The following is a 130,719-nucleotide window of genomic DNA, read 5'->3' as shown; positions in this document are numbered from 1 at the left end:
GCTTTTCGGTTTCTCTTTTCCTTTCCAACAAACATATTGTTTCTGTTCCCGTATTATGGTCGCTATTACATTTAGAAGCTCACCATATTCCCACTCTTTACTTGGCCATTTGCCAAGTTCTTGCTCAACTCTAGTGACTGTATTTGCTATTTGTTCAGCGTTCAAACTTGGACTGGTCATTTTGCTCTCCTTGCTCTCTTTCCCAACTACATATCCCATTTTCAATATGATGCGTTTATGGTCACTCCCTATGCTGCTATACCCTTCCTCGTCAATGACCATTTCTCTCAACTTGTCATGAATTCCTTCTGTCATCAGACAGTAATCAATGTTCGATTGCCGGTTTCCCACTTCCCACGTGATCTGCCAGTCACGCTTGGGCCCTGTATGCATGATAACGAGGTTATGTTGCTCATAAAGGTCTAGCATTGAGTTCCCGCTGTTGTCGGTATAGCCATCCAAATCCTGTATGTGAGCCTTCATGCCATATAATAGCATAATTTCGGCATCGTTCCCGAAACCCTTGATATCAGCACTTATGCATTCCACTAACTCTCTATTCTTCTTTGTGCAATTATTTCCGGTCCACAAATACATTACGCCCAGCCAAGTTTTTTTTCCCCACTCATTGTACCTGATAACCGAAGATGCTCTTGACATTTTCATTTTACTCTTTTACATTTGGCTTCCTGATAGATGAGCATTCCGACTCCCCCTCCATTTCTTTCTGACTTAGTTCTGTTGCACCCTTCCCAAACATTATTCTCAATCACTGGCGGCTCTTCCGAGTCTCTAAGGTGCGTTTCTGTATAACCGCATACACCCTATTTGTTCTCTATTTAACTGCTCCTCAATCTCTTCCCGCTTTTTCTTTCATCTGCGGCCCTGCATGTTTATGTAGCCTATTGCATGGCGAGCTCCCTTTCTTGCTTTCCTCTTTTTTCTGTTATTGACTGCGATGCTCTTCTGAGATTCCCTTAGGGGACCTTCTTCATTACTACCTACTGTGGCCTCCTGAGTGCCCCAGGGCCCCCTAAAAAAAAGCAACAGTGCCACCAGCAAGTCGACAACCCAGTTCTCGAGCACGCCTGTAATTGCAGTGGATCCCGTCTCGTTCAAAACCACCACACTTTCTCTATTATGTAACCGCGCAAACGACAACGAACGAAGAAGGAAACACACAGGGCAGGCGCTTGTCCAGTGTCTTTCCTTCTTCGTTTGTTGTCGTTTGCGCGGTTACATAATGCATTCCAATACCGACCACCAACTAGCCCGCCTCTCCCTGTTAAATATGACACTTTCTCACCTCCCTGTTTACTTCGACAACCTCGAAACCTTTGTCTCGACTCATTTTCCATATCGCCTCATTAGCAGCCACTACGGCTCTTTGTGCATGACTGTCACATACAGGCACCTCCGACACCCTGCACCCCACAATCTGCACCTAGGCAGGCACGTACCCAGGGGGAGGGAGAGGGCGCCCCCCCCCCCATCCTCCCAGGCCACCACTCCTCACATACATTCTTAAAGCGCCGACAAATCAATCTGCTGGGCGGTCAACATGTTGCTGCCTTTTACAGCGAAAGCAGTGTATGACTAACTTCCGTAGTGTCTTGCACATCATCATGAGGACTCATCCTGGTGATAGTGCAAAAAGGGTCCGAGATCAATGGCGCATACGCTTGTGGACTCGGGAACCTATAACGCGCCCTTCGGTATCTTCGGGATGGGCCCACGTATGGGGAGTGCTTAACGCCTGCTTCACCTCCACCGCGAGTCGGCCCGGCATTGCACTACCTTCGGCACGGACCCACGTACGGGAAGAGGCTTAACGCCTGCTTCACCTCCGCCGGGTGTCGGCCGGGTATTGCAATATTTCGGCATGGACCCACGTATGAGTAGAGCTTAACACCTGCTTCACCTCCGCCGAGGGTAGGCCCGGTATTACACTACATTCGGGATGGGCCCACGTATGGGGAGTGCTTAACGCCTTCTTTACCTCCACCGCGGGTCGGCCCGGCGTTGCACTACCTTCGCGATGGAGTCACGTATGGGGAGTGCTTAACTCCTGTTTCACCTCCGCCGCGGTTGGGCCCGGTATTGCAATATCTTCGGGATCGGCCTACGTATGGGGAGTTCTTAATGCTTGCTTCACCTCCGCCGAGGGTCGGCCCAGTGTTGCACTATCTTCAGGCCAACCCGCAGCGGAGGTGAAACACTTTGCTTTTTGTTTGAGAGCTTTGACTCTCGTCAGCTTTCGCTGCCAGTCCATCTTAATAGAGTGGAATGGTTGTCCAGTTTTTCAGTCCTTTTGCATGGCGGTAGTTATCGGCGTCTCCTAGGGTGTGGAGGCCACTTTTCTCATCGATTCGGTGCCCGCGCGATTCACTCAAGATGAATTCTGTTGTCACCATCTATTGCAGCAGGCAGGGCGAAGTTCATTGTTTTAATCACAATATTTTATTTTATATATAATGTGCAACACAATTTTTACGTCACCATCTATTCAACGATCACGCGCATCGCTGTTGCTTCGTTAGTTCAACCTTCCATGTTTAGACTGATCCAGGGGCCAGGAAAGGGACTCGGTTCATAGTCAGCTGGTCTGTAGAGTTGTGGCCCCAGAAAATGCCAATTGCGTTTAACTTTTCCTTTTGCTTCATTATTTCCTCTAGTGACGGCTCGCCGCGACGCTGGCAGATCCTCGGAACCATATATTCGCGATATGGGTTAGATGAACTGGAAAACAAAATATTGCGAAACAGCGTCCATCATCAGACCCTGCAATAACCGTTCAACCCATAAGCGCGCTATGTCTGTCACCCCTTACCTCGTCTGGTTCCTCCCTAATTGTACAGCACTTTTCATGCAAAATTGGCAACTGGAAAAAAGAGTCGCAAGGAGATGAGAAATTAAGCGATCTACTAAGGGAGAAAGCCAAGGCAACAACCAAACAGGGAGGAAAAGCAAAAATTCTTTGTGAAAATATTTATGGATCAACTTCTTTTTATTTAAAAAGGAAGTAGAGAAAACGCCACCGTAAGTGGATAATAATTCTGTATGTTTTTAATGACCATTCTACAGTTATCAACCGAGCCGCCTAACGTAGCCATTTTCCTGCTGTGCTAATAGGGGTGTTTTTCTAACCTTCTGCGGCGGGCGCAGTACGTCTATAACCGCAGCGTCCTACTCTCTACGCGGTTGCACGGGACTGCATGGTGAGCACGCATTGTTACGCAACTTCCGAAATAACAACACACGTTGGTTTTGGCACTTGGTAGAGCAGTAAAGGAGCGATTCAAGAGAACTGTGGTTGTCCCGCAAACATACATTTCTCTAGAATTATTCCAGAGATCATTCAAAAAACGCTTCTACAAATCTTTATTTTGCACTTTCGCTTGTTAACTTGTTCTTGGCAAGGATCTTCCTGCGCATCTTTCATATGTGAGTCTATTTGATGTGGTTCTTTGTTTGCCAAATAAAGAAGAGGTGTATTTCACAGGCGTATACCTGTGAGATACACGTTATTTCAATTCTCTTTTGCGGGTTTACGCGTCTTTATGGCGAATGGTGGGCATCATTCACATTTGTGCTAGTAAAGGTACCCTCCCCCTCACTTGCACAGAAAAGTTACCTTGGGTTACCCCCTCCCCCGCCCCGTATAAATATCCTGCGTACGTGCCTGACCTGAGGGGACATTTCGCGCAAGTCGTCCACCCCCTTCGCCAAGCGCTGGGCTTGTGCTGTCCCTTTCCTGTTTAGAACGTCATTTAGCCCCCCTGCTACTATGCATGACAAGGTTGCGCACGTGGGCATTTTCTGCGAGCTTGGATTTTGCTCGCTCCATGACAGAACCCAGTGTCCGCCCGGGAAATGTCCCTACCGCCTCTCTTTCATCGCCTTTCACCCTCTCCACAATTACCTGTGAGCACCTAGCCAGGTTTGAGTCACCGGCGATGATCACCCTTTCACTCTCTCCTACCCCGCCCTGCTTCCCTTTGTCCTTTACCTCGTGAATCGGACTCGACAAGGGGCACTGACCCCTGCGCTCCTGCTATTTGTGTGTAGCGACCTCAAGGTATAGGTGCCACTCTGTCCAGCTACCTCCTCCCCCCGTTGCACGCATTTCACGTGCTTTGCTGGAACTCCCTATCCTGTCACGTCGTGGGACTGAGTTCCATTGTCACGACCATTTTCGTTCGCAGTGGCGGCCCTGTCCATCTTTTCCTCGGCTGCTTGAAGTATTTTTTCCACTTCCTTCTATGCATCACACTCCCTATTTACTTCATTTTTGAGCTCTTTAACCTGTTTGACAAGTACTTCCTGGAAATCCTCCATTTTCTTCAGCCTAGCATAGACATCAAATGTGTGCCGATCGACTCGATTCCCTCTCCATTCTCATCCATACCCTCGGCTGCCTTGAGGGACCCCGCGCACACTGCACGCTTTCCCGGCTTTCTTGCGATGTATTGCACGGCTTTTTTCTAATGCAAATACTATAGTACTATAATACTATAATAATGCAGAGCACGTACCTTCTAGCAAAAGCTGATAGGCACAGGATCTAAATACTTAAAATGCTGGAAAGTATTTCTCACCAATGTTTCATTAGCAATCAATGCCGCACAGAGTTAAGGTATGACACGTTTTCGCACGTGGTCAACCACGCGGCTACGCTCTCACTCTACGCTCGCCCCAGTCACCATCTCGTTCTCTAATAAGCAGAAAGTAAGCATGATCCTTGCCTTGGGATCTGCAAATGGTAACAAGAGAAAGGCCGTATATATATATATATATATATATATATATATATATATATATATATATCAGTTACGGAAGTGTGGCGGTAAACCAAAGGCATCGGCTATCATCAGAAATTATGAAAACCCGAGACAAACCGGCAGCTTCAAGAAATAACGCCAGATGACTTCATCTTTGAGTCCTAGCCTACACCCGGATCTTCTAGCATTTATGGAACCTCGTGCTTGGGTGCGGGATGTGGCCACCCAGGTACTAATTTCCAAGTCATCAGTTTGGACGATTCTAAATGACGGCCTTTCACCGTAGCCCCTTAACCAGCACCAATGCTTGGAAGATAGGGAACTGTAGAACCGTCCACATTTCTCGAATTGGGTCCTCACAAAAGCCCATGAGTCATCGGACTTCTTGAGCAGCACTGTGTGCACGGATGAAGTCAATTTTCACAGAAATTCCCATGTAAATTTGCATAATGCACACTACTGGAGTGACTTCAACCCACACAGGGTAAAGCGTATTCGGCACCTGTACCAGCTAGTGGTCATTCAATGTGTGTTTGGGAGTTTACGCCGGTGCTATAATCGGTCTCATCTTCTTCTATCCCACACTGACTGGACAGCGTTACGTGAACGAAATCGTTGAAGGAGTTTATGAGCGAAGTCCCGCTGTCACTTCTACTTCTTTGGTATCAGTGAGATGGGGCACCAGCACACAGCAGCAGCCGAGCAAGAAACTGGCTGGATGCGACTTTTAATGCACAATAGATTGGAACGCACGGGCCTGTTTACTAACCGGCTAGTTCACCTGACCTCTCCCCACTCGATTTCTTTCTTTGGGGTTATGTCAAAGATCGTGCTTACATGATCGACACGGACGTCAGATTAGCTCAAGGTAAGGATAACGGATGTCTGCCGTAGAATGCCTGCGTCGGTCATCAAGAAAGCCACTGAAGACGTGATAAAGCGGACTCAGCACTGTGTAGCTGCAGAAGGAGACCTATTCAAACACGTCCTCTAGGCAGCAGCTGGTGTTCAAGCACGCTTTCGAATTCACAATAAGGACACATTGAATTGTAATGTTTTTTGTTTTTTTTCTGCAGACGTCTCGATTGCCAATTCGGCTCGTTTAGACGTAGCATATTTACTTTCTTGAACGCACCGATTGTGCCTTTTCTCAACACGGGGGTCGCTTCCCTCCCTGTTTATTTGGTTTTAGTTTTCACCACAAACCTCTTTTCACAGTACTATACACTCTAATGTAAAGTAAAACCGTTACTTTAATTTGGCTTTGGTCCGAAGCAAGTTTCTGGTGCGAAATATAGCTGCGCACGCCCTCTGTTGATGTGGTGCAAGTAGAGTCGGGATTTTGAAACATTATATGCCTATTCCATTGCTGTTCGCGTTTCGTGCGTTGTCAGAGCGGCAGTTTGGCCGCGTAATTAATGGGCTTTTGTTATCAATATAATCAGTGAAGAGACAGATAATAAGTGTGATGTAGAAATGAGAAGAAATAGCTGCGAAGTCACGAAGCCTGCTGTTGGTGCTCCTTCCGTAAGTGATGCGCTGTCCCTTTGGGTTTGTGACAGGTAATGCAGTTGCTTTCAATCAGCTTATTTGAAGGCGCTCCTCTATGATGCGGGTGGGTGCGCAGTCTCGTGGTATTTTTCATATTTCGTGGGGTTTCGTTGCCTGTCGGGAAAAAATGTACGCAATTAGAATGTCGCTGAAAACACCGCAGTTAGATGTCATTTGGGGGTTCCTACAAATGCCTCCTCATTCACACTTTGATAATCAGGAGAATACTTCTAGAGTTAGATAATTAATTGCAATTTCTGAAATAAATCTTAGCAATGAAATAATTAATGGCGGCTACTCTACTGCACTTTCTGGAAACAATATGCACTGTAGGTTTTCTTCGAGTAATGCAACTGCTACTTTTTTAAGTCTTGGTGCATGATAGTTGGGGCACCCTGTATAATTCACCCAGAAACCGAAATGAGGCCAAGCCGGATTCACTCGAAATCAGAATCAACAGCAATCATGCGCAGCAGCACTTGTACCCGGCTTCACAGTTAAAGAAAAAAGAGAGAGAGAGGCTGCAATTTTGCCGGAAAAGCGAAGCAGTGTGAGTGATAGCGAAGTGTACAACAGTTACACGAAGTAAGATTACGCCACCGAGAGACGCCATATTCTTGGTGGCGCGAAAGGGCTCAGGCTGTGAAATTGAACGGTCTCCGACTATGAGGCGTCGTAAATTCTTATATAAGGCCGTCACTTCAGTGAACAATTCTTCGAGGCCACACGAAGTTTCTCCAAGTGCAAGGAACATATACATATATATATATATATATATATATATATATATATATATATATATATATATATATATACATATATATATATATATATATATATATATATATATATATATATATATATATATCAGCAGCAGCAGCAGAGGCCGGGTTACGCCCACGGCAGGGCAAAGGCCTCTCCCATACTTCTCCAACTACCCCGGTCATGTACCATGTCCCTGCAAACTTCTTAATCTCATCCTTCCACCTAACTTTATGCCGCCCCCTACTACGCTTCCCTTCCCTTGGAATCCAGTCCGTAACCCTTAATGACCACCGGTTATCTTCCCTCCTCATTACACGTCCTGCCCATACCCACTTTTTTTCTTGATTTCAACTGATATGTCATTAACTCGCGTTTGTTCCCTCACCTAATCTGCCCTTTTCTTCTCTCTTAACGTTACACCCATCATTCTTCTTTCCATAGCTCGTTGCGCCGTCCTCAATTTAAGTAGAACCCTTTTCGTAAGCCTCCAGGTTTCTGCCCCGTATATGTGAGTATTAGTAAGACACAGCTGTTACACACTTTTCTCTAAGGGTGTGCGAATGTTGAAATTTTCGAATACGAATCGAATACGAATAACGCAAAAAACTGCCTTCGAATATCGAATCGAATATGTACGTAGTATTAAAAAAGCAGCCAAATGTGGTAACACTAGCTTCATAATCCTTGTTAAAAATAATATTGCATTTTATAAGGCTGCTGCAGGTTAAAAAGACAGTCATTACAGATAATGCGCTCAGGTAATGAGTGGTAGTGCTCTCAGTCAAGTAATGCACTTTTTAGTGATTATCATGAAGGAAAATTAACTGCTCAACATGTTCAGATAGTAGACGCTCGGTACGCACTGTGACAACATTTCAAACTGTAGAAAAGACTTTCACTTGGAACTCAGGTGGCAGCGATGGCGATGTATACTTCTGGGCGAGTGCACTTAAAAGCGGGTACATGAAGCGGCCAATGGACTGCCACCACTCACAAGGATCCTTGCTCCTTTCGAGAAGATGCTTTTCCGTGCAGTCTGTAACTTCCCTCTCAGAGGCAGATACCAAATGTGCGTTCTCCTTGTTCATCCCTAGACCGTCGCAAGCTTTCCATACAGGGAATATCACCAACGGACACGAACTCGACGCTGCCATGGCAGTGTCCTCACTGGGTTCTACGCCAGCGGCGTGGAGCTCCCTTGCTCAATGTCTTTGAGCCAGATCATGTAACCAGATGCCTGATGAACTGTGTCCTTAAACAACAAATAAATGGAATGAAATGAAATGAAAATGACAGCGTGGATCAAGAAACATGGCGTGCAATTGACTGACCTACGACGTCACCGGGATCTCGGCGCCACCCTGGGCCATAAAAGCGGTGGCCTCACAGTGAAACGAGTCATTTGGCAGCAGCGGCAGCTGGACGTGAACTCGTCTCTCACGAAAGCTACTTCCATTTTTCAGGTTGGTGAAACAACCCTATTCCGTAAACCCGAGGTCTATTTTCTGAAGAGCGCTCTCGCTGCTGCTGCTGCCATTTTGAATTTTGTCATTTTGCATTTGTTGGTCTATGCGTTCGTAATATCCGTGTTATTCTGTTCTTTTTTTGCGTATGCTTGTTGCTGCCAACGGAACTGTTCTTGATCGCGCATACATCATGTTACGCTGCTGCGCGTGCCGACAGCTTATTGCTGACGGCTGTCCTTCAATACGCTGCTCCGAGTGTGATTTTGTCTTTCATCTCGGACCCTGTAGTGGCGTTTCGGAGGACACACACAAATCGAAACGAGGAAACGCACATAAATCCTGGAAGTGTGAGTCATGCAAGGGCGGCAGCAAATCCCATATTGCACGTGAAGAACAGCCGTACGATCGAGAGCTAATCACTCGGCTTCTTGCAATGGAAAGTAAGATTGACTCTCTCCTGGCCTTGTCTGCCAAGCTTGAGCCTCTCGAATCATCCGTCCAACTACTCTCTGATAAGTTTGACGACTTTCAGACACGCCTTCTTGCCCAAGAAAAGTTAACCAAGGAAGTTACGAAGCGAGTTGAACAGCTCGAGAAGGGGGAAGGGGCCAGCGAAATTGCACAGCTCAATCTGGATATACATAATCTAGAGTGGCGCAGTCGTCGTCTGAACATTGAATTTCACGGCATCGCGGAGTCTGATGACGAAGACTTGATGAAGAAGGTTAACGACATAGGTACGACACTGGAGCTTAAGCCACTGTGTTCGAGCGACATAACAGCCATTCACAGGCTTCCTGCTAAGCCGGGTAAAACACGGGGCGTAATTGTTAGCTTCGCAAAATCAGAAATTCGCGACGCTTGGCTGGAAAAAAGGAAGGCGTTACGAGACGCTAATACCAACATGTTTATCTGTGAAAATCTGACTCGTTTCTCTCGTACTCTTCTGGCAAGTGCAAAATGCTGGGCGAAGGAATCTGGCTACGCGTTCGTTTGGCACACGAATGGAAAAGTACTTGTAAGAAAAAAGACCGGCGCACGTGCAGTTGTTGTCCGTGATAAGGACGATCTTGCAAACCTGAAATGATAGCATAGTCCTCTGCTATACTTGTATGAAAGCGCCACACCATTCATGTCAAATATCGCTTATCATACTGTGCAGCTGAAGGATGAGCAAAATCTTTCAATATTTCATTTGAACTGCCAAAGCTTGCGAAATAAATTTGATGAGGTTACCTTATTTTTATCGAGCCTAAACCATGAATTCGATTTCATTTGCTTTAGTGAGACATGGTTCACACCGGATGACTGTTTTTTACTACCTGGATATGACTGTGTGTCAGCCTGTCGTTCATTGAAGCGTGGAGGTGGCGTTGCCCTGTATGTCCGTTCGGATCTGCCGTACCAAATTCCACCAAATTATAATATTGTGAACGAAAATTTAGAATGTGTTTTTATTCACTGCTTTAACATAATTCTTGCTGTCGTGTACCGCCCGCCATCTGGGTGTATAAGTGAATTTATGCAGTTTGCAGAAGAAGTATTTGCGCGCAGTATTGAAATCAACCGTGAATGTGTTTTTGTCGGCGACTTCAATATAGATGCTTCTGAAAATAATGCTACCTTCTTGCATTTCAGAGAACTTTTCGAATCATATGGTTGTACAAATGTAATTAACGAGCCTACCCGTGTCACCTCAAGTACCGAAACAATATTAGACCTGTGCATTACAAGCTTTTGCCCTGATGAAGTGAAGTCAGGTGTAATTACTTGTGACCTTACCGATCATTTACCAATTTATTGTCTAATACCATCGAAACAAAAGCGTACATTAGTAAAAGAAACACTGGTTAGAGACTACTCGGAACAAAACATGTTAAGGTTTAAAGAACTCATGGAACAACAGAAATGGGATAGTGTAATAAAAGAAAACGATCCAAATGTTGCTTATAATGTTTTTCTGAAGTGTTTTACTTCTGCCTACAATGCCTCCTTTCCGCTAACAGCCCCTAAAAAACACAAAAAAACAAGAAAACCTTGGATATCACATGAATTATACACCAGAATTAAACAAAGGCAGAGACTTTTCCAGAAGTTTTTAGACACGAGATGTGAAGGTGATCTTCAAATATTTAAGAAAGTGAGGAACAAATTAAGTGCTGATATCAAAAAAGCAAAACGAGAATTCTACATGAAAAAATTTTCTGAAATTGTGGGAAATTCTCGTCTTGTATGGAAAGCGATCCGGGATATTATAGGAAAGACAAGTTCGCCAAAACGTGTTTTGTATGAAAGTGAGTCCATGAGTGACATTGAGGTCGCAAACTTGTTTAACGAACATTTTATTAATGTGGGTGCTTCGGCAGATGACCGCGCCAAAATGCCTTGTGAACATTTTGTGAAAACACATTGTCAAAATACTATATTTATGTCACCCACTGATCAATATGAGATAACTGATATCATATTGGCTTTGAAAAACGATTGTGCCGCTGGAGCTGACGATATTAAAGCTAGACCACTGAAAGCTGTCGCGCCGATGGTAAGCATCCCGCTTATGCACATTCTCAACCTTATTCTTTCAACCGCAGTGTTCCCAGACGCAATGAAGCTAGCCCGTGTAGTCGTAATACACAAAGGTGGTTCCGTTAAAGACAAGAACAATTACAGACCAATATCAGTGCTTCCTATCTTTGCAAAGATAGCGGAGAACATAATACATAAAAGACTTTCTGGCTTTCTGACGGCAAACAATATAATAGTAAGCGAACAATTCGGGTTTAGAAAAAACAAGTCGTCTGAAAGTGCCCTTCTTGAAATAAAGGAGCACATACTAGACAACATCGAAAAGAAAATAGTTACCCTGGGAATATTTCTGGATTTTAGAAAAGCTTTTGACTGTGTCCAACACGATGTGCTCTTAAAGAAATTGCCATTGTATGGAATACGGGGTAAAGCTTGGTCTTTGATAAAAAGCTACTTAACTTCGAGAGCTCAATTCACATGCATAAATGGCGTAAATTCGGACTTAAAATTTGTAAAATTTGGCGTACCACAGGGATCATTACTAGGACCAACGTTATTTTTATTATACATTAACGATATTGTAAACATTAACAAAAATACAAAGTTAATTTTATACGCAGACGATACGAATGTATTCTTCACAGGTGCTCATGAAAGAGAGGTATTTCATCGAGCTAACGAATGGCTAACAGGTCTGGATTTGTGGCTTCAATCTAACAGACTTCAATTAAACATCAGCAAAACGAAATACTTACTCTTCCGGCCGCGAGGACACCACCCGACTATAAACTTGGATTTAAAATTTCAAAACGTTACCATCGAACAATCTGTATCAGTTAGATTTTTGGGGGTGACATTTCAAGAAAACCTCTCATGGACGCGTCACGTTGACAAGCTCCGAAGTGAGCTAGGGCGAGCTGTTGGAATCCTAAATAAAGTGAGATATTATATCCCATCTGCGGTGAAAAGGCAGATATACTACGCGCTATTTCATTCCCGGTTATGTTACTGTTTCTTAGTATGGTCAACAACGACTAAGACCAACCTAGACAGTCTTTTTTGTTTGCAAAAGCGAGCGGTGCGTGCAATCGGAAATTTAGAACTTTCTGAAGACACTACACCCTTGTTTAAATCTTATAAAATACTGCCTATTCATAAATTGTATAAATACAACTTGGCCCTGGAAATATTGCATCAGCACCAAACAACACCTATTCAAATCAAATATCAAGTGAAACCTGGTCCGTACAGCCTACGAAAGAATTTAATACCCAGGCCACGTTCTCGTACAAAATATGGCGATCAAAAACTAAGCTTTACGATACCAGACCTTCTCAACGAATATCCGGAAATTGCTGAAGCGCTCGTTACAGCTACCTCAGTGCACATTTTCAGAAAAATGCTCAAAAATTTTTTCCTTAACACAGACTAAAAATCCTGCAGGTCTGATCCCAGTTGGTTTCCTCTTACTCTGTGTCTTGGCTTTTTATTGTTAAAGTCGGATATATTTTTCTGTGCTAGGACGATAGTTGCGACACACCTGTACAATGTAACTAATTATATGTGTATTTATGTTATTGATGTGTATGTGTATTTATGTTATTATGTTACTGATTTATGTTATTGATGAGGAACACTTATTGATGTTTAAGTTCTACCGTGTTCCAAATTGAGCGTATTGTAGTGAATACTTTTGTTGTTATTGTTCTTGTGTGACTGCTGCTGCCAAGGGTGGCGAGGCCCAGTCAGGCACGTTCAGTGCCTTTTGTCGCGTCCCCCAAGGCATTTCTGTAAGGAATGTCTTAAATAAATAAATAAAGAAAGAAAGAAAGAAAGGTTGGCCACTTCGTCAAATTCGCACTCAGCAAAACGAGTCTGAGTTGACACTGAGTTGCCTTTGCAGTCTTCGACGCAATGCAGCATTCAAAAAATAACTGGAATTTGACAGGACAGTGAGGGGCACTTTCCAGCACTTAAGATCACAGTTGCGTCAAATAAGGTCTTCAAAGCCTCCAAAAACTCCACTGCATCTCTTCACTTTGCAGAGTTAAAGGTATCTAAGCTCGCGTCCGAAAGAGTGAGCTCAAGTCTGGTGGACTCTTAGATTTCAAGGAGCCTTGAGAGCCAGGCACGTACCCAGGATTTTTTTTCGGGGGGGGGGGGCCCTACACCTCCATCATCATCATCATCATCATCATCATCATCATGTTTTCTGTCCACTGCAGGACGAAGGCCTCTCTCTGCGATCTCCAATTACCTTTGTCCTGCGCCAACCCATTTCAACAAGCACCCGCAAATTTCCTAATTTCATCGCTCCACCTAGTGTTTTGTCGTCCTCGATTGCGTTTTCCTTCTCTTGGTACCCATTCTGTAACCCTAATGGTCCAACGGTTATCTAACCGGCGTATTACATGACCTGCCCAGCTACATTGTTTTCCTCTTGATGTCAATTAGAATATCGTCTATACCCGTTCGCTTTCTGATCCAAACCGCTCTCTTTCTCTCTCTTAACGTTATGCCTAGCAATCTTCGTTCGATCGCTCTTTGCGCGGTGCTTAACTTGCTGTCAAGTCTCTGCCCCATAAGTCAGCACTGGCAAAATGCACAGATTGCACACCTTACTTTTCAGTAATAATGGTAAGCTTCCAGTCGGGAGCTGGCAATGTCTGCTGTATGCGATTCAACCTATTTTTATTCTTCTGTGAATTTCCTTCTCATGATCAGGGATCCCTGTGATTAATTGACCTACGTAAACGTACACATTGCAGTAGTACTCTGCAGATTTCGCGATAACCTGATTGATGACATGGATGTGATCCATTGTAAAGTATCTCTTCCTGAAGCCAGCCTGTTCCCTTGGTTGACAAAATCCAGTGTTGCCCTTCACAGTTTTTAGTGGCCGACTGGCGATCCTGATCTCTTGTTCCTTTGCCCAGCTATTTATCATTATCTTCATCTTCTGCATATTAATATTCTACCCCACTCTTACGCTCTCTCTGTTAAGGTCTCCAATCATTTGTTGTAACTCGTCTGCATTGTTGTTGAATAGAACAATGTCATCGGCAAACCAAAGGTTGCTGTGATATTTGCCGTCGACCTTTACTCCTAAGCCTTCCCAGTTTAATAGCTTGAATTCTTCTAAGCACGCAGTGAATAGCTTTGGAGAAATTGTGTCTCCCTGTCTGACCCCTTTCTCTATAGGTATCACCCTGCTTTTCTTGTGTAGAATGAAGGTAACTGTAGAACCTCTGTAGATAACCTCACGCGAAGGACGAGTCAGTAAGACGAGAAGCTATTTACAGATTATATTTACAACAACGGTTGCAGCGCTGACCGGTTATATTCACAGCGCGAGCCCAGTTCGTTCTTCCTCCTCTTTTCTGGAGTGATGGCGCCCACGCGCCTCGTTCAAACAAATAACACACGCATGTAGCAATATTTTCCAAGCTTTTTACGTAAGCGTTCTGTACGCCTTGATTACGTAGTGCCTCTATGACTGCTGGTATCTCTACTGAATCAAATGCATTTGTGTAATCTATATAAGCCACATAGAGAGGCTTATTGTACTTTGTAGATTTCGCGATAACCTGATTGATGACATGGATGTGATCCATTGTAATGTATCTCTTCCTGAAGCCAGCTTGTTCCCTTGGTTGACAAAATCCAGTGTTGCCCTTATTCTATTGGAGATTATTTTGGTAAATATTTTATATAATACTGGGAGCAAGCTAATAGTCCTATAATTTTTCAATTATTTAACGTCTCCTTTTTTGTGGATTAGTATAATGTCTGCATTCTTCCAGTTTTCTGGGACCCTTGCAGTCGATAGACACTTCGTATAAAGAGCCGCCAGTTTTCCAAGCATTATATCTCCTCCATCTTTGATTAAGTCGACTGTTATTCCACCTTCTCCTCCCGATCTTCATCGTTTCATGTCTTGCAGGGCCCTTCTGACCTCTTCGCTAGTTATAGAAGAGTTTCTGTATCCTGTTCATTACTGTTTCTAAGTGAGGTATCGTGACTCCTCTGGGTGCTGTATACAGGTCAGCTTAGAAATTTTCCGCTGCTTCTACTGTGTCTTCGAGATTGCTGATGATATTATCCTTCTTATCCTTTAGTGCATACATCATGGTTTGTCCTATGCCAGGTTTTTTTTTTTTTTTACTGATTCCAGGCTGCGTTCATTTTTTACGGCTTCTTGAGTCTTTCTCATGTTATAGTTTGGAATATCAGTTATTTTCGCCTTGTTGATTAGTTTTGACAGTTCCGCGAATTGCGTAACGCTGTGCGGCCGCCAGTCCCATACAACCACGTAGAGCGCAGGACTCTGCGATTCTAGACGTACTGTGTTCACTGCGAAAGGTTAGAAAAACACCCACATAAGCACAGCAGAGAAGTGGCTAGGTGAGGTGGTTAGACCGATAACTTTAGAAGCGTCATTCAAAACGAGTAATTGTTCTCCACTTCCGGCGGCGTTTTCTCTACTTCCTTTTTAAATAAAAAGATGTTGATCCATAAATATTCTCATAAACAACGGTTAACTTTTTTATTATTCGCTTTTGCTTGCAGTTTGGTTGCTGCCTTGGCTCTCTCCCTTAGTAGATCGCTTAATTTCTCAACTCCTTGCCATTTTTGTTTCCAGTTGCCAATTTTGCACGAAAAGTGCTATACAATTAGGGAAAAACAGACGAGGTAATGGGCGACAGTCATCTTGCTTATGGGTTAAGGGTTATTGCAGGGTTTCATGATGGACTCTCTTTCACATTATTTTATTTCCCACCTTATCTAACCCATGTCCCGTGTAGATGGTTCCGGGCATCTGCCAGCGTCGCGGCGAGCCGTGCCCAAGGAAATAATGAAGCAAAGGGAAAAGTTAAACGCAATTGGCGTTTTCTCCGGCCGCAACTCGTTCCATGAGAGTACAGACCAGCTGAGTAACAGCCGCATCCCCCTCCTGGTCCCAGGATCTGCCTAAACAAAGAAGGTTGAACTAACAAAAGCAACAGCTATGGGCGTGACGATTGAATAGATGGTGAAAACTGAACGCATCTCGAGTTAATCGCGCGCGTGCGGAATCTTTTAGAAAACTGTCCTTCACATTACAAGAGAGGCCGATAACTACCACCATCTAAAAGGAGGGAACAAGGCAGCATAATCCTGACCGATGAACAGCTGCCAAGTCTCAACATTGATCTGGCGGCGCATCAGGAATGTGTGAGGAGTGGTGGCGTGGGTGGGGAGGGGGGGGGGGGTATGCCACATAATTTCGGGGGGGGGCGGGCCCCCCCGCCCCCCCCCCCCCCCCCCCCCGGGTACGTGCCTGTTGAGAGCATGAGGTACTGACTATTCCATCTTGTGGGAACATCCTGTACAAAATAGAGCACGTCTTTGTAAAGCTACGTCTACATATCGTTCAGTCATTTCTGTGCCCTAGGGCGATGCTTGTAGTGCCCTACGATCGCTTTTGCCTTCTTGCAGAGTCTGTTGGTCACCGGAGTACACGACATTTCATTGCTGACCACTAGGTGCAGAGTGTGCGCAAAGCAGGCTCGCTGGAGCCAAGGCAGTCTCCTGGCAGCCGCTCGGATATTGCAGCCGCTGGGATATTGCGGCCGCTGTTCGTCACGATGTACTTCACGCAGTCGATTGGTATCTCCCAGTCGGTGCATAGCTGCTCCAATGACACAGCTGTGTTTACAGCCGTGTGACTCTCCGGCATATGTCGCGTGTTCAAAGTGAACTTTTTCATGTCGAACTTCACCGCAGGAAAATTACGCGTGAGCCTTACAAAACGCTCGTTGGCACGCGAGGCCCAAATATTGCTCGTAATGGCAAGAGGGCTTGTTCCGTGTCCAAGTGCTTTTCGCAGTTCGTGTCGTACCTTTGCTCTTGTGTCGTTGTACATGGGCGGGACGAGCACACACGACAATTTTGTTCGAGATGGCCGACTGTAGCACGACTGTACAGCTGCTTCGACCAGTGCTTTGAATTGATGTTGCAGAAACGGTGAAGGAATGAATGGCTGCCACATCCTAGTGAAGTGCGTTTTCTTTCTTCTGAGACAATGACTGCTGTCTCTGCTGAAGTATATCATCCAGTGTCGGTTGATTCTTCATCGGAGCGTTTGCGGTGGCCTCTTTTTTGTACTCTTCTATCAACAAAGGGTGCTGTTGTATGTAATTTTGAATTGTAGTGGTCATTCCCGTTGGCATTTTAAGAGCATCTTCTCACGACTTGCACCGAGCTGTCGACGGCAAGAGCTTTGTGCATTGCCGCCAAAGGAGACTTCTTCCGGCTTTTTCTTGCTTGCTCGGTGGCTCGTCATCTGCAGTTTATGCCATTCTTGAAGAACACGCCTGATCGAGGGCTGTATCAGCACTGAGATAGTTGCAAATGGCGCAGTGGCGAAGTTAGCGTGTTTTGCGTTTGTCTCACGGAGCAGCAGCGCAGCGGATATCAAAGAGCCGGCGATTACATGAGAAAAGCGGCAACACAAGGCGGGAGTCGTCTATGGCGATACAACGTTCTCCTCGGACATATATATTTTCTTCAATTTCCAAACATCTAAAGATTGTCCAGGAAACATTTTGGATACATATTTTATCGCATATAGTTACAGAGACCTAAAGGACATCATATATGGTTATGAAAGAGCCATAGAATAAATCTTGGTAAAAAGACACTGAATTAAACTGATCGTGTCTAACGGGCGTCATGCAGATAGACTGAAACAGACCTTACAAATATTGAGCCGGTCGTGCGGAGTTCTCAGTGAATAAACTTGTTCTGAGCAGAATGCGGAGCAAGCATATAATTCACTACATGTTCAATTATTCCGTCTGTCAGAATATTCGCCGTTTCTACCGTTATTCGGCCCTCTGCGGATATTCAAGAATTTCCGAATTTGAATTTCTCGAATCGAATACGCTTCGAATAAGGAAAATATTCGATTCGTATCTGAAATTTCGAATATTCGCATACCCCTACTTTTCTCTTGAGGGTTAATGGCAACCTGCTGTTTATGATCTGAGAATGCCTGCCAAACGCACCCCAGCCCATTCTTATTCTTCTGATTAATTCAGTCTCATGATTCTGATCCGCGGTCACTACCTGCCTTAAGTAGATCTGTATTCCCTTACCACTTCCAGTACCTCACTATACCTATCGTAAGCTGCTGTTCTCTTCCGAGACTGTTAAACATTACTTTAGTTTTCTGCAGATTAATTTTTAGACCCACTCTTCTGCTTTGCCTCTCTAGGTCAGTGAGCAAGCATTGCAATTGGGCCACTGAGTTACTAAGCAAGGCAATGTCATCAGCGAATCGCAAGTTACTAAGGTATTCGCCATTAACTCTTATCCCCAATTCTTCCCGATCCAGGTGTCTGAAAACCCCCTGTAAACACGCTGTGAATAGCATTGGAAAGATTGTATCTCCCTGCCTGACGCCTTTCTTTATTGGCGAACCCTATATATATATTTGGGGTTCGGAAAGATGGTCGGGCCCCAGCCCTCTTCTCCCCCACCCCCCTCCCACGGAATAAGGAAAACTTTCCGTCTATGCTTACACGCATCTACCCTCGATCAGGGACGAGCCAGCACTTCTCTCCAACATTTGTATTAGAATCGATTGGGAATTTCACTATTCAAACTCCACTGCTATGTTCCGAACTATTTCTTGTGAATTCGGTTCTGCGTGCAGTGTACTGACGTAAAAGCCACCACACTTGCGCGTTTACACGTCGTTTGTAGAGAACAAAAGCATGCATAGAAGCATGCCGATAAAAGGCCATTTTTGTATTTCTCTGTTCGTGACCTGTGTGCGTGGCAAATCTTAGCAATATCAAATCCTTTCGCGCGTCGGTTCTCTCGGCTCAGAGTAACAGAAATTATTTTCAAAGGTCATGGTTTGAGTGTTTTAGTGTGCGTCCTAGCATATATGAAAAGAACGGTATTTAGCCTGAAATGGACATCCATCATTTTACGAAACCGAAACTGTGTTTCTACTTCCGCTTTTCACCTTTGACGTGTTTTTTCGCAGACGAAAGCGCGGTGTGATCGCTTGGAGCGTGGCTTGAAGTCATCTCGTGACCCTCGATACTCGAAGTTGTGGGTTGTGGCTTTGTGGATGTGTTATGTGATTACCGTCGATTTCAAACCGGAAAACGTGCCTGTTTCTGAACGTAGAGCTACAACCCGCACGCACTATGGAACCTTTAGAGGCTTGTCTTGCAGCGCTGCAGGATGAGAACGTTCGGAAGCGAGCTGTTCAGGATGCAAAGGAATATGCGATCTCTCACGGTGAGCCGTCGTCATTCGTGTATGTGAGCAGCGCGTCAAAAGAGAAATAAAAAAAGCAATAGAGGAAGCGCGCTGCACAGACATTTCCTTACTGCGGTGCCACAAGATTTCAGATCACGCGAAGAGCTATAACTGCGCAGTGTATACGATGTTTAAATAGGTGTAAAGTCATTTTCAACGTTCGTTTAGATCTAGTTGCTCACATTTTTGTTACGGCAGTGTCGATGTTTTCAGGGCTACTTTGTATACACCGAAGAAAAATATATTAAGCAGGCACATTGGTTGCCTATGCAAACATAGTTTTGATCGCTCAAACTTTTGCAGTAACGTAGCCTTTTACCGCACTTAATTCAAGAGTATATCGTGCATGTTGGTGCTAACGGTAGAGCTCTTTGGCATATCTTGGAGCGCTCGTTGGAACAGCAATAAATTTTCACGACCAGCGCGTCAGGTGGAAATAGTTGAATGTTGTGCTGCGGCCCAGCAGTAGCAGTAGAGTGCAGACAAGATTGCGAGCTCGTGCGTGAGCGCCTGTCCCGATCCATTAGAATTTTCTCTATAACATTATTTGCAGGTGTATGTATGAAGTCAAAGTCGCATGAGCCAGATAGCTACACGTTCGTGCCATTCTGCCTGCTGCCGTCGCCGTACCCGCGCGAGGCCTTCCAACAAGTGAAGGCATTGCAGGAAGATGTCAACCTACTCATCCATCGCGTGGCGCATGACTACGAGTTTCTTCGCGATTGCCTCCAAAGGCAAGTTAACAGCGGCGAGCCGACGCCCCATGGTTGCAGTGTGAAGAACATTGCTTTAACTGCTGGCGCGTGCGCTTTATCTGAAACGTCAATAAGGCATTTGGCCTGACACGCCAGAAGGAAGCTTATATGTAACCTCTGGAATTACCGGCCGTGGCCTGAACGTGCTCGATAACGTAACAACGTCCAAGCACGTGTCGGGAATGTAGTATAGATTGCATAGTATTGTGTCCTTCCTATAGGAATTGTGATAGCTTAATAATTCATTGGTGCTGCTATAGCATGGTCATTCTGGAATTGGAAAAGTTTAGACTGTGTTCAGCCAGTTCTGGGTGCACGAGCTTCATTGTGTACTGATAAGTTTTTGTGTGTGTGTAGGCATGCACCAATTACTTGCGTTATGTTTAAAATGTTGGCAGTAGAATAAACGGATGATATGTCCAGCCAATGTAGCACATTTCATTATACTCGGCCAACTCACCCATTGTCTGTGCTGACTCTGTTAGCATTACTTCGATGTCACATTGACAATGCACTTGAAGAATGAGCTATAAGAATTACTTAACATTAGTTTCTTTGTGCTTTCAAACTGATGTGCCACTAAAAGAGCTCAACTACATGTCAATTTGCTCAAACCAATCTTTTCTTGCTTGTCTCATCATCTTTTGGACTAAATTTCACACATACAAGTATTTTGTAGATCTGCAGTACATCGATAATTCTTGCATCCAATTCAGTTTGTGAATCAAATAGCTCGTGTCTAAAGAACTGCTCATGTATTGCACTTGTGGGTAGAAATGGCTTGACATGTGATTCCAGAACGGGCAGCTGTTTCGCCGTATGTGACTATAACAAGTGAGCAGTTCTTTTTACTTCGTTTCACTGGACATTCGTCCCATTTAAGTTGATGTTGGCTTGCTACATTGTGAAAGGAAAAGTGTGCATGGTCTATTCCAGCCAAAGCTTGAATAAATGGAAATGCCTGGCAGTACTAAAGTATTTGCCTTTGTGTCAGACAAGTGTTAGGCTAACAGCGAGTGCTGATCTTTTTGTGGGATTTTGATAAGCGTGGCTGCATCCAAAATGAAAATTCAGCAAAGCCCTGCACAGTTCAGAGATTAACTGTGGCAATAGTTGAAAAATGTTCAGTGTCCTCTGCTCCTTTAACATAATATTTCGGGGCAACAAACAGTATTGTCAATTGAAGAACAAATGCAGTCAGAGATGGTGGAAGCGGTGAAAGTCTTTTGCTTTTGGTGGGGGATTCCGAATAAATATCAGTCACGAGAAGGGCCACCATACTTCCTGGAATTTTATGCATGAGCCACTACCCCTGCCACATCTGTCTGATGCCACAGACATTACATGTTTGAGCAGGATTCATGCAAGGACAAAGCTCCTGAGGGTTGCTTGGTTCAGTCATACATGCAGATTACTTGAGAATGCAATGTGATAATTTTGTATTGACTTAAAATATTGATGAGTGATGACCAGATGCAGATGAAGTACGTGACATCACAGGAATTCGGCCACATTTTTTTCTTCTTTTTAATGCTTTAATGACGAGACATATAAATACTAAAAAATAACGTTTATTTTGTATTAAGTATGCAGAACACATCAAGAATAAGTCTAATCAACAAAAATGTTTAAAAAATATTTGGTGGTAATTCTTTTCAGCAATAAAGGGAAAACCCCGGGCAGGAAACTGGAAGTGAGCTTCACTCCAAGCCACCTAAGGCTTCGTTTTCAATTTCTCTAGACAGCTCTCATCATATGGGAACCATAGGTGTGCATTTCATTTGCTTTACATCACATGTGTGACTTGTATCAGCCTGTCTCCTCTAACCTTGCTTTCACAAGACAGTGAGTCGCGAGCCAAACTTCTTCCTCCTCGTCCTGTGTTCCTGCTCTAAACCAACTGACCCTTTGTGCCTGTCATTCAGTGTTGGCCAAAGACATTTAGCCAGCACTTTGTACTCAATACTGAAACTAGACAAGAAATGAATTATTTTCTGGTTGTTTACCTGTAGGCAACACTCGTCAGTAAAGGGTTAAAGATACTATTTTGCGAATGTTTAGCGTACCTTATCACCAGTGTACTTGGTATTCCATAGGTGTAATCGTCCAAACTTGCTCAGCTGAATATTCTTCACTAGTGTGCCGTTATTTGGAATGCCTCCCCCCCTCCCCCTTCAGCAGACTTTTGCATCCCAAAACCAAGTTACATGGCCAAAAACCTTTAACAGGGAGACCATGATAATATTGTTATTTTTGCAGTACCATCGAGAGTGACGAGTTCACAGCCTCCATTTTTAATATCTACGACAAGGTTCGCGATGCTGGGTTTCCACAGGTAATGGAACGTACTCACTATCGTATTTTCTGGCGACATGCTGCTATGTAATCCCATTACTGTTGCCGGACATTGTTAGTCATACCTTGCATACTGTTACAATTTAAGTTTTATTCGAGGTGTACCCCTGCTGTGAGTATGAAAATGTGTATTCATGCAACACTTTTTCAAAGCATGGAAACGTGTGTTTATTTTAGACTTCAGAGCAACCTCCTATAACAGGTGAAGAAAGTGCACAGATCCGCCAGCATTAGAAGACAGCGAAAGTAAACTGATGCAGTCAGTGACATGCACATAACAGCCAACAGAACAGTTTAGAACAGCCAAACGATTTGGATGTTTTTCCCTAGTGTACCATCTCTACAACCCTACTGAAGGTTTCTATACCAAGGTGCTCTTTGCATCTGCAAACTCTGCATAAAGACCGTGGAATCTACATAGGCCAATGTGTTGCTGTTCTTAATTACAAGAAGTCTCATGGCACACCTTACGGGGTTATGTTTTTGCTTGTATATAGTTGAAACTCAAGTTGCAATAATAGTGTACCTAGTGTGTCATTCACTGTCTTAAGTCACAGTAAATACTTGCTGTACCTTAGACTGAGACAAAAAACACTAAATGCACTAGCTACTACAAAGTATTATGGATCAAAATGGACAATATTCATGATGATGGCATACTCTGACGAGAAAGGATCATACTATTGGGACAACTCCGTTGGATGTTGATTATGACATTCCTCATGAGGTTCTCCGGGTTGCTAAAATGCCACAGCGATTGCCCCCTGTGGTACGACTTTACATAGTGATATGATTGGACATTGACACATCTAAGAAAAAGAGGCACCCCACGAGAACACATAATAAAAGAGTTCCACACTCCTCAGGAGAAATATAAAAATTACACAGAATTTTACACAGATGGTTCTAAAACACAAGAAAATATGGGTGTGAGGGCCGTAATAAAACCTTGGGAAACAAATATTCAATTACCACAGTACGCCTGCTTTCACTGCTGATGTTTAATGCTGTGTGGACCCTAGTTAAAAATGCATAACTGGCAAGCACAAAAATAGTCACATATACTGATTGGTTAAATACACTAAAGGCTTTACATCTAAAATTCAAGTGTGAACCCCTGCTAGGGGATATTTTAAGCATGGTGGCTTCTCACAAATACGAGAAATCAGTTTGCTTCTGCCGAGTCCCAAGCCATGTTGGAATACCACGTAACGAAGCAGGAGATAAATCTATGGCAGCTTACAAAGGCATAACAAGCACAACACTTCCATACAAACCTAGTACCCAGGCGATTTGGATGACCTTGATGTCGTAATGGCAACACGAATGGGACTCTTCCACAAATAACAACCCGGGTTTGGCAAGTGGAACTCATGTAATCACTAGGAACGGTTTGTTCAAGTGTGGTTATGCTGACCACAGATTGGGCACACACGCCTGATACACAACTTTTTATTTCGAAAAATAACACCCACCAACACGCGAGAAGTACCATGAACCGCTAACAGTGATGCAGATTTTATTGACATGTACACATATTGAGATGCGCAGACACAAACTTTTGCTCAATGTATAGAAATTATGAGTAGCTTTACACCCTGATTCAGTTTTAGGAGATGATCCAGTGGTGCCATTACCCAATGTGCTGAAATTTCTAGAAGTCGTGCCTTTTAACCCGAGCTATAGAGCAACACAGCTTTTGGTGTTCCTAAAGGGACACTAAAGACAAATACTAACTCGATGTGAACTGTTTAAATACCATTCCAGAAACCTCGCAATTCTTGTTTCGTGCCATGAAGAGACTTAGTTTACGAGAAAATTGTATCTGAAGGGTACAAATACCTCTATTGCAATTCAAATCTCGAGCCACCCAACCGGGGAGGGGTGACGTTGCCTCCACCACCATTTGTGGCGCCCAACAGACGGCCTTCAGCACAAAACGCAAACGGGGATGGAGAAACCGAGCCACAGCAGAGCGGTGAATTCGCCGCTGCAGCTGCTTTTGGTCAAGTGGCGTGGACTGTTCGGGCATCCCGCGACATCCCATGGAAGTGTAATTCTCTGCTACTTGCAATTTCTGCAAGTTTTGCAAGCCAGCAAAACCAGCGCAGCACTATGCGATAACGAAACTACTCAGACGCAAAAGCACGAGCGGCGCAGAGTTGAGCAAGAACAAAACCCTTTGACCGCCCGCGTCATTGTCAAGGGTAATGCCAATCAGTTGTTTTTTCAAGAGGTGAAATGGAACTGGACAAGTCACATTTTCTTTCATCTTGTACTGCTGTGCTAGGATGTTTTTATAGCCAGTTGTTGAGTACTTGTGACAGAATTTAAATGAGGAGTGCCTTCGTCATCGGGCAAGTACTTGAATGTCCCGGGGGAGTCTTTAATTGTGCCCTGCATCTACCTCAACTTCTTGTTTACTAAGGCTCTGTTCGCGATAATAGTGACACCTTAGATATTCTCTAGCAGTAATCTATCGCTTTATCTTTACATAATATTTGCCTTTAATGTACCTTTACATTTCATTTTATAACCCCTTGTGGTTGGCGCAGTATAGCCTTAGTCGCTTTTATGTCACTAAGCTCAATATAACTAACCAATGTAAACAGTTATGGCCTAGAACAAGACTAGAACCACAAGAAAGAACGAAACTGCCTTTATGTTTATAAAAATGCAACAAAACACAATAAAGAAGAATGTACAAATAAGCTTTCAGGCATTATAAAAAGGAAATCTCATCTCTTTATTCCTGTCCAGTGGGAAAAAATACAGAAGTCAGGACATTTGGCCATCCCAACAGGGTCAAATTGGGATGTGGGACATTTACTCAAAAGTCGGGACTGCCCCACTAAATTCTGGATGGTTGGCAACCTTAGCCAGACCTGGCTTTGTAAATTTTATTGCTACGTCATGACACAGAACAGTATTTGCTGTTGTTACATAGAGCTAAAATTAGGTGTGATTGCATTGCACTAAAAAAAAAATAGTGCTGTGTTTTGCCTTTCATCTGGCAGCACTCGCGAGTGGGAGCTGCAGTGACTGCAGGAACAGCGGGAGTGAATCTATCATGATGTCATGATGCATCTGCTTTCTGGGTGCCAAAACCGAAATCTTAGAAACAAGTATATAAATAATTTAGGATGCAGTAATGCTTCCCTGCATTTTCTTTAGGATTCAGATGGCTTGGACTTTTATTCAATGCTAAAAAAAGTACAACTAACAATGGTGTGTCATCACTCCTTTAAGTCTGTAATTCTCAAGCACAGTTCCACATCAAGGAAAGATTGGATGAATTGTTCACCTTTATTTTTGCCATGGAGAGTACATCGGTACAAAAAGAAACAAAACAGAAACAATTAACTATTATTTCTGTTATAACTCAATTACTACAGTAATTAAATAGTAATTTCCTGTTGAACTATCCACAGCTTAAAATTCACTCCAGCATATCAAAAATGCAAATCTGGGCTTTGCGTTAAGATTCCCTCGCACACCCAAATCTTCATTTTGAGGCATTAAACTCTGCAAAGCATGTATAATACATTGGGCATTACAGGGAAAAGATACAAGGAGGGATCATTTCTTAATGACCTGCTGCCGTAGCTCAGTGGCTATGGCCTTGCGTTGCATAGGAGGAGGTCACAAATTCGATGGAGGCGCAATCCAAGAATGCTCATGTATCGCTCAGTGGCTGCACAATAAAGAATCCTATGGGATCGAAATTAATCCGGACTCTGTGCAAATGTGCAAGAGCATGTGCAAATACGGGAAGATGACGATGAGGACGGTCGGCGAAACAGAGAATGGACATGTGATGTAAAAAGCATGTGAAGCGCAAGAGAAAAAAAATGCAAAAAAAAAGAGACCAAGGCGGCTGAGCTGGCATTGCTGACGAGGATGAGAAGCAAGGTAGTTGCATCTCCAGCTGCACTCTGGAGACAGGAAGCAGAAGTTTCGGGGACCACGGGCCAGAGAGGGGACATCTGAGAGTTGGCTGACAACAACTCCAGCTCCTGAGCTCCAACTACGTCGCTGTGGCTGTGCTCTGCAGCCCTGGTCCAGCCCCAAGCTGCCGTAATTGGCCACTGTCCAGTGCCACTGAGGCAATGGCCTGGCCATGTCATTGGCACAACACCTGACTGCCCAGACTACATACTGTGCCATGCAAGTCTCGGAAAAGGACTACAAGCCCATCGCTTTCAATAGAGATTGATGCCTACACCGCATCAGAACTGCAAAGGCTGACATCTTACGCCATGCCGGGCCAAAGTTCACCACCACTGTGACAGTCATAACATTCCATTCTTAAGGACTATGCGTCACTTGGCCAGTCAAAATAGGCACAGTATATGGATAATATCTAGTTTATTTTTCTTGTGTGTATAGCTAGTTTTGTGAATGACTCGTATGTATAGGGTTTACACGGTGCAAGTTTAATTTTGTATTAATTTGTTTTAGGTATGAATTGTTTCTTAGGATAAATGTTCTTTAACACATTTGCATTGTATCTCTGTCCATTTCTGGAGCACCGAAATTCATAACAGACTCCCACACTAAGGCGAGCCTCATAATCGGATTAGGGATTTAGCACAGAACACCCCAGAATTTAAATTCTTCATACTTGCAGCCACTGAGCCTGGGCCTGCTGAGGAGCGACTACATGCTTGACCTAAAATTAGGTGACAACAAGGGACTGCACAAGGCCTGCCCCAAACAGGTGGAGGTGAACACCATAGCCTCCTCGTTTGGTGGCATCTCACCTCCGCTTTACAAGCAGCAGAAGTACGCACTTACATTTATCTCTCTTCATGACAGTCTAGTGACCATATATCAAATTGGCATGCATCCTTTGTATATTTTTCATGTTTGAAATGAGTTGGAGGAGCAAAAATAATGGAGGAAATGTGGGTATAGACACTGTTTAATGACACCGGGCAAACCGTTTGGTAGTGCATTGACTCCCATGTGTCTGATTTGCTCATCGCGACATTAATCAAGTAATACTTTCTTGTGGCCTTGTGTGTTAGATATATTTGGAACTGAATGTAGTGCAAAAAATAAAACACATTCACAAGCTAGAGTACTTGGGGCAAGTGCAGAGTTGTATACTTGTCTTATGTGCCCTCCTTTGCGAGTGTTCCAAAGTATGACATTAATCATCTCCATATGATAGACGAGCCCTGCTTGCTTTTCCAAAGGAATATGAATACATGCACTTTTTTTGTCGTGTTGTTTTTCTTCTTTTTTTTCCTTCTTTCTGTCTTAAGTTGCATGGTTTCCAACCCAGTAACTATGGTGTGAACCCTTCATTTCTCAATGCAGACAGTTCAATGTGTGTGCCTTCTGCAGCACAGTTCTACGCATGAAGCAGACAACAGGTTATGTCATAGATATTGGTGCCAATGTTCATGTTGTATTACAAGTCACCAACGCCTATGCAACTTTCTGGTGCACTGTGCAAAAACCACTCCACGACCGTGCTGCCGAAAGTTGTGTGCATTGAACACTCAGCGGGCTAACAGGTGAAAGAAAATGAAACGGATGCTTTGGATTCAAAGAGAATTGCCATCAGTGACGTAGGTCTCCGTTGCAGCTTCGTAGCTGCACTGGGTGCACACTGCCGAGTACCACTATATGTACAGGCGGGGGCCAAACACGTATCCCAGCATAGCCACGAATGGCTATGCCTTTTGCTACTGCAAGCGCCGATAAACGTCGCGGCCGCCATGTTTCAGGCATTACGTGGTGCCGCTTCTCAGCAGAACACCTCGTAGAGAAAGAGCATAACCTCCAATATGCAACAGGAAGATGTAAAGAAAGAAAAAAAAATAAGAAACAATCAGCGCTATGTCCGTGTTCTTATCTTGAAGGCCTTGAGAGAGGGAGAGAACAGACCTGCAACAAAGGTGTTGGCCATGCCTGGCAGGTGCATACGTGTCCCTCTCCAGTCAGGCCTAAACAAAGGGTTGCAGATGGAAAGAGCAAAGCTGCACGACCCACACGGCGACGCCAGCGTTGCCAATGTGCTCCAGCTAACTAGCACTCTCCCCCATCCACGATGGCGCACAGCTTGAATTTTGGCGGGAGAGCAGATTTCAGGGTTTGAAGTAGCGGGATGCGTTACATATTGCTTTCAGTATACTGTTGAATGGACCGCGGTGGCAACCCGAATTACCAGAAATTTCGAATTAGCGAGTCGTGAATTAACGTGCTTTTACTGTACTAATTTGTTGCATACTTGAGGAAGTCGGGCTTCATACCATAATTATATTAGGGCATATCGAGAGACATGAAATACGTTTAGGCTGCCTAAAGAACAAGTAAGGTGGAAGCATCGTCAAGTCTCCTGCCGGTCGACTTGGTTGTGGAGCTAGGGTGGTGTCCTGCCTTCAGCTGCTGGCATGATCATTGTGGTAATGCTTAATATAAGCACACTAGCATTCCTTCTGGGCGACTGTGTGCATGCACTGGTGTGAGCGGGATGAGCAGTAAAGGCCAAGCTAACCTTATCTAATATTTCACTGCACACTAACTTGCACCATTGGTCCCATTTTGTGCAAAATCAAGGTGTGACACTGGCAACGCCACTGGTGGCCCTCCTCATTGTGCCAGGGTCGTTGCCTCGTAGCTAGCTGCCAGGGTGCTGTTGCTTTTCCGAGCAGTGGTTGCCGTGCGTGCTTCATCGCTTGGCAAGTTCAAGTGCAATGCTAAACTTTGCTATCGCTGTCAGTGCTTTTCCCTTCGGCTGAAAATGACAAATTTTTCATCCGGGAGCTTAGTGTAGCTGCTTTGTTCTTTACGTGCCTTTATTTACTTTTTATTTTTTCACAGGCACCTAATGACAAACCTGGGTGTTGTGGCTACAGAAGCACAGGTGAGAATTTCCAACAACTGTGACCATGCAATGAGGAGATCGAGGCAGTAAATTACTTCCGACATATTTAGTAAACTACGTTTAGGATGGAACTTAGAACACCCTTGCAGATCTGTTCAAGCTACCTGGGCTTAACCCTTTAAGGGTCAATGACATAAATATAGGCGCTGCGAATAAGTCCAAAATGGTCGATGCTGTACATTTACGGCACCATCTGTATGTTTACAATGCGCGCTAATTCTCAAACTTTTTCTTTCCTGGCATATGCTGCCACAACGCAAGAATGTAGAAAATTTTTTTATCGCGGCTCCCTCTCTCGATTTTCGTTGCATGGTTTGTTTGCTCCAGTGCGTCTAATACTACCACTCGCACACAGGCGGGCGGCGGTGAGTTTGGGTTTTGTTCCGTGGGCGGTTTCGGCCTATAGCTCTTGCAAAACTGATGGCTATCTCATTACTAATTGCTCAAAGGGCGACCGCCTGTTACTTGCTCATTTATTGCTCACAGGGGTACGCATACAAAGGATGCTGCCGTGCATGCGTTTCCTTTCTTGAAGACTCGTGAAAACTAATTGCCTCTGGTTGGCGATAAGATGAAGATTAGCGTAAGTTTGTCACACGTTGTGCTTTTATGACGGGCACACAACCACACAGTTTTCTTGAGTGAACTCGCCTACGCAGTTCGATTAGGCTATGGACGTAAATATTAGTGTAAGAGCAGGAAGATTTCAGACTTGCAAAATATTATCATGTGCGCATCTTCTAAGCCTTGAACTATGTGTATAACAATGCATCGAATCTTTAATTATTATAAGCTTATTTCCTTTTTTTTATTGTTGTTATTCGTGAATAAACGGCACATATATAGCTACACAATATATATTTTTCTCACTTTACGGTCACCCTAGAAAAATTACAGTAAATTTTTTTCGAAATAGGTCTCTCTGAAGAATTTAAATCTGCAATAAAAGAAATCGACCTTGGGCGGTCACATATGGCGAAAAAGATCAACCCTGAAAGCGTTAAGCTTAATGCTAGTGCAGTAAGTCTTGGGCAAACTAACCTAAGGTCCCCAGACTGTGTTTAACTTTACCAATAATTTAGCTCATCAGTTTCTTCTAGAGGGAGCCTATTCTATGTACAGTGGTAAGCAAAAGTGGAGAGACCATAGCTCCGGGCGCGAGAGCGGCTGCAGGGCCGTAATGCGGCGCTGCTATCTTACGCTGCACGCCGCTTCGAGAGTGCCCTGAGTGACGACAAACTTCACCGTCGCTCTCGCGCGGGTGCTTATCATGCTTGATAAATTTCTAGTGCACCGTTCGGTTGCTTTACTGCTGACAGTCGTGACGAAAGGGAGCGCGCATCGCAAAGTGTCTGAAGTCTCTGATGGGAAAGTAAGGCGAACTGCTTCCCTTCTGCTCTGCTTTCGGCGGGCTTTGACGGCTATGCGTCGATGCCATGTCTGTATCGGCATGCTGTTGCAAGGCACGCGCAGCTTGCACTCAACTCAACTCCCGTGTCATTTGATAGAGACGAATACATCAAGGCGTAAAATGCAAGGCACTGTGAATGCTTTTTAGAGCGCAGCTCTTTGGCGTCCGTTCCTGGGTTTCGCGTCGTCGTCGGCGTTGGCGTTGTCGTCGGCCTCGTAACCAGCTCGCCGACGAATCTGCTCCGCCGCCGCGCGTGCGCGCTGTCGGCTCTCCGGGCGAGGGAGGATGATGGAAGGGAGGAGGAGAGACTGTGGAGGAGGGCTGGCTACACAAATGGCTCTTTGGCGTACGTTCCTGGGTTTCGCGTCGTCGTCGGCGTTGTCGTCGGCCTCGTAACCAGCTCCGCCCCCCTTTCATCCCCCCAGCGCTAGCAGCGACCGACTGATACCGCTTTCGTGAGTCCGCTACCGCACTCACGAAAGACGTCGTGCACTTCCTGCAACTCGCATTAACCGTCCATCGATCCACACCGATGTTAGTAGTGGGGGACTTTAATGTTGACATAAAGACAAACAGCAATTTCCTAACACTTATGCGGGAGAACATCCCGTTCCTCTCGCTCGTAACGCGTCCCACGGCTGTGACAACCTCGCGAGGCACTTGTATAGATCTCGTCTTTGAGAATCAAGCATTGGTGTACCAAGTCGAACATATATCAGTCTATTTCTCCGACCACAAAGCTTCCTTCATGACTGTCAAGAACTGTTAGTGGAGTCTTTGTTAAAGGAATACGTGTGAAAAATAAAAAAAAATTCTGTGATAGCGCATACATGTGTTGCTCGATTTCTTTGCCTCAATCTATCGAAAAGGTGAAACAGCTTATTTGCTGCGCTCAAATTTCGCATTAGGAAGTAACGTAATCGTCGGTAATTTTTTCGAACACCCTTTTCAATAAAGTATTAAAAGTGTTTGGCCAGGCTTTTTATATCTGTGAGAACTAAATGATCTGAACATAGCATTCAATTAATACTTAGTGAAGTTGCCATTAAGGGAAATTACGGCAGCAGCTCGGCACGACATAGAATCATTCAGTGATGACAACTCTGGGGCGAGCACGAAGAGTCTGCCAGTCCTTGTTTTACGGCAGTCCACAGCTGATCAGCTGTAGCCGTGCGGAGATCCCAGGCTTCAAGTTGCTTCCTGATCAGCCCCACGCGTTTTCGGTGGGGTTCAAATTTGCACCTACTGGTGGCCACTCCAGCCGGGTATTTGTGATGGAACTCTGTGTTCTGCACGTGCTCTACTTCTGCTCATTGAGCTGCAGGTGTTATTGCCGTTAATGACAACTTCACTAAGTATTAGTTCAACGTTACGTTTGGACTGTTTATTTCTCACGGCAATAAAAAGCCTGTGGGTGCCAAACATTTTTAATATTTATTTGAAGGATGTGTTCGAAGTGAGGATCCACAGTGCCTTGCATTTTGCACCTCAGTGTATTAGTTTATGCCTAATAATTCGCGAGTCGAGTGCAAGCCACGCATGCCTTCAGGCACGCGTGGCTTGCACATGTCGTGGTTACGCATGCAATCCTGCTTGCATGCGCGTGGTTACGCTTAAGCCGATACAGGCACTGCATCGACGCGTAACCGTCAAGGCGTGCCGAAAATGGAGGAGGAAGGGAGCAGTTCGCCATACTTTCTCTTCGGAGACTTTAGGCACTTTGCAATGCGTGCTCCCCTTCGTCACAACCGTCAGCAGCAGAGCAACCAAACGGTGCACTAGAAATTTATCGAGCGGGTTAAGCACCAGTGCGAGAGCGAAGGTGAAGTTTGTCGTCAGTCGGGGCACTCTCGAAGCGAGCGCGCAGCATGAGATTGCAGCGCCGCATTGTGGCCCTGCAGCCGCTCCCTCACCTGGAGCCGTGGTCTCTCCATTTCTGCTCACGACTGTACATGGTTAACTGCAACTGTGAAACTTGTGCTCCTGAAGCATTCCGCCTAAACTCCGTCACACTATGCCCGAGTGAAAAAAGAGACATCGTGTGTTAACAGCTATTCCTTTGTTGTGAAGCTTCGAAGAACTTCTTGTTGGGCCGCTTGGTACATCTTACAGAAGTAGCATGGTTCTAGCGCTTTTTAAAGCAAAGGTTTCCTTGCCTCTCCTCCCGACTCTCCGGTCTTGCTGTGGTCTTGCTGCGCATGCCGCTGGGTTTCTTGCAACACCACCGGATGACGCTCGCCTCTGTGCATCCTGGCCGGCGTGGGCCGGGATGCGTAGTTTGTGCATGTGGCAAGTGCTGCGCTTGCTTTCCTCTGCGACAGAAACGCAGGTGCTGGGCTGTGGAGGCCTTGGCTGGGCTGTGATGGCGTAAACATTAGAATCTTCTGTAGCCTGAAGAGAGCACTTGGAGCTGGCGTCTCAGCAGTGTGCTGGCCAAGTATGCAGAAGTACCACGTAAATGTGCCAGCAAAATGGCTCCAAAGCATGCACTCAGTGTCAAGGACACTCAGGCTCAAAAGATGCGTCACATGGAACAGGAGCATCTTTGCTGCACAGTAAAATGTGGTGCTGACTGCGAATTTATGTATACAGTGTATACTTACAATTTTATAGTAATTGAATTACGTACAGCCCTCTAACTCAATTAAAGTTTAACACTTCGGCCACGGTGCGATGTGCCGTGAGAGGCAATGATAATGCTCAGCTCTCAGAGATTATGAACAACGCTTCAACACACACCGCCTCAAGCAAACATGTGTCCCTGTGTGTTCTGTGGACTACACAGACAACAGCAGTGGTACATGCAAAGTAACGTTTAACATCTATTCGCCACTCTCATATTGGACTAAACACTGAAGAAATTACACATTCGCCACCAACATCACTGCTAATTATCGTCACTTGAAGCAAAAAACTATACAAAGCTTCAATTACATAATTCCCACGGTGTGTGAGATCTGCAGACTTTTTTCTGTAATCTTTGTGGCTTTTCTTTTTTTTGTCCTTTTTTGGCACTGGAGCATGACTGGTGATGTGAGCATTGTTCTGTTCACACAAAAGTGGCGCATCGTTTTCCTTTTGACTGGGCTCTTAACGGAGTGTACTTTCACACCAACATACCTGAGCACACTAGTATGGTAGTTTTCTAGCTTGTTGGCTCTTGGGGACTTTCTGACCTGCGCACAAGCCATTCAGGAGTCCCAACAAGCGTATTTCTCTATTATTGCTTCATGTTTGAAGGCACATACGAAAAAATATACACAGAGCCACAGCAGTGCAATGGCAAAAGATAAGAGGTGTTCTACCTGGCAGACCCTGAAACATTCTTTATCTTATCATAGAATGGCCTCAGTATTGAAGGCCGTCATCTCCCGTATCTCATGCTCCACAAATTTTTCAACTCCTTCAAGTATAAGCGCAGTTATTGTGACAGTACGCGGTGTGGCCTCTCTCTTCATCTCTGCTAGCATGCTGGAACCTAATCAGCGTGGAAGCCATGGGGGCAAATGTCTGACCAAAAGTTTAGTGTGTTGGCAGTGAAAACGCTCGTTGCGGCACATTGTGGCAACCAGAGTTGGCTACTCTACCAAGCACGCTGTTGCTATCCTGAAGGCCATGTACAGCATAGGCAGCTGCATGTAACTGTTGCACATGAAACGGCAGGGCAAAATGAAAGGCTTTAGAGCGCAGCTCTTAGGCACCTGTTCCTGGGTCGAGCATCAGCGTCCCTTGGCGTAACTGTACGAAGGCGCTCGTGCCACTGCTCGCGCTTTTGTCGTCGTCTTCTGCCACAGCTGGCTCGTTGGCGTCCCTCGGCAGGACCATGCGAACGAGCTCCTGCCACTGCTCATGCATTCGTCGGCGTCTTCTTTCACAGCTGGCTCTGAGGCCACTCATAATGCCAGTATTCCCATACTGCCCCTCCCTCTGCAAAGCCGCTGACAGCACTGGTCGGTCTCAAATTCTTTGCCTGAATATATCGCAAGATGAAAACACATGTCAAGCTGCATTCAAATTTCTCATTAGGGAGTATTTTAATCGTTGGACGCTTATTTCTATCTTTGGAGATCACCGACACACATTTCATTTATTTAACTAAAAATTTGCAGTTATCTATTACTGAGAATGTTTTTGCAATCACAATATGAGCCAATAGTTGTCTGTGGGTCCAGCTGCTTGCAATGACTCTGCATGGTGGAAGCGAGATCAAGTGATTTTTTTTGCTGTTTTCAACACGAGATTGAATTCCCAGCTGCATGCAGTGCAATAATATTTGACTTACATATTTACAGGAGCCTCTTCAACAGATCGGCAACATTTTTTTACTAGGTTCAAAACCTGTTTCAGGGCCCCTTTCACTGTTGTATTGATAACCAGAGAGAATGCAGCTTCACTTAGTAGGCGATCAGAAATGCTTCACAACATGCCTCACATGCTCTCTCGATAGACAGTGCTCAACAAAGGCTTGTGTCAAGAATGGTCCCCGCAAACCTTTATGTGCTCTCTCAGCAACAGTTTTGGTACTGTTATTGCAATGGTTGCAGATTTGAGTGAGTAAGGGAGTAAATATCCTTCCCAAATTATGAAGCATTCCTTTTCATTGCATCCTTGCAGATGCCTGAGTGCAAGACTGACAAACTCCTCTGCAAAGGCCTGCTGGCAGCCTGGAATGCTTACAAGAACCCAAAGTGAGTGCCGTGTGTTAGTTTTGCCTTCATGTTAGAGATGGGTTGCCCAGGAGTGAGCTATATCTTTTGAGCTGCTCTTTTTAAAGAATGAGTGAGCCGTGGTTTAGAAAAAGTGAACGGCGGTTCTTTTGGAGAGAGGGAGCCGTGGTTCTCTCATTCAGTGAGCCGTGCCGCACCGTTCCCTCAGAACTGGGCCTTCTGCTAGGTTAGGCTGGCTCAATAGAAGGGCTGCTGTTCTTGGTATCGAGGCACTCTATGTTGGATACGACTTCAGTGCCACCTATTGGTAAGGTGAGAAAGCAGCTCTGCTGCCCTCCCGCTCTTCCTCGCAAGTGTCACAGCCCTCTCACCGTCAGCTGTCTCCGTGGGTGCCCACTGTTGCACTGGCTGTTGACACCTGCTTTCTTTGTCCAGAATTTTCGTGGTTTAGTTTTCTGGCCATTACAGAAAAATAAGTGGTGGCCAGCATGGGCAGCCTCGTGCCTCCAGCTCGCTCCGTGCAGTATGCACGGCAGTATTTTGGTTTTGTGTGCGACCTATAGTGTGGCACCCGATGCAACCTGAGAGAGAAGAAAAGACGCCTTAATTGACAAAAGACGACGCATCGTTGCCTGCTGCTGTACGAATGATTTCTCATGACACTTATCCTTCATGCATCTTGCACTAGTGGAACAACACTCCAAAGACGGACCCTGGAAGAGTCTTCCGTGTGTCTAATGACAACAGGCAAAGACACAGTTGACATTCTAGTTTTTATTTGAGCTAGTTAGTGTAGTTACAAAAATGTCATCCATGTCATCCACTTTCGTGCATTTTTTAGGTGTGTATCATTAGTATTTCAATATACAACAAGGCTAATGGTCTGTTGTGTTGTAATAGAACTTCATATATTTTTTAATCATGTGCCAGGATGCGTGTGCGCTCAAGAAAAGAAGACTCGCCACATACAGCTTCAAAAAAAGAACGGTGTGTGTGGCAGGGAGGGGAGGAGGGCCGAGGGAGCAGTCGAGCTGACGTAAAAGTAAAAGAAAAAGAAAGCTAGACAGGGCGGAGGCACCATGCGGCTGTCATTCCTGTTTTCTTGACGACGAAAGCCGCCATTTTGCTGACATAAGCACGCTAAAGTGTCACCTTCCTGCTAGTGCCATAACTTAAGGGGTCCTTGGCACTAGTGTCGACAGAGCCATTGGAAGTAATGCCGAGATTCACCCCTCATGGGCTCACAGTTTGTCTTTGCCTCGAGCTTGCTACTCACTCAGTTCCAACTGGCTTATTCATTCGGTGTTCATTTTCGGCTTGCCAGGTACAGCTCAGTCACCACTTGTAATGCACAATGTCTTTTAAGGTAAATTTACCATCTGTTTATATGAATGCAGTTGCAGTTTATATCTTGCACTGTGTTGTAACTATACCAGCAGATTTGTTTTTGTTGTTTGTTTTTATAACAAACAAAAAACAATTGTTTTTATTGCGATAGCAATTATATGGACACTCCAGGCAAACTTCCACTGGCATCGGTGGGGTCGCAGTGATGTTCCGTGTAAAGTCCAAGAGTGATAACATCGCAGCCATGCACCATATCTGTAGGTGCGAGTGAGAGCTCTAGTGTGAACGAAAGCTCGCAAGGGTGAGCCAAGGAGGCTTTCAAGAAGATTGATGGAGTGATGATGTCCAAAGAGTAAAGCTAGACCTCCACCACCTTTCTATATAGGCATGAAAAAAATGTTATCGAATAGTGGCAAATGTACAAAGCACTTTCCACTGTGTTCAGGTTTAAGACGGTTAAGGGGTCTGCACAAATATTGTTAGTCTTTTTTTCTGTCACTGGTTTGAGCGTTGTGCAATGCTGAGCATCGCATGTGTAATCTGAGACCGTTCCCCACCTACAGACCCCACCTGTGGCAAGTTGCCTTTTCATCCACTTTTATTGCCATTAATTTATCGTTTGTTTAATTCAGTTAGTAAGTGCAAGTAATTTCCCCTACGTTTTCTTTGGCGTCTTTGTTTGTTGGCTTCTCATGATATGATTAATAAATATCGGGCCCCTCGGTTAACCCCCTTTCTTCCAGTCCCAGAGCATGTGAGCTAAAGTGGCTATATCCGTGTGGCAGACCTTACATATATTTGTTGGTTATGTACTGGGGTAGAGCCTATGGTATTGTGCCAGCTTAGGGTACGTGAGTGTCTGCAGTTGTCTGAGGGCCGCCACCTGGGCCCTGTCCAGCTTTTTGCTGGGCGGAGGGAAGGTTCAGTGGGCCAGGTGGAGGGCCTTGGTAATTTCGTTGTAGCTCTCCAAGCAGTCCCATGGACAATGATCGCCGGCGCAGTTCGTGAGCGCGTGCACTTTGGCGTGTGCTGTTTTGTTTCAGTTGTGATGTGTCTCCGATACTTCTCCCATGTGCGCCGGGAACTTCTGGATTCTGGTTTGACCTCCCGCTGGACTTGTTGATTACACAGGACTCGGGCCGCTTTCCGTGAGAGCCGTCCTTTGGCGAAGTTTCTGACCGCTTGTCTCGAGTCGCAGAGAACTGTCATGCACTTTGGATCCATGAGGGCGAGGGCCACTTCGTCCGCATCTTTTGCGCGCTCGCACGCTACACTTGCCCATATGTGTGTTTTGCCTCTCGAATCGACGACCGCAGCCAACAAGGCCAGAAAGTCGCTGTTTCAGACACGATTGGACAAACGCTAAGAGTCAACCCGATTCCACACTACGTCCACCCGGAACACAACCGCGGCAAAGAGTGGCCAGGGCCAGAGCTCTCCTCCACACCCACGGATACGAAACAAGGACGCGATTCGTTGACGCAGCAGAATACACAGCACTGTTCAAATGAACCAGTTCATTTCAGTGAGCTGGGCCGTTTCGAGCAGCTCATTGAAATGAGACGTTTTCCCGTTTCTACTCTGGATGTCATGGTCAGACTGCACAGCTGTGTTGCCATTGGGGGGGCTCCGCTGTTTTCTCTGGATTGATTGACACAATTCTCAAGCTTTCTTCCTGCCCATAACAGATGGCCACTTGGAGCTTGAGAGGAACTTTAGGGTGCGCTTGAAGCAGCTAAATCTTAATTAAAGGGGTCAGTCATTCATTTGTGCCATAATATTTTGTGAGACCACAAGTGTCCAGTGTCATTGTCCAAAACTACTGGTAGGCACTTGTGAGACTTTAGTGGGCCACCAATATCTTTATCGCATGCTGTGTTCATTGGATAGGAAACGAGCCCGCTAGGTTTTTCTGGTAACATTGATACACAGGGGACTTAGTAAACCATGTGCACAGGACTTCTGGTGATAAATTGCACAGCTAGTAAAAAAAGAAAAGTTGCAGAAATTTTGAGGATTGTCTACTAATGCATAAGCATTGCTTGGCCCAGCTGTGACTTCATTTTTGCTTAGTTTTGCACTTACTTGCTTTTCCTAGCTTATGTGCATCTACCCACGGCCTTTCCAGTGGCAAAGAATGCTTTGGCTTTACTAGACACTTATCATATTTTCTCACTGCATCCTGCCCCCTCAATGCAATCGTACCAATTGAGCCGGAACGCTGGGCACAAGTGCAGCTCGACAGAGCAGAGCGGTCGAAAGGGAATGCCGGCTGCCGCATTACCGTGTGAGGCATTGCCTGAGGGGCGAGTTCATCGCCTTGATGCCATGTCACCCTCACTGTTGCTCTCGCGAGCCTGTGTAATGCGCATGTTCCTTGTCCATGCAAGCTCTCGCCTGCGTCCTGACTGTGCCGCGGGAAGGCCCAATGAAAGTGCACCAAGCATCTTAACGTGCTTGCTTGCCCGTGAGGTCTTATAACCCAAAGGACACTCAGGAATGTTCATTTGGATATTGGGCCACCCCGAAATCTCAAGTTGGGCCACCCTCAAACTTCAAGTTGCCCCCCCCCCCCCCCCGCAACTTTAAACTTGGCCCACCCCTAAATTTCACTTGGCCCATCCCCTAATTTAAGTTAGCCGACCCCAGATTTCTAGTTGGCCCACACCCAAATTTGAGGCTCACCCAACTACAAATTTCAAGTTGACCAACCACAAATTTCATTTTGCCCACCCGTGCTATAAGCTTCCGCATGCATCTTCCAAGGATCCCTATGTATCTCTATGGGTATTCTCTTTCTATATTATTTTTTGCTTGAAATTGTTCCTTATTGCTTAAAAGCTACCAATTATCTACATTTACACTATCATAACAATTAAATGGCTTAACTTTGCAAATTGCGCATTTTTGTGCAGATACAAGGCATTACACTTTTCGTGTCACAGGGCTGGGGAGCTCGCCAAAGAATGCTTTATGCATTACAGCCTACTGAGCTCATGGAATGCAGGAATGCAAGACAAATCCATACCTGTTAACTCTCCCAATTTTCTACAAGATTTATGAATTTGGGCTGTGTTTATGATTTTACGAATGTTGCGTCGAGATTTAGGAAAAATAAATTCTCTTGGCAAAAAGGTTTCACTTGTCGGTCCCCAAACCTTTCTTTAGAAGTATTCTGATGGTGAAAGAGTGGGTGCTTGTTTTTAATAAAGTTTATATAGGCAAGTTCCTGAAGCAGGCGAAATTGGCAATGCCAAAATCTCTGAAAAGGTCACCGTGATGCAGAAACACTTTGTTGCTTCTCAGTATTTGCTCTGTGGAGTTTGTGGCTACTTGTGTGCTGTGCCTAAAGGTAAATTGTCATTAACAAAACATTTGTGTACCCATGAAAAAAGGCGCATGCTCAGGGCAAAGCTAAAAAAAAAAAAAGAATGCCTGTTATCCCTTACGGCTCAGTGCTGTGGCTGCAAGATTCTGCTAATTCTGATGTTTACAGGTCAGCAGGTACTTGAAGTTACGCTGTTGAGTATGAGTAGGGTCCTTCGTATTTGGGTTTTAGATTGTATATACTTTCAAAAATGATTAACACAGGCAACGGTCTTTTTTTGGACATCTATATATTATGTAGACTAGTGAAATAAGTTGCAGGAACACATACTGACAAAGAGAGCTGTTTGCAAGTCGTGTGACAAACTTATTTATGCAAATCTTCGTGGGCAGACAATAATACAGTTGATCCCTGATATGTCAAACTCGAAGGGGATCGCGAAATAGTTTAATGTGTTGATATTCTGAAATAGAAAATATGCCTATCTTAAGCGTATCTGAGATCTCTGCGCATCTCGTACAGTTTCCAGAGATTGTGAAAAGCGAGAAGTTACAGATTTTCTTTTCCAAAGGCTGTGTAGAATGCACGAAAGGTGAGTTATTTTTGGCTCACGAACATTGGCAAGTCACAGCAACATTATCCCTTAAAGCCCAGAAGTGAGATCATGGCGTGCCTTTCACGCGTCGAAGTGCTTGTTGTGCGTTTTTATTCAATTGATAAGGTAGAAATGGACACGCAGCAAAAGCAAACTAGCCTGTTGAATACATTCAATGCCTCCATCAGCACAACTGTGCTGAAAATTGCACGTGTACGTGCCCGGCCGTACGTGTCCATACAGTATCAACAATATGGCGGATCGTCAAAAGTGATATGCAACGAAACAGGTTAGAAGTTTTGTCAGAACTGACTTCCTGTTGAAATCAATCATACTAACTTCTCAAGTGTCCTAAAAGGTTTGTGCGTCTCATGCCTACCGCTCAGTGCTCTGACACTTCGTGGCTGGTAGGTCCCTTTGTTCTTAGCCCTTCCCCTTCGTCTCCTGCGTCGGTGAATGCCGATACTACACACGGCATACACTGTTATTTTCAAAAGTGGTTTTCAGCTTGCAGAACATCCGAGTCCATTCCCACTATTACAAGTGTCGTTTGGTGGTTTTGTTAGATTCAAACTGTAATGTAAAGCTTCGTCCCAAGTGGCCGCTGGGGTCCGATTCGTTTTGGCCACTCGTGGAACCTTAAAATGACATTTGCAGCACACCCTTATCTGCAAGAACACAAACCTGGTGGCCCAGCATCTCCAGTTCAGCATTCCAGGCCCACTGCCACTGAGTGAAAGGATCGAGTGTCATCCACGCTTTTTTGTGGAACGCGTATCGGATTGGGAGGCCTTTCGTGTTCTTCAAACAGAGTGGTGAACTGCTCTGGCCGACAATGAATGGCCGCTGTTTGCACAAGCCGTACATATGCGCAGTGAGCATGACTGAGAGTACCCTGCCAACTTTTTCTTCTTGGCATTTGCTGCCCTTCAGATTCAGCCTCTTGTTTGAGAGCATCTGCCGAAACAGTGCTATTTCAAAATTTTTGCCATTAAGTACTTCCGACAACACAAGAAGTAATCACTTCTCTGTTAGAAAAAATGCTTTTGCAGGGTGCGGGGCAGTGCAGGATTTGATATATGGAATGTGGCAGAGTACTTTCGCATGGGATTTACACGGGGATCTTACAACTCTTCAATATAGACGATAGTTCAATATATCTGAGCTTGATGCATCCGAGATTGACTGTGCCATTTTTTAGACAGACAACATAAACAAATAAAGACATGCTTGGTGATCCCTTACTTAATTCGTTCTCCACACTTTTTTGAACAAAGAAATAGAAGAAGCAAAGCCAACTGCACACACGGGCATGCTTTGTTAGTGGTGTGTAATTATGAATGCTTGTTGACGTACATTGTCATTTTTTGGTCATTTCTGTGTCCATCCTAGGACTGTCAGATTTTCAACATACCTTAGTCACGAAAACGTCCTCTCAACATCACAACTACCATTCACAATGCAAAGCAGTATTAGTGCTGCATTCACTAGATGGTAGGACGCGGTGGCGTCCTGTCAGCAGGCCAGAACATGGGCACTGTTTTCAGGGCTTCATTCTAACATGAAGAATGCTCTTCGAGGGGAATTTCAGGTAGCAATCGGGTTTAATCCAGCTTTGATAAAACTTATTAGGGGTGTAAAAATGAGAAATTATCAGATTTTACTCGACAATGAAGGACCACAAGTACGAAGTATCAAGGCATTTAGGGATAACCTGCTTATTTCAAGCAAGGCTTTCAGCTAATTCTAGCTTTATGCAATCTTGCTGGCTTTCCAGGTCAAAGCACTATAGTTAAACTTTGCTATAACAAAGTGCACAAGGTCCTTCAGTATGTGGGTTGCGTTTATGGCGTTCGATACCTGCTAGTCTACATTGCGGCTATGTTATAAAGGCGGAACGGCAACATGGTAGACAATATGGACAACATGCAAATCCTCCATATATTACTTCACAATAATTTTAAATAAACAGTGACCTTCAAAGAGCCTACACTGCTGCAACCAAACTTGATCGAGCCGAAGTCCTCAAGCCCCACCCGAGGATCACAAGAACAACAACACCTCTTGTTACTACTAAATCATTTTGTTGTGTTGAAATTTCGTTCTATTGAAATTCGACCTTTTATGCAAATAAGTACAGTCGCAGATCAACTTACATGGAAAGGGCCCGCAGGATTTTCCGAATTATCGGACAGTTGAAAAAAGCAAATTTGAATAAGAAAACAGTTCATTTTTATAAATTTGGGAGTCTGAGACAAATTATATGGTTTTATGCCCTGTACGTTGACGATATCTTCTCAATGGTACGAATTAAGCGAAACCAGCCATGCTGTTGCATGCACTCCACCCCCTCAGGTGATAACACCGTCTGCGCAATGATACTGTCAAGAAAAGCGCCGGCAGTGGGGAGCAAATGCTTCGTCTGCCTCTCGCTCTGACGGGTCAGCGAAACTCGAAATTACGCAACCTCCAATACTAACCGAGCGGTAATACAGCTTGCAGGGTGCCACGTCATCTCGGCACCCCCACTCTTTGCACACGTGGTAGATTACCTCTAAAGCAGGGTGCACGGCTGCGTGTGTGCTCAGCCGTGCTTACAGCCATGTGCAGCCACGGCCCAGAAGCGCCAACTTACCACCTACTCCGCCCACCCCCTCCCGTGCCCTCGCGCATGCTTGATCGCGTAACCGCGACCTCGCTCCCCCCTCTTTCCCTTAGCTCATGCAGGAAGGCGGCACTCCGGAAGCCACCATATTTCTTGTCTCACCCTCGCACACTTTTCCTCGCACTTAAAGCGCACAGTGCGCGGCGCGTAATAGGATCTTATCGCACTTGGACTTTACACGGAACATGATGCGGCTCCAGGTCGGCAGTCGCTCTTGTCACCCGGTGTGCGATTTGAGAGTTGCATTTGCAAGCAGCCACTTGTAATTCAATTGTTTAACCATCTGGGTCTGTGGAGGTTTCCATTTATTGTCTTTGCATTCCTTTGCGGTGGCAGTGAAATTTAATTACAATAAATTTGCATACAACACACTTCATTATATTTAGGTTCTAAATGGTGTACTATAGACAAGAGGTTATGAAATGTCAAATACTTCGTTATATGGAGAATTTCGTTAGATTGAAGTTCGTTATATCGAGGTTTAACTGTACAACCAAAAACAACTGATCAGAGGTCATCCATAAGGCATGAATAAGGCTAAACACACCCATTTTCGATATTCATGTTGCTGCACCCCTCAGCAGGTGCTGCTGGTACAAAATGGGCTAGTGACCCAGTGTCATGCTCACTGCTCTCATCTCTTTGTTGCTAGTGTGTGGTGAGATGAGTTGAGATGGCATGCAAGAAGTGATGAGAGCACAAAATTTGCAGGCATAGGTTGCTGTTGGCCGACAAAAGATAGGAATAACTGGAGATGACTGCGAGTTGCCTTCGTTCTGCCAGGGACCTAATTATGATGATATACATATACTCGATGTTCTTTCGTGCCTTTTGTTTAATTCATTGTAGGCAGTGCTGCACTTCTAGCCAGCTTGATAGGGCAAGAAAGCTGACTAGGGAAGGCTGTAATTCAGCATATTTATTTGTCCTCTCATGTTATGGTAACAGAACACACTTCCAATAGTGCCTAAAGCACCGAGTATCCAGAATTTTGTGGACAAATGTGTGAGCATTGCACCCCTGTTGCTATCTGTTCAGGAACTGGCCTTTTTTAATGATCATGTATGTGTGCCTGATATCCTGTCAGGCATGTTTGCCATGTGCAGTTCCAGCCACATCAAATTGTGTTCATTCTCACTTTAAGCAGTTGGAAATGATTGTTGTGTATTGTACTTCATGTCAGTTCTTGTCGTTTTAGTGTTGTATCAGTTTCCCAATCGACTGGTGGTCTTTCGCTGCTGTGTTTTAATTCAACACTATAACAAGTTTGGAGTCAGTTGACGTCAGTTGAATTTAGTTGTGCGGCAAAATGATCTGGCTGCACCACTGCTTTCAGGGCAGCAATCTTGTTTGTGGTGGAAGAGGAGACGTACAACGTGTGTGACCAGCGCAACCTGGAATACGGCCTCTCCACGGGGAATATACCTGTCAAGGTGATGCGCCGGAAGTTCTCCGAACTGCACGACTGCGTCATCAAGGAGGGAAACCTCATCGTGTGAGTGTAACGCCAGGTAGCAGGATGATGGTGCTGTTTTCCTGTCATTTGTTTACTTTCAGGGGATCCAAAGTTTTGTGCCGTTGGGAAACCCCACTGGTAGAATTATGCTTTTTGTTCGACCAGATTGTGGCGGATGCATGGCGAGAATGTAGTGCTGTAACATGGGACGCAGCAGAGGAGGCACAAAGAGACACAGGTTCTTGTGCCTCTACGCCTCTTCTATTGTGCCCTGTGTTCTGCCGCTGCATGTTCAGAAAACCGCCACCAGGTTTCACAAAAAAGTAGCCCTTGTTTGCTGCCTGTGTGAAGTTGGTATTGACTAACCTCCGGCCTTTGCTTTTTTTTCTGTTTTGCTGCTCTTGAATCAGTTATTCTTTACTTGTACTGAATTTTGCACCACGTATTGTGCGCAAGCTTTGTTGCAAGGCCCCTGTGATGCAGACACACTAATACAAATGCTTGGCCATACCTACCAACCTCACACTGCTCAAAATACTACACGAGATGCCAAAAGATACTATAATTGCTTAAAGAAATACTAAAATACTGTTTTATTGCTCAGAAAGTTTTGGTTAGGTAAAATGCGCAACCCATCACAATAGTGGCACAACAAACTCATTACACCTTGCAGGACTAGGCTAGCTCTGCAGCAAAAGGCATTCAGCTCAAATAGTATCAAGATCCACTGATTAGCTATGAAACCCTCCAAGCTTCTGACTTGAGACCACTAGCTTTGCCATGTCCTTGTGGTTTTTCATACCTAGAAGCAGTAGGGTGTCCCAGTGACCAGCATGCAAAATGTTGACATTGCAGCAGCACAAAATACAGAATGCATACCTTTCACCTTTGTTCCACTTCTTGATAAATGGAAAGTCAGCCGAATAGCTGGGGATAAATACTTTAAAAGTACTTCTTCGCCGACATTGCTTAAGCTGTTTGCACGGGATCGTGCCACAGCTCTGGCAGCAATGCACGAGCTACAGCAGCAATAAGGTTAGCAAAGGCAATCGCCTATGTTCTTGGAAATGATTGTTGGCTTTTGATTTGGATACAAGCCAACACATTCAATGTTGCCAACTTGGCACTGCAAATTGGCAAGGTGCAACAGTTATAGCGGCTCCATTAACCAACGCTCATTTTGTTTGAGTTTCAAACACAGAACATGGAAAATTTTAAAAATATAGGGTTGCAATACAATACTCTTAACAATGTGTGGAAAATCGGACACTTTATGATAAAATCACAAAACTTGGTAGGTACGCATGAAAATTCATTCTGCCAAGACCATTAACTTGGGTGAAGTTTGACATTTCACAGCGTCCCATAAACAGGCACATATTGTACATTTGCTAATGCATGCACAGGTGATATGTATGTGGTGACATGCATTGCTATCTTTGCACACCTGACAACATGAAGCTCTCTTTTAAACAGCAAGTTGGTTGTAGTTGTACCCCAGCTTTCAGCAGTAATTTGACAGTGTCCAACAAACGATGGCTCTGTGTCAAGGTCTATGTTGTATTTGGTGTGAATAAGCCAACGCATCAGAATCTGATGACTCATACCCATCCTAGTTCCTATTGCACAGTGGTCATCATCATCATTAATGAAATTATGTCCACTGCGGTACAAAGACATAGACCAAGTATCTCCAGGTATTTCTGTTCTCAAGCTTACCCCTCATACGCCCACAAATCTCCTTGTCTTAAAACATAAACCTCATGCAAGCGATCTTGCATGCAACAGTGACAAGCAACGCGATGGAGATGGCTGTCACATTCACTTGTTGCCTACAAGTTGTACCCCATGCGGGCGACGACGTTGAGCGATGTGTTGCCGGTATGAGGGCAGCAAATACGCGTAAAAACTGGCATTGTGATGCACGCTTTATTAATTTAAGTTGATGTGTTTTACTGTATAGAGCAGCATACAAAATTTCTGAAGCAAGGCTAGCAGTAGGTTCTTATCCTTGCGCATATCGAAATTTAGTTGAGCAAGTACTTGATTGATGTACATCCAGCTTCAGTTTCATGCTATTGGTTAGTCGCTCATAGCACTTCCAGGCAATGAGCGACGAATTCTATATTTCCAGAACCGAGCAACTGAGCAACAGGAACGAGCAATCTGTTTGTGCGACGACCTGTTTCATTGCTCAAAACCATCGCTCTTTGCCGTCACGCACAAAATCGCTCTCGTAGGGTTTGGGCTAAAATCTCCTTCCAATTCTTTGTCACCCATGAATGTACTTCCTTTTCCTTAGCATTCATTTAATAATTATAAAGTCAATCCCAGATATATCAATCCCTAGGGGGATTGCAAAATAGTTCAGTGTATTGATAATTTGAAATACAGTTGATCCCGGAAATACAGTAGAACCTTGTTGATACATACCTGTTATGTATGCTTTCCCGGAGCCAATGTTCACTATCGAGAACACAAAAAGTTACCCAGTAGAGTTATGCTCATACTTTTCGGCACCAACATTCAGTACGTCGCTAAACTGTGATCGTACCATACGTTTTCCAGCTGCTAGATCCCATGCAAACAAGAAAATACGCGAGGCGCGCGCGATCAAGAATAATATATTGCTGCCTGCCATGGCAGCCTCACTGTAGTACTTGACCTCCCTTCTCAAATGAAAATGCCAGCGCACACTCAGTTTCTCATTTCGGTACTAGCGAATCTTCTCTGGAGTCATCGCATGTGGCATTCACAGCTATCACCAATCGCCAATCCGCTATCGCTATCGCCAATCCTATTGGGATATATAAGCACCTTCACCTATCTGTTTTACAGCGCGTGGTGCCATCGGAAGCATAAGGCACACTTTTAATAGGCGACAACGGACATGCACCGCCGTTCCCTGCTGCAGACTGTGATCGTATACGTTTTCTGGGCCACTAGATTCCATGTGAACAAGAAATGCATGAGGCGCGAGCGATCGAGAACAGTTTATAACTGCCCACCTCACCCATGTGAAAATGACAGGGCGCACGGTTTCTTACTAAGGTACGATCAAATCTCCTCCGGAGTCATTGCACGCTGCATTTACAGCTATTGCCACCAAACCTATTGCGATAAGCATCTTCACCTGTCTTTTTACAGCATGTGGTGCGTACTGCCATTGATTGCATACTGCACGCTTTTAGCAGGTGATAATCCAAATGCGCTGCCGTTCCCTGCTGCAGGGGTCACGATGTGGGCATCATGTTTCACTTAGGCAGCATGCCCCATTGCCCACCAGCTCGATTTCTCTTTGCCTTCCGGTTGTCCTCTTAAAACACCATGCAACAGGAAAACAACAAAACGTGTCTCAGGGCCGCGGGAGCACCACCAGCTTGACGCACATCGGCGTCTGGTGCCGCAATGATCCACGTGGCGCTTCACATTACGTAGATGTTAACAATAGCTGAGTCTGTCAAGTTTTTTGGGTTACTTCAGATGGTACGTTTTCCTGGTCAGTACATTTTCCTCTAGGTATTTCTTTTTCCAAAATGTATGAATGAGGTTTTACTGTAGAGAACTCTAAGAGGATCATAATATAGTTCAATATATTAAGAATTTGATATGTGAAATACACCGATCTGGAGCTTATTGGAAAACTAGTATGTCACGGTCAGTTTCTTGAGATCATGAAAAGCTGAAATTTGCCATTTTGTTTCTCCAGGGCTACATGGAACACACGAAAGCTTACTCATTTTCTTTGGCATGAGAATGTCTCAAGTTAATTGCACTGCAAAATGGCCTTTGGTTACTGAGCGCAATGCTAATCCTAACCTGTGTCGACCGGCCACGAGACCACAGTGTGTCTTGCATGTGTCGAAGTCCTTATAGCACATTTATATTCAAGCTAATTAAGGTAGAAATTGGCACGGCACTGCAGTAACCACCCTGTATGGATATTCACTGTGCCATCGTCAGCACACATGTACTGCGAATTGTGTGTGAACGTGCCTGGCTGCATGTTGGTTACAATACAATTGTCATAAGTCGGCTGTTGAATCAACCAAGCAGAAGCTGTTTGACTGAAAAGTTACTTTCTGTTTGTTGAACATATGAGTCGATGTGAGAATGGGCTCGGGAAAACGAACACATTCAGCACGTATTGTGGGCCTGCAAATTGCACACCTGTGAGTTGCACATACATGACACTGTCACAACGGTCTTTCCAGAAAGTACAGATGTGGCGTGCAGTGGTTTTGTTAAATCCAAACTGCAATGTGAAAATCCATTCAAGGGTAGGAGGAGGGGTCATTAAAAAGTATTTCGCAGAAACTCCTGGTCTACCAGAGAAGAAACTTCAGCACAGCCAACATCCTTAGTTCAGCATCCCATTCCCAGAGGCATTTACTAAAAATGTTGAATATCATCGGAACCCCTATCGAACTTCAAGGCCTTTCACATCTTCAATCAGTGTAGTGATCTGCCCTTGGTGATAACGAACGGCCAGTGTGCATGAGCCAGTCATATGGACCATTTTATCCAGTGCATCGTCATATTGCATACGCAGTGGCGCCATCTACGAGCTGTTTGATTTTGTTTCCATGTTGGCTTGGGCAAATGCTTCATGTTGTATGGCAGGTGTACACTTGCCAGCAGTTGCTGACAGTTTTCGGTTTGGCAAGGTCTACTTACTAGGTGTGGCATCTTTTAAATTGGAAAGGATTCTGTGATTTGACTTGACGTGGTCGAAGTTTCTGCTGCTGTTGAGGTGGATTGAGCACCCAGTGCAATACATGACCACGTGTTTCAACCTGCAGTCATCCTCAGAGATATGTTGCATATTTATAAACAGTTGCTTCACAAATGTACCCTGTATTGTAACATTCGCCCTAGGCTGTGGTCTAGTAGCAGTGAGGAGTTGAAGGAATATATGAGACAATTGTAACAGTGTGGATGCCGTTATGATGTTTACGTCGACAAGTGTTCAAGCTGTTATTTGTGGTTGAATTGCCTAGTTTGTTAATAAGACATTGTTTCTGACTCTGGATACTATACTAAAATCCCACAACTCACTCATTCAGAATAATATTGCTTTGGCTAGCTATAAGAGCATGCTGTGCTTCACAGAGTACTTGTAGCATATCATTGTTGCATTGGTATGGAACACAAGCACTGTCTGAAATATTGTTTTCTCTGCAGTGATGGTGTGGAAATTGCTGTGGTCTATTACCGGACAGCCTATGCTCCGCACCAAATGGATGCGAAGGTAAGCTGTGTCCTAAATACTTATTGCTGACATGCGTACAATGTTGCCGCTAGGTGTCACGAGCCAGCGCAGAGAAAGAAGTTGTGACTGGAACGTGCGCTGAAGAAGAAGAAGTGGAGGCTGAGGACGCCGGCTTGCGTTTTTGCACGCCATCTTGTACAACTGTCTGTCTCGCCAACGCTGGTACATCTTCCATTGTCATTTCGTGACAAAACTGGTGGAGCTACGGCCTCCACCAGTTTCGTAGGCCGTAGCACGTTGTACAGCTTTCGTCTCAGCATAGTGTGTTAGATAGTCCATGGCGACTATAATCCACTTGTTTCCGCTGGCTGACAAGAGAAAGGGTCCCAGAAGATCCATGCCGATTTGATCAAATGGCGCGCTAGGAGTTGCGATAGGTTGGAGTAACCCCCCGGGGCTTCAAAGACTGCGTTTTTTTGCGTTGACACTCACGGCAACTTTGCACGTAACGCTTCACCGTGGTAGAAAGTCTGGGCCAGTAGTATGTCTGGCGTACTCTTGCAAGAGTGCGTGCAAATCCCAAGTGTCCAGACGTGGGTTCATCATGGCAAGCTAGGAGAATGTCATCACGGAGGGCGGCAGGTATGACCAATAGATACTCTTTGTCGCTGGAACTCGAGTTTTCCTTGTAGAGGACACCCTTTCGGAAGCAGAAGGTCGAGAGATTGCGAAAAAAGTGTCGTGGAATCATAACATTCTTGCCTTCTAGATGATCGATGAAAGGACGTATTTCGGCGCCCTCGCGCTGCCGTATGATCAGGTCAGATGTGGTGAGGGCCCCAAGGAATATGCCTTCGTCCATGTCCTTATTGCAAGTTTTGATGGGAGTGCGCGACAACGTGTCTGCATCTTCATGTTTGGGGCCCAATTTGTAGACGATGATAACATCGAACTCCCGCAGACGGAGACTCCATCGAGCAAGTCGCCTGGACGGGTCTCGTAAGTTGGCTAGCCAGCACAGGGAATGGTGGTCTGTTACCACCTTGAAAGGGTGACCGTAGCGATAAGGCCGAAATTTCATGACAGCCCGCACAACTGTTAGACACTCTTTCTTGGAGGTGGAGTAGTTTATTTCGGCGCGTAAAAAGGTGCCACTGGCATAAGCGATCACTCGTTCAACGCCTTCCTGGTGTTGAACGAGTACAGCGCCAAGACCGATGTTGCTTTCGTCAGTATGCACCTCAGTGTCAGCGTCCTCGTCAAAGTGGGCGAGAACAGGTGATTCCTGCAGGCGTTGCCGTAACTCGGTGAAAGCTGCATCCTGAATGCCGTTAGGTGTCACAAGCCAGGGCTGAGAAAGAAGTAGTGACTGGAACGCGCTTGGCAAGAGGCGGGCACTGAGGAAGAAGTGGAGGCTCAGGATGCTGGCTTGAGTTTTTGCCCGCCATCTGGTACAACTGTCTGTCTCGCCAATGCGTGGTACATCTTCCATTGTCTTTTCATGACAAAACTGGTGGATGATGATGAAGCAACATTCACTGGGCCCGAAATAAATCGGTGGTGCACGCAGGCACCAGACAGGGTGGTTCCCTAGTTACGGGACCCATATGTTTCCAGCAGCTCCTGGCCCCTGTCCGTCAGTGCGAGCTGAATCGGTAGGGCGGGGCTGGATAACAAGGTCTCCCATCACTCAAGGGGTTGGGGATTGGGGGTGTTGGTGGGAAGGGGAGGAGGGGGGGTCTTGAGTTCTGTGCACTCTGCCAAGACGTGCGGCAGGGTGCCCTTTTCTCTTCTGCAAAAAGGACAGAGCATATCGTATTCCACAGGGTACATGCGGTTCATCAGTGCGGGATGCGCAAGCGATCCCGCCTGCGCTCGACGCAGGATCGTCTGTTGTTGCCTGGTGAGTTTGGGGTGCGGCTCTGGCAGTCTGCACCTTTCTTCTCAGCACAACCGGGTAATGTCCCGAAAGCTGGTAACCGGGTGCGGTAGCTCTTCCGGCTCGTGCTCGGCCCGGATTGACATTTCTCGGGCATGGTAGTCGGCGATGGTGTTGCCTGCTACCTGTGAGTGAGCCGGGACCCACATGAGCTCTATGGCTCTTCCCGGAGGCTTGTGCTTGGCTAGAATGGCTCGGGTCGCGGAGGAGATTACCCCCCTGCGGAAGCTTCTGTAGGCTGTCTTTGACTCGGTGACTACAGTGTCCACGCTCGGCTGTGCGAGTGCGAGGGCTACGGCTGCTTCTTCGGCAACTGCGGGGTCTGTTGTCTTCAGGGACGCGCTGACGATCAGCCTCTCTTTTGAAGTAACCACCACAGCTGCACGGTCACTGTGTTTTCGGAGCGAGGCGTCCGCGTAGACGACCCTGGGGTTCTCTTCCAGCTTACAGGCTAGGGCTTTGGCTCGCACGGTGCGCCTCTCGTCGTCCTTGCCCGGCGTCATGTTCCGGGGAAGGGGTTTTGTCTGAATTATCATTTTCCAGTCTTCCGGAAGGGCCGTCTTGATGGGTACTGGCTCTATCTGCCATCCTATCTTGCGTAGGACAGCTCGTCCGTGTTCCGTGTGACTGAGCCGGATTCTCTGATTAGAGAGGTGGGCTTCGATGAGCTCTTCCACCGTGTTGTGGGCGCCCATGTCTAGCAGTTTTTGCGTGGACGAGTATATGGGCATGCCCAGTGCTTGTTTCGTTGCCTTACGAAGCATCGTGTTTAGGGTGTCCCTATTCGCCTTAGTCAGCTGGAGATACGGTGTGGAGTAGGTAATCCGCAACACGACGAAAGCGCGTACCAGGCACATGACATCGTCCTCTTTAAGGCCTCGGTTTCTGTTTGATACCCTCCGAATCATACCAAATATCTGTTCGGTTGTAGTCTTGATCTTTGTGATGGCGGCCTGTGCCTTTCCGTCGCTCTGAAGTAGTAGGCCGAGAATCCTAATCTGCTGTGTTGGCTTGATGGTCGTTCCGGCGATCGTGATAATCACGTTCGGCGGCAGCTCCTTCTTGGTTTTTCCCGGTTGGATAATGAGCAGCTCTGATTTCTGGGGAGCACAGCTCAGTCCGCACGACTTTGCGTACTCATGCACGGTCGTTGCCGCCCGCTGCAAGACTTCCTCCATCCAGGCATCGGATCCGGCTCGGGCCGTCCACACCGTAATATCGTCGGCCTAGAACGCGTGGTCCACGCCTTCGATTTGCTTGAGTAGATCGGGCAGGGGCAGCAGGGCCAGGTTGAAGAGCAGGGGCGACAAGACCGATCCCTGAGGGGTGCCCCTATCGCCGAGCTCGACAGGGTCCGACTTCTCCTTCCCTATCCGGATGGTCGCCGTTCGGTTTGACAGAAAATCTTTTATGTAGCCGAATGTCTTTCTGCCACACCGGGTTTTGTTTAGATTCTGCAACACGCTCGCGTGGGACACGTTGTCAAACGCTCCCTTCAGGTCGAGGGCGAGTATCCCGCGTGGTGCGTGCCTCGTTGCCGGCTTGACGACCAGTTCGTGGAGTTGGATCATCACGTCTTGGGTACTGAGATGTTGCCTGAAGCCATACATCGTTTCTGGCATCTGATCCGTTTCTTCGAGGTGCTTCTGCAGCCGGCGAAGGACCATGCGCTCCATCACCTTCCCCACGCAGGATGTGAGGGAGATGGGCCGCATGTTGTCTATCGTGAGGGCTTTGCCGGGCTTTGGAATGAAGCGGACCTCGGCGTCCTTCCATTCCTTCGGCAACTGCGAGCTCTCCCAGGCTTCGTTAATGTGCTCTAGGAGGCCGCGGGCCGCTGTACCGCTCATGTTACCGAGTAATTTGTAAGTTATGGAGTCCCTGCCGGGTACACTTCTCTGGTGTAGATGCGAGGTATGGTTCATCCAATGCCACAAACCCCTCCTGGTAGCAGGAGTAGCACTCCTATACTAGTGAACACACCTGTTCACTGGGCGAGCTGGAGAATCCGAGGATTGCCTCCGGAGCTTGATCATCTCTCCACAACAACATTGACGCCCTTGCGGACCGATATGGAAGGAACGTCCCTACCGACCATTAAGCAAGGTACGGCCACAATGGCAACTCAGTACCTACTGCAGAATCTCCGAGCGCCGAAAGTGTTCCACGGGGATATCTTCGAGGATGTAGAAGACTGGTTAGCCCAGTTTGAACGCGTTGCCAAGATAAACGAATAGAGCGACACGGCAAAGTTGAGAAACATCTACTTCAGCTTGGAGGACAGTGCCCGCACTTGGTACGAGAACCGAGAAGGGCTCATTAAATCGTGGCTCGAGTTCTGTCGTGCCTTGCTGGAGACATACACCAATGCTGATCGCCACGAACGAGCCGAACGGGCGCTCCAATCTCGCATTCATCTGCTGAATGAGAGCGTGACGTCGTATGTCGAGGATATACCATGTGAAAGGAAAAGAAGCTGCGCCATCTAATGCGGGGAGTTAAAGGGCCCCTGGAACGGTTCGTACAAATTTTGTAGACGCGTAGGGTACAGCTTAAGTAGAAATTCGCACCACAATTTAAGTGAAGCGTTACGTATTAATGGAGCTACAAGCGATTAGAAGTTACCCTCCTCCCCAGCCATGCTTTTCCTCCTCAACTCGTTCGCCGAGCAAGCGGGGCTAAGCTCCGCCTTCACTGGTCCTACGTCACGATGCGACGTCACATCATCCACTTCCGGTTTTGGAGCCCGTCCCCGCCCGCGCGACACCTTTCCGCTAGCCGCTTGGCTGTCAACCCCAAGCGAGAGCTATCAAAGCAGCGTGCGTTGCGAGCATTCTGTCGTAGCGCCGAACGTGTCTGGTATCCCGTTAACCACAGGCAAGCTGGTCATTTCGGCAAATGACTGGAGGCATAAGCTCAAGCTGATGAAGGATCTTTGGCGTAGACGTACATGAGCGGCCTGATTGGTCTGCACGGTCCAGACACTTGTTGGCGCAGCGCTTAACCAGCCAAACAAAGCGCTAATATTGCTCTAACCAAGTGTAAAACATTTTAAACATTTATAAAAACAACGTGTTGATGATTACGCTCCTTCGAAAAATACACAGCAGCAGCAAAGAATACGCTTCGTTGTTGCTACTGTGTATGGTTGAGCTCTATGCCACCAGGTGGCTGCACTGTGCAGACCACTCACATTTGCCCTTCTGCTCATCTTGGCTCATCCCGTTACGGCACAGTCAAGCGGCCAGACCCTGTCCCCTTGCGCTTGCGTTTGCCCTAATACGGGACTCGCGAAACGCTATTGCGTTAGTAATCTTCCGGTGTAAAGTGACGGCCACAAACGTGCGAATCCTGGCGCGGATCGGATATAGCGGCAGTCCGATGCGCCGCAGCCAGTTCGCTCGTATGCTGCCTTGCAGAGGGACACGATGTTGCAGCTTGACATATTTCCAGTCGCTACGTTTGCAGTCCACAAGGCAATAAAGTCGAATCATAGTGCTCGCGAAAAGACTGAGACCAACTCTGACCGCGGAGCTCTCGTCAAAATGGAGTACGTTGTAACACAAGCAGACAACACTTGCTGTGTGCCGGAAGTGCTTAAGTGCACTGAAAAATTGTTCTTGTGCATTCTCTTTATGCTACTTTCTTTTTATAAAAACAAATTAACTAACATTCCAACTATTACGAAGAATATTTGTTTACCATAAAGTTGGAAAAATTATCGATCACGCGCCCTGGTCAGCCAATCGGATAGCTCGCCCCACTGACGTCATATGGGTAATTTCGGTCATATGGGTAGGGGCGGCTTAAAATTCCGCCGAGCAGTGCACTGTGATCGGCAGCGATGTGCATTTTTAAAACGTTATAATTAATTACACGCTTTACGCAGAGCACTTAGATGTGTCAATTAATGATCAGAAGGACCTACTCTAACGACTCAGTACGTTTGTAGAAAATCATCAAAAGCGTTTCAGGGTCCCTTTAAGGAATAGCTATTTGCTAGCCTTGTTCGAAGCCCACCGAAGACCATAGCTGAATTCTTAACCGAAGCCACCATGATGGAAAAGATGCTACACCAGCGCTCAATTTTCTAAGAAAGGCAATTGAACACTACTTCACCTTCAGACCAGTGCTCAGCTCCGTATGACAGGCACGCAAACGCTGCTTCACTGACAGATGTGATTGCCTTTGGAAACATGGACGTTCTCCGAGACCTTATCCGCTCTGTGGTGCGTGATGAGCAACGACTCAGCTGCCCGCCTCAGCCCATGCTGGGTTCCATTTCTGCCCTCGTGAGGAATGAAGCGCAGCAAGTGAACCAAGGTCCCGTTCCAAGCAGCAATGCGCCACCTGTGACAGCACAGTTTCAGCGGCCGTCGTCTGCGTAAGTTTTCGGGCGAGTCCCTGTCCCCGCTCCGACCCATTTCGTCCCCGCCACGTCTTACACCGCGTCATACGTCCCACCACTCCCATTAGTGCAACCGATTCAACGTATGGAACATCAGCGCCCGCTCAAAAGGAAATCCGACGTCTGACGTACCCTGGACAGAAGGCCTCTGTGCTATCACTGTGGGGAAGCCAGTCACGTATACCGCGAGTGCCTATACCGCCGCCTCGGACTGCAAGGTTTTGCTGCGGATTCACCAAGGCCCAGATATGGCGAAAGGCCTAGGGCAATTGAAGAATACCTGAACCAGCAGAGTATGCCACTGTTCCCATGGCGGCAGTCGCCCTCGCCATCCCCCAGGCGATCTTCCCCAGCTCCTAGAAGCCCTTCAATGGCAGCACAGGGATGATCGCCAAGCCCTCGTCGGGAAAACTAAGAACAGCGACCTGCGGGGGCGAGGCCGCTGATAATCGCCCTTCCGAAGATTTCCCATCGATGCGAGCACGGTCTGTTCAGCACGATTTAACGACGACAGCAGCCGAACTCAGCGACAGACTCTCGCTAGACATACCTGTTGTGCTCGACAGCCACCACGTTAGTGCGCTATTGGACACGGGTGCCGATTACTCGACCTTGTGCGGAAAACTAACGATGGAACTTAGAAAAGTTATCATGCCTTGGTCTGAAATGCAAATTCGTACTGCTGGCAGGCATTTTGTAACACCGTTGGGCTTGTGCACCATCAGAGTACAAATTCGTGGGTCCACATTTCCAGCCAGCTGCCTTATACTCCGTGATTGTTCTCGGGACCTCATCTTGGGTAACGACTTTCTGTGAGAGTGTGGTGCCATTATAGACCTCCAGGAGCGCACAGTGACTTTTTCGACTAAAAGAGCAGCGAACAGCCGCGACAATTGCCGTCGTAACGTGCTTCGGGTTTACGGCGACAGTGTAACTTTACCCCCAAGAACAAGTGTCCTGGTAGCAGTCATATGCGACGATCTGCGTGACGGCGAAGCGGTTGCAGAGGGCAATTGCTCTCTTATGCTGACTCATGGTGTATGTGCAGCCCGCAGTCTCATTATGCTTCGAGGTGGACTTTCGGCGCTCGTGACGAATTTCAGCCAGGAACATCGGCACCTATTTCGTCGTACTACTATCACTTTCGCTGAGCCCATTACCGACGTTGCTGAATGCTTTGCGTCTATGACAAAGGACAACCCAGCTCAGACACTCAGCAGTGTTGACATCAATTCAGACTTCTTGAAGGAAAGGCAGAAAGCACTGCACGAGTTATTCCTTCGATTCAAGGAGTACGTCGCATCTTCTTCTAAGGTACGCCAGACGCCCATCACGAGACACTGAATAGTCACGTATGACGATTCTCATCCCATATGACAGCTGCCTTATCGCGTATCGGCAAAAGAGCGCAACGTGATTAATGCACAAGTGAAAGAAATGCTTGACAATGACATCATGCAACCATCCCAAGGCCCTTGGTCGTCGTCGGTGGTCCTCGTCAAACGAAAGACGGAGCGCTCAGGTTGACTATAGAAAGTTGAACAACGTCACAAAAAAAGATGTTTGTCCGCTTCTGCGAATCGATGATTCATTAGATCGACTGCGGCGAACCAGGTATTTTTCATCCATAGATCTGAAGAGCGGATATTGGCAAATCAAAGTTGACGATTTCATTCCTTTGATCACTTTCCGCGCTTCCATGAAAAAAAGAAAGCTACAACCAAACTTGCCTCGGTTTTATTATTTGTAGGCTTCATAATGGTTTTGGTCAACAACAACATAAAGGGCTCTTTTCGATTCTTCTCGTCTGCACTCGTGGGCACGCAACAAATTGCGAGCGGCAACGATAGTGGCCACGTTTGCACTGATACGTTAGAAGTGTACCGTATTCATATGCCGATGCTTGTAATGCAGCTAAGATATTTGCCCACCCTTAGTGTAAACGTGCCGTATCAGGATAGCAGTGAAGACAAATGACGCAGTTCCCACAGCATGCCCACCATGTGTTTCTGTATCATTGGCAGCTAAGCTTGTCGATCTCTGTTTCTGTTCCCTCAAAATGAACATGGCTACGTTATTGTCACAGACTTGCCGATATTAACGATATTATTTATTACTGATATGGAAGAAACTGTTTCAATGCGCATAATGTACTCACGAAAAGAAAAATAATTGCGTCCGGCGTGTTCAGCTTGCTCCGCCAGCCACCATTTTGTTTTGGTGTCCCAGACTGACAGTGGCAGTCGCTCGCCTGCTTGTCATCCCGCAGCAAATGCAGGATGAAAAAAGAAAATGCTTCTTTTCGTGAGAAATTTAACCCGTGTAATGATTGCACCCCTGAATGTGTGTCGAATTTTTTTGACAAAAAAGTGCGATCATTATGCGAGTAATTACGGTACTTACGACGCCGAGCAACTTACTCAGCTCGATGAGGAAGCTTGTCAACTTGCGTGCATACACATCACGAAGCAGCAGAGTACAGACGCACTACACTACAGCCTTCGACATGAACAAGTCGAGTACCAGCCAGGTGACCAAGTCTGGGTGAGGACTCCAATCTGTCGCCAGTGGTTGTCTGAGAAACTGCTTAGTAGATACTTTGGACCCTACAAAGTGATACGTCGTGTTAGTGAAGTGAACTATGAGGTCATTCCCGACGGTGCCGCATCGCCTTGGCGTGGAGAGCACCACTCAGAAATAGTTCATGTTATTCTCCTCAAACTGTATTTTGCGTGTTAAGGCAGCGCCAACCCGATCTCATACGACTTCCACACTTCCACTTTTTAGTTTCGTAAGCATCGGGTCTATGCTTTTCTTCTGATGGGGGAATAATGCCACTAGGTGTCACGAGGCAGCGCTGAGAAAGAAGTTTTGACTGTAACGTGTGCTCGTCAAGAGGCGGGTGCTGAAGAAGAAGAAGTGGAGGCTGAGGATGCCGGCTTAAGTTTTTGCACGCCATCTCGTACTGTCTGTCTCGCCAATGCCGGGTACATCTTCCATTGTCTTTTTGTGACGATATCGTTGGAGATACAGTCGATTGCAGACACTGTCGGCTTCCATTAATTTAAACTGTATGGGAGCGACGAAATTGATCGAATTATTCAACGGGTCAAATTAAACAAGATGCAGAAAAATGCCAGAACACACCATTGATTTATTTGACAGTATTTGCCCGACTCTAACATGCTCCCAAACCAAATGGGCGCCCACTTTCACTGTGTCCAAAGTAGAAAACTAATGAAGAAATAACATTAAAGCACCTAAACAAAGTAGAAATCTAATGCCCAGCCGATTTATAGCAAGAAAAGTGGATAAGGTTTTAATGCGTATTGCACAATCGCGTCAGGTTTCCTAAAGTCACCTTTGTCGCATAGTCTTTAGTCAGCTTTGCCGCATTACATCCACGTTATGCGGTAAAGCATAAGAACGCCATGCAGGCGGTTCTTGGTTTAATTTTCTTGAAAAAGAAAAGGCGTTAGAGTTGTGCAAATACTGTAACCAGATATTGTGAGCTACGCATATTGTTTGCAACTCTTCTTAGGGCAGGCCGAAAATAGGCGCTTTCGATGGAAGATGACATGTGTTCAATGCATTGACTGTCCCTAAGCTCCACCGAAAAGAGACCGTCTCTAAAGGTGTTGCTATTGGGGTCACCATAGGGGTCCGATGTGTGCGTGGTGACTGGTCAAATCGGAATTATCTGACAAAGACCAATTTTAGGATCGAAATAACGAAAGTTAGGGCCCCCGGAAATGCATGGGCGTTGGCTGGGACATTCAGTCGAGATCAAATTAACTGAAACGTCGAATGAACTGGTGTTGAAATGATGCAAGTCTGCTGCATAACGAACTCAAAGGCAATCGCAAAATAGTTTCGAAATGTTACCTGTAGAGATAGAGATTAATGAAAATGTATTTGCCATATACTAGCTAGCTTGGGCCACGGCGGTTTAAAAAAAATTTCTTTTAAAACCTCCTTTGCTTGGGCACAGCCAGTATGGTGGATAGTCTTGCCTAGCAGTACTGCATCATCTTCTTTGTCTCATTGATGATCGTCGGCTTCACTGGTCATTCTGCTCGTAGCACCCTGACATTACGTCTGGCGACGAACGCGCCAACCCAGCGCCTGCTAGAAAATAGCTCAATGGTACGGCTTGAGGCAGGCAACGTGGACGTCAGATGAAAGGAACAATGTAGTATCGTCGAGTGGAGATGCTTCATAAGGGATGTCGCTGACGTGCCGGAGGACACGGTAGGCGCCAGAGCATCGGGATAGCAGCTTTTCTGATGGGCCCACATGGCGTGAAGGAATCCATAGAAGAATGAGGTTGCTCATACTGAAGGCACCCTCTCGATTGCGATTGTCATAAATGGACTTTTGCCATGGCACCGGTGCGCTGCATAGTGGCGAAGGTGGACAGCATGGCGTACTTCTGCCACTGTGGCTATGGCATTGCGAACTTACTCTGATCGGGGCTTGACAGGAGCTGGAAAGAGCGTGTTGAAAGACAATGTTGGTTCATGTCCAAATAAGAGATAGAAGGGAGAGTAGTGAATGGTGTCATGGCAGGAGGAGTTCTACACGAATGCCATGAAAAGAAGGGCAGTGTCCCAGTTACCATCATCTGAGGAAACATACGTCACAAGCATATCGGCAATTTTTTATTCAGGTGTTTAGTAAGGCCGTTCATTTGGGGATGGTACACTGTTGTAAGTTTGTGTGAAGTGGTGCAAGATCTGAGCAAAGCTTCGATAACCCTAGTTAAACGCAGGGACCCCGCTCTTTGAGAAGTTGTCGAGAAGCTCCATGGCATAAAATGACATTTTGCAGCAGGAACTCAGTGATGTCTGTAGCGCAACTGGTCAGGATAGCTCATGTGATAGAGTGTTGAGTCGAATAACCCGTGACAACAGCGTGTCACTTATTTCCCTCACTTGAGATGGGGAAAGGGTCGAGGAAGTTGTCATGGCTCTACGACGTTGGCATGACTCTGAGGCAGTGGCATAACGTCGTACGGATTAGTAGAGACCAGGCCAGAAAAATAGTCACTGGACAAGGTCGTACGTCCTGAAAACACCAAGGTGGCCAGCAGTGGGGACATCGTGGAGTTGTGCAAGCACAGTTGCCCAGGATGAGAGGGAACAACGATGAGCAGTTCATTTCCATTGGGGTGCATATCCTGGCAGTATAAGGGGCTGTCCAAGATTACGAACATGTGAAGTGTAGGCTCTGACAGATCGGAACGCAGGCGGCTGATAAGGTCTTGTAAGGATGTATTGTGCTGCTGTTCGTCGCCGATGTGACAAAAAGCAGGGAACGTGAAAATGCTGGAAGGTGCATCATCCATGTATGGGGTATCGATGGGATGCCGAGACAAACAGTCAATGTCGTGGTGTAATCGGCGGGGCTTGACTACCACATTGTACATAAATTCTTGGAGACAGACGGCCCAGCGTCCTTGGTGACCCGTTGGATCTTTGAGGGTCAATAGCCAACAGAGAGTGCAGTAGTCGGTCGTAACAGTGAAAAGTTGACCGTATAGGTAGGGACGGAATTTACTGACTGCCCACAGAAGTGCAAGGCACTCATGCTCAGTAATAGAATAATTACATTCGGCAGGGGAGAGGAGGTGACTTGCGTATGCAATAGCTCAATCTTGGCCATGCTGATACCGGGCTAATACAGGCCAATTCCATAGCCACTAGCATTTGTGCAGTCAACTCTTGGAGCGGACACTTCGAAGTGGGCGAGAATTGGCAAGCTGGTGAGCAGCGAAATAAAGTGTGAAAAGGCGGTAACTTCAGTGGGGAGGAAAAGGTAGTCGGTTTCTTAAGAAGGTCAGCCAGGGGACAGGCAGTCTACGCTAAATTATTCACTAAGCAGTGGAAGTAAAAGCACAGGTTGGTACCGAAAAATTGATGACTGTACAAACTCTTGCGGGATCAGCGCATACACCTGACAAGCCAACAAGATGACCAAGAATGTTGATTTGGCAGCGGTTAAAGTGGCATTTCGAAAAATTTAGTTGTAGCCCAGCCGGAGGAAACACTGAAAAATAGACAAAAGATGTTCAAGGTGTGTCAGAGAGGTCGGAGAAAATGCGATGACATCTTCCAGGTAGCAGAAGCAGGTAGAATATTTAAAGCTATGCAAGAGCATGTCCATCATGCACTCAAATGTGGCCAGAGCACTGCATAAGCCCAATGGCAGGACACGGAACTGATCAAGCCCATCGATCGTTACAAATGCAGGCTTCTCGCAGTCCATGTTGTTGACGTCAACCTGCCATTAACCAGAGCGCAGGTCTATTGATTAAAAATATGTGGGGGTGTGTAAATATTCGAAATATTGAATGTTACTGGAACACAAAATTTGTTATATGCGTATCCACTTTGAAAACTATGTATTTGAAAAATTTTGAATATTCTAAAGGTTTTGAATATTTGGAGAGATTCAAACTTACTGAATAAGCCGACGATAAATTTTTTTCGGACTGCGTGCAACCCTGGCAACTGTGCTTAAGTGCGGGCGCTGCACTTGCTTTCGTTGCTGTATGGTGGCCACCATGGTGTACATGAGGCCTGGCAAGACTCATCGACATTAACATAGGAGCATGGCAGTGTCATAGGCTTCTTTGTGTGTTGCATCAATCGGACGCGGTCTTTCAACTTTCCTTGTGGCTAACCTGTGATACGAGGACCCAATTTCATCCCCGTTTGCTGATGCGTGCCATGGCAGAAGAAGAGGATTATGGCAAGTCGTCCGCGAAACAAAGGAACAATCTGGAGACCCCGCCGAAACAAAGAGAAAAAGAGTGCCATTTGGAAATACTTTGTGAAGACAACATCATCGACAGTGCAGTGCACCACATGCCACGCAACACTTCAATCCCCCACCGGCACGACAACTATGCTTGCCAACCATCAGAAGCAGCATCCAACCACTGTTAAGGAGTTCGGAAGATTGCTGCAAGTGTGCCTGGGAAAGATCAGCCAACGATAAATTACTTTGTGCGCCTCGCTGAACCAGTGTCAGAAAAGAAGACCCAAGCTCTACATAACAAGGTGGCTGCCATGGTAGCACTTGATTTAAAGCCTCACAGTGTTGTTGAAGACCGCGGGTTTCAAGAACTTATGGCTGAGGCTGTTTCAAAGTATTGCCTACCATCATGCACTGCACTTTCATAGGTGCTTGTTCTGTGTTTGTATGATGACACACGGGAGAAGGTGAACGCCAAACTCAGCAGTGCTTTTCAAGGAGGAACAACTGCTGCTGCCGTTACCCGTGACATGTGGCTGCCAACGAAAGCTATGTGAGCTTCACTTGCCACTTTTTGATGCCAATCTTTCAAATAAAATGGAAGATCCAGGGCAATCACCTTGGCGATGTCGCCATGCACTGGCAGGGATGTCACAGCGGAGGAATTATGTGCAATCAATGTAATGATGGAAGACGGATCAGGCGAGAGCAATGAAATTGGGTACTCCTGAGATGGCGACAATGTGGCAAGGGATATGCCTTAGGGATGTACTTGTAGGCAGAACACGAAATACAGCAGCCGAAGATCAATTTTCTTAGCCTCGACAGTCAAAATGGTGTGGGGAAAAGAGACGCTATGCAACAGTCAGGTACTGGCAGAGAAAGTGACTACATAGTTGCCATCCAGAACATAGCAGTTGGGCACAGTAGTTATGCAGGTCAGTGTTTGCTGTGGCAGACAAATAAAGTCAGCACAATAGAGCTGGATCTGCACTGTGTTGGGAAGGTCGATGGAATTAGGCAAGTCAAGTTGCATGACACCAGCTGAGTGGTCAATTATAGCTGAGTAGAGTTTTGTCTCCTTGCGCTTGCAAAACTGATGGCTATCTCATTACCAATCGCTCAAAGCGTGGCTGCTTGTTTCTCGCTCGTTTAGTGCTCACAGGGGTGCGCATAGGAAGAAGGATGCCGCCGTGCATACATTTCCGTTGCTTTTTCTTTTTAGGAGACTTGCGAAAACTAATTGCCTCTGGTTGGCAAGATGAAGATTAGCGGAAGTTTGTCACATGTTTTGCACCTTTGACGGGCACACAACCACACAGTTTTCTTGAGTGGGCGCACCTACACAGTTCGATTGCACTATGCTTGTACACATTAGTGTAAGAGCAGGAACATTTGAGTTTTGCCAAATATTCTCGTGTGCACATTTTCAAAGCCTTGGACTATAACAATGCATCAAACTTTTCATTCTTATAAGTTTATTTCCTTTTTTTTATTGTTGTTATTCATGAATGAAGAGTGCATATATAACAATGCAAAATATCTTTTTCTCACTTTACGGTCACCCTAGAAAAAATACGGTAAATTTTTCTCAAGATAAGTCCCTATGAAGAATTGGAATCTGCAATAAAAAAAATCGGCCCTGGGAGGTCGCATGCGGCGAAAAACATTCGACCTGCAGATGGTTAAGTTAGCTACAAAGATGTTAATGTAAAATTGTGGTGAATTTTTTTTCACACTAGGGACATGCTTTGTGGCCTGTTATCCCTACAACTCATTGTTGCAAGTCATTCCTCTGATATCTACTCTTTAGAAAGGAGTCCTTGGTCAATTTAATTTCGATAGAAATTTCTCTGCCTGTATGCTGTAAGGACAAACATGAGCCCTCAAAAAAAGTATTGCACAAACACTCGGATGGTAGATCACATGCCTGTTCCTGCTAGAGCACATGTGAGGTCAATGCAGTTCTCGTACTTAAGGGTTCTTATTTCACAAACAGATATACGAAATTAGTACTCAGGACAAGTACTTGTGTAATAGAACTAGACAAAAGAAAATACATAAAACATTATTACATATGTTTTATTCCATTGCTTGTTAAATAGCATCAGCAAACATATCTTAGCTGCACGGGTTAGCAGTCACAACTGTGCAACTTGGTTGTAAAAAATAATCAGTACTTGAGGTCAAAATACAGTCAACATCCAATTCTCTGGACGCCCAATTATTCAGACATGCCCGATAGTTCGGACTCCTTTCCATAAAGTCAATGTATAAAAACATTTGAAATTTTGGATGCTCAAACCCTTTGCTGTCCGATTTTTTTTTACTTTTTACCACTAACCGCAGGTCCAAAGCGTCGTCCATCGCCGCCATTTTGGTTATCTCGCAGCCTCGAATCCCCACTCGCATGCCGATCCGCTAGCTGTAGCCAGCCACAGTGCCGCGCCTGCCGTATTATATTGAAAGCTCAAACCAGCACTCTTGCACACCAATCCATTGGCAGCCATAGCCAGCCGTAGCTATGGCCATAACCTTTTGTGTTTATTTACATGTTTTTTTTTCGTTAGCTTTATGATAGGTCAGGTGATCGTGTTGTGCTGCTGTGTGCTCTCTTTGGCGTTCATATTGAAGCTTGCCACTGTTTGGTGCTGTGTGTTTCATTGAGCGGATTCATCACTGACAGCAATGGTGCCGACTACGCCTTCATCATCTTCACCCATGGCTTTCAAGTGCGCAAATCCCTACCGTAGGCTGACAGTGGAGAAAAAAAAAAGCCACCATCATCAAGCAAGTTGAAAGCTGCCGGTCACAAGCGGACATGGGCAAGGAGTTCGGAATTTTGAAGCAAGCAGTTTAGGATTTCATGAAAAACAAGTTTAATATCTTGGAAGTGGCCAGAAAGTAAACCAGGGATCAAAAAAAGAATGCGAATCGGGGTGTTTACCCAAAGATTGAGGAAGCACTCCTCGTGTGGCTAAATATGCTCCTCGAACATGGATCGCAAAGTGAATCCTGGTCTCGGGTTACGTCTTGAAGCAAAAGGCGGAGGCTTTTGTGCTTCAAATGAATGTTGAGTCGAGAAATTTCTGGTGGCCGAGAAATTTCAAGAATTACAATGACCTAAAGTTCAAGAATATGTGCAGACAAAGTGATGCTGTCGATGATTCAGCTGTCACTCAGTATTGGAATGGAAAGCTGCAGTCCTTGTTGCAGAAGTACGTGCCTGAGAACATTTTCTGCTGTGATGAAACTAGATTTTTCTACGAAATGCTCCCAGAGAAAACGCTTGCATTTACTGGTGACCCCTGCTATGGTGGCAAGTACAGCAAAGCGTGGCTGACTTTCCTCGTCGGCAGCGACATGTCAGGCAGTGAGAGGCTTGCGATGCTTGTCATGGGGAAATCAAAGAGTCAAATACTTTAAGGGGGCAACCCTACCTGTTTAGTACGAGGCCGACAAGAAGGCCTGGATAACACAGCAGTAGTTCGAAGCGTACATTTGCAAGTTGGACAGAAGGTTCAAACAGCAGGATCGAAAAGTTATGCTGTTTGTGGACAACTGTGCTGTGCATGGCCATATCATAAATCTAAAGGGCAAGGTTCTGATGTTGTTGTAGAAGTCACAGGGAGCGTTTTTCGTTTCTGGGTGCTTTTTTTTGTCACAATGATAGATTGGATTTTTTTCAAGTTCTGTTTCAGAAGGGCACATGTAACTGGTAAACGGAGGCCTCATGAGGGCACCTAAGTTTATAATAGCACTGTGCCTGAAGGTACATCGAATGTACCTGCTTTTATTCTGTTTTGCTAGCTCCGTGGTTCCCGCCTACCGATTTTTTCACATGTTATTGCAAAAGGACGTTTATTTAACTCAAAGGGGTCCATTAAAAAAATGCTTTTGAAAAGTCGCAGAGAGTGGCATACGAAAAGCGTTGTTGCACATTGTTTTATGCCAGATATGCTGGTACACAGGAAGTTCGGGAAAGAAGGAGCGGAAAAGGGTGGCGTGACTCATGCCCCCCTTGCTTTATCCCTGCGACTGCCATTGTTGAGCCCAGTGCAAAGCACAAAAGAAGAATGATAAATCAGGCATGACATGCTTAATCCACCTTTTGCACTGCACTGTGGTGCCACCTTAGCCGACTATGCAAGAAACAAAATGTACAGCGTCGGGGCTCCACCGGACACAGAGAGGCACGCTGCATGAAGTGAGCTGAAGTGCTTTCGTGCATTTGTCAGTTGTTCTAATTTTTGTTTTATATGACTAGACGCTTCCCTTCCTGGGCATGACACCGAGGCTGACAACAACTCTGGCACAACTTACAATTGCAAGTCGTCAAAATATGATGATGTGGTTTCAGTGCAGCTACACCGACAATACCAGTCACTGTGCAATGTGCCTCTAAGCAAATACATCGCACTCTAACGCAATTGCCTCAGCACCTATGCTTGTATTCCTATTATTCCTATTTAGTCGTGTTCAGTATGCATCCAAACATGTTTCAGAAGTTGAAATGCACTAGCATGAGCATTTGCCAGCTTCCCACATCAAGTTCGAGCTGGGGTCGATTCTTCTTAGCGAAGGTTAGCCGTATCTTAGCAGCCGAGTTCGTGCATTTGCCACTGTTAGGCCTACGCTTCAAATTGCTTTTATAGCTCAGTTTTGACCAAGGTGGCCATAGCTTCCCAAAGGTGCAATACTGCGTGCAGAGTACTTATGTAACACTGGAACGGCGCATTTGCTTACTTTGGCGTGTGTACGGCCACCGCTTGCTGCTGGCTTTAAGTACTGTAGAAACCGTGCACTGCTGGCACGAAATAATGACGAAATGCTCAAAACATATGTGAATACTTCTCATGCGAATATCACAAGCATTGTGTCACTTTGAGGCGAAAAGGCATGAGCATCCCAGGCACTTCAAAAACGGTGACTTGGTGTTCGTATACAGCACCTAGTTGCTGTTTTGGGCAGGGCGGCTGCTGCTGATTTTGACAGGTGGTCGTCACCTTTCGTGTTCTTCATCAGCCGTATGGTTTGTGTATTCGATAGTGCACTGCTGGAGTAAACTGTGCGCACATAAGCACTCATTTAAGAGCTCCTATAGCTATCAAGTGAAAATGCCGATGCCTGCCGTACTCGCGTGGCAGTGAGCGATGTTGTTTATGCTGTAGTATCGAAAGAGCCATCACTTGTTGCCTGTCTGGCTTAAAAGACAAACTGTGCTTCTCAGTAGCTAATAAATTTGTCAACATAGCAATACACATAGATCTTCCACTCTACGTAGTTGAACTTTGTTCATGGAAGCACTGGCAAGTGCAACCAATAGCCTTCAATTAAGAATGGTAAAATACCGAAGCACTGCGCCGTGTTGCCGCTTCCCACTTCTTGTGTGTGCATCGTACTGTGCTAAGAGTGGTTCACTTCAAGTTGGTATGGCCAAGACTGAACTATAAAGGCAGATTCGTTCGTTATACTTGCTTATCCTATATTTCAGGTCCGTCAGTAGTGGATAGACCCGTTGGCTGTGTTAGGCCTAATGAAGCTGTGCTGAAAGTGATCAACAGTGCCTCAAACTCAATGTGGACAGCTGGCAAGGGCTGGAAATCATGCATTTAAACTTAGGAAGTATGTTGGCACTCGGTTTGAGTGTCAATAAATACACACACAAGCGCAATTGCCACGACATTCACATTGTCGGTACAATCTTCTCACTCGGTGGCCAATCACATGATGATTGGCACACTAGTTTTGTCGGCAGTGGCTGCATGAAAGCCTGTCACACTACGACTAACTTCATTGGTTGCATTGTTGGTCGCGTATTCATTGTACTAGTATGACATTATAGGTCTCCCACTGACACAGTCTGCTAACTAGTCGGCCAAATGTCGGCATCGGTGTCAGGTTGCCTTCTTATCAACATCAGTGTCGTGTCGGCCTATATTGTGACGTACCGTACGTTAACCGAATATCATTGTAAACAGCTGAAATTTCTGCCAAAACACAGTGCAATTACCGTGGCGCCGGCACTGCACCAAAAATATACAAGTTCGTGCCCTCATCGACTTCGCTGCAGGTTGCCTGCACTGTTGCATATGTGCATGTCGTCTGCTGCACGAACCACTGGTGCTACACCAAGCGTCTCCCGCGCTCGCCTCTAGGGTACAGCGCATATGCACTTGGAGCATGCAAAAGTCGAATTGTAATGTACTGTGCTGCTGCATTTCGTTTGGATGCTAGTTCTGGCTTTGCATTGCATACTTGTGGTGCACTGTGTAAGGTCTGTCTGAGTTAACCAGGTCACAGTGAGACATCTCTGATGAGTGTTTGATGCCATGGATTATTGCACAGGTTTGCTGGGTGCAGATGGTAAGTCAAAGGTACCCAATTTTCTGAAGTATTGGGGATCAAATTGCTGAAAATTTTGTGCCATTCTCCATTTGACAAGTTCACCGTGCTGCTTGCAAGCAGGACTGTCAAGGTCTCCTCGATTTGGCTGCACTTTCTTCACTAGTTCAGGTGGTGCAGCACTCTAGCACTCGATTTGCCAGTGCAGCAAGCGCCACCTGCACTTCGGCACTCGATTTGACGTCGTGCTGCACGAGTTCATGTACACTTTGGCACTAGACTGTCCGCAAGTTCTTTTCTCGTGCACGTAGTGCAAGGCTTTTGATAGCAGACGACACATGCGGCTTCGTGGCCATACGGGTGCTGGTAGACGGCATCGACGGCGCCTGCTATTAGTAACGCAGCATGGACGCCAGTTTTCTTAAGGATGTGTACGCAGCATCTTGTTAAGGGTGCTTTCCGGGTTCAACTGCTGCTAAGTACACTGAAGGTCGGGATTTTCTCTCGGGTCACAGTCATTTGTATTAATTTTCACGAGCTTACCACTACCTCAACGTTAAGTTTGCGCGAAACCACATCGGTCATTCGTTTAAAACGTTGTGCCATATATGATTCAGAAAGGTGTGGAAACCACGCTTGGTCATGCTTTCTGAATAATGACACACCAACGAAAGAAAAGCCACAGCCGCCCAGTCGCAGCAGACGAAGGCCTGAACGTTTCTGCACTTTTGTCCTCGATTTGACCGTTGCACTGAAAGCGCTAGTGTCGCGCTACACTCACATTTCAAGAACTGGCGCTGCACTGGCACGACGCTTTCCTGAACTAGTGCAAAAGGTGCAGCCAAATCAAGGAGACCTTCAATTTCTGGTTATTTGAAATATAGACCACCATCTGCATGAGTTTCTTCTGTTGTTCCCCACCTGCCGTGGTGGCTTACCAGCTATGGTGTTGCGCTACTAAGCACGAAGTTGCAAGATCTAATCCCGCCCGCCGCCGTTGCCACATTTCGATGGGGGCGAAATGCAAAAAGGCCCATGTCCCGTTCATTGGGGGCACATTAAACCTCACCACGGGGTCAGAATTAATCCGGAGCCCTCCACTACGGCGTTCCTCATAATCAAACCGTGGTTTTGGCATGTAAAACCCCAGAATTCATTCATTTATTCTGGTTCCCTTTATTTTTCTAAATTGGAAATTATATTTAAAGCTGCTGCTACCTTAGCTCACCAACATCGTCAGTTTTGTGCACATGCGAAGCATGGCCATCATCTAATACCATAACTCACGTGCACACACATGGAGCTGGTAATATAACAAATAGATAAGTTTAGTTGTCAACACTTAAGTGTATTGTATCGGAAGGCTCCATTTTAATTAACAAACTGTGGGCCATACAAATCTTTTATACAAGCTCACTATTCTCACTTATCCCATTCATTTTTACGCAAGCTCTCACTAGTCCTCCATTGTCGGGCGTGCCAGCTTTTGCATCCTATGTACTGTTTTGCAGGATGTATCATTGCTTTCCAAGGCAGAATTTGGCCGTGTTTACCATAAAAAAGTGTGTATTTAAAGAAACCAGAAAAGCAACACAAAAGCTCTGATTGCTTAGACACAGAGAGGCTTCACACATGCTTCTATGCTGAGGGCAGTAGACCTACCTGAATTGGTGTGATGAAATAAATGTTAAAAATCATGTGTCCTCGTGTTACGCATGATTCATTTAAGGAGCTTGCATTACGAGAATAGGCTTGCTTTATTATGTGTCAAACTTATTGACACTTTGCCATGCCCATTGTACCATTAGTTTGTGCATTTCATAATTGTTTTTCACATTTCATAATGGACAAGATCAGGAACTCGCACATTTTCTGATAGATGCCAGACTTGGTGAACGCAACTTTGTTTTTGATAGTGATTCACCTTTATTGCAATAGTCATGGCATGGACACTCGAGGTACTGAGATGTCCCAAAACGACGGCACATGTGTGGACCGCACACATGGGGTTGAAAGTGACAGAATTTCCTATTGTTGCGAGGGTAAAGAATGAGAAGCAACTCTATCAGTGCTACTAGCGTACTGGTATGTTACCTTGTGTGCAACAAACACAAAGCTAGGTAGGAGATAGGAAACGAAGGTAGGAAGGTGAGGCCATACCAAGGGTACATTTGCCATTATCCATGTCATTTCTTCCCTCTTGCATAACCAAAAATAAATCATTGTGTTTGTTTTTTAGTACCCGAGAATAAACCCGACACTGGGGGTGCGTCACTTCCCCCCAAAAATACGACATTGAATAGGTTAAGACAAGAAGCTTGCTGCCTTTTTTAATAAGCACGTCAGAAGTTTTGTAAAACTGTGAGCAACATGCAGTCCGTTTGGCTCCAAAAACAAAGCCATACGGACACACCGTCACGCTCTGATCAATCCGTTTGACACTAGAGCAAGGGCAACATTCTGATTCCCACTGCTGGCATGGCCATTGTGCACAAACACGCACTAGCGTTCCTTCTAAGCAGCAGTGGGAAAATGCTTGCTCATGTGAAACAGACAGTAAGTGTCAAGCTAAATCTTTCCAATGCTTTCATTGGGCACTGACAAGGCCAACAGTTTTGCATAGGTCTCATTTCATCCACCAACAAGGCACGACACCTGCAGTGCGCGACGCCAGCATTATGAGGCGCCTGGTAGCTACTAGGGCAATGTTTCTGCTATGCATCAGCAGTTGTCTTGCGCACTGCATTACCACGTCACCCTCGCATGTTATTAGAACACTTTCAGAGGAGCTCGCGTGCAACACTGTATACTGCTGTCAGTGCTTCGCATTTCAAACTGTACTGCCAGCATCTTGTAGTGATTATGCTGAACCAGATAGTTTGTTGTCAAACTGTCGCCTGCTTGAAGAGAACCCTGCTCCTGAAGGCTTACTTCTTGAAGCCATTTCCTCTGTCTGCAGAGCTGGGAGACACGCCTTAGGTTGGAGCTGTCTCGTGCCATCAAGTGTCCCTCGGTGCAGTACCACTTGGCGGGCACCAAGAAGGTTCAACAGATGCTGGCACAGCCGGACGTCCTCGAGCGCTTCTTCACCAACAAGGTGACCGCCGACCGCATGAGGGCGACCTTCACGGGGCTATACTCCCTTGACCTGGTGAGTACCTCCCATTCTCGTTAGCCTCCTGCGTCACCGTTAAGGCACATTCACTCTGGTGATTAACAGTGATTGTGACTGGCGACCAAGGAACAACTCACAGCAACCAGTGCTATGCTCCAGCTGCTCACTCTGCCGTCGCCATGTAGAATAAGTGTCAGCATGCTTAGACTTCCTGCTTCTGTGCTGCTCGCATGACTGAAAAATCGAGCAGCGAGCGACTGACCCAAAAGAGTAATTTTTCGACCAGGGTGAGCATTTGTAACTACGTGTTTGCAACCGGTCACTTTGCAACCAACTTCGTGTAACATCTGCCAGTCGCAGGTGGGAATGAGCCCTTACTGTGATGACAATCAAGAGCTCGAAACTGGGTTTGCCCTATCTATCTGTTCAGTGTTGCCAGGGTTTGTGTAGTTGTCATGCTGCTGTCATCATCATGCCACTTCGTCAACCTTTCCAAAAGTTATGCATGTCCAATGTACATGTTGGAATCTACGTGAACTGAAGCTTTCATGAAGGGGTAATTAAATACTGTAAAACTAAATTCGATGCATACGATTATCTTTATTTCAACCCTGTGCATTGTTAATATTGTGCAAAGCTTGTGTTAAAACACTGAATCATTCACAAACTGTGCCGAAATGAAATGCAAACAGCAGTTCAGGCGGATGCACACTACGAGACGTCGCCACACCGACATCACGAGTTCGAAGGCAATGTTTCATGCTTGGCAAGGGAAAAATGGTTAGTAGAGGTGTGAGTAGAGAACAGTTCAAAATATGTGTAAATTCATTTAAGCTTCCATATCCTTCATATCATAGTGGCACATAAACATCGTGGGAAACTGGTCAATATTGGACACATACCCAGTAGCCCAAGAATGATGAAACCAATGTATAAGAAATATAAGAAATTCAATGAAGCAGTTGTAAATCATGCGTTATTCCATTGTCTGCATTTTGAGCTGACCTTATACTTCCTGGTACTCTCTGGCACTACGTTGATGGTAAATATGCAGTGCTAATATACACTGGTATGTTGTAGCTTTCATTCAGCTTGCATATAACAATATCAATATGTATACCCACAAAAATATCCTTCAAGATAATGAAGACTGATGGATGAATGCAACACTGTATTCGGCTAGGCAAAGAAACCTTGGCTTTAAAAAAGAGAAACTTGACAAAACTTTTCACTGCTGCCACTGGGAATCGAACAGCTGCCACTACAGCCTAGTACTGCTGGTCACCTCCGTATATCTTCTGCCTGCTGACCTCGTCTCACTACAGCGTGTAGACTCGTACTGCCACACGCTCATGGTGTTAAATTTGGCACTTCAGCTGCCTGTGAAGCCTCTCTCAAGTGGCGCTCCCCTGAAAAAAAAAATGGCTGTGGCTTAGGTAAGGTTAAGCCCAGGATGCGAAGCATACTAGCCTTTATTTTAGTTGTTGAACCACTGTTTAGCCTGGTGAACTGCTGTTGCTTGGCTATATTTGGTTCGGCTAGACGAAGAAACAACTCATGCATTACTTCTTCGCCTTCAAGAGTGGAACGCGACAGCGTTCCCGTCGACCCGCCAAGGGGTGTAAGACAATGGGCTACAGGGCAGCGACTACGCGCCCCGCATTGGACGCGGTGAGCGTCGAGCAAAGCAGCGTTCGGCGCGGCAACGAAATGTGCGCCTGAGCAAGAGACGCACGCCTTAGAAACAGCGCGTTTCTAAGGCAACACCGCATTCACTAGAGGCGCTTTTGTACCGCTTTGAAGCGTTGTACTCGTGGCTCAGTGGTAGCGTCTCCGTCCCACACTCCGGAGACCCTGGTTCGATTCCCACCCAGCCCGTCTTGCAAGAGTTGAGCCAAAGCCACTTCTCCTCTGTCGTGACGTCACGGTGTCACGTGATTTCATGGTCACCGCCGCGCCTGAGGAGCTGGGTTGAGCCCTCGTAATATGCTTCGCATAAAACAAGGTGGTTGCTTGTACCTGTTGTAAACCAAGGGGAGCCCAAAGGTGGAGCTCAAATCATGCTCTTTCCACTGATGAGGCAGGTGCCCTGCTCACTGGGCTACAACAGCAACACTACTTTAGTCTGGCCCTCCAAACAGCCACTTACAGTGGCTCAAGTTTTATGTTTCAAGGTGGGGCCTTATTCCTACATATCAAAGCAATGCTTTCCTTGGTTTCTTCATACCATTTTACTAGTGCTGGCTGACTTGAGGAGCACTGTCACCAACCGATAATACGCACTTGACAGGAACTGCCAGAAGGTCAGAATAGTCGACAGTTTGAAATGACAGTTTTCCAGCAAATGGGTGGCTTTATTTGCTCAAGTGGCCAAAAAAAAAAACACATTGCTGCACAGATACGCTTGCCTGCTACCTGGTCAGTCCTTATTTCAACCATTGCCACTGTGTCGCTTTGCTACAGATAGACTAAACTACAGCCTATGTATGCACTGAATCATTATCGCCTTGGTAACGTAACAGAAGTCAACTGTGTCGCTAGAACAGCCAGATAATCACGGCTTTCTTAGTGTGCATGTTTCTCAGTACGTTCATGTCAGTGGACAATGAGCACCAAAAAGCATGGTAAATGTTGCGTCCTGCAATAATAAATGTAGCAGCAATAATATGCAGCGAAGAATAGCCCGGAATGCAAATGCACACTTGCCTGTGAGTGCAAAATGGGACAGCGTTGATGCACCGTGATGAAACGGGGACATAGTCTGGTTTCAGTCACCTGTGTCTGCAGCATTAAAGCTTTGAACTGTTGAGCAAGTTGTGTCACAAGGAAAACATGTCCACTTTCACCGTGTGCTCTGCTTGCAAATTTTTCTTAAAGAAAGGGCAATGCTCCTCACAAATACCTACAAAAGCTTCACTTAAACTGATTTCTGCAGTGAGTGAGATCCGCGTAATTATTTTACTATTTCAATTGTAACCTGTGAGCCTCAGTCGTCTTTTGCTTGCGCCACCTTCAAATTTAAAAACAAGTTAGAAGCGAAAAATTACGAAAAGACCAGACTGATACAAAAACTGCAAGCACGGGACACCAAGTGCATTTGTTTGTTGAATTTGCTTCGGTCTGATGTTTGCATAGTTTTTGTGCATAAATATAAGTATGTTTAGCCAACTAACCTACTGTAATATTTATTAAATTTTAAAAGATTTTTGCGACAATGTGACTGCCGGCCAATTAGGTTTTCTCAAAGCCCTACGACTGCATCGTCATTTACTCTTTATTGCATGACCTTTTCGTCAGTGTTGCCATGTATGTTGGCTCTTGCTTGTCATGCCAACACCACAGATGCACCACAGCATCCCTTCCTGCTGGTCTGCTCCAGCATTTTCTCTGCCCATCCACTGCCTTCAAGCTTATGGGCACGGACTTATACAGTCCCATTCTGCTCGCAGCCACCGGCCCGATATGCCGAAAAGTCAAGTGAGCTCGGTAGTGTCCACTGGAAATATCCACTAGATGATCTTTGGACCTGCGTATAACTAAAGTGAGTGTCTGTTAGAGGTCACTTAGGTCCACTGGACTGTTACCTCTGTGGGCCATCTCAAATGTTACGCTGATACCATGCCTAGTGGCTATGATGCTGCCTTTGAGGTCACCGAGATTCCTGCACGCCATCTTTCCTGGCCACGACACTCCTCATGCCCCCCTTTGTGACTGTGACAGGATATTACTTTCCTGTGTTCTTGTTGAAGTCTATACCCTGTGAGTGACACAACATTGGTGAACCGCCCACAAACACATGGCCTTAACATTACTTTCGTCAAGCTTTGTCCAATATGATCTCTATTTATATACAACTCGACAACACCAACTGGGATATGATTTTACCTTCTTTTCACATACGGACACACCCTGTTATCTGCCTTGGACACCTGTATCAGCTTCAATTCCACCATCTTCCTTTTGGAACCTGCCACTTCAACCGCACACCATCCAGAAGAGTTAGCATCCCATGTCATCTGCTGTTGTCAAATCCCCACTCCAACATGGTTGCCATTTGGGAAGACAGGAAAGTTTGCTGAGATGTAACACACTGCATTGGTTTGTTTCACCCAGGCAGTGAGGTCATAAAATGAAGTTTTAGGACAAATAATTACTTCTGGCTAACTTGGTCCATACACCATTCCACGGAGAACTTTTCTCCTACACCATCACATCACCCTTGTCACCACGGCTACCAACCGCTGTCGTCGCAGCTCAGCAATTGTCTCGGTTTCTCACCTGTAGCTATACATTCACCGTTCCAACCCTCTCTAACCTGTGGGCTCTTCCATGTAAGGTGAAGGTTGGCGTGAGAGATATGTGTCTACTTCATTGTTATCATATCTATGTACAGTAGAACCTAGTTCATACATTCTGAAAAAAAAGTGTGAAAATAAATCATACTAACTGGGAAAAATCACGATCTGAAAACACTAAATATTTGGCAGACTCGGCTGTAGTTGACATCTACGTAGTGCAAAGCGTTGTGTGAATCATTGCAGCACGAGGCACCAACTTGAGCCGAGCTGGTGGTGCGTGCACGGCATTGTTGTTTTTGCGGCTTCAGCAACCTTATCTTTGCGCCCCTCAAATTCGACCTGGGTCAGCAGCTTCTTTGAACGGGACATTTTGACTGGAAGTTTTCACGTGCCCACACGGCGCAGATTATTGTGGCATAAGACATGAAACCACATTGAGCTGGTGGGGCTCTAGCAACTAGAGAGGCTCATTGTCATTTTCCTATTGCGTAGTTGGTGACAGGAAACCAAAACGAAATCGAGCTGGTGGTCGACGCCAGAATATTATGCCTACAATGCCGTCAGAGTGAAACATGACGCTCACTTTGTGCCGTCTACAATAGGGAATGGTAGCGCATTTGGGTTATCGCCTATTAAAAGTTTGCAGTACGCTTCCAACGGCACTATGCCCCATGCACTGTGTCTATCCTGTCTTGGAATTGTGCTTACCCATATTCAGTTGTTAAGCACGAAGTACCTAACCCAGCAACAAATTTTTTAAACTGTGAAGCGGATGTTTATCGCAGTAGGGTTGGCGGCAATAGCTGTCAATGCGGCATGTGACAGTTCGGGAGGGGTTTTGCTGTTACCGGAATAGGAAAGTGAGTGCGCACCGGCGTTTTCACGTAAGACGGGTCGGTGAATATTGCAGGGAAGCTACTGTGGCAGAAGCTACTGTTCTTGATTGCACGCTTTGCACCCAGGTTACATGGAATCAAGCAGCAGGCACATATATCATATGATTGCAGTTTTTCAATGTACTGAACGTTAGCACTCAAAAAGAATGTGTTTTCCGGGAATGTAAGAACTGGCAAAAAAGCAGCTTAAGGGTATTGTATCGTTGGATTGAAGCATTCCTAGGGTACTTCATGCACTTTCTGTGAGCTACCTATGTTTGTATCTTTGTATCTGTCTATGTATCTTTGTCTGCTTCTATCTAACTGTTTTCCATCCCACCTGGGTCACGGAGTAGTCAGTGGTCAATGGGTAGTGTATTATGATGCTGTGCCTAGCTAACAGGGTCCAAAAACCAACCATCAGAGCAACTTCGCTCACTGAGTGCGTGGCAGTGTGTACATTTGTGCTGCTCTTCAACAAACGTCTTTCACGCCGACATTGGTCACTGTAGACATGGGACTGGATAGGTACCGCTGTTGGAAGACACTCTGACGGTGACTTTGAGCACTGGGTGTGTGCCACTCGGTCTGTGTTGGTCTTCAATGAACCTCTTGGATGGCGACTAGGTATGGGCCACTAGGAGTGTGCCGCTCTAAAATGATGAAAAAGATCTCTTACATTTCTCCGATGCTGAGCAGAATCGAAGCCACGTTACAAAAGTTCCTCAAGGACAGCAACTCGAAACCTTAGCAGGTTGCTCCACAAATGCCTGGGTGTGTGCCATTCTTCAATGAACGTCTTGCCAACTTGGGTCACCGAGTATGAGCCAGTCAGTGTGTGGCAAGCGAGGGAAGAATTCTCGGCATTCACAGAAACCGGTGCACCGCACCTCTTGTCTCGTAGGCAATGAATGGAATTCTTGGCAGTACCACCAGATGGCACAGTATGTGCAGAAAGAAGCACAAGAGAGGAGCCCTGTTTACCACATCACTCCTTTTTCAGTGTTCACACACACCAGCGCATTTTGGAAGTCACGTGCAGGCTTCGCAGTGGCAGTGCTAGATGGCGCCGAGTGTTCTTAGGGAAGTGCAAATGGGAAGTCCCACTGCGGTACATTCCTCATACATAACTCCTTTCGGCGGTTTAAATACATTGTGGCATTATATTGATTCAATGATAACGTATTACTGTTGACAGATGTCATGAGATGGGTTCTGCTGCAATTTTCTTTGCGCTCGATCCCGATCATTGGCACCAGGAAATCGCACATAATGGTATAGTACCAACGAGGTTCTACTGTACTCATCATTATCACTTATTGCCTTTTAGATTGGGTCTGTATCATGTAGGGGTGCTAAATTAAGGACATTGAGTCAACCACTCAACGTCTGACATTTGCTTTATTCTTATTCACTTTCATTAATCTCCTGATAATTAGTTTTAATGAATGCAAGTTGATTGTACTTGATTGTCGGCCTTATCCTCTGTTTGGAAAAAGCAACTGTGTAGCCAAGGTCTCAATAGGACAGCTGCATTTGTTCTGTCTGTTCCACTACTTTGTTTGCAGAGCTTTCATGTAATCGAATTTTTAATATTTTCTTATTGATTATAAGTTAGACAAAAACAAAAAAACGTTAAAAGAAAAATAACTGAGAGCATTGGGTGCAGAAAGCATGCAGTATGTCTGGCAATCCCTCTATCTTGCAGCAGCTTCTTATGCAGCATTTGAACTCTGATGGAGTTCTTCATTGCATTGTCAGAACTTTGCTAGTTTCACAACAACCAGGTTTTAGCTGGCAGTTAAGCAGCTACCACTTTTAAAGCTACCTACATTTGCAAGAGGTGTTTTACGCTGTGATATCATTGCCTCCTACCCTGACAGACTCCGAAAGGGCACAAGGCAGCTGAGGAAGCTATCGCAAATCCTCACAACTATGTGCTGAAGCCACAAAGGGAAGGTGGAGGTAAGTGGTCCTATTGCTTCATTGTTATCAGACTGTAGAATCAATTCCCACTTTGAATTTTCACATTGCGCGTAGCGCTAGCCTGTGATAAATACAAGGCCTCTTTTTTTTTCTTGAATGCCCTTCATAAAAAAAAGGATGAATGCCAACTTTGGTGGGTTTCTTGAAAACCAAGGCTGGTTCTGTTGGATCTGGAGAGCTCTTTGAGTAAAGCATACACACAACCCCTTGTTTTTTTTTTTCTTTCTTTGATGTTTTTGTTTGTTTTTTCTTTTGTTATTGAGATGAAAACAAATAGCAGTCTTTGTGACCGTGTGCTGGTGAGAACTACTCCCTTTCAATTTTTATTAAATACTATGAGATAAACAATACACTAAAATTACATAATATTTTTATGTTTAGTAATATTCAAATAAAACAAAGAAAGTGTAACGACACTAAGGTCTCTTGTCTACAAAAGCATGTGCTTTGACTGTGTGACCATTTCTATGGCAGAGTGACCGTGTCATGTTGAGTTATCCACTAAGCATGATTTATGTTTGTTGCCATATGCATTCATGGCTTGCACCTCTTAACCCTTCCAGGGTCAATGACGCACATATACGGCGCTGCAAACAAGTTCAAAATGGTCGACACCGTACATTTACGGCACCATCTGTACGTTTAAGAAGCGCACCAATTTCCTAACTTTTTCTTTTCTGCCATGTGCTGCCATTATGTGTGAATACAGGGAATTTTTTTCACGTGCCTCTCTCTCTCAGTTTCGTTGCATGGTTTGTTTCAGAGCTAGTTTGCTCCCGCGTGTCTATATACTACCGCCCCCGCATTGGCACGCGGGCGGGCTGTGGTTTGGGTCTTGTTCTGCGAGCAGTTTTGGCTTCTTGTGCTTGCAAAACTGATGGTTATCTCATTACTAATCGCTCAAAGGGCGACCACTTGTCTCTCGCTCGTTTAGTGCTCACAGGGGTGCGCATAGGAAGGATGCCGCCGTGCATGCTTTCCGTTGCTTTTTTTTTTTATGAGACTCACGAAAACTAATTGCCCCTGGTTGACAATAAGATGAAGATTAGTGGAAGTTTGTCGCACGTTTTGCTTTTTTGACAGGCACACAACCACGCAGTTTTCTTCAGTGAGTGCGCCTATGCAGTTCGAAAACGCTATGGATGTACATATTAGTGTAAGAGCAGGAACATTTGAGTCTTGCGAAATATTCTTGTGTGTGCATATTCAAAGCCTTGAACTATGATAACAATGCATCAAATTTTTCGTTCTTATAAGTTTATTTCCTTCTTTATTGTTGTTATTCATGAATGAAGAGTACATATGTACCAATACAAAATATTTTTTTCTCACTTTACGGTCACCCTAGAAAAATTGCAGTAAATTTTTTTCTAAGTCCCTAAGGAGAATTTAAATCTGCAATAAAAATATCAACCCTGGGCGGTCGCACATGGTGAAAAAAACTGACCCTCAAAGGGTTAAATTGTAACGAATCTGTGCATATACGCATGGAGTGTATTTTGCACATAGTGAAAACACCTACTACTCCAGCTAGGTTGAAATGGCAGTGAGACACGTTTCGAACAATGTGAAATGTTCCTACTCTGTACGCAAAGCTGCTGTGAACATGCCAGTGAAATGTTATTCCGCTGCATGCAACGAGGAACCTGCAATCACATAATGTATTGAACTGGGCTCTGTATCTGAGCTAGTTGGTAAGGTGACATCTTAAGGCAGGTAAAGTGCTTTCACTGTCCATGTTTTATTTGCACTTTGCCTGCCTTAAGGTTCATAATTTATTGTTTGCTTCTGGCTCGGCCAAAATCAGAATCAGTTTATTCATTTCAGTAATGCGACAAGAATTACAAGAGATCCATGTATGTAAAGTGAGCCTGTACTTACAAACTGAATTAGCCTCCTGTGCATGATGACAATAATTCTTTAAACATAACAGCTATGACCACACATGAACTATAAAGTGCTCTAAAATGTCATAACATACAAATGACCAAAATGCAACGTATGGATTTGAATAAATTTGGAAATGTGACAAACTACAATGGTATGTCTTTTTTTCCAGAAACTGAAAGAACATCATCATCAAAATGCATGAAAAGAAATAATAAAGGCGTAACGAAGTAACTCTGCCTCTACCAGAGGGAAAATGGCCGTCATTTGTAGGTTAGACTAGATTTTTGTTTTGAAACCATTACACACAAAATTTTATGCAATACATGAAAGCAAAGCAGAATGAATCTGCCTTTCAGGCATACAACATTTATCAACGAGATTTGTGTCACTAACAAATGTAGATTGCCAAAAATAAGATTGTAGAATAGAATTAAGCAAAACTTGTAAAGCTACCCATGTACCCAAAAAGGAAAATGCAAAAATAAATTTAGAAATATATCAAGTGTTTCGCCACTATCTGTGAAAAAATGAAAGCTTCTTTAAAACTACTTGCGCTTGAAAAGTTTGAACTGGAAGCCCTACAATTGAGTTTGCCGTGCACCAAAGCAGCTTCTCGATGTGAAACATACAGGAACATTGCAAATCTTGCAGTAAGTTCCTTTTTTCTGCAGTGTTTTGCTGTCTTGACATTTCTTGCAGTTTCAGTACATCTCCGCGTTAGCTGGCTAGTGCTGAATGGCTTCAATTGGTGGAGGAGCACTGACTAGGGGTGCACCCTCACGTTCAGGGTTGACTTCCGTTGTCGTTGCTCTCAGAATCAAAGTCAAATGTAAAGGCAACTTTCTCTTACTCACTGTTGTAGGAGCCGCCAATAAAATCAGCTGCAGACACACCAGAATCGTAAGCTTTGCAATGTCTTTAAGTGCGCACACCACTTCCGTAGGCAGCCTCTCAACTGCTTTACACCCCAACAAGAATATACACGTCTTCAGAGCCAGTTCAAAAATCGCTGCCTAGTGGGGAAAAACAACTCCATAAGAAATGAAAGTTTGTTCTCCTACCATATGTCAGATGGCGCAGTGTGCCCGTGAGTGGCATGGAAGGTCTCTAAAACAGCATTCAAAACCATTGTTAGTGGGCTAACGATGCCCAATTGGCACGGTAGGGAAAGAGTGAAGCTATTGCACAAAAATATATGATGCAATGCTGAAGAAAGTTCATATGAAGTAGCTAAAATAAAATGTTTTAGTTCAGTTTGAAATCTATGAGCTTTCTGTAATTTTAGGGAAACTGGTAGTGTATTCCAAAGGGATATGACTGGAAAATGCACTGGCTGTTTGTTGTAGTTGGTCCGAATGTTCGGTAAAGTAAAGTACGTACTTTCTGCAGATCTTGTAATGTCAGCATTAAAAAGATATGTCTTAGGAACAGTGGTTAATGGAACATTATCGTTTAATACCTTGAAAATAAAAATGCCTAGGTTATATCTAACAAGAATAATTATGCTCAAAATATTCAATGTAACCTGCAACTTTTGAGGCTCCCATTCTTTCTCTATATTATGCAACATGGGGCATGATGTGACAGACGACCAAGCAACATCCCCAGAGATCCCAACCGTTGGACTATTATTAACTCTTTCAGTGTTGTTTTTTTTTTCAGAGGTGGGGCAGCTTCAGCGTCTGGTTATTTTTTCACGGATATTATATAACAAACAAAATGGTTTATTTTCGATTATGCAGAAGGGAAAAAAAATGACATGGATAATGGCAAATTTATTCTTAGTATAGTCCTCAAGTTTCTACCTTCATTTTATATCTTCTACATAGTTTCATTCTGGTGCTTCTGCAATAGCGCTGCCTAACAAGGTAAAAAAGATACTCTAAATATATGACAGGTGGCAGAGACCTTCAAGAGTGGTGGTCTTGCAATACAATGCGAATATTTGAACAGAGAATCGTTGCGGTAGCAGTGCCCAAAGTCGGGGAGCCACCCTTCCCATCTGCCTATGCGCATGTCACATGGCGCAACCAGACCCACGTGTGGACACATTTTTTAGCACACTAACAAAAATCCAGATTGAGAAAGCCCAGAGAGAGGAGAAAATATGGTTTTAGAAATATGCAACAGATGGTGGAACTACATTGAAGCTCGCCAACTTCATGTTACTGCACACATCTGACTGGAGAAAGGGGAGAACATATGGATATGTCAGCGACACGGCAGGACAGAAACCCAGAAACAGTACGGGTACGTCAGTGACACTTAAAGGGGTTAAAAGGATGCTAAAGATAAACACTAAATCAGTTAGAGTGGTGAGGTATCCTTCAGTTAACTTTATTTTGCTTAATTTCACGGTAAAAGTTTTATTAATAGAAGAGAAAAGGAAAGCTCAAGTTTAATTTTTTGGTGAAACTTGAAACGTGTTTGGTGTTTAGTGTCACCGTGTTGGTGTGACGTTGAAGATTTTAGAGTATATTCACATGTTTCAGCTGTTTTGGTGCAGTAAGAGTTCACAAAACTTGCTAAGCTCTGTCTTTGACTATGCTTTATCCTGAACCTAAAAAAAAGATAATGAGGCCCAATGCATTCACTGTTGGTGTACACGACGTTATGGCAAAGATGGTGTGGGAACTTCAAGGCGACATCACTGCCTGTCTTTGCTTGGCTTACCAGGCCTCTTCTCATGGCACGAGCGTATTTTTTGGTACTGTAAAAGGGTAATTTACTGATACAGCTCAAGTAACATTTCTCTATAGTTTCCCTCCAGTGACTATGAATTACTTTTAGGCAACAGCTTGCACAAGCATACTTACCCTCCACATCTTCCAGGAAATGTGGAAGCACAGTTGCTAGCACATCTCGCCCGTGTCCAGTCTTCGCTATTTTGTTGCTTTTGGGCATCCTTGTCAGACAGCAACTTTGGCAGGCCGCCATTGGTGCACTCAAGAAAAAAGAAAACGGGGAGCAAGAGGCAGGGCATTGTCGTAGTCCCCGCCAGAGCTGAGGGAAACCCATGAGTTGAAGGGAATTGGGAAGAGTAAACATTGCACTTTGTTCACATTAGGTTATTTTCTAGAACTTATCTAGAAATGTATTCACTGAAAGCAGCGTGCTTATTTCAACATTGTGTTAGATTTGAAGAAAACATGTTTCAGGAACCCTTCAACACCAGGTTTTAGCTGTTTAATAATATGATTAGTTGCTTTCACATCCAATTAAATTAAAAATATATAATTGGAGCTAACCATAGGGCATTCTTGATCTGTGTTAAGGAGATTTTATTTGCACTGTAAAACATTATTGCTATCACAGTTTAAGAAATTGCCTACAAATATTGCTGGCAAGTGGGCCCTTTCTATACCTATGTTAAGTTTGAAGATAGCATCCCTATTATTAGGGACTCCTCCTTAACATTCATTAGGGCAAAACAAGTCTGTGGTCTGCTTCAGGTTAGGAAGAACTTGGCTATATGAACTCATCTGGAAACACCATACATAACAGAAAACCAGCATGCAGAATGCTACCAAAAAAAGCTCCTTACATTAACCCTTGAGGGACGACTTCAGCTTGTAGTGAGTAATCATCGCCTTATTGTATCTGATGAAATCACCTCGTCATGTGTACTTTGCTTCTTTTTACATAGCTTTTGATGAACAGAGGCTGTCAAAAGATGTTTCTCCATTTACAACATAGGTGGCAGTAGCCGTTTTCAAATCCGCGCTTTTATTGATTACAACTTTTCTCACAGTAAATGGCAGCAGGCATTCCTTGTGTGCTCAGGTTTCCCTGTTTGAATGAGATTTTCCCGCACTTTTAAACAAACATGGCATCATCCGTGCAGTGCTTTAATGCAGTAGATTACTATTCGTCAGACGATGATAGCGAAAGTGATGAGGATATCGACTTCGTGTTTCGTTCTTCAAATGGAGAAGACAGTTGCGACACTTTAGGTGACAGCGAGCAAGAACTTTTTTCCGGGCTAATCTGCAACCCCCCAAAGACCATAGCTGAGTTTTTAGCAGGGGCAACAACGATTAGGACAATGCTGGAAATGCGCACCCACCAATACGACTGCCAAGTGCTTTCGCCAAAGAGCGAAATTCAAGCCTTAGGCTCCGACAAGCTCCGAGAGACCATTAGAACTGTCGTACATGAAGAACTGTGCAAGCTGCTCCCTTCGACACAGCCTCAAGTAGCATCCGTTGCTGACATCGTTTGAGAGGAGGTTCAGCAGTCACTTGGAGTCCCCAAATCACTATGGCCTCAACTGGAAGCAATGACCTGCACGGCCATAACCTGTTGTCACGCTCCCCTCGGTGCCCACGTCAGAGCCCGGTAGTGTCGCAGTTCTGTCGTTCGCCGCCACAGCTGCAAGCTGGAAATACATCATTAACAGTGCTTACCACATGCTAGGGTACATTCGGCACAGCTTTTTCAGGTCACCTTTGTCCATAAAACTGTGTATATAAATACTTATCAGGGAAAAACTTGAATATGCTTCTTGGTTTGGGATCCATGTCACCCTGATATAATCCACTCACTTGCAATGGTTCAAAGTTATTCTGGTTGTCTTATACTCTCCAATTACGATCGGTCTGCTAGCATAACTCTAATGAAGTTTTGCTTTAATCTAACATGCTTGGTACACCACCCTAAATTATCTCGTTTAAGCCTGTTTCATACGGGATACTGATTCACGTAAGCAGCTAATAATTCCCCTGCAGTACATTTTACATAGACTAGATCGCAGTTACAAAGCCAGTGTTCCGCACTGTCAGACTATACTGTATTTTCTAATTCTTGCCTACCATGCGCATCATATGAGGATAGTCACCTCCCCACATCAATTGCAACTATTCTAGACCACCACACATTCTTGAATGCCTTAGCTAACATTATACAGCAAGGAAGTAGTCGTTTGATGTTTTATCTTGCATTTGCGGACTTCTGTTCATTAATGAATATTTGTGTTTTTTTTCTCATAGCTAATATTATATAAGTAGGAACTATCAAATGTTTTTATGCATTGTTTCGTATTTACCACTCCTGTCTGTAATGTCATTTGACCTTGAGGGTATTTGAAATATGTAAACAAATGAAATACAAAATGCAAGCAGCTTATATTCGGGGCAAAAAAAAAAGTTGCGAAAGCTTCAACAGTGCATGCTGCTGGAAACAGATACAATAAGGCTATTTTTTTTTTTTTGCTTACACTTCATGCAGGCTCGTGCAGACGAGTGTAGTGCAGGGAATAGGCTATTATGTTTTCTGCTGCACTTGGTTCACTGGACTGTTACCAATGCAAACAGACTGCATGTCGTCTTCTACAAACGAAAAGCACCTGACTTCACGCTTTCTCTGTATTTGCAGTCACTGGCTGCCTATATGCCCTTGCTTGAACATTCCAAGCCCTGAAGGCTGACTTACTAGTTTCCTTTCAGCAACAAAAACTCTGCAGCTAAAGACATTGTGAATGTGCACTGCACGAATACAAACATCGCTATGGATATATAGCACAGCGCTGAGTCTGAAGTAATCTGTGATAAGGATGACTTTATCTTGGAAGATAAGGTCACCTTCTCCGTCACACAAAGTCGCACCAGCACAGCGAGCAGCAAACACCGAAGTGCAAGGGAAATGTACCATCGGCATCAAAAGTTTGTAGACTACAGGCTGTGAGGAAACATTGAATTTCATAGAAGTTTGTGGCCGCAGCCAGTAAAACCGTACAACATTATGTTATCGGCATATTACCACAACAGACTGGAAATACGAATATACCAGGCTGCATCTCCAGAGAGCAGAAATATTCATCTTTTTCTCAGACCAGGCTGTCCGTAACCTTCCAATGCAGACTGTACTCGGCTGCAGCAAAGGCAGCCTTTGGTACTTCCGACACATATAGGGCTGTCAAAGTTGCCACAGAACAAGGGTCATTTCAGAAAAGTGTAAGTGGCCTGTGTCTTCTCACATTCTTGAATAAGCTGCTGGGGATGACGTTCAATGCTTTGCTTCCTTGCAAGCTTCTTCATCCTGTACGACAATGTGCCTCATCCAGTGTCTAAGTGATTACAGCCACAGTTTGCGTGTTTGCAGGCAACAATGTGTACGGTGACGACGTGCGGCACAGACTGCAGGCAATGGGTCGCACAAAGGAACGCGAGAGCTACATTCTCATGGACCTGATCCAGCCACCCGTCACCCAAAACTACATTGTGCGGCCAGGTGGCGAAGTCAGCATGTGCAACGTCGTCAGTGAACTTGGCATCTTCGGTGTCATCCTTGGGTAAACGCCGTGCACATTCCCTGCAGTGAGATGGTCTCTTGTTCTTGAGCAATCCTCAGGTTTTACTTGCGCCAAGGAACGCAGCTTTACTAACTCGAAATTCTCGTTTTACTTTTAATCTTGGTGCCTGAATAGACATACTTTCATCAGACCCTTGTCAGTGTGATGCTGTTTCGCATCCCATGGCTATATATTTCATGTCCATTCACTCCTTTTTGCATTTGCCTATTTGTTTATTTATTGAATTTTGCACCAGTAAGCCTTGCAACGTTTGTTAAACAAAAATATAAAGGTCTGTCTCCTGAATGAATAGGAGGGTCCACTAAAGACAACAGTGTGTCCAGGGATGGAAAGGTGACCACTTGCATTGCAGTAATTCGGTACATGTGCACACATCAGATCATCCATCCCCATCTGCTGTAGCAGTTACCGTGCCGTGCATGCCTGTGCTGCGAGAGCTATCTCAATTTCTCACACCCATGATGCCCTAAACGTGTACACGGCTGCTCCTAAATGTGACTTATATAGTTAAAGATATGTAATGATAATACAGTTGTCTTGATAATTTCTGCACATTTTTTCTTACTTTATCGTTCTGATATCGAGCTGGTTTTTTTTTGTTTTGTTTTTCTTCTTCTTCTTCTTCTTCTTCTTCTTCTTCATTTTCCCCCATACTGAGCCTGTATACTTTGCTCGCAATGCAGTTTCAGTTTTATGGACCACAGCAGTTCCTGTTCTGTAGGTGTCATCAGCGATGACAATTGATAGAGCAATGGAAGCTTAAAATCAAAGTTTAGAAAGTGCAGATACAACGTAGCACATGGGGGTGGTGCTTTTGTGATGGCGATCACTTGCTATTTTGCTGTAAGTTGTGCATCGCTGAATGGTCAATTTTGTTGGCACACTGCTTTTCATGCATGATGGTGACAGACTGCAAGAACTGTCATGATGTGCACCATTTGGGTGCGCTAAGAACCCCATGGGGTCAAAATTAATAGAGAACTTTATACTAAGGCAATATTTATAGTTATAGTAGCACCTTGTGTTGCCTTAGGGCATTAAAAGTACACTAAAGAGAAACATATTTCAGTATAGACTGAACAAGTACTATTTAAGAATTCTGTGTTCATTAATTTCACGACTATAGGTTGATTATTCGAAGAGAAAATGAAGGTCAAAGTTTCATTTTCTGAATTTTGCACTGAAACCTGAACGCTGACATGTCAGTGCGGCGTCACAGTTTTCGAAATATTTTTTCATACTTGGGCCATTGTGGCTCAGTAATAGTTATTGAAACTCTCTGAGTTCAGCCTCTAGCACTTTTAGAACACAACCCAGTCAATTTTTACCAATAAACATTTACAGGGCGTCTACCAACCAGGAAAACTGGGAATTCTCAGGGATATTGAATAGTCTGAAAATACTCAGGGAAAACTCGGGGAATTTATGCTTCTATTCGGGAAAATTAGCTGTCGCAGTAATGCTGGCTGGAGTAACAGAGAGGGATCGTAACGAATCATCTTTGACGCCTTAATTGCCGTCTGAATGGAGGAGTTGCCAGTGTACAGTCAACGACCAACTTTCCGGACGCCTGATCATTCGCCCAGCTTCGCGGCACCACCACGTCTGAAATTTCAGAGGCAAGGATCCTTCGCCGTCCGATTTGCCGTACTTTTTGCCGTGTCCGCAGGTCGGAAACAGCATTAACTCCCTTAGGTGCATAGCGAATGTGCCAAGAAATTTTTGATGTATTGTAATTTTTTTCTTCATTTGGGCTTTCCGAACAATTATGGAACACTTTTCAAAAATGTATTTTGTGTAGCTTATATGTGACTCTCTGGGACATATGTGCTCCTATGTACCTTAAGGGTTCTGAACATTTACATGGGCTTCTTGGCTGCTTCCACCGTGAATCTCCATGAAACAATATCTTGAGGTAGGGAGGCACAGCTGAACCTTGCAAATGTTGTGGCAAGTAAATGTGCGGATTTCAAGCTTTGAGTTGGCACAATTCGCACACCTGCTTCAAGCGGGAGCTTTCGTTATTTGGTATGCGTTAGCATCTTGCCTTGCGTACATTCTTATGCGCCTGTATATCTGCCAAAGACTTGTGCTCAGCTCTAGGTTAAAGAATGTCCAATAAGAAACCGTGCGACTGTTTGGCATAACTGCAGCGACAACAGAGCGGGAATAGTGGGCTGGGCAGCTCAATGTTTGGCATTCATAATGGAGGCGCTGTTTACTCCAGTGTCTAGGAATTCAAAGACCCTCGAAAGTAATAGTTAATTTTTTACCTTCGTTCCACTTCGTAGGTTGCCCTTTATGTGTTGGCAGGACGTGGTAGCTCAACACGAGGTTGACACCCAGAAAGTCCTTTGTTTCTTCCACCGACATTATGAAGACATTCCTATGTTGTTCCTGTGTTCAAGAGTTTTCTATTCGAAGCTGTCTGACATAATAACAACAAAACGTATTTAGTGTTATAAGAACATCCGGTTGTTTGCACTGGCCAATGCGCTCTATTTCTCGGTGTTGCACACCAGAATCAGCTGTGAATTGCTCAGTGTTGTACCTCTTCTTCCATTCGATGGCCCTTTGACTGCACACATAGTTTTGAGGAGCAGAAATTGCAAGCTTTTTGACTGGCACACCTTCACTTTTTCTTTTCTTTTTTTGGAGTTACTCTAGCGTGTGGGTGTTTTATGTCGATTCCTGCACGTCGCTGTGATCATCTTCTTCAAAAAATTGCTGATCTTCTTTCTCAAGCTCTAAAGCAGATTCCTCGTTTCTGACATAAAAAAACAAAGTCCTATATTATAAGCTATTTTTCCGATACGAAAAATTTGATTTGTTTTTCAGACATAATTTTGTAAAATGTAAACTTTCGTCTAAAAGGAAACCGGCCACACCTAATAGCACAAAATATACAAATGTATTCTCTTCAACCAGCTATCAGAACATAAATGTGCCACCCTCAAACGAGCACCACCAAATAGTACCCAGCGTTCCGTCACGGTACACTCGGACACATGTGGCCCAAAGCCTCTTTTTCTATAAAAAAAGTTGTTTATAATCGCTTAAATTCAAGGATCTGGGTTTGTTAGAGCACCTTGGTCAATGCACTTTATATTTCAAACATTATCCTCCTTCATTGATTAGAAAAATCCCCAAAACAAGTTCATCTGCCCACGATGAAGATATCTTTTATGGCACTACTCCGCCAACATTTTGTCAGAGTTTTATCATGGTGCTGCTAACTGAAATAAAATATTGTGATAACGGAAGCTCACTAGTTTTTTAAATTGCCGCCAGTAACCTTCTAAGGACAAAACATATTTGTCGAGACCTGTTTCAATTTCGGGGACACATGTGTCCCATGTGTGTTAAGGGGTATTATAGTCAAAGCCACCAGTGCTACCGTTTTGATTACCTCACTGCGTGGAAACGGCGCACTCGCACACAGATACGCTGGCAGCCGTAGCCACCACCGTGGCAAATGCTAGACCTAGCTGCTTCGACATTCTTTCTTTCCCTCTTCCCCTTCCCCCAATGCTGAGTAGCTGGCTAGAGGAATATACCTCAGGCCGACCTCTCGACATTTCATATCATTAAACTTCTCTCTCTCTCTCCGGACGTTGACTGTACAACTGACCAAGGGGGATGATTCAAATGGTCTGTGGGGTGAATGCACGGCGTAACGAGGACAAGAACAGAAAGTACCGTCACATTGAGGAATGATAGGGTAAGGAACCATGCTGCCTCTTCTTTGAGGGAGCTTGAGCTCAAGAAGCAAAGTGTTGGCTGATGCCGAGATGCAGGTGACCTTCATTCAAACTGAAATAAACCAAATAAATGCAACACGAAGGCATTGTGCACGCGCTGAATGTCAGGACAGTTGAGGTTGACTTACCAGCTGTTGAGAGAGAATCTCACTTGTGACAAAGTTTGGGCATCATGCCCATGAGCTTGATATCAGTTCCTAAAAATCACTCATATCCCCTTAAGTCACAGCATCCACATTTGTAGACGCGACCTACTTTTCAATTTCTGTACAGTGATACCAAGGAATAGAACACAAACATTAAACTTAGGATAAATTGAACATTCTGATAACCTAAATTACATTCATTTTGCTTCTGAGGGATATCTATCGTTACAGAGTACCACATTGGTGAAGGCATTACCATGTTTTACATGACGTTTGACTTGGGGCATGTCGGTAGCAACCTCGAAATATTTTTTTTTTCTTTCTTGAAATGCTTGAGGCCAATGAATAACTTTTGCATGTAATTCAAGCTGGCGAGTTAATCCTTTTTATGAAGAAATGTAGCACGACTGACTTTACAAGATTAAAATGTTTATTTACTCTGTAATTATGATGACTCATCATAAAATGCTCAGTCATTCTACCACCTTAATTTGCTTTCAGTGAAATCTTAAGCACCGTCTATGTTCCACACATGTATCGACAGTCAATCATAATTCGTGACTGAAGGGGATATTTGAAAACGTTTGTTTCTGTATGCATCTCCTCTCTATTCGTTTTTGAAGATGTTCGACTTGATTTGCAATTAGTTTTACCATCTTTTTTGCAGATATTTTATTCGATGTGCATTTTAGTAACCCCTCCCTTCTGATTTCTTTTTGAATAAAATAAATGCTACTCCTTACTATTCAAACTGGATTAAGACATCTTTTTTTTTTTTAGCATACTTACTAGAAAGTGACAGCATCGGGCGACATGGTGTCAGGCAATCGTGACATAAAACAAAGTTCTGTGTCACTCAGGGAATGTTGCAAAGGCACTCGGGGAAGACCTGGAAAACTCAACGAATTTGGAAATGTCAACTTGGTAGACACCCTGATTTAACTAGGCCTGAGCTGACACCATTAAAATATGCGATGTTACTGCGTGCTGATATGGGAACTGCAAGGTAGCGTTGCTGCCCATATTTCGCTTATGTATCTCTTCCATTCTATTGCACCTCGACTCAATTTAAGAGGGGCTTTTTCAAAAAGGGTTGTGGAAGAGTAATCTACTGATAATACTCGTCAAATCACTTTAATCTTTAATGTTTCCTTTTCTAATGCAGGGACCAAGATGACATCATCGAGAACTACGAGGCAGGGCACATCGTCCGTACAAAAATGACTGGCATGACCGAAGGCGGCATCTCTGCTGGCTTTGCCTCCCTGGATAGCGTCTTTCTAGTCTGAATTATCCATTATGCTTATAATGTCGCCTCAATTTATTTTGCTGCATACACAGTGTAGCGAATCTTTGCAGGATAACTACAATATTTTTTTACAGATTGATTATATTTCCTCTGAAAGGAAAATCACTATTTGATTTCATGCGGATTCATGGGAAATAAAAAAAACACTATTTACTCTTTGTTTTTACTTGTTATTGTGTTATCAATGTGTTCACTGTCTTTAATTTCCACTTTTACTGTAAACTCGCGCTTAAATATTTTGTGATCAATTGCAAACGCATATGTATATCTGGCATGAAGGCTTTTAGAATAGTTGGCACTGATGTTTTGCTACGGCATCACTTTAATAGTACATATTTTTCCAATAAAGTTAAAGTGATGTTGCTTGGTGCTGAAATCTCATATCATAGTTTCCAATATACGTGTCCACATTGTTGCACATCAGCTGTTGCATAGTGTTGAGCAACACATACACCAATTTCATGTCACATGCTACTGACACTGTAAATGCAGCTGAAAATGCATCTCTTGTGCAGGTGACATCACGAGTCACAATTGCATATGTATAAATTGAATTTAATCATGGTTGACCCATGGGAACTGCACATTGCAATGCAGAAACGGCGTCTACAAGCAGTAAATGTATCACAGATCAACTTCATGCGATTCACACTTCGTAAACAGGCACGGAAATCCTCAATGTTTGTGCAATAATTCCAACAAGCGGAACTACGTACGTTTTGAATGCAGGGGCTAACCTATGAAAGCCCATTCGTATTGGGCGAGAGGCAGGGACAGTACAGCTGCGCCAGTGGACCTTTCCAGAAATGCATCAGTGGTGGCCGCAAGGCAGTGTGGTAAGTCGGAACGCTGGCCTCTTCACTAGGCCGCGTGTGAGTCGTGCGCAGCCGTGTGCGCCCTTCTCTCCCACAATGCCTTGTGCCTAACCACCAAGCAGTGCGGTTGCCGATGATGGTGCGCGGGCATTTCTGGAAAGGTCCATTGATGCAGCCGTACTGCCCCTGCCTCCCTGCTCTGAGTTTAGGCGCTGCCAGTTGGTACTGCTCCACTGAGCTGCGGTGATGGGTATGGCTGACATTTGTAGATGAAGTTCGTTTTGTATATCGTTTAAAGCTGCAGTGTAAATGGCGCACAAAATGACTACCTTCACGACAATGCAATATAAATTTTCGAATGAAGACCAGTCATTTAAGCAAAGTATCATTTCGGCACCGTGAAAATGTGCATCATCTGTGATAAAATGTTCGCTTTCAAAGAGTACTAGATTTTTGTGGCTGTTTGATCTACAGAAGAGGCACAGTCTTACGAAATCACTACGTGCTGACTTAAGGGAACCATGCAGCCGGTAAAACGGGGACGACTATACTTTCTAAGAAAGTTCAGCGATGCGGTCACTTCAAAAAATAGCAGTATGTCTGAATTACAATCGCGGCAGTTGATATACAAGCAGCGCTCTTATGCAGAAAGAATAGCTTGCATGAACATTTTTCGCCAACCAGCGCCCACTTCGAAGGTGCAGCAGATGGGAGGGGCACTTGCAGCGACGTCACACTGTTTGCAAAAAGGGAGGGGCATATTACGCTCCCTCCTTGTGAGTGGAACGGCCTGGTTAGGACTTCAGAATTGTTCCAACCAGAAAATGAATTTATTGTTCCAGTCTTTTCGAAACCATGTAGGTTCCATCTTCATGGAGGAGTGACGAAAGTGTTTAGTTGGGCCAGTTGGTACATGTTAGTGGTTGGAAATCCAGTGGCAAAGCATGGAGCACCAGACATCGAGACGAGGCTGGATGATAGCGTTCATTGGGGAGGCTTGACTTTCCTCGCGTGTCCATGACCGATGAAGTGAGGCGAAATTGGTAGGCTTGAGGAAGGGTCGGAGGCTGTTGACAGTTCGTTGCTGGCCAACTTTCCCCCCACTTTTTTCTCGCTATGCATAAACCAAGAATGCACACCAAGTGGAGGTTTCCTTTGGAACAGTTTAAGTTGCTCTTAGTGCTTTTAATGTACCATGAATCCAATAACATTTCAGCACAATGCATTGGCGGGCTAGTTGATGCGAATCCATAATTACTTTTATTAGCGCAAAACAATGGACACAAGAAAGACAACGGGACAAGGCGCTACTCTCAACTGACATCATCTTATTGCGTCGCTCCCCCACAGGGGCGCCTGCGTCAACAGGCGTTTGGTGTGTTGCGGCACCACGTACCCGAGCACACGAGAGTTGGACCCTCCCGTGTGTAGCTGTGCTCAGCTTAGCCGTGTCTGGGGAAAGGGGAATCCTGGGGGTTGAGCTGATGCTGGGTGTTTGGACCTTAAGGCCCCGCGGCAGAAGCAACACACCTCTTTGGCCTCTGCTTCACATAGACGGCACCTCCAGGCTGACCCACCTGGAGGAAATCGGCAGTCGCCTTTTCCTGTCCTCCTCCCCATTCTTCGTCTTTCTCTCCCACTTTCCATCTTTCCTGTATTCTGTTCATTTCTTTTAACTTCCTATTTTCTGGGCGGCAAGGGTTTACTTTGTGTAATATATCCAATCCTGGGTGTATATATATATATATATATATATATATATATATATATATATATATATATATATATATATATTAGGTTATAGCGGGAACGTACCGCTGGCGTACGCAGAATAGAATTTTTCTAATGCTGTGACGTCCCCAGCTTGGGCTCCGTGGTGGGCGGCGGGCATTCCTGCCGAATACAGTAATCCTTTATATGGATTCAAATTTCCCCCCACTCCCTGATCGCTCCCTGAAGAGGGGGCACACCAATGAAACGTTCAACTTTCTTATGAAACCAAGAGGAATATTTCCCAAGTACCACGTAATACATAGTCAACACGAAACCAAGACAGTCTGTGCAATATCCCCATTTGTGGTCGCAAAATGTCTGACAGAAGCAATCGGCACTGGTTACAAAGTAACTAAGATGGGAAGCGGCGACCATCTTCTGTAAGTGCGTGACAAGCTTCAATACAGCAAACTGACCAAACTTGTTGCGTTTGGTGACATTCCTGTCTCTGTGGGCCTCCACCGGTCAATGCACATTGTACGTGGTGTCATTTTTGATGACGACCTCCTTGAACTTAGTGAGAGCTAGCTGTTGTAAGGATGGCAAGAACCAAGCGTGGTAAAGGTGCAACGAATTAAGTTGAGGTACGATGACAAGGAAATTCCAACAAAGCATCTAATAATAACATTTGGAACAAGTGAACTGCCTGATTCATTAGAGGCGGAATATTGTAAACTATGCGTACGACCGTACATTTCGAATCCGCGCCGATGCTTCAAGTGTCAGCGTTTTGGGCATGGGTCTCAGAGCTGTCGAGGGCGTGCTACTTGTGCAAAATGTGCATCTAAAGACCACACATCAGACAACTGTTCTTCCACAACCCACTGCGCTAACTGTGATGGAGACCACCCCGCCTATTCGCGATCGTGCCCGTCATGGAAGAAAGAAAAACAAATAATCGAACTGAAGGTCAAACTAAACATTCTTTTCCAGAAGCGCGCAAGCGTTTTTCTGTCCACAACCAATCGAATCCGTCCTACAGGGATTTGACGCGCCGGGGGGCAGTGCCACATCCTCTGGCGGCCGCGCATGTCACACGGAGTGTGACGGCGGTTACGCCATCAGCCCTCCCCCCCCCCAGCCCACCCCCCTGGCGGGAGCAGCAGACCTCCGGCCCTGCCGGTCTCGGGGCAACTGCTCGTGCAGACAGGCCCAAAAAAACCCCAAGCGTACCCGCTGAGCGGGCGTCATCCAGCGCCTCTGACGAGGCGATGGATGTTACAAAAACTTCTCTGGCGTCTCAGACGCCGAAGGAACGGCGTTGCTCCCTGGAGCACGCCAACAAAAAAGAATACCCCCGCATCAAGGGGCCTGGAAAGGTCTCGTGAGCCACCTCTCTTGACACACACCATAAAACACTTCCAATAAGGCCACACAGATAATGCATTAGAATGTGAGCGGTCTAATACACAATCTTGATGACATTAAGGAACTTCTTGGCAAATTTAATCCAAGGGTACTGTGTGTGCAAGAGACACACCTCAGTCATTCACATACTAACTTTCTCAAACAATATGCCATTTACCGCAAAGATCGCAGTGATGCTTACGCCTCGTCAGGTGGTGTTGCTATTATAGTTGATAAGGGTATCGCCTGCCAGCATTTACATCTGCAAACGCCCCTTGAGGCAATAAGAGCCGTGCTATTTGGTAAGCTAGTCACAGTTAGCTCTCTCTACATTCCTCCGAGCAGAACAGAATTCGAGAGCTTTATCGCAGGACTCCCCGAACCTTACATTGTAGTAGGCGATTTAAATGCACACAACACCCTCTGGGGAGATTCTCGTTGATACGAGAGGGTGCTTATTAGAAAACTTCCTTTTATCCTCCAATGCATGCTTACTATATATAAACAAGAAAGAACCCACATTCTACAGCGTGGCGAACAAAACGTTCTCATCTATGGACTTAAGTATAACATCAAGTACACTAGTGCCATACCTGGAGTTGAACGTGATCAAAAATTAATATGGGAGTGACCATTTCCCAATTCTCTTAAAATTAACAAAAAGCGATAAGTTTTCTCCACATCTGCCCCGTTGGAAGGTCGACTGTGCTGACTGGAAACGATACAGAGAGCGGACACATTTGACCTGGGATGACATCTGTACTCTCTCAACCGATTATAGAGTGTCATATTTGACGGCATTTATAACTGAAGCTGCATCAATATGTATCCCTCAAACGAATGGATCACCTTGTAAACGACGTATTCCTTGGTGGAATGAGCAGTGTAAGGAAGCCCGCAAAAATCAATATAAGGCTTGGAGTCGCCTTCGCGAATGCCCAACTACCGAGAACTTGATCAGCTTCAAGAAAATAAAATCAGAAGGTAGAAGAACGCGCCGCCTTGCCAAAGGGGAAAGCTGGCAAAAGTACATCTCTAGTATTAATTCATATACAGACGAAAGAAAAGCCTGGAACAGAGTAACAAAATAAAGAGCCGCGGAACTCATCCTCTACCATTGGCAAATACACAAGGACACACACTCATTGACCAAACTGACTCTCTAGGGGTGCATTTTGAAAGGATTTCTAGCTCATCCCACTACACTACTCAGATAAATTTCTGAGATACCGGCAACAAGCAGGACGACTGCCTCTGGGTCGGAAAGGAAATAGCAACCAACCTTACAACTGCCCATTTAGCATGGCGGAATTTCAGGCTGAGCTAAATGGCTGTAACAAGTCCGCTTCAGGAAGTGACCGAATATTGTATGTAATGATCAAACACCTACACCCTGAAACCCACAATACACTACTGTCACTATTCAACTCTGTATTCTCTGCCGGCTGCATTCCATCCGGCTGGACGGAAGCAATAATTATTCCAATACTAAAAGATGGCAAGGACCCAACTTCGGTCAACAGCTAGGCCTTGACAAGTTGCCTATGTAAACTGTTTGAAAAAATGGTTACCCGCGTCTCCTTCATTTTCTTGAAAGTACCAAAATATTAGATCCCCTACAGTGTGGTTTCAGGGAAGGTAGATCCACAGCTGATCACCTTGTCCGCATCGAGACGAGTATTCGCGATGCTTTTGTGCATAAGCAGTTCTTTTTGTCAGTATTTATTGACATGGAGAAGGCTTAGGACACCACGTGCCGGTTCGGAATACTCCGTGACTTGGCCGAAATGGGAGTCCGAGGCAATTTGCTGAATGTTATCTAAAGTTACCTGTCTAACCGCACGTTCCGCATCAGCGTTGGTAATGTGCTATCTCGTCTATTTACACAGGAAACAGGTGTACCACAAGGGGGCGTGCTTAGCTGCACTCTATTTGTTGTAAAAATGAACTCACGTTATACTATCACACCGCGTACAATGTTTTGTTCTGTGTATGCAGATGACGTAAAAATAGGTTTTAAATCATGTAGTCTTTCCATCTGTGAGCGACATGTACAGCTTGGGCTAAACAAATTTTCAACGTGGGCTGACGAGAATGGGTTTAAATTAAACCTGCAAAAAAGCAGTGTTCTCTTCTCGAACAAGAGAGGTATATTACCTGAACCCACTATATTTACGTTAATCGACAACAGCTCCCTGTGAGCCATGAACATGAATTTTTGGACCCCATTTTAGACACTAAATTAACATTTATCCCCCACTTGAAATGTCTTAAGGCGAAGGGCATGAAGACAATGAATCTTCTGAAGCTTTTGTCCCGTCCATCCTGGGGAAGTGACAGGAGATGCCTTTTGAGCCTGTATAAATGTCTGATAAGGTCACGCCTTGACTACTGGGCTGTAGTGTATAACTCTGCTACGCCTAGTGCCTTGAAGATGCTAGATTCGATTCACCACTTGGGTATCCGTCTTGCTACAGGTGCCTTCAGCACTAGTCCTGTAGAGAGCCTGTACGCTGAATCCAACGAATGGTCTCTTCATCTACAAAGAGCATATTTATCTTTCTCTTACGCCCTGAAAGTTAAATCAGATATTCAGCATCCATGTCATTTTACAATTAGCGACTTGTCCACTGCCAGGCTATTCCGTAACCGCCCAGCCACCAGGCCTCCTCTGTCCCTCCGATTGGAAGCACTGTCAGAAGGAACGGGCGTCCCTTTTTTTTTTAGAAAATATCCTAATGGTTCCTACTTCGTTCCCACCACCTTGTGAGTGGCAAACTATCCAATTTGACATATCCTTCTTAGAAATATCGAAACGAGTGCCTGAGGCTCACATACAATCAGATTTTCTTGAACTAAAAGAGAAGTATTCCTGTGCTGAATTTTACACGGATGCTTCGAAGTCTGCTGATGGTGTTGCTTACACAGCTCTCAGACCCTCATTTTCAATATCTGGGACAATAAACCCACACACAAGCATCTTTACAGCGGTAGCATACTCTACGCTCTGGGCTATTAAACACATAAGGCTCACAAACGTCGCTAAGGCTGTTCTCTTCAGAGACTCATTAAGTGCTGTGAGAGCACTAATTAGTTTACGAAAACATAAGAATTCCGTTTGAATGAGCTGTATAACTAATTGTGCGCCCTATATATGTGCCATCAAGTGACTGTCATATGCTGGGTACCTGGTCACAAAGGTATAAAAGGGAACGAAGCAGCTGACGAAAGTGCTATATGCGCTAATTCAGTAACTTTTAGCGACAGAGATGGAAATATTCCCATCCCTGCCACAGACCTAAAGCCTTTTCTACGCCGTAAATTCTTATATGCCACACCGACGCTACAATGTACAACCTTCGCGTGGTTGTTTTCACAATCTGGTTTTTTGTTTTCATAATATGGCTGCACAACACTGACAGTTTCTGAGGAACAGAAATCATTACTGCGATTTGGTATCTAGTGGCGACATTCTTTAGATTGTGAGCCACTCTATGGCAATACGTACAGCACAACTTTAGGCCTCTTCTTTTATGTAACACAGTTACTTTTGTGACGTTTCCCTTTCAGTTTCTGAAACAATACCTCTGAGACTGACGTCATCATCACACTTGGGTATCCCGCAGCCTATTTACCTATTTAACTGTGGCATGAAACTCTGGTTCGCAGTGTGATAACAGGATTTCATCAACGAAGATTCTAGACACGTCAAAGCAATGGCGCATTTCACAATCTTTTAGTGCACAGATGCATAAGGTAAATGTTCCTTACGTGCACGTGGCGAGTGCATCCAACAGGCATGACCTGTTTGTAAGGATAGCTGCAAATGTAGAAACTGAAGTACGCCATCCCTAGATGGCTCTTGTGTGAAAGTTAAACCTTTGCCATTGTCAGTGAACAGAGTTTAAAGATCAGCCACCTTAACGGAGCATTGCTTAGCCTGTTTTATCACAAGAAAATCGTCAACATATCTAAAAATTTGAACGAAGTCATTGTTTAAAGCACTGTTAAAAAAGCGTGGACAACAATTGATTAAAAAATATTACAAAGAGCAGGCGCCACACACGAACCAATACACACAACATTTCTTTTTGAATAAATCGCTTATTTTCAAACCTCATAAAAGTTGCACTTAGATAAAATTCGAGAAAGGGCGAGAAATTTTCCGAGGACCAACCCGGTTGCATTGCGAAAATATACCTCGCCACTTTCTTCGGTGCACATCATATCACACTACGAAATAGCTCATCATGCAGTATTGAGTAACAAACATCTTTGACGTCCACAGGAAAAACGTCGGCTACTGAATGGTTGTCTTCCGGAAAGGAAACGACATATCAAAAGAATTATTTATGCCATAAGGATCATCAATAGTTAAATGCTTCAACTGTTTTTGCAAAAAGCGGCTAACCAAAACCTGCCAACACTTGGTTTCACTGACTATTGTACAGAATGGCACATCCGGTTTGTGCGTTTCTGCGGTTAAAAAACCCTCTAGAGCAAGCACCTTACATTGTTTGACATCTTTCACAATCTTGGTGAGGCCTATATTTTCCTACAAATAAACGGTTTTGCATTTTGCCTTCTGAGCTTTCTCGTTTGCCAAAATGAGGTTCTTGTTGACAGCCTGAATGGCTTTCTTGTTGAATAACAGTTGTTTTTGTTATTTAGTCTCTGTGGCTAGAATTTCGGTTTCTTGGAATGCACTTTTCTGAACCACATCTTCTGAATGCTTGGCAAGGTGTCTTGTTGCACAATCGAGTGAAGGTTCTAACATTGGTTTGTGTTGTGAGATTTTTTTCTTTAGGTTTTATTGCTTCACAAATGTAGGCTGCCTGACAGCCGGAACAATTGATTTTGTAGACGAACCCTTCAGCCCAAGGACTGTGTATGAAGAGAGAGCTCAACAGGTCATCTGCAATAACTGTTCTGACTGTCAGGCAACGTGTATTGGTGAAGCAGAAAGCTTAAGCAAAAGACTTCATGCTGGAAGGTCACACCGGCTGTTTTGTCTGGGCAGCGGGATGAGACACCCTGCTAATGACCGCCGCATACCTGCTACATCTCACTGCAGCTTTCAGAAGTCGGAGCGCATCACTGAGCACTCCTATAGGGCCACCGTCGTGGGAAAGTTATCCGTGATGGCTGAACGGCAATTGATAATTACAGTTGACGGCAGACTTCGACGACACAACCAAAAATGGCGAGTTATGTGGCTATACTGAACAGCCGTTGAAAAATTCTTTTTTTTTAATTATTGTTTTGCTTTCTGTTAAAATTGTGTGTACGTGTCCGTTTTCCCTTTATTGTGTCGATAAGAATAGACTGTGTTTGATTCATTGGGCCATGATTGCACCACGGTGATTTGTCAAGTGATCATCCTCACGAAGGCGACCTGCGGCGAATTTCGTTTGCTCTTGCATTTTCAGTATGCGACCTCCATCAGCCAAGCAAGGTACAAAAAAGAGAAAAAAGAAAGTAAAAGCAGCGCCTTCACAAAATATAGGGGATGGTTGAGAGAGTGGACAGAGTGTAGAGAGACAGGTGCGTGTGTTTGTATTATATGAGAGGGAGCGAGGGAAAATAGGTGGGCGATATGGGAGTAGGCTGGTCCCCAGTGGGCATTCCAACTTCTCTGGACGTCCACTGGACTACCGCTTCTGGATATCTTAGCCATCCGTGGGATGTTCGCAGATCGCCTAAGGGCATATGGCGGTCATCCGCAGGACTACCAGGCGCATAATAATTGGCCGTCCGAGGGGTGTCCCGCGGATGTCTAGAATGGATATGGTACGGATGTTTCACGGACGCAAAAGTCCGTTTTATTTCCATTGCTTAACATTCATCAGACATCCGTACGACGAACCGTGGACCATTAAGGGGTGCCTGCGGGATGTTAATTTTATTTATAATCGACTGAATCACGCAGTTGGTGCAAAAATTAACCTTCTGTAGAATCTGTGCTGCAAAGATGATGCAGTATTTACATGTACCAACGAACATACAACTTGCACCTATAGAGCACAGATTCCAAAATCAAGCTGTTTACATAAAATTGACAATAACTTTCATACATTTTTATTAATTTCTAGTACGAAAACTTGGTTTAATGTGCAGAGGGCTGCTAGTAATGCAAATGGTGCAAGTACTCAAACAGAACTGGTCACAAGACAAGATAGTGTAAACCTATAAAATTCACAGAAAGGATGTATGTGACAGTCCTACATTGTAATAAGTATTAATAACTTAGCACAAACTAAGACAAAGGCTGCAGGTGACAGCTTTTACAACACTAGCATAATATTTATAGACCCCTGCAACAGTGAAATGTGATCACAGAATATGAGAGTATCTACTGTGGTACTAACGTGGTTGCCCGATAAAGATAAGTACACGTGTCAATATCCTTAGAAACATCAAGGTGGGCAGGACCAGACAGTGCACTCCTTTCATTGCAGTACACTTATTCTTCAACTTAACATCAGGGAACATAAAAAAAAGCTCGAACTGTGACATGGAATACGAGACACAAAGAGAACGCAGGCATTCACTGTTCATTGCAGTTTCAGAGATGACCAAAATGTTTCTGAGTTTCCAAATGTGTGGCTGCTGTTAATTGTTATAATGTAATAAGCATCGTGAATGCACGTCAACTATTCTATGGGACAGTCGGTCTCTGGTCACATCGATGTGTGGCGCGTGTGATGGCCCGAAAAGGAACATGCTTGATAACGCTCGAGCACTGCAGCACGGCAAAGTTTCTGTGGCTCTGCAAGCAATAATATTGAGATGGTCACACAAGCTTGGTAGCTCACGATCATGCTGTGCTTTAGAGCCAGTCCAGAAACCTGGCTTCATTGATACCTGCATGCTTTTCACCAGAAGAAAAAAATCCTAATAAACAAACTAAATTCGATCGAACTTGGTTCATTTTATGCTGCATGTTTGAGGGACTGGTTTATATTTCGCGTACAAACGTTGATGTCTGTATTGAACCAAGATAGATGTGGTTCACATAGCTTGAATGAACTCAATGCCAGTTCTCCGTTGGCATTTGCAAGTGCAGAAATGCTCAGTAACGCAGCAATTCATCACCAAAATGCGAACGGAGTCCGGCTTGGGACATTGGCAAAATCTGCAGCACGAATGACCTATGGACGTCCGTAGGAGGATAAGAAGTGGATGTGAAAATTAGTCCGATAATGATATCCACTGGATGTCCCCAGTATGACTGCTCTTGGACTTGGACGTCGGGATCTTATTTAGACGTCCGAGGGAGTTTCAATGCTTGGGTCGGGCCTCAGCCCTAACTCCACCCCCTTCCCCCAGACAAAAAAACTGAAGACTCCACCTATGAAGGGGACCATACAACAGTAGAAGTAAAGCTTAGTCATAGCTAATGGGAATCCTTTGGAAGCAAAGACTGAAATCTGTGAGTTACCGCATCGCAACTGCGTTAAAGGCGCCAGAGGCACACTAGTAGAACTTAAAGCGCCTTAAACTTCGTAAAGTAGCGACACTCTCCTCCTCCGGCCGCCTTCACGCCTCCTCGTTTCTCCTCCCTTTTACGCTCCCTTCAACGACCGTGGCGTCGCCTACACTGCTCGAACTTAGCAACGGCGCCAACATGCGCTCCGCGCCACTCCGTAGACGCTCCTCGAGTGAAAATGGCGCTGATGCACGGCGCAAGGGCCCACGTGATGCTATTAGGCCAATAGCGACGCGGCATCGGCCTCGGCCAGAGCGCGCGAGGAGGAGGCGGCATTCTTCAAAGCGTGGCACTACTTTGCGAAGTTTGAGGGACTTTAGTAGAATCACGACCGCAATTTTCTTGGCCACGCGGTGGCTTCTGCGTTTGTCATTAAAGGGCAACTCCGAGAGTTTTTCGATATCCACTGATCCTAATAAAAGTTTGAATATACGTTCTCGTTTTCATTCCGATTATCTATGCCAAACAGTATGGCTGCAAATCATTTAGTTTTCACGAAAATGAATTTTAAAGATTGGTTGCGTTCCCGACTCATTACTTTTTACTGGCCGCCCTGTGTTTGTGACGTCGGAGACTACACCGCCGCTGTCTTCGGAAAATATGTAAAAGCTCCCTGTGGCATCAGGAGACACCCGTGTACTGCGTGTTTCTAACTCATCGTGACGTCATATGAAGCAGCTAACCGTTTCGGTTTCGGTATCCCGTTTACTGGTTATTTGAGCTTATTGATGAATTTCTAAGCAAATTGAACCACCTTACCGGTGACACGACTGCCAATTGATGCAATTTGAAAATGACAATATTCTAATATGGTTAAAAAATACCAGAGTTGCCCTTTAAGCCAGGAAAAAATAAATATGTTATGTGGAAACTCAAATGGAAAGGAGTAAACTGCATAGACAAGAACGGCACCACGAGCGGCGCTGCTGCACCGGCGTTGAGAGCGCCGCATGCGGGGCAAAATTCAACTAGCGGGTGGTACGCCTCTCCCATCTCTCGTTCGCACCGCTTTGATTGCCTCCTGCTCTGCGCGTGTTTGCGCACGTTTCGTGCCGCGCGCAGTGTGTGCCTACGTGCGTGTGCGTGGACGTTTTATTCGAAGGACGGCGTACACGCTTCTATTTTCCTTTAAGAAGATCGGTACGCTTGACGATTATTTTTATGGCTGCAATGCGGCAAGAGGGCAGTGTCTGCTTAGCCATGTAAGTGGCGCTGAGCAGGTAATTAAAACGACATCGTATGTGCCGCCGGAAAAATCGACGGCATATACGATGCATGTTAGCTAAAGTAATTTTTGCAATTTCCAACAAAATGTTTGCTGCAAATCCGTGTTGTCTCTGATGGCGACAACGGACTCCCAAGGACACTGTGCGGAAATATATCGCCGCATAGCACAAGTACGGCATGCGCACGCAACTTTAACTAGTACGTCCCCTACAATATAGAATAGAGGCAGCAATGTAAATAGCTTGGCCATCTTTTAACAGTGCTCAAAAGACGGAAGCTGAAAATATTAGCAATCATTTCTGCTGCAGCAGCAATGCCGGCGCGACCAAGACGCGGGCGTGTATCGTCCAGTAACTCGATCGTTCGGTGCAGTGGTGATGCAGGAATGAACTCCGGTCATGCACAATGCATCGTGCACATATTCAATTTCTCGGCACGCGTGAACTTCGGCCACTGCTAGCGCATGCAACAGAAGTGGTTTCCATTCTTGGGCAGCGCGCATACAAACAAAACACAAGAAAGAAGACAGGACAAGCGCTGGTCGAACAACTGAAATATTTTATATGAATAAAAGGATTATATACATAGTAATCATGAAATTCATGTGGGTTACATATAAATACCGTCATACACTCGCGAGTGATCAATGAACGAGCTCGCTTCGTTTGCCAGTTGTTTACTTCGTTCGGCGCACCGCAGTAATCCATGTCTGTCGTCTGCTGTTTTCGTACCATTTTCTTGAGAATCAGCAGAATTTCACTAATGGCATCAACCCTTTCGTATTTACATTGCTGTCGTGACAGTTAACAACACAATAATAATTTCCGGTCATCCGCTCCCGCTCCCAGACCTTTCGTCCGCCATCCGCCAGATAGTCCGCGAGGAGCTCCAGCGACATGACGAACAGGCACGTTGCGCGGCGCCACGTTGCAGCTCCTCCGTTTCCGAGACACTCTTTGGGAACCCCCTTCGGCTACTTGGAACCACTTGGTGAACGTCGCGGATCTTAACGGCTCCAGAGACGAACAGCATTACATTACGACCGAACCACCACGCAATGATTCGCCCCTTCAACGTTTTGATCCACGCCCACGCAACATAAATTTCGTCCACGAAGACTCGTCGCTACCTACGAGTTTCAAGGGGAAGAGCCTCGTTACCCTCAACCGATGTCTTCGGCAGAATACTTCAATCCGCATTCTGAAGTTCGCCCTTCGCCAGTGTGTTACCGCTGTGTCATGCCTGGCCATATATAGCTAGGTACTGTAGCCGACGCCGAGCATCAAACTATGGATCGTGAGCACCGACTATGCGGTCTAGCGGTCGTACACTGCGCACTCAGTGGCCAGGAGACTCCAGTTCAGGAAGCCACTTTCGAGAGGACCGATGCACCGCCCAGGAGACCTACTTTGGAGAAGAAATAACCCGGAACCGCTACCGCTCCCCTGCCTCCGACCGTACTCTGACGCCACCACCAGCCTTCCGAGCTTCCCGATCACCATGCCCTCGGCCGCGATTCACGTCACCATCGCCTCGGCGCCGTTTCGTGTCGCCCCTGCCGGGAAACTAGCCAGCGCGGCCGATGGAGGTGAGGTCGCTGGAAAATGTGTTCTGCCGACTCAACTGCCTCCAACTATTTTCATGCTAAAGAATAAGGTTCATGTACTGATTGATGGGGCCTCTACAATGGCTTTAGTCGACACGGGAGCAACTGTCTCGGTCATGAGTGTGGGGTTTAAAGGCCTTCTGGGACGCAAGGTTATGTTTCGTTGGGACCAGTGCACAAGTTTCCGTGGAGTCAGTGGCGAATAATTATACCCGGTTGGTGTGTGTAACGTGGATGTGTCTTTGGGTGGGAAAGATTTTAATGCAGAGTTTACTGTTCTTCCTCGCTCCTCGCATGACGTGATTCTGGGGATTGACTTTTTGCAATTGCGTGGTGCAAATGTTGACTGCCGGACGGGAGAATTCAGTGTCAACACCAGTGTTTCACCTGTGCTCTTTGAAGGTGAAGCTTGCCCGGAGAGTGTGTTGTGCGTGTTTGAGGATACAGTTGTGCTCGCCTTATCCGCGATGCGTGTTGCCGTCGCCTGTTCATCTCCGACTCCTATCTCGTTCGATGCTGCAGTGGAACATGTGCATCGGAACTGCCTCAAGAAAAACGTGTTAGTTCCGCACTGCGTGGTCTCAGTGACCAATGGATGCGTGGGCTGTTGGCGCTAAACTGTTCCACTGAAGCGGCAGTGCTATATACCTCAAGGCCTAAAGATTGCCACATTTCAGGAAGACTCGCCCGTATCGGCGGCAGTACTTACAGAGCTCCCCGATGGAGGAGCAACCAGTGTCTCGAGCCCCGGGAGCTCGAAGATACTTTCCATGATTAATAAGTCACTCAGCGATCATGAGCGTCGAGTTTTGATGGCCCTGCTTACGAAACATACCTCGGTATTCGACTTTGCGCAGCACGATGGCCCGCCATCAATTCCTGCGTCCAGAACTCCTCACCGCGTCAACACAGGAGCCGTCCAGCCAATCCGACAAAAACCTTATCGTGTATCCCCTTCAGAACGCAAGATAATCAGCGATCAGGTCCAAGAAATGCTATGCAAAAGCGTCATTCGAGAATCATCTAATCCTTGGGCAGCCCCCGTGATATTGGTGAAGAAGAAAGACGGTACGTGGAGGTTCTGTGTTGATTACCGTCGCCTAAACGCCGTTACTAAGAAAGATGTATATCCGCTCCCACCAATTGACGACGCCATCGACTGTCTCTTTGCGGCATCTTACTTTTCCTCAATCGATTTACGGTCAGGTTACTGGCAAATTCCTATACACAAGGACGACAGAGAAAAGACAGCATTTCTAGCACCTGACGGACTATCCGAGTTTAACGTGATGCCTTCCGGGTTGTGTAACGCGCCCGCAACGTTCGAAATGTTCATGGACACTATATTACGCGGCTTAAAATGGGAAGTTTGCGTGTGCTACTTAGACGACGTTGTGATCTTCGGGCGAACGTTTATAGTGACCACAACAAACGTTTGGATTTGGTCTTGAACTGCTTGGAACGTCTTGCGCTCAATTAAAAAAATGCCGTTTTGGGGAACGACAAACTCTTGTGCTAGGCCATCTGGTCGCTTAAGAGGGCATCCGACCAGATCCACAAAAGACTGTGGCCGTGGAAGCATTTAGAGTACCCAACTCTGTCAAGCAGTTGAGAAGTTTCTTGGGCTTGTGCTCCTATTGTCGCCGATTCATTCCCCGGTTTGCTGACATGGCTCATCCCCTTACACGCCTTCTCCAAAAAGGCGTTCCCTTTGAGTGGACTGCAGATTGCGACTCATCGTTTCGCCAGCTCAAGTTCCTGATGACATCCCATGCAACCAATTCTTCGCCACTTTGAGCTTTCATCACCAACTGAGATTCATACCGATGCCAGCGGCGTAGGCATCGGTGCTGTGTTAGTTCAGCGTGTTGGCGGCAGTGAGCACGTGATCTCTTACGCTAGCCGGTCCTTGAGCCGCTCCGAGCGCAACTACACAGTCACCGAACAAGAGTGTCTGGCGGTCATCTTCGCCGTGCAACGGTTCCGTTCGTATCTCTATGGGCACCCCTTCATTGTGATTACAGATCATCATTCGCTATGCAGGCTTGTGAATCTGCGGGATCCCTCAGGACGGCTAGCGCGCTGGGCCCTCCGTCTACAGGAATACGATTTCGTTATTTGCTACAAAAGTGGCCGGCGACATGCTGACGCTGATTGTCTCTCTCAGATGCCACTTCAAACAAGTGAATGTGATGCGGACAATTTTGATGAATACATCGCTTTTGTGTCCCCGGAATTTCCGGATATGGGTACCGTGATATCCGAGCAGCACAAGGACGAGAGCTTACAACCGCTATTCGCGGCAGCACAGGAGTCACCTGCAGGCAGTCGCTTTCGCCTACGTGATGGTGGCGCGTTGTATAAGAAGAGCTACTCGACCACCGGTGCACGCTACCTTTTATTTGTCCCCAAGAACCTTCGCCACCAAGTATTACACGCCATGCACGATGACCCAACTTCCGGTCATCTTGGTTCCACGCGTACTCTACCGGGCTCAAGAACGTTTTTACTGGCCTAAGATGCGAAAAGATATCGAACGGTACGTCGCCAGCTGCTCTCAATGCCAGCGCTACAAGCGTCTACCACAAGCGCCACAAGGCCTGCTTCAACCAGTTCCCCCTTCTAGCGTCCCCTTTGAGCAAGTCGGTATACATCTTCTGGGCCCTTTCCCGCGATCCTCCAAGGGTAATCGTTTGCGTAGATCACCTTACCCACTATTGTGAGACCGCCGCATTGCCATCGGCCACAGCTACAGAAGTTTCTATCTTCTTGCTGGCTAACGTTATACTCCGACACGGACCTCCTCGCATAGTAATCAGCGATCGTGGGCGACAGTTTACCGCGGAAGTGGTTGAAGAAACCCTTCGTCTGTGTTCATGTAGCTTCCGCCATTCTACGCCCTACCATCCACAAACTAATGGTCTGGTCGAGCGCACAAACAGAACGCTTGTCAACATGCTGTCCATGTCCATGTCCCGCGCCCTCAACGCCGAACATTTGCCGGCCATGGAGAACACGAATCAAGGCCGGCAAGCAACGCCTGAACGCCAATACGGACGCAGCCGCTCCCGGTCCAGGGGGAGATCCAGGTCTCGCGGCCGCTCCAGCGGTCGCACCAGGAGCCGCTCCGTCTCCAGGGCCAGGTCGAGGTCAAGATCTCTGTTGCGAACCAGATCCAGGTCCAGATCCGGTTCCAGGGGCCTCCCGGGTTCCATAACCCAGCCAGCATCCGGGCCTTTACACGTTGCGGAAAGCAGCCGACCCTTCTTTGGGCTGATCTTGTACGACCCAAGCCCGGCGCCAATACCCAGCCTGCTCCGACATCTCGTAGCAACCCGCCCACAGAGCAAGCTAGAGACGCGGAAGTCATTCGCTTACGCAAAGAAAACGACGACCTCAAGAACACGATCAAGACACTAGTTAGCGAAATGGCAGAGATTAGGAAACTCGTTTCGAATGTGTCGGGTAACGGAGCGTCAGTCACGGCCACCGAGACTCCAATCCCAGCTCCGGTAGACGGTACTGCGACATCCTCCAAACGCAGGGCAGTACTCAAACAAACATGTGAATCGGGAGCGTTGTCTGCAGAAGTCAGCGAGATTAAGCAAAGTCTCATTGGGCTGGCAGATGGCCTCAAACAGGTCACCGCTAGCGTCGCTTGCCTCAGTGATAACGTTCGCCAAATTCAGGTTGCGCTCGGGGACCCCAACAGGGGCCTCGGAGCTCTCGCAGATCGCATCGACGCCACTGAGGCGCGAATGGCTTCATCCGCCTCCATCGTACAACCGCTAACCGTTCCCGCCATACTAAAGGAAGCTGCACTTCATTATCCCAGCGTGGCGACAGGAGGACCCATTCCTTGCGCAGGCCTAACTGCCCCGTCAGGTGGTAGTCCGTCAGGTTAGCCATAATGGATAGATCCAAAGAGAGTTTTCGCATTTGGCAATGGAACTGCAGAGGGTATTCTAACAAAAAAGCCCCTCTGCAGCAGTTTTTCAGGTCTTTCTCTGCGAAACCTCAGGTCATTGCTCTCCAAGAAACATTAATCTCCGCAGCCTCGCTCCAGGGATACAGGGCCGTGTCGGGCCGGCCCGGGGGGCGAGGGATTTGCACCTTGATCGATAAACGGCTAACTCATATCACCCACGACCTCAAGCTGGCGAGTGGTAGAATCGAATATGCCATGGTTGAGATCCTGCTCGACGTTCCACTGCGGAATCAGCGCAGAAACAGCGTGTTCGTCCTCAATGTATGTAGCAACCCCAGAGACTCGCGCCAGCAGTTCAAGACCATTCTCAAGAAGGCGACCGACTTGGCCGGCCCTCGACCCTTCGTCGTCGTCGGCGACTTCAACGCACCATATGGCATCTGGGGTTACGTCTACGACACTACCAAGGGGCGAAACCTGTGGCAAGACGCGAACGAGATGGACCTCACTCTGGTCACTGACAAGAATTTTCCTACGCGCATTGGCAACTCCATCACCCGGGACTCGACACCCGACCTCGCCTTCGTGAGGAAGGTCGAGGACGTGGGTTGGGAGAACACCGCCATGGAGTTCGGCAGCGACCACTACATTCTCGAGACCAACTTCAAGGTGTCTCGGAGTAGGGTTAGGGAATTCACGTTCATAGATTGGGGCCATTTTCGCAGGATTCGTGATGAACCCGGGAGAGCCAGGGCACCTGCCACTCTCGAAGAATGGTGTGAAGGCATCCGGACCGACGCTTCCGCGGCCACCAAGAAAGTGGAAACAGATCTCGACGTCGAGCGGATGGACAGCAGACTAGCCCACCTGATCGAGGCCAAAACCGCCATGCTCCGCCGATGGAACGGTCAAAGGCTCAATCGCAGACTCCGAAAGATTTCGGAGCTCAACAAGGTCATCGAAGACCACTGCAAGGCGCTATGCCAGCAGCAGTGGGACGAGCTCTGCGAATCCATCGACGGACAGATGCGCAACGGCAAATCCTGGGGTATGCTGAAGCACCTTGTCGATGAAAGCGGCTCGAAGTCAAATCAAAGGCATACTTTGGCCCGGGCCCTTCACGAAGCCACCAGGTCTAACACGGTCGATGAACTCGTCGCAAAACTCGTACAGAAGTACCTGCCTGTCCATCGCGATGGGGATCCGTCGACCCAACTCCCGGACTACCGAGGCCCTCCACGACCCGAGCTGGATGAAGACTTCTCCATTGCCGAGGTCAGACAGGCCATCTTCGCGCTCAACCGCAAGTCTGCGCCGGGTCCGGACGGAGTCACCAACAGAATGTTGAGGAACCTCGACGACACGTCGATTGTCTTTCTGACCGACAAGATAAACGAGTCCTGGAAGAGCGGCATTGTACCTGCAGAATGGAAGACGGCCTGCACGGTGCTCATTCCCAAGCCCGGCAAGGCCCCGAACATCGACAACTTGAGGCCGATTTCTCTGACCTCCTGCGTCGGCAAGGTCATGGAGCGCGTCGTCCTCAACAGGCTTAACGGGTACCTCGAAGACAACGAGGTTTACACTTACAACATGATCGGCTTCCGTGCCGGACTCTCAACGCAGGATGCCATGAAACTAATCAAGCATCAGATTGTGGATGGCCGTTCCAGAGACGTCAAGGCTCTGCTCGGTCTGGATCTCGAGAAGGCTTTCGACAACGTGCTCCACACCTTCATCGTCAAGACCATTTCAGACCTGGGTCTCGGTTCCAGATTCCACAACTACGTCAGCTCTTTTCTAACTGACAGGAAGGCCAAGCTTCGCATTGGAGACTTCCGCTCCGAAGATGTGCCCCTCGGAGGGCGGGGCACTCCTCAGGGCGCCGTCATCTCCCCAACATTGTTTAACATCTGTATGATTGGTCTTTCGGAGAGGTTGGCGCGCGTCGAGGACGTCAAGCACACCATTTACGCCGATGACATCACCATATGGTGCTCCCGCGGCTGCGAGGGCAGAGTCGAAGAAGCCATGCAGGAGGCGATTGACGTGATCGAGGAGTATCTCCGCCCCACCGGACTTCGATGCTCCCCCGCCAAGTCGGAGCTGCTACTTTACAGAAAAGAGAAGGGAGGCAGACCCAAAGATTGGAAACCAGTCTCTGAAAGCAGCATCAGACTTCGCACTTGTGACGGGGGGATGATACCCAGGGTCGACGTTATTCGGGTCCTGGGCATGTTTGTCGAATTCAACGGCGGAAACGGAACTGCTCTGCGCAAGATTATCGCAAAGACGGACAACGCTTTCCGCCTAGTTCGCAGAATCGCAAACCGGCATCGAGGAATGAAGGAAAGCAATCTTCTCAGGCTGATCAATGCCTTCGTACTCTGCCACCTCACGTACACGATTTCTATGCACAACTGGCTCAGAGCGGAGCGAGACAAGCTCAACGTTCTTATCCGCAAAATAGTCAAGAGGGCTCTCGGGCTACCCATCAGGACCCATACCGAGGACCTCATGAAGCTGGGGGTACATAACACCGCCGAGGAGATTGTCGAAGCCCAAGAACGCACGCAACTCAGTCGCCTGGCCACCACAGCGGCAGGTAAACGCATCCTCGAAGAGCTGGGTTACCACCCTGCGGAATTCTCGATGGTCAGTACCCCGATCCCTAGGTGCATTCGAGACAAGTTCGTAGTGGCCCCTGTGCCCCGAAACGTCCATCCCGTCCACAACGAGGGCCGACGCAAGGCCAGAGTAGCCGCCATCCTCAAACAGATCAAGCGACACGACATTAGCGCAAGCTTCGTCGACGCTGCGGAGTACAGTGACGGGAAGACCTTTGCCGTCGTTGTAGTCGACTCGAGCGGAAACATTTCCAATAGCGCCTCGATTCGCACTTCAGACCCCGGAGTCGCCGAGCAAGTCGCCATCGCACTCGCCCTGCTAGACAGTCGTGGGTCCGAAATATATAGTGACTCCAAAACGGCAGTTAGGGCTTTTCAAAAGGGTTGCATCGCCAAGGAAGCTCTTCGTCTTCTTAGCGGCTCGAGTCCACATGCTCTCGCAAACCATTCAATTCACTGGTTTCCCGCACACGTAGGATCGGTCGAGGGTGCTCCCCCGAACCTCAATGAGTCTGCCCACGAGGCTGCGCGTGACTTCACCGACCGCGCTTCCTCTATAAGGAGCACTGACTCCCCTCCTATCTACGGTCACAGAGACGCTCCTGCTACTCACAACGAGATTATTAAATATTTCTACATGTCCAGAAGGGTCTTTCCACCCCCTCACCACAAGTTGAATAGGGCGCAAGCCGTTTCGCTTAGGCTCCTACAGACCAGCACATATCCGTGTCTGTCCGCTCTCCACGAGGCTTACCCCGACGTGTATCGCGACGACGCCTGCCCGTCCTGCGGCCAGACCTCCACTCTACCCCACATGCTCTGGGAGTGCGGGTCGACATACCCCAAGTTCATCAAGGAGGAGTGGGACTCGCTTCTGCGTAGCCCCGCTCTAGAAAAGCAAATCCTGGCTGTCCGGCGTGCCCGCGACCGGGCCGGTGGGCTAGACCTGCCGGTCCCGACGTGGGACTAGCCGGGTGCGCGACGAGTTCGCGTCCTCGCCGGACCTACAATAAAGTTTATTCACTCACTCACTCACTGTCCATGTACGTCGATTCAGCACACAAGAATTGGGACAGTATCTTGCCTTTCATTACCTATGCCTTCCATACCGCAAGACACGAGACCACTGGTTACTCACAGTTTTTTCTTCTGTGTGCTCGTCCGCCGCGCTACACCCTCGACACCATATTTCCCTACTTCCCTCATGACAACGAATCAATTGATGAGATCCTATGTCGAGCAGAAGAAGCGCCACGCCTCGCTAGGCTACGCACCCTAGCATCGCAGGACCGGTCCAAGATACGCTATGACGGGTGTCACCGGTGCACGTTTACTTCGATCTTGGTGACCTTGTGTGGCTCTGGACGCCGTTCCGGAAGGGTGGCTTGTGCCAGAAGCTTCTCGCCCACTACGTCGGCCCTTACGTTATTCTGCAGCGCCTCAGCGAAGTAAACTACCGCATTTCGCGTCTCACGAGCAGTGGACGACGCTCGGCCAAGGCTGAAGTGACACACGTCGCGTGTCTGAGGCGTTACAACCCATGACTGACTCACCCGGCGGGCTTCGTCTGCCAGCGGGGAAATGTCACAAGCTGTCATGAACCACGCCTGCCGCGAGACCGCTCGTCAACAACCGCGCCTATCAACCAGTTTCATCTGGTTCTGCATTAAACACCTCGTGTGTAACAATATATATATATATATATATATATATATATATATATATATATATATATATAGTTGCAGTTATCTGTTAGCTCGAATCATGGAAGCGGGAAATATACATAAGTGTATCTGGCGACAACAAGAAAACGGTACAGCAGCTTCTTCCGCCCTCTTAAATTGTATCCAAGCATTTTTTTAAAAAAACACTGTAGGGTTACATTGGTACAAAAAGGACGGAATTAGAGTAAAAATTGCTATCACTTACTTCACTCATGAGCCCTAATATGCGTGGAGTTTTTTTTCTACAACAAAATGGGCTTCTCCAAGTTCTAAATAATCTGCTCCAATGTCAAGATTTTTCTGCTCCAAATATATGTCCAAAGGGTGCTTAAGCTGTCCCACCCCTGGCGAGTACGCATACAGTGTTGTCATCTACCACTAACGACATGACAGTAAAGCTGTATCAAGGGCGGACCTCCGTCTGCTTCAGCGGCGCCGGGCGTTGCGTTTTCTCACGTACGAGCGCTCGATCTTGGCCGGTTGTAGTGACTATACTTATGGAAAAAGGTATGTTGTATTTTTTAATGCGTTAGCATTCCTAAGGTACTTCACGTATTTTCCAGGGGCTATCTGTTATCTAGGTTTCTATCTAATCAATTTCCCCGCCTGCCTGGGTCACTGGGTAGTACGTGGTCGAATGGGTAGCCCGTCGGGCTGCTGTGCTGAGGTAATAGGGTTCGAAATCAACCATGGGATCAGCTTTGCTCACTGAGTATGTGCCGATCTGCACATACGTACGACTTCAACGAACGTTTATTACGCCGATATGAATCGCTGTAGACGCGGGACTGGGTAGGGTACCGCAGTTCAAAGAAACTCTGACGGTCACTTCGAATACTGGGTATGTGCCACTCGGTCTGTGTTGGTCTCCAATGAGTATCTTTGATGCCAACTTGGGGCACTGGGCCTGTTCCAGTGAGTGAGTGAGTGAGTGAATAAACTTTATTGTAGGTCCGGCGAGGACGCGAACTCGTCGCGCACCCGGCTAGTCCCACGTCGGGACCGGCAGGTCTAGCCCACCGGCCCGGTCGCGGGCACGCCGGACAGCCAGGATTTGCTTTTCTAGAGCGGGGCTACGCAGAAGCGAGTCCCACTCCTCCTTGATGAACTTGGGGTATGTCGACCCGCACTCCCAGAGCATGTGGGGTAGAGTGGAGGTCTGGCCGCAGGACGGGCAGGCGTCGTCGCGATACACGTCGGGGTAAGCCTCGTGAAGAGCGGACAGACACGGATATGTGCTGGTCTGTAGGAGCCTAAGCGAAACGGCTTGCGTCCTATTCAACTTGGGGTGAGGGGGTGGAAAGACCGTTCTGGACATGTAGAAATATTTAATAATCTCGTTGTGAGTAGCAGGAGCGTCTCTGTGACCGTAGAGAGGAGGGGAGTCAGTGCTCCTTATAGAGAAAGCGCGGTCGGTTAAGTCACGCGCAGCCTCGTGGGCAGACTCATTGAGGTTCGGGGGAGCACCCTCGACCGATCCTACGTGTGCGGGAAACCAGTGAATTGAATGGTTTGCGAGAGCATGTGGACTCGAGCCGCTAAGAAGACGAAGAGCTTCCTTGGCGATGCAACCCTTTTGAAAAGCCCTAACTGCCGTTTTGGAGTCACTATATATTTCGGACCCACGACCGTCTAGCAGGGCGAGGGCGATGGCGACTTGCTCGGCGACTCCGGGGTCTGAAGTGCGAATCGAGGCGCTATTGGAAATGTTTCCGCTCGAGTCGACCACAACGACGGCAAAGGTCTTCCCGTCACTGTACTCCGCAGCGTCGACGAAGCTTGCGCTAATGTCGTGTCGCTTGATCTGTTTGAGGATGGCGGCTGCTCTGGCCTTGCGTCGGCCCTCGTTGTGGACGGGATGGACGTTTCGGGGCACAGGGACCACTACGAACTTGTCTCGAATGCACCTAGGGATCGGGGTACTGACCATCGAGAATTCCGCAGGGTGGTAACCCAGCTCTTCGAGGATGCGTTTACCTGCCGCTGTGGTGGCCAGGCGACTTAGTTGCGTGCGTTCTTGGGCTTCGACAATCTCCTCGGCGGTGTTATGTACCCCCAGCTTCATGAGGTCCTCGGTATGGGTCCTGATGGGTAGCCCGAGAGCCCGCTTGACTATTTTGCGGATAAGAACGTTGAGCTTGTCTCGCTCCGCTCTGAGCCAGTTGTGCATAGAAATCGTGTACGTGAGGTGGCAGAGTACGAAGGCATTGATCAGCCTGAGAAGATTGCTTTCCTTCATGCCTCGATGCCGGTTTGCGATTCTGCGAACTAGGCGGAAAGCGTTGTCCGTCTTTGCGATAATCTTGCGCAGAGCAGTTCCGTTTCCGCCGTTGAATTCGACAAACATGCCCAGGACCCGAATAACGTCGACCCTGGGTATCACCCCCCCGTCACAAGTGCGAAGTCTGATGCTGCTTTCAGAGACTGGTTTCCAATCTTTGGGTCTGCCTCCCTTCTAGAGGTGTGTGCCGCTCTTTAACGAACGTCTTTGACGCAAATTTGGGAACAAGCTATGTACGACTGGGAACGTGTCGCTTTACAATTACGTAAACGATCCTTTGCATTTCCCCGATGCTGAGCAGAGAGAGAGAGAGAGAGAAAATAATGCAGAAAAAGGCAGGGAGGTTAACCAGAGGTAGTTCCGGTTTGCTACCCTGCGCAGGGGGAAGGGTTAAGGGGGATAAAAAGAGAAACAGAGTGGAAGAGGGAGATAGAAAGAAAGGGAGACAAGCACGAACAAAGCGCGTACACTACAGAGCGGTAAGGGGCGGCATTCTTAGAGTCTGTCGTGAAGCCCCGTGGACCGCAAGAACCTTAATAGCGCGAGTAAGGCCTTCAACGCGGATGTTCTTTCGGAGCATTGGCCTAAAGCTTTTAGTTCTGAAAGTGGACGATTGTCCAACTGGTCCAGTACTCTGCACATCACTTGTCTCTCAGCACTGTACCGCGGGCAGACACAGATAATGTGTGCTAGCGTCTCGTCGATGTTACATGTGTCGCACGTGGGGCTGTTAGCCATTCCTATGAGGAAAACATATGAGTTTGTAAAGGCAACGCCTAGCCACAGACAGTAGAGCATGGTCTGTTCACGTCGTGGTAATCCAGGCGGGAGGTGCATCCGTGTGTCCGGAGACAACGAATGCAACCGACACATGGCGAAAACATTCGAGTCCCACAGGGGCAAGGTACACTCACGGGACATCAATTGCAGCTCAGCCGCAGCGTCTGTTCGCGAAAGCGGAATGAAGATTTGTTGACCACTTTCATGTGCAGATCGGGCGGCTTCGCCGGCGTGGTCATTCCCGCTGATGTTACAATGTCCTGGAAGCCCCTGAAAGATTATGTTGTGTCCCTTGTCATGGCTTTGATGATATATGTGCCGAATTTCTGAGGCCAGTTGTTCATTGGGTCCGTGGCGCACTGGGCTTCGTATTCACTGAAGGGCTGCTTTGGAGTCACTAAAGACTGTCCATTGTTGCGGTGGCTTCTGCTTAACGAAATCAAGTGCAGCACGGAGCGCCGCGAACTCTGCAACCGTCGATGTGGTCACACATGAAGTTCTTAATTTGATTTCCGAAGATTGTGCCGGGATGATAACAGCCGCAGCAGAGCTGTTGAGTTCTACTGAACCATCTGTGTATACATGTTGCCGGAATCTGCGCACGTTGTGAACGTGCTCCAAAGTTGCTTGTTTCAAAGCTTGCAATGGCGCTCCAGCTTTCTTTCTGATTCCTGAAATTGTCAGTTGCACTTGCGGCTGGTGCAGGCACCACGATGGATCTGATAATTGTGTAGCGGGCGTAAATTCTGATGGCAAGCAGGACTGATTTCTTACAATAGTTTTAGCAAAAGTTGAAAGTGGCCTTTTTGCTGGCAAGCAAGCAAGATGGTGTGAGGGAATCCGAGTCAGGTGTCGGATGTGTGCTCTCGGGACATCCCTATCAATGTAGACTGTCAAAGGAGCGTCTCTGGCTATGGCCCCTGTCGCAATCGATGACGTAGTTTTGGGAAGACTGAGACAAGTCCTGAGTGCTTGGGCTTGCACGCTCTGGAGTTTGCGAATATTCGTAGTGCAAGTATTTCCTAGTACAGGTAAGCTGTACCGCAGGAAGCCAAAAAGCAGTACTTTATATAATTGCAACATTGACGGTACTGTTGCACTCCAGGACTTCCCGCCGAGAAACGCAAGAAGGTCCACAATGGCGGCCAAACGCTTTGTCATGTACGAGATGTGAGGGCTCCGAGACAAGTCTCTATCAATGATGACGCCAAGAAATCGGTGCGTTCGTCTATATCGTATAATTTGGTCAATAATCCGCAAAGCATACGGGGCCATCGCTCTGCGAGTAAAAGCAACGAGTGCACATTTCTCAGCGGAAAGCTCCAAGCCTTGTCTTCTTAGGTATGTTGACACAGCCGTTGAGGCTTTCTGAAGTCGTGCGCGGACTTGTACACGTGTCACGCCTGAAGCTCATATGCAAATGTCGTCTGCATATACGGAGAGCTGAATGGTTTGCGGTAACGAATCAGCGAGACCAACGAGCACCAGTTTGAAAAGGGTAGGGCGGAGTACTCCTCCTTGCGGTACACCACGACTGGTATAGCTAGATGGCGTTGGTCCGTCTTCAGTCAAAATAAAGAAAGATCTTCCATACAAATAGTTGGATATCCAGCGAAAGGTGCGTCCACCAATCCCTACAGCTTCTAAGGCGTCCAGAATTGCATGATGATCTACATTGTCGTAAGCACCTTTAACATCAAGGAATAGGGCCGCAGTGATTCGTTTCAGATGTTTCTGATGTTGCACGCATGTTACCAGGTCGATGACGCTATCTATTGACGAGCGGTCACGTCTAAAACCAGCCATTACCTCTGGATAGACGTTGTAAAATTCCAAGTACCATTCTAACCGTGTAAGGATCATTCTCTCCATTACCTTGCCGACACAGCTGGCCAGTGCTATTGGACGGTAAGATGACAATTCCAACAGGGATTTGCCAGCCTTGAGGAGTGGAACAAGCCGACTGGATTTCCACGTTGTAGGGACCAGGCCGTCACGCCATGATGCGTTGTATAAAGGGCTTCTCTGGCCTCTGGACCAAGGTTTGCAAGCGCAGAGTATGTGATGCCATCGTGTCCTGGTGACGAAGATCGCCTGCACCCAGCAAGTGCGGCCTCCAGTTTGATGGAGAAAGCAGCGTCTATATGAGGATCTCGGGAGCAAGGGGGCACAATGGGAATAGGTACGCAAGGTGAATACGTGAGTGCCGGACCCGCGATCTTTGCGCAGTAATCTTCGGCTACCTCGACTTCTCGGCGTCCTTGATGTAGGGCTAGAGACTTAAATGGACGACGCTGTTGAGGAGCTGTTCGAAGTCCACGGATTGTTCTCCAGACAACCGACAGAGGTTTACGTGGGTCGGGAGACTCACAAAATGATTTCCAGCGTTGATTTCGCAGTACAGCAAGGCGACGCTGAATTTTCTTTTGAATGCGTCTGGCCTCTCTAAGGTCGTAGAATGATTTAGTCCGTCTGTACCATCGCTTCGCTCGCCGGCGGATTGCACGGAGGCTCTGTATTTCCGAATCAAAATCTGTGTATTTTTCTAATGGCCGAAATGAGCGCATAGCATCCTGCATAGCCTTGGCGATCTCAAATTCTAGTGTGGACGAAATGCCTTCGTGGCATGCGCCTTCCATAAGTGATTTAAACACGGGCCAGTCGATTGTTTGTTTAAAATTTGATGGAACGGATTTGGTGAGGCCTTTAATCTTCAGGTAGGTAGGAATGTGGTCGCTTCCGTGGGTTTCTATATCTGCGAACCAATGGACGCAGCGAGTGAGGCATCGCGAAACAAATCCTAAGTCTAAACAACTACTGTACGTACGGCCGCGCAGAAACGTGGGACTGCCATCATTTAGACAACAAAGTTCATGGTCGCTAGCAAAGGACACGAGGTTTCTTCCTTTGGAATTTATCTTGTTGCTTCCCCAAAGTGAATGATGCGCGTTGAAGTCCCCAGCAACAATCCATGGATCAGGTGTCGCATCTATGTCACTCAGTCTCTGCCTATCGAAACGACTTGAGGGAGAAAGGTAAGCGCCCACTAAAGTAAACGCAAGTTTTTGTTTTTTCACGGTCAAACACACATACTGATTACTGTCATGTGGCCGCACCGGATGAACAACGTAAGTCAGTTCACACCGTGTGTATATAATCACTTTGCTAATGTCATTACATGTCGATGACACATGAGGTTCATAGCCTGAGATCCGCACGTGTTTCTGTAGCTTCGGTTCACAGACGACAACAATGCGGAATCGATTGGTGAAAACGTAATGGCGAAAATCAACGCGGGATTTCAGGCCACGGGCATTCCATTGCATAATAGATGCTTCCTTGACTTGTCTGAAGAATGGCTGACGTGGTAGAGCCATTGTGCTTGCTACTCGAGGCTCGCAAGAACCGGATCCAGGCCGTCCAGCACTTGTGCACCTCGAGCCGATGACGTCTGCATGTCATTTATCAACACGCGAATGACTTTCATTAGAGATGTTATTAGGGCGATTACATGCTTGTCCTGACCTCGCACGTGATCTGTGCCTTCATTAGTGCGTCGGTAGTCCACCGTCGACCTTTGTTGGACTGGAGGACTTAATGTCGGAAGTGCAGGCCAGTCGTTTGCAGTAGAGGTATTCACTCCGTCATCAGACACCATGTTGGTAGTGTGGGTGAGCGTCTTGGGAGCACTAGCCTCAGGAAGTAGCTTCTGTCTCACGACTGTATCAGTGTTTCTAGTAGACAAAGATCGTCTGCGGTGACGGCGGACATGACGCCGTCACACTTTGGCGGCGGCTTCTGTGTGAGTTGAGTTGTTTCTCACCATTTGTTTTAGCACTTTCCACTCCGTCTTGTGTCTCGGGCCGTCTTTCGACGATGCTTCTTGGGGACCAGAGCAATCGGCACTCTTGAAGTGAGTCGCATGGCAAGCATCAGCGCTACGCTGCTCAGAATATCTTGCGCACCCGGTCGAATTTTTGCGTATGCCACTGACATGCCCGATCTTCAAACAATTACGGCACTGAAGTGGTCTTGGAACGAACGGTCGCACTGGATGACGAAAGAATCCAACTTTCACGTGGGACAGCAAGCTACCTCCCTTGAAAGTTATCCTCACACAGCGTGAATCTTCTAGGCGACGGATTTCAATAATAGTTACATCTGCTGTGGTGGGTTTGACCAAAATAGGCAGATAGTTGTCGTCGATTGACTCATCGACATCATAAATCACACCTGATATAGTATTGCTGTCCTGTGGTATTATGGTGCGAACATTTATCTTGCCCAGCATTTTCCCTGTACTCAAGATATCCAATGCTGCTCTGTTCTTGACGTCAACCGCGAGGATGTTCTTACGGGTGTTAATTCTCATATCCGTGATCTCATTTTGAACAAGAGCCTCTAGTGTTACAGATATGGCTTGCCTGTTTAGCCGATTCAGGTTGTCGGTAGGCGTCTCGGGTAAGGAGAGGATGGTATGAGCCGTGTCATGGGCCTTTGCTGCCGCCGTCGTCCTTGTTGAAGACGAGGAGGCAGCGACGATTCTCCTCTTTCCTTTTTGCCTCACAACTGTCAAGTAGTCGCCGTCATCCGACAGATCTTCTTCTGAAGCAGAGTAGTTAGGCAAGGTGTCCTCGCTGCCTGTGTCGCTCATCAGGTGATTGCGCTTCCTCGGAGCGCTCGACGCTGGGACGTCGGTCTCCTCCGGACATCTAGCTGACTCCGCTTCCATCGCCGAAGGTCTCGGAAGCGGCGCCTCCCGAAAACACGCAAAAATACTCGCAAAATGAGAGCAGTAGAAAACGGGGTTCCTCACAAGAGCCCCTTCTTCGTCTTCTCACCATCAGCGACTATGCTGAGCACAATCGAGCCTACGTCACAAGGAATCTTCAAGGACGGCAACTTCACGTATTAGCAGGCTGCGCCACAACTGCACTGGGTATAGGCCGCTTTTCAATAGACTCCTTTAATTTCAACGCTTCAGCAAGGCACGCCTATAATTTGCTGGGCATGTGCCGCTATTAAATGAACCTCTCGCCAACTTGGGTCACTGAGTGTGCGCCAGCGAGAGAACAATTCAAAGCGTTCGCCGGCAGTGGCGCGCCACGCTTCTCGTCTCGGACGCCACGCGCGGACTTCTCGGCAGTGCCACTAGATGGTGCAGCGTTTCCAGAAAGAAGAGCGAGGAAGGGGCCCGGTTGCCGCATAACGCGTGTCTCAGCGTTCGCACGCACCAGCGCGCCATGCATTTCGGATACCACGCATTTCGGATGCCACGCTCAGGCTTCGCGGCGGCGTAGCTAGATGGTGCCGAGTGTTCTTACGGAAGCGCCAAAGAGGAGTCCCTTCAGCCAATACACGCCTTTTACACAACTCGTTTCGGCGGTGGCAATACGCTGTGTCGCTATATTGACTAAATGCTAGTGCATTCCCGTCGACAGTCATCGTAAGATGGGTTCTGCCGCTATTTTTTGTTTTCGTTTTTCTTGTTTTTTAGATAAATGCTGCGAATTTTTGCACAGCTTTATCCAACTTTTCTGCGTAGTTGCTACCGTAATGGCTTGCATATAATACGAGGATTTTTTTCCCATTCTTAGCGTCCCAAATTTCTGCCTCGTACTCTATGCGGATAGAAATAAATTTTTTTCCGCCGGAAACTGGGCTCAGAACTTTATAGTGTCGTTATTGCTGCATGGCTACTGCCATCTCATCGTCCTCGTAGAAGAGGCGCTATCTAAAGACGGCGTCGGCTTGGGCGTCACAACGTGCTGACTTAACTAGCGAGTGCGCACTTCGGCAGCACGTGAGCTAACTTAATAACCATGCGAGGTGCGCGCTATCACGAAAATTCATTTTTTTTCTCTGCGGTGAAACAGCAAAGTGTGAGGCCGCGAAACGAGTACTCGGCTGCTTTTAAGAGGAAGGTGATTTTAGCTCCAGAGAACCAGGGATGGCGTTGATTGAAGCACGAAGTCTGATGTAAATAAAATTCACCGAGTTCGCCTCACTGGTATCATCATCGTCATCGCCGTCGTCGTCATCATCATCATCAGCCTATTTTATGTCCACTGCAAGACTGCCACTGCCTCTCCCTGCGATCTCCAATTACCCCTGTCCTGCCAACCGATTCAATCTAGCCCCTTCGAATTTCTTAATTTCATCGTCCCACTTAGTCTTCCGCCGTCCTCGACTGCACTTCACTTGGCACCCATTCTGTAACCCTAATGGTCTGTAAAACCCGTCTGCCCTCTGATCAACACCGCTCTCTTCCTGTCTCAACGTTACGCCTAACATTCTTCATTCAATGGCTCTTTGCGCGGTACTTAACTTGTTTTCGATGTTATTGGTCAGTCTCCAAGTTTCAGGTCCACATGTTAGCACCGGTAGAATGCACTGATTGTACACTTTTCTCTCTAATGATAATGGTAACAACTCTCAGTCAGGATCTGGCAATAACTGCTGTATGCACTCCAACCCATTTATATTCTTCTCTATATTTCCTTCTCATGATCGGAGTTCCCTGTGAGTAATTGACGTAGGTAAACGTACTCCTTCACAGACTTTATAGGCTCACTGGCGAACCTGAACTCTTTGTTTCCTTGCCCGGCCACTGGTCATTATCTTTGTTTTCTGCATATTAATCTTCAACCCCACTCTTATACTATCTCTGCTAAGGTCCTCAATCATTTGTTGTATATTGTCCCCAGTGTTGCTGAACAGGACAATGTCATCAGCAAACCGAAGGTTACTGAGATACTCGCCATTGATCCTTACTCCTAAGCTTTCCCAGTCTAATAGGTTGAATACTTCTTCCAAGCATGCAGTGAATAGCATTGGAGAGATTGTGTGTCCTTGTCTGATTCCTTTCTTTATAGGTATCTTCCTACTTTTTTTGTGAAGAATTAAGGTAACTGTGGAATCTCTGTAGATATTTTCTAAGATATTTACGTAAGCGCCCTGTATTCCTTGATTACCTAATACCTCTATGACTGCTGGTATCTCTACTGAATCAAATGCCTTTTCGTAATATATGAAAGCCATATAGAGAGGCTGATTTTACTCTGCAGATTTCTCGATTACCTGATTTATGGCATGGATGTGATCCACTGTAGAGTATCCCTTCCTGAAGCCAGCCTATATTTCCTTGGTTGACTGAAGTCCAGTGTTGCCCTTATTCTATAGGAGATTATTACACGCAGATGAAATATTATTTTTCGCTTTTCGCTATTTGCAAATCTCGCCTTGTATTAAGAGAAGAAAAACTGGAAGGTCAGGACTTTTGCGGTACTGAATAATATCAATCTTAAATATTTGACCAGCACGAGCAAACACGTGCAGCACGCGCAAGGTTGCGTTGATCGAAACTGTAATATTTGAATTGACGTCAATGAATATCGACTCTACATAAAAATTCGTGCACTCACTATGGTGCAGATGCATGGTCAAAATTAAACCACGCGCCCCTTGTGCATGGTTCGCATGCATTGCGCATATATCGGGGTCTCTCACAGACGACAGTGCAGCATCATACCAGTAAAGTATACCAGTCCGAAGTGACTGCTTGTAACTTTAACAAAATTAAATAAAACTTGGAACTCTATAAGTTACGCTAGTGACGCAAGCTTAAGAGATTTACCCTTGAAACTCATCACAAATGGGTATCATCAATATCAAGACAGCTCAAAATGCCAGTTAATTACATCTTGCCGTCTTCAGCTGTCTGGAAGAACAGCACGCAAGCGCATACAGTAAGTCACTTAATTTCCTTGAATGTCTCAAACTGGCATAATATTCCTCCCGCACTCGTTTGAGAACACTGTACTTTCTTGTTAGCACAATTTAAAGCCCACAAATTTTTCATATACCTGGAACTATTGAGAAAATACGTTATATCAATATCGGATAAAATGAAATGTTTGAAGTATTTGAGTTAAAAAAAGCTTTTTTTTTTCTGCATCTTAGCATTTTGGTCTTCTAGCAGTTGAATTCGTGAGCACCAGGAGGGGCTTGCATGAACATTTAAGGTGTGAGTAGGATTTTGTGGCGAATGGACGTGCTTTTTAGGGCTCCGTGGTGGCGACGAAATGTGTTTTTTTGTGCTTGCTTTGAGCTTGCTTCTCTTTTTGATTTGCTGATTGTCTCTCTCTTCTTTCATGTGCGCGGGTGTGTTTCGTGTATATTTGGTATTGGAGGGTAGTCAGAGCGTCCTTTCGCGCCACGTGTTTCAACACGTTGTTAGATATGGAGCTGTTTCCTGCGATTACTTCGAGTTCCCCAAACCACTTCGAAACGCAGCACAGCTAATTGAGGAATGCAGAAGCAGGAAAGCACATTCCAGAGGAGCGGCCGAGCAAACAAGTTGAAAGCAACAAGTTCACGTGCCAACAAGTTCGTACGCCGCCGGGATTAGAAGGGGGGCTCGGACAATGGAGCATGAGCAGCCCTACCCTTCTCCTCGTTAGAAGAAGTGCATTGCCAGTCTGCGAGGCAAGACCGCAGAGAGCCGCCAGGTGTGACACCGCGACACGGGCGCCTACCATTGGCTGAAAATGGCGTCATCGGAGCGGACTCTCCCATTGGTCAAACATGACGTGACTTCCAGTGCTCGAAGGGTTTATAAGAAGCCTTCCAGAGAGACCTGAGCATTCTGGGACAGTCCCTGATTCCCTGATTCACCTCTCTCGAACTTCTTGCCGCGGGCCGCAGCGTCCGAGTTGCTGCCGGCCCGTAATGACTGTACGAATGTTACTTGTCGCTCACCTCCTTGTACATAATGTAAAATAAATCCTCCCAAGTTTGGTTTTCATCCCGACGTCCCGTCCTCCAACCCCTACATCTGGTGGCAGCGGTGGGATCGCCTCCGAATGCATCAGCTGGTGGCAGCACTACGGATAAACCTTCGTCGAGAAAGACCCTAAGGAACCAGGAAGAGCGAAGAAGAGAGAGCCTTCGTCGAAAGAGGTCCGAAGAAACTGGGAGTAGCGAAGAAGGAGCGAGCCTTCGACCCAGGGAGTCCGGAGGAACCGGGAACAGCGGACAAATGAACCGGATGGCAGAGTGCTGCAACCGTAAGTGAGCGCGCGGTTTTTTTCCTTATGATTCGCCAGACTCAAAGGTTGTGTGTTCAATTTTGATAGTTCTGGGAATCGGGAGTTTGATGCACTGTGTATTTGCACAAATTAATTAAGGAAAACAGTTTTAACCAACTGTCGGGGCAGCTGCCATGGATCTTAGAAGGTTGACGAGGTTAGACTTGTTGTTGGTGTGCGACGATTTGGGAGTTGAGGCGGACGAACGGATGAAAACGCCAGCTATCATAAAGGCGATTGAAGATAGTGGCAATGATGATAAAAGCATTGAGCTTGCTTGGGAAGTGATACAGGAGCCACGGGAGCGTGTGCGTCGTGTACGTTTGCGAGAGCGTCGTGAACTTAGGAGTGAGCGTCAGCGTGAAGAACGCGAGAATGAACGGAAGCATGAGCTTCAAGAACTTACTCTTAGGTGTGAGCGTCACAGACGTGAGAATGAACGTAAGCTTGAGCGTGAGCAAAAGTATGAGAGAGAGAAGGCAGCACTGATCAAAGAGATACAGTATTGTGATCAGTTATTGGCACAGAGAGAACGGCTGTCTGAGAATTCTGTAGGTAGTACAAAGCGAAAGAATGAGGAAGTGTCTAGCGGAGTTTCGCCAGAAGCCGACGAGAAGAGTAGTGCCTGTGAGATTGGCTGCCGATTCATAAGCGAAGGGAAAAGGCTAGCTGCTAACGATGCCTTAGTGGCAACAGAGGCCGTTAAAGGCCAGAGTGAGAGCGACGAGGTGCTGTGCCGACAGATGACTGTGGAGACATCTAGGCCAGCTGCGAACAAATTTGCACAGTTACCGCGTGTGTGCGTCGCTAGTAAGGTTAGCGAGGTTGCTAGCGAGGAAAATGGTACTGTTGACGCGACAGACGCGAGCACCCATGTAGAGCCAGATCTGCGTGCAGAAGTGAAGTGCGAGCTGGACGATGCAGTTGAGAGTAGTTCTCGGGATGGCGAGCTCCGTAGTCCACGAGAGAACAACTGCATTGTTCAGGGATCGGTGCGGCTCTCCGCCAGTCTAGATGGCCTAGATAGGGATGATTCAGTTAATCATTCGGACTGTGCGCGTGAGACAGCGATCGATACCGACGGGCTGTGTGCCGATGCACAGCGTGAGCTGGGCAATGTAGTAGAGGGCAGTTCGCAAGAGTGCGAGTTGTCTTACTCGAGTAAAGCCTGCTGCATTGTGCCAGAGTCGGTTGAGCTGTCCGCCGGTCGAGGCAGAGAGAGTGTTGATTTAAGTGAGAATCACTCAGACTGTGCGGGTAAGAGACCGATCCGGGCCGACGAAATGTGTACCGGCCAGCACGAGGCACGAGAAGGCGACATGAAGGCGAGTGCAAAGAGAAAGCGCCGTAAAAAGAAGCGCGGTAAAGACCGAAAGTCGGTAATTAACGTAGCGCCGCCAAAAATGGCGAGAAACCCAAAAGGGCAGGGCGCGAGGAAGAAGGTGCGGTCGTCTAGGACGATGTTGACGCATCCAGAACGTTCGAGCCACCGGTCAAAGGGGGACCGCGAAGAATGTTCTGCACGGACGCGGACAGAGGGCACGAGGCTGTTAAGCTCCTCGTCGTTCCGTAGTTCTTTTCATAGCTCAGCGTGCAGTTCGAAGAAACGCAATGTGGCAGGACGAGACCAGGTGGGGAGTAGCGACGCGGTCAATCGAGTTTGTGTTGAAAGCGGGGCGCGAGGACGCAAATTGGCAGGAGACCGTAACGTCTTGGGGGAGCTGATAGTGAATCAGCCCTTTTGTGTTTCCTCGGCAGCCAGAGTAGTTTTCAAGCCGCGACCAGCTCGGGGACGGCTCAGAGTATGAGTCAGACATAAGCGTTTGGAAAGGGAGGCCAGGAGCGCTTCCGTAGAAATGAAGTCGTGTTTTTTATTTTTGAGCATCGGAAAGTTTTTCGCGATTTGAGACTAGGATTTCTTTCAATATGTAAACGTATGAGCTTTGTTTGTGTTTTCGTTCGAGAAGCTCGAGATTTGAAAGATGCGTTTTAGGTAAACCTGTAGTCTCGCGAGATGCTCATTAATAAGTAGATAGGCTTTTTTTGTGTGTGTGCGTGTGTAACCTGAGGGTCAAGGTTATTGTTGAGAGGCCTATCGTAACGCGCGTGTGTGTTATTTAACCTTCTTTCTTTTTAAGCGTTTTTGAATTTTGTAAGGTTAAGCGCGTAGATTTGAGTGAGTGCATGATTTGCACTGAGAAGCGTTCTTAGTTCCATTAGCGCATGTCCTGTGTGGACGGAAGGAAGCAGATTTATGAGTGGGTTGCTCGTGTGTGTATAGGGCAGCCGTATTCTGACTTCTCTGATAAGTATGCGTGGAACGAGTTATTAAAAGACGCATTATTTTAAGAGTTCTGCGGAGTGTGTAAGTCCCGCAAGTTTAATTGTTCGTTTATGTCACGTGTCCTGTAGGACTTTCAGGGAAGAAACGTGAGTAGGCGTGAATGCAAAGTTTGCCTACAACGCAAGTACGCGTTTTGTTTAGTGACCACAAGGCTAGTGCGCTTGTGATTATGTACTTGTGAGGTTGACCAGATTGTTCAGTGGCACCAATACGTGCGATAAGTACGCCACTGCGATAGATTGGAAACATGCTGTTCGTGTAGTTAGGCCACTTAAGTTATGTTCGGCTGTTTTTATTTGTTGTTCGCATCGTCGGCGACCTTTTTGTTTTGCAACAACAATAGTGGTCTGGTCTTGTCGGCAATCGAGGAGAAATGGATAGCTGTTTGGAAGGGTGGTTGGAACTGTTGTCAAAATTGGGGAACTAAAAGATCAGGGTTGATTTTGACTCA

At 46.1% G+C, this 130,719-nt stretch overlaps 1 protein-coding gene across 4 annotated transcripts; it reads left to right on the top strand.

Moving 5' to 3' along the window:
• Positions 1-18,899: 18,899 nt before the first annotated feature.
• LOC135908861 (glutathione synthetase-like) lies at positions 18,900-93,391 on the top strand. 4 transcript variants are annotated; one of them, XM_070532484.1, is made up of 12 exons: positions 18,900-19,387; positions 19,962-20,142; positions 22,423-22,498; positions 27,149-27,303; positions 29,353-29,395; positions 35,442-35,515; positions 44,766-44,924; positions 50,070-50,136; positions 72,508-72,699; positions 79,720-79,801; positions 80,386-80,458; positions 87,812-87,975. In XM_070532484.1, exons 1-12 carry the CDS (start codon positions 19,294-19,296, stop codon positions 87,828-87,830), a joined length of 1,215 nt encoding a protein of 404 aa, XP_070388585.1. In that variant the 5' UTR covers positions 18,900-19,293; the 3' UTR covers positions 87,831-87,975. The 4 variants fall into 4 exon arrangements, with proteins under 4 accessions (XP_070388585.1, XP_070388586.1, XP_070388584.1 ...); XM_070532485.1 differs by lacking the exon at positions 87,812-87,975 and adding an exon at positions 81,882-81,903; XM_070532483.1 differs by lacking the exon at positions 80,386-80,458 and adding an exon at positions 93,095-93,391 and having other exon boundaries at positions 18,907-19,387; positions 87,812-88,026.
• Positions 93,392-130,719: the final 37,328 nt, after the last annotated feature.

This window comes from Dermacentor albipictus, chromosome 1 (genome assembly GCF_038994185.2).
Source record: "Dermacentor albipictus isolate Rhodes 1998 colony chromosome 1, USDA_Dalb.pri_finalv2, whole genome shotgun sequence".
NCBI lineage: Eukaryota > Metazoa > Arthropoda > Arachnida > Ixodida > Ixodidae > Dermacentor > Dermacentor albipictus.
This window is presented reverse-complemented; position numbering and strand designations above follow the sequence as displayed.

Coding starts and splice junctions, on each gene's coding strand:
- LOC135908861 (XM_065440693.2), top strand. CDS start 19,294: ATGGAACCTTTAGAGGCTTGTCTTGCAGCGCTGCAGGATGAGAACGTT. Junction 35,516..44,765: donor AATGCTTACAAGAACCCAAA/GTGAGTGCCGTG, acceptor CACTGCTTTCAG/GGCAGCAATCTTGTTTGTGG. Junction 44,925..50,069: donor AAGGAGGGAAACCTCATCGT/GTGAGTGTAACG, acceptor TTTTCTCTGCAG/TGATGGTGTGGAAATTGCTG.